Raw genomic sequence first — 144,179 nt, forward strand, 5'->3', positions numbered from 1 at the left:
TAATAAAACAACAAAAAAAACCCCAGCCTCCTTCAGTCTTTGATAGATTATGGATACCTACGAAGGGGTGCCTGTATGTGAAATTTTTTGTGGCAGGAGGTGCCCAATCTCCAACCACACTTCTCCTGAGTTTACATTGTTTTAATACTACTGGCAAGTGAAATGTATGTATAGGAAGACTGGAAACAAATGCCGAGATAAGCGGAGAGCACATACAGCACCTAGAATTCCCAAATGGTCACTGATCTGGTACGAACCAGGCTCAACGTTGCTTTTCTTCGGTTATCTGATGAGAGCCGGTGTGTCAATGCGATTATGCTGTATATAAAGTGGGAGCACTAGGAACAATTCTGAAAAACTTAAAAAAAACAATGGGAGAAATTAGAATCAGAGGAGTGACTGGACGATACAATGAATAACAATAATGAAAACAGCTAAAATATTAAGGAAAACCCTTGAATGTAGGGAGTAATACACCTGAGGCACATGACCAGAACAGCCAATCAACTGCAGAAACAAAACAAACTAGCATTACATGGGACCAAGAACATTGAAGATTCATATCTATAAGTCCTTTATTTCCTCCCTCATCCCCTCCCCCATCCTTTCCCATTACCCAATCACCACCCGAGATAAAGAATGATGCCAAATAGCTGAGAAGGGTCAAGAAGGATGGAAAGACCAAGGAGAGAGCACTGACCAGACCTTCGCTGGGCAAGTGCGAAGAGAACTGGAACTTTGGGGACGCTAATTGCCACTTAAATTCTAATATATTCAATATATCCAGAGTCCCATGCGATCGTGTCTTTTGCGATAATCTCTCTGGGCCAGTCCACTACACCCTGCTGCAAGGTGCGCAATTGACTCTGAGGTCTTACCACAAATCCGGCATTCTGCAGCAATTTCCTCTCCTAGAACCACTTTTTGAACAATCGTGTTCCTGATGCCTGCTCTTGCGCTGCACAAACAAAAGCTTTAGTATTCTTAGCCAGATACCCAGCTCTAAGCCATTGCCATGATCTTTTATCAGCCACTTCTGCTATATCCTGGAAGAAACTTCCATGCATTTTCTTCCTAGCCAGTTCCTCTCCCCTTTCTCTATCCATACGTTTCACATAATCAGCCTTGGTCTCACATACCTCCACTTCATTGGCCACAATCTTAAGCATCCATTCCCCACTTCTAACCACATGCTCCTTCAACGACATCTCCACGGTTCTAACACAATCTTTTACACTTTTCAATTCTCTCCCACATCCTTCCTTTTTGATACAGCCTTGCTACGCTACTTCGAATGTGAAATATACCAAACATTGTTAAAACTTTTCTTGTTTTGATATCCATGGCCTGCAAATCCTTGTAAGACCATTCTAAAATTCCCTCCCTATATCTCAAAACACTGACTGCCCATGCATTCACTGCTTTCATTAGGTTTCCTCCATACAGTTTCGACTTTGCAATTAGTTTCACTCTTCTAAGATACTCCTTCCTGACTTTTTCTTTCATTTCTCTGTTCATGATACCTACACCCTCTAGCACTCCTAAATACTTATATCCTGTATCTTCTATTTCTTTCATGATTTCTCCATTTGGCAGCACTATTCCATTCGAATGAACCTTTACTCCTCTTTTCATCACCAGCACCGCACATTTACTAATCCCAACTCCATCCCAATGTCTTCTGAGTATGTCCCCAAAAGTTCTATCAGTCTCTCCATTTCCTTTTCATTTCTACCGAATATTTTCAAATCATCCATAAACAGTAGATGGTTGAGGCGTCTGTCACCGGATCCAAAGTTATACCCCAGTTTTTCTCTCTTCAAGAGGATGCTCAGTGGCATCATTATCATTACAAGAAGAAGTGGCGAAAACAAATCTCCTTGAAATATCCCACGTTTAATGCCAACCTGCCCCATCTCCTCTCTGTTTGTTGTCAGCACTGTTTTCCATTGAGCCATACTTGTCTCCAAAAGCCCTGCCACATTCTCAGCAACCTTCATCATCAATAGTATTTCATGTATCCATGAATGAGGAACCATGTCATAAGCCTTTCTGTAATCGATCCATGCTACGCTCAGATTTCTCTTCTTCTTCTTCTTCTTCTTCTTCTTCTTCTTCTTCTTCTTCTTCTTCTTCTTCTTCTTCGCATCCTGCATTATTGCTTTATCAATTAGTAGTAGCTCTTTTGTACCTCTCGAGCCTTTCCGGCACCCCTTTTGTTCGTCAGGAAAAACACCATTACTCTCTAGATGTTCATAAATTTTCTCCACAAATATTCCAGTCAACAGTTTCCACATCAATGGCAGACATGTAATTGGTCTATAATTATTGGCATCTGTTCCTTTTGCAGGATCTTTCCTAATCAGTGTTGTTCTTCCCTTCACAAGCCAATCGGGGACATCTCCCAACTCTACAACCCTTTGCAGAGAAGCAGCTATAGGTGGATAAAGGCAGGGGAACTGTTTAAACCAGAAGCCCATCACTCCATCTGGACCAGGTGCCTTCCAGTTTGTCATCCTTCGTATGCCAGCGTCATCGATGGTTATCTCAACGTTCTTCATCTGCTGCATTTCTGACAGCCTTTCTCTGACCTCTCCCAACCAGATAGCCTTCTCATTATATCGCCCTTCGACGGACCAAATCTCACTCCAGAACTTCCTTGCATCTTTTGCATTTGGAGTGTTGTTATTTCCCGCCTGTTTACTACCATTTAATTCTTTATACAGCTGAAACTGATTGTTCCGAAAAAGTTTGTTCTGCTGAAACGCAACACTTTTTCCAACAAAGTTCCGAATTTTCATACCACGAATGTGGATCTTCTCTTTCAACATTGTTAGAACGGTCATCGCTCCCTTTTCCAGCAATCTATACCTCCTTTCAAGCTCGTTCTTGGCTTTCTGTCCTAGTTTAACTCCTTTTTTTATTTCTTAGATTCTACCAATGTCTTTCCGCCACCGTTTAATACTTTCTTCAAGCCGCCTCTGCCAGTATGCCCTTCTATCATTCATTTCTCTCTTTTTCTTTTGTATTAAGCCAAGACGATTCGCAATAACGTATGACGCTGTTAAGTTCCGTAATCGATATGTTCTTTCTTATGATGTTGTGAATTACTCCTTGAACTATTTTTACCTCACTTTTCACCTTCCGCCTATCACTACGCTTCATACTTGGAATCTCTATGATATCATCTCTAAGGAGAACCTCACTTAACTTCTGAAGTACTTCTTTTTCTACAGAAGTAAAAGTTCGAACTTCATCACCACTTCTCCATACATCTGCTCCTTTCACCGGCTCCATTGTCTCAGAGTCAATGATCTCATCTGCCTTAGATCCTTCAAACTCTTTCTCATTACTTCCCCTAACCATAGGATTCCATACCTCCTCAGTTGTCCGCCTCCCATCATCGTTTGCATTTCCCTTCTGCACTTCCACTCTCTCAGTTCTTTCATCAGAGCTAGTTTCATCAATTTTACTTTCGTATTCATTTCATTCCTAACCATCCATTCAGTCTCTTCTCTTGCAATCACTGAAAGTAGGTTGTTATTTTTAATTTGTTTTAACTGGGATACAAAACTCGCGACACTTCTAGGTCCCCCTCCTCTCGATTCTCATTCTTCCTTCATTTTTCGGATAAATCCACCAGATTTGGTATTTCCACTTCTTACAAAGCATTCCCACAGGACTCTTCTTTCCTCATCCGTCCATGTTTTTTTCATTTCCTGTTCCAACTCCCTTCGTGTCTTGGTACCCTCTCTGGCAATTCTCACTCCCCCTATATCCAGCCACATCCTCAGAATTTCGAACAGTTGTATGATAACGACAGGACCCACCCTGTTGACCAGTGGTACACCTATCTGACGTGAGACCATCACAAGATGTTCTAGCCTCATTTACGTCGTTATTTTCAATATTTTGATTTGATATTCTCCTATAAATGGGGTTAGTGAATTTAAGGTTACACCACCACCGATAGTTTTATCGAGACATTATCTCTAGGAGGGTTCCCCACCAAGGTCAAAATCCCCTCCCGACCTTTTTCCTGCATCAACACCACTAGTCCAATTACCAACAACAACAACAATAGAAATAAAATCTACAATGACAATAGTAACACCAATATCGGTAGTAATAATAATAACAGTAACAACAACAATAGCAATGGCAGCAAAAACAACACCAATAACAATAATAGCTACAATAATAATAAAAACATACCCCGACTACTACTACTACTACTACTACTACTACTACTACTACTACTACTAATAATAATAATAATAATAATAATAGCAACAATAGTAATAACCAATAAAGGATTGGAATTTTTTTCCTTCTTTCCCCTTTTTCCCTCGTCTTCTTTTTCCCTTTCTTTTCTTTCACCTTCTTTCCTCTCCGTTTCTTTTTTCTTCCCTTTCCTTCGTATTAATTCAAACAGTGAAATCCTAACAAAAGCCTTAAATAATAATAATAATAATAATAATAATAATAATAATAATAATAATAATAATAATAATAATAATAATAATTGGTCTGTCTTGAGAGGAAGATGAGCGATCACTTGAATTCTTAAATACAAGGCATACTGATGAGATTTTCCTGGGTGTTTTGAACGCGGTTATGTTTATTTTTATCCAATAGAATTTCATTACACAGTGAATCCTAACTGTAAATGTAAAAATGTTGATTAAATGTTTTGCAAGTTCACGACTCTAATAACTGACCGGTTTGCTTAAGGGAATCCAGAAAGATTTTGGTACTTTTTTTTATCTGATCTTCAATTGTCGCCGCTCTTCCACGAACTTTTGCACTAACACATTTCTGCACCAATTAAACCTCATTTTATCATTACTCCCAAGTACACTCTCAAGTTCAGCTTATATATTAATTTGTAAACTTTGCTTAGTTTTGTTTTTAACGTCTACCAAAGCTTAAAAGTTCGTAATTATTAATTATTGGATTGTTATATTTCAAACATGGTTGTTTCTTGGTTACGTTATTTCTTTTTTTATATTTTGTTATTTTTTCTTGTTTTTTCGCTCCTATATTTTTCGCAATTAAAAAATTCAATACCGCATATTTCAATTCTCTTATTGTTCTTTATTTCTTCTGTAGATTTGTCATTATGTTTTAATATTGTTATGGTGTGATAGTGATCTATTTTGTTTTCTTAAAATATGGGCTGTTCTAGTTGTGATAAGTTTTCGACGATGTCTGGGGAGGATTTCTATAACATACTAATGTATACATCTATAAATATACCCCTGGCAACGATAACTTACAGTTATTTTAACTACAGCCCAATATTACAATAGCTAACAATTTTCGATTTCCGAAACATGACAGAGACGGTGTGCTCAGAAAAATTGTTAATTACATTAATGATAAATTAAAAGTCATACTGGATTATGTAACAAATTAGCGAAAGGAGGCCGACAATGTCAATAAGAAAAGTTAAGACAGTGGAAAAAAATAATAAATAAGAAACATACATGAAACTCCTGGTTGTCCAGTTAAGTGACGAAAAATGAAGAAATATAAAAGTGCTATATTGGAAACTATCAAGCACAAACATGGGCAGCAGCTTTAACTAAAAGTAGAAATTCGTTTAAAGTCAACAAACGCAACGAAAAACCTTTATATGAGACATTTCAAGAAAAAATAAATAAATTTCGAAAAGAACAATAAAAAGATTTGGTGAAATATATTTTAATACCTAATCAATAACATACACAAATTATCGTATAAGAATCGAAATGAAAGTGCATTTTCACAAATTAGGATTTAACAAACTATCGATAATTTTAATTAGGACACTGAAAGCCAAATTACATTTGCTTTGTATTGGACTGATTTTTAAAAAAGTTTGTTGGAAAGTTCGGTAAGTTTAAACATGCCAAATTTGTCAATTATATATTGCCACGAAAACCAGCAGCTTTACATGTGTTGGAGAATTACAATTATTGACTTTAGCTGTAAAACGTTTAGCTGTAAAACGTTTCTTAAAAGGTGAAAATGCATGAATCTTAAAAAGAAAGAGACGAAAACCACACTACTGTCAATAAATATATGGGACTCCGACAGAGAGTTAAGTTTATGTGGTTTGAGTTGTCCCCCTTTGCAAATTGGCTGTTTGGAGAAATGGAAAACTAGATGGCTCTGGTTGATAGTCAATTTGTATAAGTGGAGAAATGGGCAGCATATAAACGGTACTTTTTTTAAGCAGGGTGGAGAGCGCAGAGAGTGAAACGACGGTTGGAAGAAGTGACGGTGAATTCAGCTGTTCCTTCCAAAAGGTTGAGCTCTTCTACGTCCAAAAATAATTATTTTTGGACGTTGAAGAGCTCAACCTTTTGGAAGGAACAGCTGTGTCTTAGTTCCCGCCGAAATAGCTTGTAGTGAAGTAGAAAAAAAAAGTAATTAAAAAAAAATATATAAGACACAGCTGTTCCTTCCAAAAGGTTGAGCTCTTCAACGTCCAAAAATAATTATTTTTGGACGTTGAAGAGCTCAACCTTTTGGAAGGAACAGTGTGGTGACATACCCTGAAGCGCCTTCATCGAATAAGTCAGCCACATCAGCAGATTCTGTCCCCAGGGAAACTAACAGGGGGAAGCCACTGTGCTGGTGGCTACCCCACTTATTCGATGAAGGCGCTTCAGGGTATGTCACCACAAGTAGAGGTGACCCTAAATGGACGAAGTGCAAAAGCCCTTGTCGACACGGGCTGTACTTCAACAATTGTCACCAAAGACATGGTTGACACATGCAATGGAACCAGCAGCATTACGGCAGTTGACGGCAGAGAGGTGAAGTGCAATGGCACAAGTATCGTTCGGTTGATGGTACGTGGGATGTTACTAACAATCCAGGCGATTGTTATTAACAAAATTGTCACGGGTGTCGATGTGGTGCTAGAGATGGACGCAATTGCTCGACTAGGGGCGTTACGGTATATAGGAACTCCGTGAGATTTGGAGGACATCAAGGGGCTGCAGGTATGCAATTCGAAAAAGGTGTCACAGGAACGGCCGAGTTAGACAAAAGTTGCACGATAGAGGACCAAGATTTCTCTGCACACTTTGATGGTGAGAAATGGACAGTCAAGTGGGCGTGGAAGGGAGAACCTCTCATACTGAACAACAGAGTGGAATGCTACGAGCATACGTTGCGATGAGGCACAAGAGTTGAATTTGAGAAGGAGGTGGACCGATGGATCTCAGAAGGGATTTTAAGACCATGGACGGAGAAGGTGGAAGGTGTGCTGCCGTTAATGGCGGTTGTTCAGCCCACAAAACAAAAAGTTCGGCCAGTACTGGACTTCAGGGAGCTGAACGTACACATTGCGTGTCACACGGAAGGCGATGTGATGGACGTGTGCGGAGAGACCATGCGAGAGTGGAGGCAGATTCAGAAGGCTGCGACGATTGTGGATTTAAAATCTGCATACCTACAGATCCACATTTCACAGGAATTCTGGAAATACCAGCTGGTCAGATACAAGGACCGAACATATTGCCTGACTAGGTTGGGTTTTGGCCTGAATTCTGCACCAAAAATCATGGCAGCGATCCTCAAAAGGAAGACGCAGTCAGAAGAGCCACCAGTTCCTACATTGATGATATTTTGGTGGATGAGACGGTAACAACTGCGGAGGACATAGTAAAACACCTCAACAGCTTTGGGCTAATTGCAAAACGCCCGGAATCGTTGGAGGGAGGAGCTGTGTTAGGGCTCCAACTAAGAAAGGACCAGATAGGACAGTTAGTGTTCTGGAGGGGAAATGAGATCCCGGAGGTGTCGGAAAAATTGAGCAGGCGATAACTCTTCTCAGTATGCGGAAGACTGGTGGGCCATTACCCTATTGCAGGATGGCTACGGACTGCATGTAGTTATATCAAAAGGCAAGCTAGTGGAGCGAAGTGGGAGGATGGAGTTGATAAAGAGACGGTGGACATTATGAGAGAGATTATTGAAGAGGTGAAGAGGGAGGATCCAGTGAGAGGTGTTTGGCATGTACCCAACAGTGCAGAAGGTGTTGTGTGGTGTGATGCAAGCTGTATAGCAGTGGGGGTCACCTTGGAGATAGGTGGTGTTACTGCAGAAGATGCTGCTTGGTTGCGGAAGAAGGACGACGTGCCTCACATAAATGTGGCGGAACTGGATGCGGTTATGAAGGGCATCAACTTAGCCTTGAAATGGGGGCTACAGAATGTTGAGGTGAGGACGACTCAGCCACTGTGTTCTCTTGGATCCAGTCCGAAGCTACAGGAGAAAGGAGGGTGAAGACGAAAGGCGCTGCTGAGATGCTAGTAAAGCGTCGATTGATGATGTTAAGGGAGATGATTAGGGAATTTGATCTTCAACTTAGGGTCACGATCGTTCCTTCAGCGAAGAACAGAGCAGATGTGATGACGAGGGTGCGGAAGACCTGGCTAAAGGCGCTGAATGAGGCGGCTGTTGCAATATGTTGTTTGAATGAAGACACTCTGAAGGATTTGCATGACATGCACCATTTTCGAGTGGATAGAACCTTGTTCTTGGCCAGGAAGGTGGACCCCAGAATCACAAAGGAGGTCGTTAGGACAGTGGTTGAGAGATGTAGCCGGTGTCAATCAATTGACCCTGCGCCGAGTAGACACGAAGCTGGTGAGGTTCAGGTGGCAGAGAACTGGAGCAGGTTGGCGATAGACGTAACGCACTATCGACAGAGGCTGTATCTGTCAATGGTCGACTGTGGACCAGGAAGAGTAGCCATTTGAAGGGAGATCAAGGCGGAAAATGCAGGTGAAATTGCAAAGGTCTTGGAAGAGGTGTTTTTGGAGAGGGGTCCAGTGACGGAAGTGCTAATGGACAATGGAACTGGAATTGTGGAGCAGCATCACAGGACCATTAAGGCTATAGCTGAAAGGGGCCAGATTTTGCTGCCAGAAGCTATCTTCTGGTATAATATGGCTCCAAAGTCAGGGCAAAAAGTGGAGTCAGTGCCGCAGAGGGCAGTCTTCAAGTACGAGTGGTGGCATCCCCGAACTGTACAGATACCCGCGGAGGAAGGCGAGAAGCGAGCGACTGTGCGAGTGGGAGAGGAAGTGTGGATCAAACCGCCTGATGCTCGCTGTACCACACGCTGGGGGAGGGGCATTGTGACAAGTGTCCAGTTCCCGAACAATGTATCTATCGACGGCATCCCTCGACACATCCTTGATGTGCGGCCGGTAGTGGTGTCATCAGAGGAAGACAGCGACGTCGAGCCAAGTAGCGACGTTCACGAAGAGGCTCCGCGGAGATCGTAGCGAGAGAGACGGCCGCCATGTTGGTCGAGCGACTACGTGATGGGTTGACATGTGATGATCGTGTAGATCAAGGGGGCGTGTGGTTTGAGTTGTCCCCCTTTGCAAATTGGCTGTTTGGAGAAATGGAAAACTAGATGGCTCTGGTTGATAGTCAATTTGCATAAGTGGAGAAATGGGCAGCATATAAACGGTACTTTTTTTTTAAGCAGGGTGGAGAGCGCAGTGAGTGAAACGACGGTTGGAAGAAGTGACGGTGAATTCTTTTTGTGACGGTGAATTATTTTTGGACGTTAAAGAGTGTCTTATATATTTTTTTTAAATTCCTTTTTTTTTCTACTTCACTACAGTTTATATAAAGAAATAAATATAAACTAAAATAATATTCGTATGCATCACCAATAAAAATTGAGCGACGTAAACCCCGTTTTCTGTTTCATCACTTGTGATCAAACCGGCGGAAAAGTACTTCTAAAAATGCTCAGTGAATTCCCTTATCGAATAAAACAAGTGCCGCTTTTCAGTTTTATGTAACTTGACGTTTTAATCGAAGACACAAAATTATATGAAACAACGTCATGCATAATCATATGAGGAACATTATGAACAACTGCGATGAATATTTTAAATCTATACTTAAGGAAAAACTCGTTCATAACGCCATTTTTATACACCCGAGTATACAAGCTGCAGAAGAATTTAAACCTATTTAGTACTTCAGGCGAGCTGACCGGAGATGAACTATTGCAGACACTACCACTTACTAACAACAGTCCGTACTCTAGAAAGTGAACAGCTATATATATATATATATATATATATATATATATATATATATATATATATATATATATGTATATATATATATATATATATATATATATCTGTCGATCCCTAACTGTACTGACGTGCAGAAGTTCAAGTGCAACGTGAACCGACATCTTGCTGCCCAAATCCCTACATAGTACCCCAGTAGTTGTTGCCCCTGATAGTAGCCCCTACACCAAAGTGGCAATGTGCCTTGTTTGGGGTGAAAATGTAATATATATATATATATATATATATATATATATATATATATATATATATATACACGCGTGTGTGTGTGTGTGTGTGTGTGTGTGTGTGTGTGTGTGTGTGTGTGTGTGTGCGTGGTCTTCTATCATTTACGAACACAAACTAAAAATTGCTGGATTGAACCAATATTTCTCGAGGATTGATTACACCCTTAACAGAGAGATGTAATCTCGGCAGTGTTTTGAAAAACTTGACAGAAAAAATAAATGAAACGATTGGTGTAACCAGGTGCACGATATAATGAGGAGTAACAAAATAAAGAAAAAATAAAACACCTAAAAGTGATAGAAAAATAATTTTAAAAAAGCGAGATTAAAGAAAAATGTCAAGGACAAAAAAAAAAAAAAGAATGGAAAATAACACTGAAAAGAGAAAAAGAGGAAGTTAAAAGAAACATTTAGGAAAAAAGATTAGAAGGTAACTGAATTTATTAAGAAAAAAAAAGGAAAGTGTAATGAAAGAAATATAATTTGGCTATAAAGGATTATCTTGATAGAGGTGTGATAATTTGTATTATTTAGATTATTGGGTCTCCTGTTCTCATCTTAAATGTTATTCTCCCAATGTATATATATATATATATATATATATATATATATATATATATATATATATATATATATATATAAGTTCACTTTAATAATATTAGTAGATCGATATATATATATATATATATATATATATATAATTAAATAACTCAAGGGTTATTTATTCTGCACTTCAAATCACCAATTTCTCGGTTAAATTCGACACTTATCAAAACTTTCGACTTCCAACTGCAACGATCTTTCCAGCTGACTTCCACACGTCTACGTAAGTAACACGCCTTCTCTCAACTTACCTCATGCTCGCTTCACATCCGCTTTTATAGACCAGTCTCATTTGCATTATCATTCACAGTCACGTGATTATTCACCATAAAACAACCTGTCTCGCCATGTTAGTTTTTCCTTTCTTTCTCTTTTTGTTCCACAACCGACCCTTTGAATCATGCACACGTGCTAGACATTGTCACACGTTTCCCTATACTTTCCTCGATCTCATAATCACAAACAGTGTAGGGTGGCAGTGGTCTTTGTCGGGTACTTCTTCGAAAATCGAGGACATCACTCCCTCGTTGCCATCTTCCTCATTACTACCGCTATTGCCACCAGTATGTTCCACTATCCCCTTTCATTGCTCTATGGGCGTTGTTTCACAATCAGGGCAGAGAGGCAGTATCCGTCTTTGTTGGGTACTTCTTCCTCATTTCTATCTTCCTCAGTATGTTCCATCATCCTTTCTCGTGGTTCTATAGGCGGTGTTTCACAATCAAGGGGGTTGGACTATATTTGTCTTTCTCGGGTACTTCGACGAGAAATTAAAGCCATCACTCCCTCGTGTCCATCTTTCTCATCACTATTGCCACCAGTAGGTCCTATCATTCCCTCATCTGGTTTTGTAGGTAGTGTTTCTATGCTGACCTGAAGAGGCAGTAGACGATCAGGATCATCCCTGAACTGTATGTGATCCTCCTCATCGTCCTCAGAGGCATGACAGGGGCGGATATCTTTCACGTAACGTGATAACACCATCAATCAACATAGTCTGAGGTCTTATGATTTTATTTATTTGTTCTCTGCAAAATTTTGCAGTGCACCCAGCATTTGGGGGTTTTACCCAAACACGGTCTCCTACTTTATATAGTGTATTGACAACTCTAACCACTGATGGTGTGATATATATTCCTCTTATATGCTGTTTGTAGCAGCAAATCCTATTGGCTGGTGCAATTGCTGATGTTGCATCGTCCTTGGGTGTCACATTATACCAGTACACAGCTTCTGGAATCGGGCACTGTGTACTGGCTGCAATTCTTTTGACAGTACGGTGACACTGTTTCAATATACTGTTACCACATCAGTAACGCATTCTAATCCCCCATTTGTGTGCGAATTTCTGAAATTCTTGACATCGAAATGTAGTCAGGATTTTAAGTGGGGCCCCTCGTTAAAGAAAGACGGCTCTGAACTGTCGTATAATGCTAGATGCATCCTGTCGTGTCAACAGGCGTCATATTGTGAAACGTGTCAGGCCACAATTTGTTAAGGTAAAAAAATGCTTCCCATCATAATGCGTTACATCCATCCCTACCCGACACCAGTTTTCCTCCACCTCAAGCTTCCCTTTTTGCCATTGGAACAGTGCCAAATCAATTCGCTGACACTCTTCACACGAGCTTATGCCTGCCTTAGTTTGATTCCCTTGTAGTTGCAGGACACACTCTTCGGACAAAATATGTGGTTTTCCAAATTCAGAGTCCACTCTGCTGATGTATTATAATGGATCTGATCAGGTGTTAATTGATCTGTTACGGTCGCGTATGTCAGTTGCGGAGAATCAGATCCCTGCCTCATTACATCAATCCACCTCTTTGGTACTCGAGTCAAACTAGCAGCCAAATTCTGCAGTGATGAAACTAAGGTAATGTCCACCTTCCAGCTGTATTCATCAACTAGATGCTCCTTCGTACTAACATCTCACTTGCGGCTTTAGTCTTAACTCGAACCTTTCCAGTCAAGGTGTCGGTCAACCAGTGATAAACACACAATGAGTTGGTGTGGAGATGCACAATGTTGGCCTGCCATTGCAATGCAAAATAAAAGTTATGCCAAATTTACATGCTGGGCATCATATTTCGGATGGAGCCAGCACGCATCTGCAACAATAGCACCCAATTGTTCCAACATGACACCTGTAGTCAGTGAACTTGCGTCAACCCAAGCATTCAGTTCGTTTCCAGATACTTGCCACTCACCCCGGACAGGGTCATTCCCATATACTCTAGTCAACGTTTCGGCCATCATTTGCTGGAGAGAATCCTCATCCACCATGTCGTCCCATCCTTTGGTTACTGCAGTTACTTGTCTTTTTAATACTCCTGTTGCCGATCGGAGCCATCCACAGACAGGTAAATGTCCTACTAATTTACCGCAAATAGAAAACATAATGCGCCTTGTCAATACACTAGGTATTTCTGGAATCGGGCTATCTCACTTCCATCGCAAAGTATTGCCTGCCTCCCAGACCTCAAGGCATAACACGGGCACCCTATCCTTTAAGTCTTTGCTTATTAAACCAAAAGATTCCAGTTTCATTTGAACCGCATCTGCAGACATTATGTCCTCGTTAACGTAGATGTCGTCAATGTAAGCTGAAGCAGTTTTTGCTGTTCTCTCATCCTGCATCAAAACAGTTTTAATAATAATAGCTGTCATTATTAAGGGTGCTACATTTAGGCCAAAACCTAAACATGTAAAACAATATTGTTTCCTTTTGATTATGACTGTCTGAAATGGCCATAATGACTCATGGACACGTACCTGCAAATAGACTCTCTTCAAATCCAGCGGTGCTACATTACTCCCTTTCTGACGCCACTCTCTTAGTTAAACTGTGCACACATCTGCATTTCTAGTGGAAGCATCACCATGTTGATTCAATTCTCAGTAATCCATTACGAGTAGAATTTTATCTTTAGTAGGTTGTTCAACAGTCATGAGCAGAATGAATCCTTTGGGAGGTTTCAGACGTTCCGCTGGGTATGGTAGTAACCAACCATTATCAATCCACGTCTGAAGTTCTTCTTCATATGCGGCCATATTTTTGGTAGAAACTGCATACTCTGGAATGGTGTTGCACAGCCGATTTAGTGTCTGGATCATGGTCCACTTCCACTCTAGAATTCCCGCCCTTTCATTGTCATCAAACATAGCATAGAAGTCCTTTTCTTCAATAGACATAGATGCACCGAATTCTTTCCCTCCACCAAGCGTTATCTCCAGCCACTGTGATTATGACGCCTCCTAGTGCTTGTATTGCGTCAATTCCAATCGTAGCCACATCACGAGAACATCAACTTCGGCTATGTCACCCTTCTCAGTACAAATCGTGACAGTCCCTACACCACAACATGCTTGGGATAAGCCATTGGTGGTCATAGCGCCGACTGGTTGCTTCCACCATGTCTGACAGCGATGTGCACTAACTATAGACGGAGAACACCCCGTGACTATAAGTGCCAAACATTGCACATCGTCAATTTTAATGCCAATGACAGGCAATCCTGTGTTTATTGGTTGGCAGAGGGTAAGGCTGGCGATAGTACTTTGCACCCTACTTTGATTTCTGAACAGTTGCAAGATATATGCCCAAACTTATTGCAGCGATAGCATTGTACTGTTCTCTGCGCCTGTGAATACACACCCCCTCATATCACTCCGTAGCAAAATGATTGGTGTCCCCACATCAGGATCTCGCACTGATTGCTATCTGGGAGAGAATCCATATTGCCTCCATGTGGTTCAAATGCTGCATGTCGAATACTAGCTGCTACAATTGGTTCCTGTTCCTTACAGATGTTTCAAGCTCAAGCCAATAACTCGTCTGTTGTCAATTCATCAATTCGTGACGATGCCGCAACAGTTTACATATAGCTTCCATAAACTGGCTAGGTACATGGTAACGTTTCCTTGGGGTGAAGTCGCTGGCTCGTGAACTGTTGCCATGCAACAAATGGATCAGTACCAAACGCTGTATACAGGCTCTGCTTGATTTCACCCCAGACTGGTTCATCCCCGAGTTGGTGCTAGACTGCATAGGCCCCTCCGGTTAACCTCAATGGAATGACTATGTTGATTCTTTAATTTTGCAAATTTTCTCAGCCTTCTCAACCCATTTGATGACAGACGGTTCAGTGGTAGATCCATCAAACTCGGGTATCAAGCGAAAGTTGAATCTGTCCGTATTTTTCTTTTTCTGTTTTTGTGTCACCGCTTATCAAGGACTAAAATAGGTAATAATTAAATAACTGAAGTGATATTTATTCTGCACTTGAAATCACCAATTTCTCGGTTAAATTCGACACTGTTGTCAAAACTTACGATTTCCAAAAACAACGATCTTTCCAGCTGACTTCCACATGTCTACGTAAGCCACGCCTTCTATCAACTCGCCTCATACTCGCTTTACATCCGCTTTTATAGACCAGTCTCATTTGCATAAACATTCAGTAACGTGATTATTCACCATAAAACAAACTGTCAGTTTTCCTTTCTTTCTCTTTCATTTTGTTCCACGATCGACCCTTTTAATCATGCACACGTGCTTGTCCAGTAAGTCATGCGTTTCCTTACAACACACACACACACACACACACACACACACACACACACACACACACACGCACACACACACACACACACACATATATATAATATATATATATATATATATATATATATATATATAATATTATTAAAGTAAACTTGTGTGGGTGATGCAAACCACTCTGTCAATTTTTGATATACAGACTTGAAACTTGATAGGTATTTCGGACTCGTGGCACAAATTAGATTTTGTTCTTAGCCAGTAAAATAGCTACTAAGGGGTTAAAATTGAAAAACCCGTACTTGCCAGGCGTGTTTACTTAAAATGCTTTTCTACAGATGTGCAAATATACATTTATCCGTTAAAGTTTTCCTATAATAACAAATAATAAAGGTTAACATGAGGATATTAATTTTGATTTTCATAAACGAGCGCTAGGCTGTAAGTGTGTTCAAGATTGACATGTGACCAAAGCAACATACATTCCTTAGAATCCTTAGAAAATGACCTCCAATCTGTAGTAGAATGAGGACATAAATAACATTTATAACAATTATAAAAAAAAACCCTGCTCAGCTCACGGATTACTAGCACACCACCTAAGAATCTATCATTCAAACTATTCAGCCTCGCATCCCCATGTAACATCAATTTGAACAAAAATATAGAAGCAATTGCCAAGGTTTCTTCAACGAAGGTAGACTCTCTCTACCATGCTAGAAAAGGTCTCACACCTATAAGTATCCTATACCTCTAGAAAACCACCATGCGCACACGTGTGGAGTATTGTTGCCACATTTGGGTTGGTGCACCAACTACTAGTCTCTTTCTTTTAGACACGGTTCAAAAATAGTATCAAGTCCAATACCTATAGTCTACACTATCTACCACGTCCTATCCTCTCTCCTATTGCTTTTCTTAGAAAGTAATAGGAGAGAGGATAATGGCTTCTTTCCTCAAACTTCTGACCTTAGGAATTCTCTTTTACCTTTTTTCCCTGACTGTATGAACACGCAGCAATTTAAATTTTATGGGAGCATGCATCTCTCTGCACAACTCCCTACATAGAATGCCTCTGTAAGTATGGCCCTAATTCACAGTAACTCCTTGCATCTAAGTGGCAATGTAACTTTTTATGGAAATTGCTGCAGATAAGGCATGTAGCCACTTGATGCAAGGAGCTAACAAGGACGAAGAATTATCATCGTAAAGACAAGAGATGCCTATCGACACTAGTTTTGACAAAAACAAGGTTATAGGTTGAGGGAACATAGTCAGCAAACAGAGAGTTCTACAAGCCTGCGGTTCTTGGAAATAAGCTACTACTAATGAGGTACCAAAACAGCGAATTAATTGCGATCACTAGATTAACGAGTTAAATGAGCTGAAACAACAGAAGTACGGAATAGATCAAACAATTCTGAAGAACACATATCATAATAATATTTATAGAAAATGCTGAAACTAGCAACATCACGTCTATAACAGAGGGTTGTGTCAATCAAATTACTAATATGTTTTTACATCTTATCAAGCACCCTCAAATAAGACATTCACCAACCCAAATATGAAAACAATATTCCATACATAGCCCGATAGTAAATTTATAGAGATATAGAATACTCTCAGGTGATAAAAGTGTTTAGAGCGATAGAGAGAAGCAGGAAAAGCAATGGATCTAATATATGAACTCAAAAAAGATTGATGAGAAAGAAAGACCAAAGAGTTTGAAAATCGATTTCGCTTCACGAGCAAAGCCATCCATGAGAATCTCAGAAACAAAAGGGGCCCGCCTACGATTGTAGGACACAAGCTGTATTAAGAGTATTAAACGAAGCAAGTCATTTCGTATACCAATCTACAACTGAAACCAAGTCAACTTTTAAATTATTTGCATATTTCAACTGATCTAAGGAAGCTGGACGAGAATCAACACGAAAATAGCGAATGGTATCATCATAATGATGATGTTTTTCTGAATAATATTCTCAAACGTTTTTTTAAGTTTCGGGAGAAGAAAAAAGAAGAAAAAATTAATTTCACCATTTGTAAAAAGAAAATTAGATAAAATTTGCAAGTCAAGGAAGTTTGAGAGAAACATGACACTTAGGTTGAAAAATGTCATTCTAATTACTGATTAAATTTTATTATGCATTCTGATAAAATAGCTTCCGGGTTTTCTTTACGAGAATAAATTTAATAAATTCGAGTTCGGTTTATAATTTACAAATTGAAACATATCATCAGGGTCTAATGTTAATTCAATTATTTATTTGTTCTCTCGGGACTAAAAGTAGTAAACTTTATTTAAATAATAAAGATTTCTGTTCTTTTAGTAAATTATTTTTTTCTTTTTCTTTTATTTTTGTACAAATTTTCTTCTTTCTATTTTTCTATTTTCCTCAATAATGTTCTTACTTTCTTTAATCTTTCTTTTCTGTTTTGTTTTCATTTTACTGTTCGTTTCTGTTCTTGTATTTTCCTTCTGCTTTTGCATTTCCTTATTTCATTCAGATTTTACTTTCTTTTTCTTGTCATTTTTCTTGTTTATTTGTTTCTTTGTTGTTTTCTTTTTTCTTTACTAGCATGGGCGCCCGGCGTTGCCCGGGTGTTTGGAGGTGTGTGTTGAGCAAAAAAAAAAAAAGTGGTAGTAGGAAGGCAGGCTCGAACCCGTACAGTGAAGGAGGAAAAGAACGGGAAAAACCCTGAGGTCTTTGCTGTTACGACCACCGCAAAACCGGAAGTGACGTATGTTTAAATTAAGGCTAGACAATCGAAAAGAGGAGATGACTTGCGAAAATATCGGTGAAAAAGCGACTCCTCCCTGTAGAAGTGAGGGTGAAGAAATTAATGGTTTTAGCCAATTTTTCGCTATTTGTCGTCTGAAGAGTCCAGCTTCAAAACGATACTGATCTTGTGAAAATCCGTCGCCCCTGTCGAAAGTTTTAGGAAGACATGCAAACATACATACGTACATTTATATATTGGTAGCTCAAATTTTCGACCCAAACCGATTAAAAAGCTTGTCTTTTATGTAAAATATACCCTTTATGTAAAATTTCAAATTATATTTGGTAGAGACCGAATCGGTCAATTTTTTTTAAATTTGACCCCTATTATAACCACTTAATATTTGGTATTTTTGGGCTCAAATCAAGTTATTAAGTTAGATCCATGTCCAAGGGACGTATATCTACAATTTTAAGTGTTTAGACCCAAAATTGGCGGAGGAGTTTGGTAGAGTTCTCAAAGGTCAAATTGTTGAACTCTGACCCCTTAAAAGCGAAATTTCTGGCCGAAAACGGATTACAGAGATTTTCCCAAATCTTAATACCCTGTATATCAAATTTCGAGTTTGTAGACTGAAAATTGTCAAAGTTATTGCATAGGGAAATGTACATAGACAGACAACCAGTCACACACACACACACACACACACACACACACACACACACACACACACATACAGACACTTTCACTTTTATAGATATACTAGAATTTCAGCCCGGCCTTGCCCGGGTGTTTGGGGATGTATGTTGAGCAAAAAAAAAAAAAAAGAAGCGGTCAATTTTTTAAACTTTGTACCCCTATTATGACCACTTAACGTTTATTGTTTGGGGCTCAAATCAAGTTATTAATTTTGATCCATATCCAAGGAACCTATATCTAAAATTTCAAGTGTTTAGACCCAAAATTGGCGGAGGAGTTTTGTAGGGTTCTCAAGGCTTAAATCGTTGAACTTTGACCCTTAATAGCTAAATTTCTGACCGAAAACAGATTACAAAGATTTTCCTAAATCTCAGTACTCTGGTATAATAAATTTTGAGTATGTAGACTTAAAAATGACAGAGTCATTGAGTAGGGAAATGTACACAGACACACACACACAGACACGCACACATACACGTTCATTTATATATATATATATATATATATATATATATAGAGAGAGAGAGAGAGAGATAGATAGATAGATAGATCGATAGATTTCCTTTCTTTTTATCTCATCTTTCTACTTTTACGTTTTTTTTATAATTATTATTTTATTTATTTTTTATTTTATTTAATTTTTTTTTGCTATTTCGTCGTCGTTTTTTTTTTCTTTTATCATCAGTCCGGATAATTACTATACTGTCCTTTTGACTACTCTACACTCTTTAACCCTTATCCTTGAGTGGCCTATCGGCCTTGATAAGTGGTGACTCCTATGTAAAAAAAACAAAGCTTTTATAGTTCTTTTTTTTCCAATTTTTTTCCTATTTTTCGTTTTTTTCTTTTTTTTTTGTTCTTATTCGTTCTTTCCCTTCTCCTTTTCTGTTTTTATTTCTTTCTTCTTCTTTTCTTTCATGTTGTTTTCTCACATTTCTCGTACTTTTCCTTTTATTCTTTTCTTTTCTATTTCTATGTTCCATTCATAGTTTTTCTTTGTTTTATTGTTTTTATTCTTCTAATTATTCCTTTTCACCCTTTCCGCTGTCTATCCTTATTTCTTTCGCCCTTGTCTGTTTTTTTTTAAATTTTCTTTATTCTTTCTTTTTCATTGACTTTATCTTTCTAATGTTTCTTACTTTCTTTTCATTTTTCCTTTCCTTCTTTCTTGCCTTTTTTTTTTACATTTATTTATTCTCGTCATCTTTTCTTTTGTTTCCTTTTATTTCATACTGATTTTTCATTTTAGTTTGGTTTACGGCATATCAACCATCTGTTAGTTATTTAATGCCGAATAAAGCTGTCAACTATAATTCTATACATAGGATAATTATTTATATTCACAGAATACGTTGCTCTTGAATGCATTACTATTTGAAAACATTTTTGAAAATACTCAAGTAGGAAAAGTTCTCCGACAATTCCTCAAACCACAGAGGAGTAGCATAGTTTAATTTGTTTTAGTTTTATTTTACTTCAGTCGAAGTTCTCAGAAATCAAGGGGCCCACGACCTGGGGCTAACACTTGAAGTCTATATGAGATTCATAGATATTCGAATGTTCCATTAAAGTTCTTTATCTCTCAAACACGGAGTTAGTAAAGAAATTGAGAACATAATTCTCCTCTCCCCAATTAACCGTTTTTATACGTTGTAGTATATCTTTCACGTTGGTCTCTTACTGGATTCCAGGACAAGAATGTATCTAGTCTGGTGGAGTATCCAGCTTTGTGCTATTACTTGAGGTAATATCACTAGGAGAAGGTGCACCATTCCTCGGAAAAGCTGTGGGGTAGCCGTAGTGAGGAGATCTTATTTGGGCTGCGAATACTATGCGATTTTGAATATTTGGTCAGGGTTTACTTCTATGGAAAAAAAGTATCCTCATGCCAGGTTGTTCTGACAAACCCCTGTACAGAGAAACCTTAGACACTCGAGGATAGTGTCTAGTAGGCATTCAAGTTCTCTCCAGTAGGCATTCAAGTTCTCTCCAGTAGGCATTCAAGTTCTCTCCAGTAGGCATTCAAGTTCTCTCTTGTTTTATAGTATGGGTGATTTTGTGGCGAATATAGTTGCCACTATATACATTTTATGATAGGATAATTATTTATATTCTTACAAACTCTTAGGTAACTAGAATTAATTTCTCTTCAATAACCAGAATACATTACTCTCAGGATATATTTCTCCCAAAATACCTAGCTCTTAGAAGGAAATTTTACGACTAAAGTGGGAAAATTACTCCTAGAAGATAATTCTGAGAAAGAAAACATTCCCTCAGAAAACACACAAAGAAACAAAACAATATTCTTTGTTTTCAACGAGATTGATCCTCAACCATCGTCTACGAGGGTTGTTCCAAAAGTAATGCATCCTATTTTTAATTCAAAAAGTTGAAGAGCTACGAAGACGGACGTGGCACCATTATAATGAGCGTTCTTTTATGTTCCAGAATTTATTTTTCCACATAGTCATCACCATTCTCAATCATCTTTTGCAAGCGATGAACGAGAGCTTTGATGTCTCGGTCGTAAAAATCAGCGCCTGCCGAGGCGATCTATTCATGGCGTTGTTGTCGGGAGCATGCTACTCACGTAATGCGTGTTTGAGAGGTCCGAACAAGTGGAAGTCTGACAGTGCTAGATTAAGACTATACTGTGTGAGAAAGCACCACCCAACCGAACTTTGTAATACATTCCGTGATTTTTAAACGTGTGCATTATCGTGTTGCAAACGGAATGTTTCTCTTTTCTCTGACCTTACTCGGGCAATCCAGAATTTCAGCTTTGTCAAAACGATCAGGATAGATAGTCAATCCCGGTTGCAAGAAATCCAGGAGGACGCCGCCCTTCCTGTCCCAAAAGACAGTGGACAGCACTTTGCCTGCAGATGTCTGCGTCTTGAACTTCTTTGCTGGGAAGCGTGAGTGATACTATTCCATCGACTACCGTTTGGACTCCAACTCTTAGTGGTGACACCACGTCTCGTCACCAGTGATGGTACGGTGCAAGAATTCTGATTCAGCAAGTTATGACAGACATTCCGACGATGGTCCTTTTGGTCCTGTGTGAGCATTCATGGAACCAACCTAGTACATACTTTGCCGTATCCAAGGGATTACAACATCGTCTCCAGTGCACTGACACCCACATTAGACTCTACACGCACTTCATTCACCATTATCTGCCGATCAACGCGGTGAGCTGGTCAAGATGCAAGGTGTTTTCTGGGGCAGTTGCTGTGCAGGAGCGCTCGAAGCGCTTTGTCTCTCACATCTCTGTCACCACTCTGAAATCTACGAACCTATCTCCTGCACTGGCTTCAAAAAAGAGTTAACAGGTTAATCGGTTCATTTTTTTCTGCATTGAGGAATTCAATGACGCATCTCTGTTTCTGGCGCACGTTCATGACAAGGATTACTTTTTTAGAATCACATACCGTCAACAGAGAGATGAAACTTTCAGGTTATAAGAACGTAAGTGCAGTCATCGTAGCAATGCAATTTGCAACCCGCTCCGATCCATTCGGTCGAAATAAAAAATAGTAGGTATTATTTTTGGAAGGACTCTCGTATCCATTTGGAGAGGAGACTAAAAAGAGAGAAATAAAGTTTGCATTTTTTTAAAAATCAGATTGAATAATACGGTTGGAGATGGATTTATATGTACTAAAGACATGGCGTGACGATCCAACTAATCGGATCAACCTTAATCTTGCTCTCCTGTCTAGCCTAATTAAGGGACGAACTGGACAAATGATTAATAACCAGAATACTGTTTACGACACCGATGCTGGCTCTGTTTTCAGGAGAGGTGCAGTACCTCTCCGCATGAGGTGGCAGTCCGATAGGGCGATAAGAATTTTGAGATTTTCATAGTTTTCTAATGAATCGCTTTTTCTTTCGTTCTTTTTTTTATTTAGTCTTTCCACTATTTATTCTTTATTTTCGGCCAACCATTAATTATTTTTTTGTCTTTTCAATTTTCATAAATTTTATTTTATCATCAATCGCTTTCACTTTTATGCATTTCTTTTTCTCATTTTAACACTTATTACTTTGCTTCATTTTTTTTTTTGCTCTTTTTTTTATTCTTATTTCGTTTTTTTAATTTTTTTTTCATTTTCCTTTGCTTTTTAATCATGATTTCGTTTCACAATTCTCCCTTTTATTTTATCCTTTTACCGTCTATCGTTCTTTTCTTTTTTTCGTTGTGTTTGTCTGATGCCACCTCTTTTGAGCTTTGAAACTCTCAGCACATAATTAACTCCATTTTTCCTCTGCACACTCTCTGTTGTTCAGATTTTCAAACAGAGAAACATGGTGGCTGTTTATCATTTATTTTTTAGATGCGCCCTGGCGATGGAAGTATTTATCTGTTGGTCGTAATTGAATGGACGCATCTTATTTGCCATGCTCTAATCATTTGTGTCCGTCGGTCAATTTGTCACGATTAAACTGTAATAGGATTTCTGTGACTGCAAGGTGGCATGTGCGACGCTCAGAGCTCGAAACCCGACCAATAGGACACTAAAAGACGACAAATGGTCAGGTTCGATCGTGTCTTAATTTGCATATCAATGAGGCAAGACACGGTAACGAGGGAATATAAGGTCGGCAGTTGAATTCTGGAGAACCGGACTGAATGGGTCGGAGCTGAGAATGTTCGAAAACTGACAAGAATTCAGTCCATTTTTTTTATTATTATTATTATTAGAAGCTATTTCGGCTTTAAATATAAAGTCGATGCGGCCGAGATGAAAGTGAGAAATTTTAAATGATTCGCGTCGAACCTGGAAAATTAAAAGTCGCGTTGAAAATTGAAAGCGTTGCCACAGGGAGAATTAAGTGTGTCGTGTCAAACTGCGAAAGTTGGAGATATGATGAAGTGAGTCAGACCTTTTTTTGTCTTTTTGTTTGTTATTTCCAGTGGGTTTTCTTTTTTAATTGTCGTCGTGAAATGAACGTGTTGGAATACGATTTGGTTGAACGGTAGGCGCACATTCGAAAGACACCGTGAAAAATTCGTCAGGCTATGGATAATTTTATATACGTATTCAAAATCCGGACTTTGTGATAATTTGTCGGACTGTTGAGAACTTTTGATATGCACATGCAAGTCGTACTTTGAAAATTCGTCATTCTATAGAAATTTGAATGACGATTCAAGTGCTGGTCTCTGAAATTCGGTAGTATTTGAAAACAAAAATAAATTGTTGCTGTTAAACGAAAGTTATTTAATGGAAGTACAATTCGAGTCGGATTTGTTTTTTAAGAAAAAATCGCCGCTGTTAAAAGAACTTAAAATGCGAGTCGTTTTTCAATGCGGAATTTAAACTGTTGAGCTGAAAAGAAAAAAGTTATTTTTAAACGAAAGGGTTATTTCATGAAAGTACAATTCGAGTCGGATTTTATTTTGTTTATGAAAAAGAAAAAAGTCTCTGTTAAAAGAACTTAAAATGCGATTCGGACGACTTTTATGCATTAAAAAGTCGTTTTTCGATGCGTAATTTAAAGTGCTGTTATGACGAAAAGGAAGGGAAAGAAAAAAAAGGGTGTCGTTTTTGAACGAAAGTTTTGGTGTGAATACAATTTGAGTCGGATTTTCTTGTTTTTTGTCGCTTTAAAATTAATTTTTTTATGCAATTCGGTTGTTTTTTGGGGTTTTTAAAAAAGTTCTTCTTGAAAAAGCCCTCGTTTTTTAATGAATTAATGAAAATTTTAATGAAATGCAATTCGGTATAAAGGAGTCCTCACTTTTTAGTGAGGGCTAGCTGTGTCTGGCGGTGGGGCCAGTTGCGTCTGGCGGTGCATTTTGGGACGAGTTGCGTCTGACGGTGCATCTTGGGGCCAGTTGCGTCTGACGGTGCATCTTGGGGGCAGTTGCGTCTGGCGGTGCATCTTTGGAGATACAATGACGATAAGGCAAGTTAGATGAGTTGCACGAGGCAGAAATGGAACCGAATGTTCCGGAAGAAGCCCCACTTTTAAGGAGTACACGACGAAGACAGATGCTACCTCCCGGCCCTGTTTGCGATCATGAGATCAGGGAGGAGTGTGACTGCAGTAACGGAGGCACGCTGCCAAGGGTGGCATGTGCGACGCTCAGAACTCGAAACCCGATCGATAGGACACTGAAAGGCGACAAGTTATCAGGTTCGATCGTGTCTTAATTTGCATATCAATGAGGCTACATACTGGAATGAGGGAATGTAAGGCCGGCAGTCAAGATGGCGGGAGTTGAGTTATGGAGAAGCGGACTGAATGGGTCGAAGCTGAGAATGTTCGAAAACTGACAAGAATCCAGTCCAGTTTTTTTTTTATTAGAGATTTCGTTGCTCTATTATGTTTAATTTTGCAATATTGTTTTCTTTAGTCTGTTAAAAGAAGTCTAAAAATTAAACGCACAGATAGAATGGACGTATATTTTAGGGGGTAAGTCCAAGAATTTTTTAAGAGACTTTGTCGTCAGTAATTATGTCAAGTTTTATTCTGTAATGACAATAGAAAATACATGACTCATTGGGTCACCCATTCAGCCGGAATTGGATTATTTGAATTAGCAAAAAATAAGTTTAAGCCAGTTAAATTAAGAAAGCAAAGAAAAAGTTTTTAAAAATAGTTTTTCTATTCCGTCTCTCTCTCTCTCTCTCTCTCTCTCTCTCTCTCTCTCTCTCTCTCTCTCTCCAGTCATGGGTTAAATATTATTAATATGGACTAGTTTACTCTTGTCATATTTTTTATCAAGATGGAGAGTGGGAGAGAGAAACAATATAAAATAAGAGCGGTAATCAAACTACATAGAGTGAGCAACTATGAAAGCAATAGAAATATTAAAAGATGGATTTAGTAATTATCAAATTATGGCTAATTAGAACAATTAAAATGTTTGTAAACATAATTTGATCCTAATATCAATAAATATTTTACCATTTTGTGCGAATAAATGATATAGTAAAAAGTATCAGGGAAACAAATGTTGAACAAACCAGCTTTAGTATAAAAATAGATTTTAATCAGCTTGGATCAACTGGAATTGTTTATGTTCTCTCACTCTTGTGTTAGATATATCATTTTTACATTTGTCACGTATCACTTTAAGAGATTCTAGCTATTGATCGTCATATTTTTGTTCGAAATGGCGTTATTAATTGATAAACGCACAGATTGATGGTCATGTCTTAAGAATTGATGCGTTCGTGTTGAAATGTATCGTCGCGTTTTTGCGTCATTCTCTATAGTTTCCTCCTTCAGTCATCTTTTCAGCCGTGTCCAGCCGATTATCCATATTTCTAAGACAAATATGGCCGCTATTTGATTCTTCTCACAGTCTCGAGTATAAATGTTGTTAGAAATCCATGTGCTAACGAATCAGCTAAGCAGGAAGATGATTTCTTGTTGTTGGTCGGGATTGAAAAATGCAACTCTCGCCTGATCGACGCATACATGACGAACAGAATATACTTCCTTTTTGTTTTGAATCAGGAAAACATCTGCTCAAAGCATATTATTCAATACCGGACTCTATCGCGTGTCGTGGCCAATGCAGTAAATGCGGCTAATGAATACATGTAGACCGTGTTTTGTAACTATAGTTGCTAGTAAACATGTAGGTATATAAGTGCGTGCAAGTAAACAAATGAAATGTTTATTGTTTTTAGTCCGGAGGTGCAAGATGGTATAAGATTTCGACATTTTTGTTGGAATCTTTATCTGAATATTAAGTAATATCTGTCACTTCCAAATGCCAAAACATACAAACAATTGTTCAAACTTTTACTCTATAAGCAATTATTTGCAAAAGCCAGATACTATGAGATACAGAAAACCTTAATCAAATATCCAAATTTGAGGAAATATTGTGTCAAAATAACCTAATAACTATTTCAACGACAGGATCGGATAAAGAAAAGAAACGTGTAAGTTTGCAGATGGATTCTTTCTATACACGTCCTATCAATTTGCATAGGGAATAACGGCTATATGAAGGACGAATTAGAGGACAGTCAGTGGAGTTTTTTGCAGCCGAGAGAGAGAGAGAGAGAGAGAGAGAGAGAGAGAGAGAGAGAGAGAGAGCATAGATGTTAATAGTTGGTGTTGTGACTTTCAGTTTAAATTAACGTTTGCTACGAATTGCGGTGAAAAAGTTCTGACAGTTTCTTTTTTTCTAATACACGTGTAAGAAAAATTGCAACATGGGCTGCTTGCCCAACGGTTCACTTTAAACTCTACTTTGGACTCCACAGACCAAACCTTCTCTAATTTTTCACTCCGGACAGAAGCTACATTCGATTATCTGATCATTACAGTTTCCAATATCTGAATATCATAAAGACACTTAACACCTATAAAGCATATGAACAAGACTTTATGCTTGCTATAATAAATAGGAAATTTCACGCTGAGTTGGAGTCTGTCTGCTCTAAATTCTATGTTTGTGTTCTCCCTATAGAAATAAAGGTTAAAGAATATATGTCAAATCTAAAAATGTATTTTATATAAAATTTACATGTGAGAATATAGAAATATTCTCAAATCTTTAAGTACGCCCTAAAGAGGGATATGAAGGCATAACCCCATAAAATTGCAAATAGGCGCATATTATTTTGAATGCTTAATGTACATTTTTATTTTGCAATTTTGCTATAAAGATTTTATATGGATCTCGACGTTTGCATCTACTTCTGTTTCTTTTACACTTAAATTAGAACACAGGATATTTTTATGTTAATGAAACATAAGGTTAAACATAAAATGTAAATAAACTGTTTAACGTTATCGGTAATTTATAATCGGACATCGTTAAAGAATTAGATTTCTCGTGTCGTGTCGTCTATTTCAGTCTAGTGTTTAAAGGAAACCACACACACACACACACACACACACACACACACACACACACGCGCACACACGCACGCACACAACACACACACACACACACACACATATATATATATATATATATATATATATATATATATATATATATATATATATATATATATATATACACTAGCCGAATTATGCACGCTTTGCTGCGGATAAACTTTTCGTTTAGGCAATCGTCATCAGCTTTTTTACAAGAATGTATTACACAATACTTTTTTTTTTAAACTAACACAATCTTAAATATAAAATGATAAAACACTATAAAATTATATTTCTAAACATAAATTTTAAAACAATTCTATAACTAAACTCCATTAATTATAATAAATTTTCCTTAATGTAATATGTAAAATGGGTAACTTGGGAAGTTATACTTCCTTTGCATACATAGTATATATATATATAGAGTTTATGAAATGAGGTGCATAATCTACATTAAAGACGCCCGTTTTCTGCATGAAAATTACATTGAGAAAGAGAACACTTTCGTGCATATTAATTATATTGTAAAAAAACGGGCACACATATAGGAATTCGACTTTATTATAATAGATTACAAATTACAGTTAATATTTTATGTTTATTATGAATTTTATGAAAACATAAATGATAAACTTAATCAGCTTTAATTTCCTTCAAAATCTCATTCTCTAAATAGCAATTCCAAGCGTAATCATATGAACTTTAAAATTATAAATTTATGTAATTTGTCCTAAACCAAAACTTCTGAGTATGCATTTCTTGTTTTGCTTTAGTTGGCTAATATGTTGAGGTGTTTTGGAGTTCCTGACAAATAAAACATGGCATGACTGAAACCAATTCCAATAACTTTGAATGTTTGGTCTTGGTGCTCGAGTTAAAGCAACAGCCTCCGAAAAGCAAAAGGTAACTCGCTATCACTTGCATAAGTGGAATTCTGGTAATGAGAACAATTTGATCTTTGTAAGGCCCGACCATAAACATTGCTTCAATCAAAATGTTATGTGCTTTTGTTCCAACACGGCTTGTCCCATTTGTTTTGGGTGGGTTTAATGATCTCAGCATCGTGATGGGACACTCAACTTTTAGTTTTAGAAGACGGAAAGGCATCCCAGAAAGCTCAATTGAATTCAAGAACTAGGTAGTATATTCCATAGCATCATCCTCATCTGTTGTATTGACAATGGATTTGCACACCTTTTTCCTCTTCTGGAAATTCGCCCATTAGCCAATTATTTACCTTGTTGACATTGAAATTGGTGAAACAATTGCTCACTCAACAAGACAATCTGGCTATTTTCCATTCGAGTTTAAGTCAGAGTGCACTCTTTCCTTCAGCTCTTGTAGTTTCTCAATACAATTACCTGGTTCTTCAGGAATTTAAATTGTATCCGGTAATTATACATAAACAGATCTCCATCATCAATTCTAAGCACAAAACGTGAAAAGTTTGCTTATCTTCAATCTCCAGTCAATATAAGCCGTCATCTAACAAATATATTTCTCCAAACATAACATTCCTTTAAGTTTGCCATAACGATGTTTTCTCTTGTTCCATTTTTACAATAGGCAAATTTTGACTGCAGTTCCCTGTTAATGGAATTGGAATATCACCCATTGGCTTTTATGACATTATAAATATCCTGTAATGTTCGATCAATTGGCTCAAAAACTTATGAGCATCAACAATCATTACTTTCGTGACTCGTATTACTTTGTCCATATTAGAGTTTTGAGTAAGGTAGCATGTAGGCTCATCCATTCTATATGTTTTCAATGGCATTTTGAAAGTGCTGTGCAAAGTACGTCTTCCGTCCAACAATGTTGCCGCAATCCGACTTAATGCATTTGCTAGCGCAATGTTTTTCTCTGGCCTAATTTTTGCCAAAATTAAGTTTCCCCTGTACGTCCAGGTGCATCAAGGAACATGCTGTTTGTCATGATCCTTTCTTTTACTATTCACTATTTCAAAAAAGCTGCATAAGTATTCTTTTGATCTACTATTAAGTTTTGATATTGTTCATTAATCCTACATGCCAGCTTCTTATTGTAGTTTATCTCACGTCTGTCATTACGACAAAGCTGGTCATTATCAATATGTTCTAGTGTTGGTAATCCATATGCTGTCAACACATGTCCTTCAATGATGAGGACTTTGTTTTCTAAATAGCACACATTTTGATTGAATATCAAATCACACTGGAGCATCTGAATCATTCATAAACCTGCGATATAGTTTTAAATGATCAACTGACAATAGTTCTTTGAAAGTTTTCTAAAGCTGTGTTGGATTACTTGGTGAACATGCCGTCAAGATTATTGCAAATAGGCATCTTACGTTCGCAGATGAGGGCGGAATCTTTGCTTCCTCTATGTCTAATTGTAAATCTCCATCATTCGCCACAAGCCCTCTGAATGTCGAGCATCAACAACTTTTGGATCTTGAATGAAGTTGGTCCTCTCACTTCGTTCAGAGGTCGCAAAAATAGCACTCTTCACTACTAGGGTCTATCGTGTAAATCCCACAATGATCTTTCTATATATATTTATTGCAATACTTGATTCAGTTAATTGATGAAAAAATTTCAACATTGATATGCCAGTTGAATTGCCACAAAAATATAGATTGTAAGACACTACCCATTGATTGGTAATTTCTTGCTCAACTTGGTGGCCATTTTGCCTCATGCCAATCTGACCTCCATCTTCTGGTTCCCTTCTTCTATATAGAGGATAGGAATCTTTCCTTTAATCAGTAGCTTATAAGAAAGGTTTGGGAAATTTTTTGGAACATTTTTTGTCTATCATAAATAGAGAGACTTAATTTAGTGGGTCATGTTTCATGATCAGATCATGGAATCCTTTTTTTCCTCTCTAGAAGGAATTTCAGCAAAAATTGACAAATCATATTCATCTGCTCTGAGTTTATGCTCCCAGAAAAGAAAGTGTGCATGATGCAACCTGGTACTCAGTGGTATACAACCATGCTTGTTAAATACCAAAAATTCCTTCATATTTTCCATAATTTTTAAACTTTTATCTTTTAACTTTTGCGACTATAATCATGACTGTCGACAAGACAGCAGCAAGATTTTTCGAAATGAAATATTGTATTGAGTAACTGTTGGTCTAGTAATAATTTTGTTAAGTTGTATTTATTACATGTTGGTAAAAGTTAGTGTAAAGTCATGAGTGTTGGGGGTGCTAAAAATAATGAAAATGTGGAAAATAATTTCATCATAAAAAAGAATACGTAATGAAAATATCTGAGAAAATGGTTGTATAATATTAATTTAATTAAAGTTAGTGGAATTGTTGGCTTTTTAATTTAATATTTCTTCCATTTTATAAAACTGCAATAAGATACAGAAAAACTGCATCATTATTAAAACTGCAATAAGATACAGAAAAACAAATGACTAAAAAAAGTCCGATAATTAATTTTGAATTCATTTTAAAAAGATTTAGAACATTGCATTTAATTTAATATACATTATTTTTGTTTCGATGATCGACTTTGGTTTTAAGGAGATCAACACTTTTAATCTTTCTAACTCGACAGGCTTTACACTATTATTATTATTGTTATTATTGTTATTATTATTATTGTTGTTATTATTATTATTGTTGTTTTTGTTATTGTTATTATTGTTGTTATTATTGTTATTGTTATTGTTATTATTATTATTATTGTTATTGTTGTTGTTATTGTTGCTATTATTGTTGTTATTGTTGTTATTGTTATTGTCATTGTTATTATTGTTATTATTCTTATTGCTATTGTTGTTATTGTTATTATTGTTATTGTTATTGTTGTTTTATTGTGGTTATTGTTGCTGTTGTTGTTATTGTTGTTATTGTTGTTGTTGTTGTTGTTATTGTTATTGCTATTATAACAATAATAATATAATAATAATAATAATAATAATAATAATAATAATAATAATAATAATGTTATCGAAAAAGGTAGAGAGTACTGGAAAATCTGAGGAGGCTTGTTGTCACTCAGTTTCCAGGATACACCACAGGCTGTATTCAATGAGACCTTTGACCTGTGTAAAAGCTCCTTGTGAGCCAATAATAAAGCACTTTAAAATAAGTTAATGCACAAAAAATATTTATCCAGATAGGTCGAAGAGTAAATCAGTTTGCCTTTGGAAACATATTTTAAAGTATATTTATTGTCTCACCCTGTTTTGTTTTATTGGCGATTATACTTTCAAATAAGTTATTATACTTTCAAATAAGTTATTATACTTTCAAATAAGTTATTATACTTTCAAATAGGTTTACTTTCAAATAAGTTATTATACTTTCAAATAAGTTATTATACTTTCAAATAAGTTATTATACTTTCAAATAAGTTATTATACTTTCAAATAAGTTTACTTTCAAATAAGTTATTATACTTTCAAATAAGTTATTATACTTTCAAATAAGTTATTATACTTTCAAATAAGTTTACTTTCAAATAAGTTATTATACTTTCAAATAAGTTATTATACTTTCAAATAAGTTATTATACTTTCAAATAAGTTATTATACTTTCAAATAAGTTATTATACTTTCAAATAAGTTATTATACTTTCAAATAAGTTTACTTTCAAATAAGTTATTATACTTTCAAATAAGTTATTATACTTTCAAATAAGTTATTATACTTTCAAATAAATTTACTTTCAAATAAGTTATTATACTTTCAAATAAGTTATTATACTTTCAAATAAGTTATTATACTTTCAAATAAGTTATTATACTTTCAAATAAGTTATTATACTTTCAAATAAGTTATTATACTTTCAAATAAGGTATTATACTTTCAAATAAGTTTACTTTCAAATAAGTTATTATACTTTCAAATAAGTTATTATACTTTCAAATAAGTTTACTTTCAAATAAGTTATTATACTTTCAAATAAGTTATTATACTTTCAAATAAGTTTACTTTCAAATAAGTTATTATACTTTCAAATAAGTTATTATACTTTCAAATAAGTTTACTTTCAAATAAGTTATTATACTTTCAAATAAGTTATTATACTTTCGAATAAGTTATTATACTTTCAAATAAGTTTACTTTCAAATAAGTTATTATACTTTCAAATAAGTTATTATACTTTCAAATAAGTTATTATACTTTCAAATAAGTTTACTTTAAATAAGTTATTATACTTTCAAATAAGTTTACTTTCAAATAAGTTATTATACTTTCAAATAAGTTATTATACTTTCGAATAAGTTATTATACTTTCAAATAAGTTTACTTTAAATAAGTTATTATACTTTCAAATAAGTTAAGACGCAAAAACACTTTTGTTCTTTTGGAGAAAGAGACGAAAAGAAAAAAAGAAAACAGGATACTTTCGCAAAATACAAATGTGGCACTTCTATATAGGAATTTCAAGTTAAATTCAATTTTTATGGTATCCCCTAAAAAGAATTGAAATTATAAACAAATCTCTTGATCATCAATTTTAACTGTAGCACATAACTAAACGTTCACACCTGTTTACTTATAGTTTCATGCTACGTGCAAAATGAATGGCCGATGATCAAAATGGATAAACATTTGGATCCCTCCTTGACTTAAAAATTTGGTAAAAATCAAGAAATAAACGAATTTCAATGAAATTTCAGTATTTATCAAATGAAATATCAGAAAATATGAATTCACTATTTTTATTTGAATCTTAGTGGAAATGTATTATTTCGTTTAAAAAAACTAAATTTATGGTTTTCAGCAGTAAAAAAATAAATGTATTTTCGCTTTTTTTATAAAAATAAAGCACCGTTATTTCAGGAATATTACGAAAAGGACCATAAAGTTAGTAGCGGAGTAAGAGGAGAGTGCGGCACTGCGGCATTAGAAGGTAAAAATAGAAAATATAAAAAATAAATAAAAATGAGTCTTTAAGGTTGTAGAAAAATCGAAACTTTTGGAGGTATCAGAATCGAAAAATTCGTCCCTATTTTTCGATTCCAAAATCGATTCTTTTAAATGTTTAACTGAATTTTTTATTATTAGTACTAATGATAAATATTGTTTTTAAATTATCACTAAAACTGAAATGATAATAACATCAAAATAATTAAGTTATCACTAAAACTGAAATGATAATAACATCAAAATAATTAAGTTATCACTAAAACTGAAATAACATCAAAATAATTAAGTTATCACTAAAACTGAAATGATAATAACATCAAAATACGATGTAAATTTATTTTATTTGTAAACAAAAAAAAACACAACAGTATTTTAAATTGCAGATAACGTTTCAAAGAAAGCAGTTGATTTACATGTTCCGAAAAATGTTGAAAAATTAAACAAAACATTTTTGTAAAAAAAAAATACTTTCAAACATTAATGATAATTAAATAGTTCAACGGAAAATTGTACGCTGGAAAATTCGCAACAGAAAATTACGTAATTTTGGAATTGTAGAAACATTAAGCAACTACAGAATAAAAATCGACTGTAAACAAATTTTATGATCGTCATATCGGACGATACAATTTTAAAAAGGAACTAAGCGCTACACCTCAAATACTATTTAAGTGGCTTTCTATTCGATAGTTTAAATACTACCGAATTCTTTTCAAGTTTCGAACAGTCTCGGAGTAATTGATTTTTTTTTTTAACTATTGACAAAATTTTATAATCGCGGACGTATTTATGAATAAACTCAAATGTATTATTATGAAATCCAGTAATAGCATTTTAATTTATTACTTTTTTATTGATATAATAATTGTAAAAGGTATTATCTTTTGCAATTATTATACTAATAAAAAAGTAATAAATTAAAACACTATCCTTTGAACAAAATCCTGTCCTTTTGAACACGCACCTAATTTGAAAAAAATCGACTTATTTGCTTTCAAACAAGAGTACTATTTATATTTCTGTGAGAGGCACTAGGATCCTATTTAAAATTATCACCTCTTTTTTTTTTTAACTATTGACAAAATTTTATAATCGCGGACGTATTTATGAATAAACTCAAATGTATTATTATGAAATCCAGTAATAGCATTTTAATTTATTACTTTTTTTATTGATATAATAATTGTAAAAGGTATTATCTTTTGCAATTATTATGGCCCTAAAATCTATCTTCAATTGATATTTATTCCATAGATGCTTAATTTTCATACTTTGCCAAAATTAGTTCTCTGGTGTCTAATTTTCCTAAATTCAATTAAATTAAAATAAAAATAAAAAAGTGATTTTTAATGTTTTTGTTTTATTTGGGATTTTATCTTTTTGTTTTTGATTAGATAGTGGGTTTTGTCCGGTGTCCTTTTGTCCGATCCCCTTCCTTAGTTAGCACTGGCAAAGTTTACAAGGGTGTCCGGAAAACTCGTCCCGGGAAAACTCGTCTCCGGAAAACTCGTACCCGGAAAAATCCCCCCCCCTTTTTCTAGCTAGGAAAACTGGTCCCTTATTGAATAAATATCGATTGGAAACACATTTTATTACCGTTCTTGAAGGAGATATTGTTTTCAAAAGAGACTATGCACCCCCATAATATTTTTAAAAATATTTTTAATTCTTGCTTAAAAAAAATAAACTTGATCACGGAGTTAAGATATGAAAAACGAAACCAAATATTTATTAAAAAAATACTCTAGTTTTAACACTTTTTGTGTCATTAGGAAACAAAAATAAATAAAGAAAACACGTATTATCAAAGAAAGTAATTATTTTATTTAGAAGAATTAATTCAGTTTAAATAATTCTTGTGTTATTACAAAACAACAAAAAAGAAAACACGGTCTTATGTAATTTTGGTACCGCGCTGAAATAATAGCCTTATTATTTCGAAAGCCCGGAGGGGGGGGGGGGGTATCGTTTAAAAGTCATTTCGGGGCACTTGTGCAGTACTTAAAAATATACAAATTTATTTTCTTTTGGGGGCTCGTTTTAAAACTGTATCTACCTCAGTATTTTCTTTAATTTTCGGACATTTTTTGTTAAAAATTATTTACTAACTAATGTCGAGTGCGACATTACTTGTTATTTCATTTTAACTAAATAAACTCTTTAAAATAAGTTTAAACACCAAAAACTTACAAAGCTAGGTAGAAAACGAAAACTTAGAAAATCAATTTAAATTTTTAAAACAATAAACATGTAAAAATATTTTTAAAAATATTATGGGATGAGCATTATTACCTAAAAATATACAAATTTATTTTATTTTGGAGGAGGCGGCTCGTTTTAAAACTATATCTACCTTAATATTTTCTTTAATTTTCTATTTTTTAGTAATTATCCTCCTAAGACGTGATCCATAAGTAACACTCGACATTACTTTTTTTTTAACTAAATAAACTTTTTAAAATAAGTTGAAAGACCCAAAACTTTCAAAGCTAGGTAGAAAACGAAATCTTAGAAAAATTAATTTAATTTTTTTAAAACAACAGTAAACAAGTAAAAATATTTTTTTAAATATTATGGGATGTGTATTCTCTTTTAAAGAAAATATCTTCTTCAAGAACGATCATAAAATGTGTTTTCAATCGATATTTGTTCAATAAGGGACCAGTTTTCCTACCTAGTAAAAGGGGACGAGTTTTCCGGAGACGAGTTTTCCGGGGACGAGTTTTCCTAAATTAGCACAAGAGACATTAAAAATATGCCAATATAAAGTGTAAGTGTATTTTTAAAACCTATTTTAAGGACATTCAAACGTGTTTTATGAAGTGAAAATTAATTACTGACACACATTTATGTTGTTGTTTCATGTTTAAACTTTTATTTTAATTAATGCGAAGGTTCGAATTGTTTCCTTTGTAAAAGTTAAATACATTTTTTACTCGGTAGAAGAGTGACTTATCTTGCCTTTGGTCTTGTATTTATTTTTTTCTCTCCTTTTTTTTTGCTTTCTTAGTCTGAAAAATCACCCACAATGCGAGAAGAAATAAACAAAAAAATAAATGGAAGAATTTAGAGCGGGAGTCATTTCTTAGTCTGAAAAATCACCCACAATGCGAGAAGAAATAAACAAAAAAATAAATGGAAGAATTTAGAGCGGGAGTCATTTCTTAGTCTGAAAAATCACCCACAATGCGAGAAGAAATAAACAAAAAAATAAATTGAAGAATTTAGAGCGGGAGTCATTTCTTAGTCTGAAAAATCACCCACAATGCGAGAAGAAATAAACCAAAAATTAAATGGAAGAATTTAGAGCGGGAGTCATTTCTTAGTCTGAAAAATCACCCACAATGCGAGAAGAAATAAACAAAAAAATAAATTGAAGAATTTAGAGCGGGAGTCATTTCTTAGTCTGAAAAATCACCCACAATGCGAGAAGAAATAAACAAAAAAATAAATGGAAGAATTTAGAGCGGGAGTCATTTCTTAGTCTGAAAAATCACCCACAATGCGAGAAGAAATAAACAAAAAAATAAATTGAAGAATTTAGAGCGGGAGTCATTTCTTAGTCTGAAAAATCACCCACAATGCGAGAAGAAATAAACAAAAAAATAAATTGAAGAATTTAGAGCGGGAGTCATTTCTTAGTCTGAAAAATCACCCACAATGCGAGAAAAAATAAACAAAAAAATAAATGGAAGAATTTAGAGCGGGAGTCATTTCTTAGTCTGAAAAATCACCCACAATGCGAGAAGAAATAAACAAAAAAATAAATGGAAGAATTTAGAGCGGGAGTCATTTCTTAGTCTGAAAAATCACCCACAATGCGAGAAGAAATAAACAAAAAAATAAATGGAAGAATTTAGAGCGGGAGTCATTTCTTAGTCTGAAAAATCACCCACAATGCGAGAAGAAATAAACAAAAAAATAAATGGAAGAATTTAGAGCGGGAGTCATTTCTTAGTCTGAAAAATCACCCACAATGCGAGAAGAAATAAACAAAAAAATAAATTGAAGAATTTAGAGCGGGAGTCATTTCTTAGTCTGAAAAATCACCCACAATGCGAGAAAAAATAAACAAAAAAATAAATGGAAGAATTTAGAGCGGGAGTCATTTCTTAGTCTGAAAAATCACCCACAATGCGAGAAGAAATAAACAAAAAAATAAATTGAAGAATTTAGAGCGGGAGTCATTTCTTAGTCTGAAAAATCACCCACAATGCGAGAAGAAATAAACAAAAAAATAAATGGAAGAATTTAGAGCGGGAGTCATTTCTTAGTCTGAAAAATCACCCACAATGCGAGAAGAAATAAACAAAAAAATAAATTGAAGAATTTAGAGCGGGAGTCATTTCTTAGTCTGAAAAATCACCCACAATGCGAGAAGAAATAAACAAAAAAATAAATGGAAGAATTTAGAGCGGGAGTCATTTCTTAGTCTGAAAAATCACCCACAATGCGAGAAGAAATAAACAAAAAAATAAATGGAAGAATTTAGAGCAGGAGTCATTTTCACACATAAATTTAAATGTCAAATCTATTCAGTTAAGCAAAAAGTAATTTTCTTGAAATATTTTTGTTGGTTTTTCTATGAAAAAGTTTTTTTTTCTGGAAGTTAAATTTTTTAACCAACCCCTTCTGTAAATTAAAATTATTTTCAAAATTGAAAACTTCAGTGGCCACAATACAAATTGTACTAGATTTGAACAAAATATGATAAAGTTTTACCATTCGATTTTTAATTCTACATGAACCTCAACTTTTGTGAGAAGTGAGGGAGTTTATCGTTAAAAAAGCATATAATTTTTTCTAAAAATCTTAAGCCATCCATTCCTTGGGCAATCTTGACTAAAGTACCCAAATGTAAAAAATGGAACAGAATACAAACAACTCGACTGCCGATAACAACTAGTAATGAGCATGTTTTAATTTTTAACTACTCTGTACTTGCTATGAATATGTTAATAATGAAATGAAATAACTAAGAATTTTTTTGTTTCAACTAGACTGTAGTTTCACATAATAAACCAAATATACCGTAAAAATTTAATATATCGTCCTTTCTCTGCATAATTAACCCAACAAAACAATGAATGAAAAAACTAAAACGTTTTTCGTTTTTTTTCAATATGGATGAAACAATAAATAAACAAAAAACAAATGTTACCAAAAGCAAGTTAAGTTACGTTTTTACCTAACTAGATAAGTTTTTTGTGTGTTTTAATTTATTCATTTACATTTTTTTACACTACTTTTATTCTTAACTAAAAAAAAAAAAGACATTAAAATTGCTTTGTTTTCTCTTCTGGAAATATAAGATACTACTTGAAAAATGTAATTCAAACCCGATTTTTTTTCAATTAAAGTAGCAAAGACCAAATTTAAAAAAATAACTGGTTTAATAGCAAATTATGCAATATTTTTTTTTTTTTAAATCGGTTTTCTTTAAAAAAGATTTGAAAAAAATCAACGAAATTTTACTTACTTCAATTATAAAAAATCGATACAAATTCCAAAAAATCACTTAGTTATGAAAAATAGTATTGAATGTTTGGTTCCATTCTTCATTGTTCAGAATTTATCCATATTCATATTTTAAATTCCATTTATTTTTTAAATAAAATAACTTTTTAAGCAACTATTTGAAAAACGCGATTACGCAATCATTTTTACGTCTTTAACGAAAAACCAGAAGTGGCTGTTTCTCCTTGTTTAGAACTACGGATGGACAGAAGGCAGTAAAAACCACACGTTCGCGTTAGCCGTCGAGCATTGTGCCTGAAGAAATATGTGTTCCCATAGTTTAAAAATAGTCAAAATATGTGTTCCCATAGTTTAAAAATAGTCAAATTGTCAAGTTTTTCCTTTAAAAAAAATACAGTCGAGGATTTTTTTTTCTTTTCTCAAAGAAATACATAAATTTTTTATTTATTATATATACATTCTTCTTTATCAGGTGAATTTATTTTTTAATATCTAAAAAAGAAAACATTGAATGAAATAGAAAAAAATTGTCATCAGCGTCCATTACCTACTGAACAATATAAGAAGAATATAGGCTTCCAATTAAAAAAAAATTAACGTATTAAAAAAAAAGGTTTTACACTTACAGATAAATTTCCAAAAGACACTTTTTTTGTTTTAATTTACAATATATTATTTATTGATCTTTTATCTTCAATTTGTGATATATAAAACTTTGGTGAGTAAATGAATTATTAAAATTTTAATAGACATTTCAAAATGGGGGTGAATTTTTAAAAAAACGTTTGTCTAAAATATTATATTAAGTTTATTGGAAAGAGCATAAAATTTCACATTCACCCTAGAAATATAGTAAAAATTGAACCAATAGAAAAATGTTGATAGATTTTTAAAGTTCAAAAATTGAAAAGGATTAATTCGTAAAATTCAATTGATTTCATTACGTAAAAAAATGGCTTCATGAAGGCGCTCCGGCACTTTGTAAATACTGTTTTTGTTTTTTTTAATAAAAAATGATATTTCTATTATTCTTTAAACAACTTTAATAGTTTATTTTGGAAGTATATTCCATAAAGAAAATAAACAACCCACTTTTAAAAGAGAAATTACGAGTTTTTTTGTATTTCATTCGCAGTTTTCTGTAAGGGGTGTCAAAAATCCCCCCCCCCCAATTCTGATACACGTACCGCTGCACATCAAGCTCGGCTTAATCAAGCAGTTCACCAAGACTTTGGACAAGGATTATAACTAATTCACTTACTTGTGACAGGTTTTTGAAGGATTAATCACGGAGAAGTTGAAAACTGGCATCTTTGATGGTTCTCAGATCTGGCAGCTCGTCAGAGATCCAAAGTTCGAAAACTCAATAAAGGAAGTGGAATTGGAAGCATGAAAGGTATTTGTTCTGGTAGTGAAGAACTTTCTTGACAACAATAAGGCCAGAAACTACACAAAACTTGTCAATAACATGCTGACTGCCTTCAAAAACCTGAGCTTCAACATAAGCCTCAAGATGCACCACTTATTTTCACATATGGACCTGTTTCCTGAGAACCTAGGTTGAATGAGTGACGAGCATAGAGAGAGATTCCATCAGGACCTGAAAGAGATGGAAACCAGGTAGCAGTCACTGAGATGCAGTCATGTTGGTTGACTACTGTTGGAATCTGAAAAGAAACCTTCCTACCACTGAGCATTCCAGGAGTTCAAAGAAAGGGAAGTTCAAGCTCTGAAGTTTGAACAATGGTAAAGTAACATGCAACTTACGTGCACCTAACTTTATCGATACACACCATTCATTTTACAGTAATCGATATTTATATCAGGTAATCAATATATTTTTTGGCAAAACATTTTTTCTCTTAAAAACATATAGGACGATATGTGTTGACAAAATCTGCTGATAATGCCACAAAAATGTAATCAATTTTATTAGAAAATCTGATTTTTTTTTCAAAACAATTTCGCACAAAAACTTGACCTGATGGAGAGAAACTGGTGCTATTTTCTGATTCAACAACGCAAGAATATTCTAAATCAGTTGTAGAAATCTAAACAACATTCAAAAAGTAAAAGAATTGTTGCCAAGTGTAATTTGAATAATACGTTTTTGTTTTGAAAAATCTTTAATTTTCTTTTGACGACGACTGTATATGTATAGGAGTACTGTAATAAGATGGAAGTCTGGGACTAATAGCAGCTGTCTAAAATTAGACCCTTGATTGTAGTTCCATGAAAATATTTTGATGGCTTTTTGGAATTTTGAGGGTTAACAAGTTATCAAATACCAGCTGGGGCGGGGCAAATCTTACAACCGCCCCGGGCGGCAAAAACAATTGCTACTATATTAACGAATTCGATATAACTCGAAGAAAAATTAATTTCTCAAACCACCGATATTATCATTGAAGTATATATATTGACAAAATTATAATTGCAAAAAATATTTCCTCTTTTTTTTCAGATTACATTCTTAGGGTAATTTTTATATGTAAGATTCTGATATTTTCATTGCCTGAATGAATGTGTAATTTTCAGCGTAAGATAATTTTTATATAATCTTTAAAAAAAATTTTAATTAAAAATTTAAAACCAGGAACACAGAAAAATAATTAAATTTAAAAAATGGTAAAAATTATACAAACGTTCACAATAGAAATGTACGGATACACGGTTGAGGAAAAAAGAAAACCAGCGTTCCCTACCTCCCTCTAAAGGCATGACGTCATTTGCAGACAGCCTTTTGACTTTCTGACATTTTGGTCTTTCGTAGAACCCATGCTTAGTTTGTTTTGCAAAGCCAGAATCTCTCGGTTTTAGGGGTTAATTAAGCTGTTTTTTTATACAAAGTGTTTTGTTTTTTTATTTAATTCAATATCTTACGACTGTACTTTACGTTTTCTTGGAAATAAACCCAGAAAACTCATATTTATCTTTCAAGTGATTTTTACAATGAATTTATTTAACTTCAAAATTTAGCTTAACATGTCAGTTTCCGAATGTTGCCGTAAAAACATTTTTCATCATAACTTTTTTCATGAGTACAAATATTTTTTTTCCTTTTAGAAATTAACTCTAGACTTTAATCTTTCAAATACAATCAAAAAGTAATTGGAAACCTATAAAAAATTATGATAATCCAGCTTTCAAAACTATGTTCCCCTATCAGTTTTCCACCAGTAATGTCCGTACCAAATATTTTCGTATTTAATTTCGATAGTTTTTTTCTGATGTCTAAGAATTAATGTTGCAGGTCATATTTATCCTCTAAAAGTGCAATTAACTATTGAAATTATTTATTAATATTTAAATTGCTAACTCCTATAGCTTAAAGTGGAGATAACTCTGCTTCCGTTTGTAAACGCAATACATGTCGAAGAATAAAAAATCGAAATAAATTAAAATATCAAATAAATAAATAAAATAAATCAGCTTTAAATAATATTCTTAAATAAAACAAATAAAACAGTTTTATTCCTATAAACGATAAATAACATGGAGATAATTATTAAGATAGATTTTCTTTAATGCAAATGAGGTTACTTCTTAAATATGGATTTCTTTTGACTAAATAGTATACATAGAAATCAATCTGGAACGAAAGTGTGTAAACGTCCGTTTTCAGTATGAAAATTAATTTTTGAAACATTGTGCTAGCTGTACATATTAATCAAATTGTGAACAAACAGACTGGAATCCGGATTTTATATATATATATATATATATATATATATATATATATATATATATATATATTAGAGCGAGAGAAAGAGAGAGAGAGAGAGAGAGAGAGAGAGAGAGAGAAAGAAAGAAAGAAATATAGAGAGAGGTGGAAAGGAAGACTCTTTTAAAATTACTTCACAACATTGAATAAAAACAGGAAATTAAATTAAAATATTATTTCAACTGACGAACGTCGTTTTTGTGCAAGGTGTTATTCGGTTCTTTCATTAATCTAGTTTAGTTTATTATTAGAGTAACGGTCCCATTTCTATTTCTGGGAGAAATATAAACCAATTTATCTACAATTCCCCATCGCCTTCACATGCACGCCAATTATATCATGTTATCATAGAGTTGTCTTGCAGTTAGATTAACAAACAATCTGGTCTAATAAGGAACGACTGTACCAAGATGGTGATGGTGAAATGAAAACAAGACCTAGTAACAACACACAATATTGTCTTTAAGCTTCAATATTTTGTAGGCGTCATAATCTGATGCCACTATTTAATCGGGGTATTCAGTGGTGAATATGCTATTTAAAGCTTAAAATTTGGCAAACCAACGAAAATATAATTTCAAGCTTAATCCTGAGAGACCAACGAAAATATAATTTCAAGCTTAACCATGACAAACTAAGGAAAATATAATTTCAAGCTTAAACGTACAGTATAAAAATACTATCTGGAACTTGACTGTCACAGACTTAAGTGACTCATATAATAACTACGTCAATCTTAATTATATTATTCTGAACTTTTCACAGTTGATAGAATACCATTTTAAAAATATTCAAGGATTATTGGAAATTTAATAATTTCTATCGCTACTGATCGCTACTACTATCGTTGGGGTTATTAATTTCCAAATGTTTTGTTTAGTGATTAAACTAACTTTTTCCTATCAGCCCACATCAAAAGCAAGAACGTGATATCTCAATCCTCAACTCCAAAACTCGACGCTCAGCTATTAAATCTCCACACTCTACTGTCAAAACTCAACTCTAGAACACGATGCACTGCTGACAACACTTGCTACTCTGACATCAAAATCCAAAGTCAACCCAGCCTCTGAAACATCAGGCTTTTTATATCCAACCGGAAGTATCTCCTTTGCATGTTAGGTGACAATATCACAAGCATATAAAGATAAAAGGCGGACATTTTTTCTTTATTCTTCTTTTTGTCTACACAGAAAACTACATGGAAAACTACAAACTGCACACAAACAGGTTTGTACTAATTTTTTAAGTGTTTAATTACAGAAGGGCAACTTATTTTGCCTTTGGAAGCATTTTAGACCACACGCCAACCCACCCCTAATAATTGAAGATCATTAAATCTCGTGAATTGAAGATCACATAATCTCGTGCCCAGATTGGCTCAGTATGGCCACTCTGCGGTCTGTGCTTTGCCATTGGTTCACCTCCATTGTCCTCTGGCCTAGTATTTACATCTTCATCGTCTACATGGACTACGCGTATTAAATCTAAAATATGTCATAGCATTCCATCTACATCCAAGTTGTTCGAGGATTTCACCCCCATAATCACTCCTTTTCCTCCATTGCGTTTGGTGGTTTCATCCAAACCTCTTCTTTTATTTAGATTCTGGAGGGTCCTTGCTCCTCGCTTTCTGGTCATGTACCTTTTGGGTGCCTCCATTCATAATTAAAAACTGTTCTATGTAGCACTATATCCTCTCTCTGCCTCACTTGGGAGCCATGTTGTACCAGATTGTGGGCTTTTCAGGTGATATCCTTCCTCTCTCAGCTATCGCTTTGGCTGTCCAATGATGTCGCTCCACTATTCCATTCTCTCTGGGCCCTTTTTTAACATCGTATGGAGAATCAGTGTCATTGTACATTATTACTTCCTTTACTGAATATTGTTCATCACCTTTTCCAATTCCTCTGCAACTGCAAATACTGATTCCCCATGTAACTCCCTCCACATTGTCAGTTTATCAGGTTCACAATCAATCATTATATGCTCTTCCACGATAGTGTGTTATGTCTATAGCTAATCTTGTTCAATTCATCGACGTCCTAATTTCCCCAGGATTATGTATATTTGGGGCAGGATCAATCGATTGATATCGAACACAATTTTTAACCATCTTCTGAACTTCTTCCCGTTTTATATGTGGATCAACTTTCTGCACCAAATATGTTTTTCCACTGCCATGTACTGCATTCCATGCAACTCTTCTAGTTCACCAATTCCTAAGCAGCATACCGGAACCTCTTCTTTCTCAACCAACCACTGTTATTTTGTGTGTGTGTGTGTGTGTGTGTGTGTGTGTGTGTGTGTGTGTGTGTTGACATATCTTCTTTGTTTCTCTCCAAAGACACAAACACTGCCTTTATTTGCTGTTCAAACTCGAGTACTAACTCTCTAAGCATCCCTAATCTCTGTTTTACAATCATTTCTCCAGCGCCCTTTGTTCGTATTCTTCCACTCTCTTCTACTGCAGAGTTCAACCAACTTAGTACCGTGGCTGAATTTGTTCTTACGTCAATTTGTCTCAACCCCCATTTCATAGATAAATTGATGCATTTCAGAACATCGTTTAATTCGGCCATGTTAATATGATTATGGTCATTCTTTTTTTCTCAACTATGCTCCATCTTCCGCCACCAAACCGCCAATTTCCACAACTACACCAGTTACAGTATTGCTTGCATCACACCACACCACTTCCTATATCTTTTTCAAGTATGTGCCAAGTTCCAGTAACAGGATCGTTTTTTCTACATCAGAATTTCCTGCATTACTTTGATAGTTTTCGTACCAACCCTCCCAGTCTACTCTACTTGCTCTTCTTTTCACATAACTATATGCTAATTGCAGCCATCAAACAACTGAATAGTATCTCACCAATTTGCCGCAGATGGAAAATAACTAGTTTACTAATTTCTTCTCCTATTCCTAGAATCTCGTTGTTTCGTCTTATTATTAACCCACCCATCCTTGTTTTTATTAGCTTAAGACCAAGTGCTGCTCCTCCGTTCAGTAATTCTGGCGGTTTTACTATCAGTCCAAATGCTTTAAAATGTTCTACAACTTCTTTTGTTGATATTTTCATTACATCCACCATTATATCATCGATATACGAATCTGCATCTTTAGTTTTGCTTCCTTTCTTCAACACCGTTTTTAAAACAGCTGCCATAATGTTCGGCGCAACATTCAGTCCAAATCCAAGTCGGATTAAGCAATAAGTTTTTCCTTAATAGCTGATACTGCCATAGTTTCTTTGTCACATGCAGCTGTAAGTAAGCAGACTAAAGATCCACAATCACAATTTCTCCCACCAACCGTTTCCACTTCCTCAACTTTTCATCACACACATCTATTACATTGCTCCCTGTATGTCACACCACAAAACGGTTCATGGAAGTCTAACACTGGCCTAACTTTTTCTTTTGTTATCTGGATCACTACCATCAATGGTAGTGCACCTTTTCCTTCTCCCTTCCATTTACATTTTATCTTACATTTCTCTTCATCGAAATTTGCCTCAAAGTCCTTATCCTCAATTTTACAAACATCTGGTTGATGGGCAGCTATGGCACAATGAATATCTCCAAACTTTACCTTAGCTTTCTTTATACTTCCTATCTCATTAATTACACCCATTCCAATTATGATGTCAATCCTGTCAATGATGTGACTCATTAATATTGCCTCCACTTTTACTCACACTCCATGTACTTCAATTTCTACTTCTGGGCCCCCTTACATTTTATTTCCCTTCCATCAACTGCTTTCTTGGTGCCACTCCTACTGCATCCAAAAAAAATAAAACTACTCTCTCCCAATAAATCTCTTATTCAAATTTACAGTGTCTAAAACTACTCTCTTTCAATAAATCTGGTAAATAAGTTTATCCACGTTCCTTAGAAGTCACTTTAGTAGCAGACATAAAGGCTGTCCATAAAGTAACCCATCAACCTAATGTTCTATGAATGTGTAAGGGATGAACGAAAACGCCATGGTTACTTTAATCAAAACCGTCTTTGTCCGAATGTTTTGGTGAAAGTAGCCATTTTGCTAAAAATTTTTTCCAAGAAATATTAAGATGCAAGGGGGAATCATCTCCAACTTACCACTACACACCCTCATTAAATTATACTAAGTACAATAATTAGTTTGCTTTTTATTTTTATCCAGTTTGGAAACAAATCTGATAGAGTATAAAAATCATTGTGGTTTTTCAGCAGTCATGTAACCTTGTTCCTCCTATTTTGTCCTAGAGTCCTCCTCTCTCATGATGTTTCTGGCATAGTTCCCCCGGTTAGCAGTTTTGTGTGAGTAATAACTGGAGGTCTTTTTCTGAGTTATTCTTTCTTTTCTCTTTACACTTGCTCCTCTTGACATGTCACTAATAAAGGTGCTGGAGATAAACATTTTTGATCTGAGCTGGCGTTATCCGCTTTATAGTCAGGGACACGAACCTTGGTGTCACTCCGTAAGTGGCTGTCTGATCAGCATGTCCAAAATACCACAATGTTGCATTGTCATTTGGTGAATGGAGTCTGGACCATGCAATAGTTTTTGGTGTGGCCTCTCGATGCCAAATTGGTGATAACTGTTACAGTTTTTCCGTAGTCATTGGTCAACAATTTTTAAAAAAATCTATATCTCTTCTCTTTCTTTCCCTCCACATCCTTCTCTAATCAACCTCACCATGTTAAAACAATTTTTAAAAGATTAATTCCAGAGCGCCAACCTCTAATGAAGACACCTACTACCAGGTCTCCTTCTCCAACATCAGAAGTTTACATTCTAACTTTCCAACTTTCCAACTTTACACGGTCTGAACTATTGTTCCTTTGTGGAACTGGCATTGGCTCAACTACTTCATTAGTCGATGTCTCGATTAGACCACCACAAACATAGAATATGTGTGTAACGCTATCGCTCGAATGAAACCCCAGTGCCTCATTGGTGTGGCTAGTCTAGAGAGATTAAACCCCTAGGCTAAGTGAGCTAATTGCTAACTCTAATACAAGGGTTACTATAATTCCTAAGGATCAACTTTTTTCTGTGCTCACAGAGATGAAGCAAATCACTTGCGACATGTCAATAGATACCACACAAGTGAGGGCGTTGGTCGACACTGGAATGTCAATTCCCCTGATAGACGCTAAAGTATATCAGGCATTGTAAGAGAAGAGAAAGTTGGAGCCACTAGATATGAATGCCAACCATGCCAATGGTAGCAATGACTGGCTCCAGACAAAGGGAGCCAAGTTGAGCTTTGGCCCAACTAAACTTATAGTAGGGGAGATAGGCACCAGGAGTAATCCTCTGACTGTGACCGTCGAAAAGGATGTAAAGCTTTCTCCAGAAAAGGTTATACCCCTTGAAGGCAAGCTTGATGGTGTGAAATGGCCAGGGGAGTGACTTTTCTGAATAGAACTAATTGAGAAGTATACTGATAATTAGGAGAGAGTGATCCTAAGTGAATCCATGGTTCAAAAGTCTATGATGATAACCAACGCGTTGTGTATAACGGTATGAATAAAGAGAGGGGAAGAACTAGTGTATGCCAAACTGATAAGTCCAGTGGAACAGATTTGAACCAGTGATGACCGAGGTAAGCTGGATTCAAATGCAAACTAAGTGAGAAGGAGAAAGAGATGAAATTCCTCTGAATAGCTCTTGGGGAGAAGAGAATGAAATTCTCTTAGTATGGCTTAGAGAAAGACTAAGCTCCGAGAGAGAAATCTCCACTTGGCGAAACCAATATATATACTAGCCTTAACCTCAAGACAGAAGAAAAGGAGAGCGAAACGCCCTCCACCACCACAAGAGCCAGACAACAAGTCAATGGGAGAGCGACGACCCCAAGGAGAGGTTAATGGAGCTATAGGAAGTTGGAATAAGACAAAATAAGGATTAGCGTTAGTAATATCATTAATATATTTAAACTGTCAAAGGAAGATATTGATTTCTTTTCTGTTGATCAGCAAGCTGTCTGAACAAATTGTTGACTGAGGGTTATGAAAGAGGGACAATATGGAAGAAGAGTACATTTAATTAGTTGAAAAAGAGATGTTTTAAGCCTTCAGATTGCCAAGAGAAAGATTATTTCTCGTGTGCTCTGGTGACCAATGTCAATGGTGAAGCGAAGTTGTAGCCATTAACAATGATGTGCCTGCTCGTCGTTGAGATCTGTAACCGACAGCATAAATCGGAATTTGAATTAGATATGATAACAGATTAGTGGACACCGTGTTAGTAGGAGATGAGAACTACAGTGAGTGGAAAAACAACTGTTTTGACTGTGTAACGTTCATTAGCAATTATTGCAGTCACCAGAATACCACATTTACACCATATCTATCTGTTTGATTTCAGATATCTATATGGCGGATAAGCATTATTGTAATCCGTTATAATGATGCACCAGAGACAATAGGTGAGTCTAAACTCTTCTGTCAACATCCGTAGGAAAGAGAGGTTGGACCACAGACGATGCAATAGTCCATCAGTATGTAAAGGTATAGAGCTTGGTCGGGGGCTGATCAGGGGAAACAAACATGAATGAAGAAACGTCTCTGAGGTAAGAGTCTGACCTTGTCTTATACTGGTTGAGAATGAAACAATTATTAATGACCTAATAACCTAGCAGGTCGTTTTGATGACAGGTATGAGCGGTTGTGATCTTTGTAGTTGATTGGTGGATAAAGGGAGATACTGTCTCCCGACCAGATCACAGCCTTAAATAAAAAAAAGAGCTGCCCACCCGTGTTCTTCAGTTTGAGATTCAGTTGGAGTTAATTTGAGTTGAGTTGCAGAGTAGAGGTCCAGGAGTGGAAGGGCTCTCAGGCATAAAGCAGTTCTTAATTTCTGATATGACATGTAAACGAGTAATGGGGCTGTGCAAAACAAAAGGAAAGTCAATCTTGCGCACTTACAGAAGTGCCTGAGACTCCACGTTGTTAAATTCAGTTGGTCATTATAGGTAACTGGACAACTCTGAGTTGTTCGGCATAACCACTTATCAAGGCCCAGAGACCACTCGAGGATAAGGGTTAAAAGTGTACAGTAGTCAATTGGACAATGTAGTAATCGTTAGTAATGGAAATTCGGTAGATTTGTTAACTTAAGTGGAACTTAATCAAGAACTTGTTTATGTTGGACTTGAAGACAACCATATTGTAGTCAGCTGGAAATCAGGAAAATAGAAGACAATTCCACAGGCGTGCAGTTCTAATAAAGAAGCCTTGTTCATGGAATCTATGTTTAGATTTAGGCACAGATAAAGTGTGGGGGGAATTATTGATAGTGTTTTCAACTAGACGAGTGTTTCTTGTGAAATTTTGGCAAGGGGGGGAACCATAAATTGAAGCTCAGTCGAGCACTTGCCATGAAAATAACGATAAAGCAGAGACAAACTCGCAACATCTCTCCTGTGAAATAGAGGTTGCAGGGAAGAGAAAAGGACATCTCCTACGAGGCTACAAAATCTATTTTAAACTCTATCAAGGCAGGACAAGTCCTTTCTAGCAGCTCCTGCCCAGATGTGGCAAAGTACTCCATCCTTGGACGTACCTGACTCATATAGATAGAGAATTCCATCAGCAGTGAGATACCTACTGGATCGATAGAAGGATCCAACCATTTTTCCAGCGGCCTTGGCAACAGATTTGATGTACGTGTTCCATTTAAAACCAGGAGTAAAGGTCAAGCCCAGAAGCTTATCAAAACATGAGATGAGATCCATTCATTTCAATTGATGCCAGATGGAGATCAGAACGTTGATTATGTGAACGTTATTGATAGCAACTATGCCCCATTCCTTGAGACGAACTGGGAAAAGAAGTCATATGCTCATCCACACCGGGGCTTCACAAATGATGGTATGGAAATACCTGACGTCAACAGACTCACCGCTATCCAAAAAAATAATATTGTGGAGATGATGTTGGGGCAGATGGCAAATTACTGCCTCAGCATATCATAGTGCCATTATTAAGAACTTAACGTGATTAACAAATGTTTGGCAAACAATAAGACAACATTATGGCTTCCAGACTAGTGGCTCTCACTTCCTGGACTTTGATTCTGTTATATTCTATTTATCGTGGGCGGAAAATGCGTATGGTTGTTGTGGTTAGAAGCAAGAAAGAGAAGTCTTACCGTGGTGCTCAGCGAGTGAGTTCAGGTGAAGAAAAGGAAGAACAAACATGGCGGCCAGCATTTTTATTTCGTCCGTTCTCGCATAATCTCGTGTGTGCGTGAAGATGGAACCTATAAAACGATGTTCATTTCTGGGTGCTGGGAGATGATTCCCGATCAGCCGGTAGTGAAGGCAACGAGAGTAGAGACAAGAGACAGAGGACTGTAGCGATAATCTTTCTTGAACATTCCGTTTGTGTATTTGAGGTGAACCCCCCCCCCATTTTACATCAAGCTATTTCGGCGATGGCCAACGCAGGCTTAAGCAACATGATTAAGCCTTTTAATGGCGACGGTGATGTGGTGGCGTGGCTCAAAAAAGTGGACCTTGTAGCAAGGATTCAGAAGCTGGATGATGTGGCCGCAGTAATACCACTGTTTCTAGAAGGGGACGCACTGGCCCTCTATTTGGAGCTCAGCGAGTGGGAACAGGGTGACGCAGACACCATCAAGGGTCGACTGATCGAAGCTTTCGCAGAGGGGCCTTTCGAGGCCTTTAATAAGTTGAAAGAGAAGAGGTGGACTGGTGAATCTGTGGATGTCTACGCGAATGAGATAAGGAGATTGGTTGAGTTGTCGGGCATCAGGGGACATGCCACGAGTCACGTAGTCAAGATGACTTTTGTTACCGGGTTCCCGGAAGAGATATCAAAAAGGTTGCAGCAGGTCCCGGGAGTGGAGACACTGGATGTGAGTGAGCTGCTTAAAACTGCAAAAATCTTGGTGAGCACCCAGCCCACGGAGCCTGGAGGAACGACAGCAATGGTACAGCAGGATGTGGGCAGGAATCTGCCAAACCCGGGGATCGCATGCTTCGAATGCGGGGGACCACACATGAGAAGAGACTGCAGGAAGTTCTTGCAACAGACAGTGTGTTACAAATGCAATCGAAGAGGCCATTTAGCTGTAAAATGCACAAGTTCGGGAAACTGGCGAGGGGAGGCCGACGCGCCAGCGGCCGCCCCGATTCGAGAATAGAGGCGCACCCGCAGCAAATGCCCAAACAGAAGATTGCGGTGGAAGGACGGGAAGTTATGGCCCTGATTGACACTGGCTGCACCACTACCATGGTGCACACTACCCTGGTCGGAAGATGGAAAGGGAAGTGGCATTTGATGGATCGCAAGTGAAGTGTCGAGGGAGGAAGACCGTTACTATTGATATTGCTGAACGTCGGATGAGGGTCCATGCAATTGTCACTGGTGCCTGGCGTCTAAGCCATCATTGGAATGAGTGTTATATGCCGCCTTGGAGGTGTTACCATCACATGTGACAATGTGAGGTTCGGACTAGCTGAGTGCGCGGTGACGGAGAACGCCCCCAGAGGGATCAACAAGGCCGGGGAGGAAAGAAAATTGTCGATCAAAGATCAGGACTTCCGAGCTGAATTCGACGGATAGCGGTGGACGGTGGAGTGGGCATGGAAACATCAAGCGCCATTGCTGACAAACAGGGTGGCATGCTACACAAATTCGCTTAGAGGAGGGGCGAGAAAGGAGTTTGAGCAGGAAGTCGACCGATGGATTGAGGAGGGGATACTGATGCCTTGGACGGATGATGTGGAGTCGGGCATTTTGCCATTGATGGCCGTTCTGCAAACAACTAAAGAGAAAGTAAGACCGGTCCTGGATTTCTGAGAGCTGAACGGCCATGTTAAGTGCCATACGGGAGGCGACAGCGTAGATGTGTTCAGTGAGACCATTAGGGAATGGAGGCAGATGAATGGCGCATCTACGTTGGTAGATCTAAAATCTGCCTATTTGCAACTCCATGTTGCCAAGAAGCTCTGGAAATATCAGTTAGTCAAGTACAAAGGCAAAACCTACTGCCTTACGCGAGTGGGGTTCGGGTTAAATTCGGCACCCAAGATTATGTCAACTATCCTCAGGAAGATTCTGGAGACAATGGGAAAGGGAGATGGGGTAGTGAGCTCATACATAGACGACATTCTGGTGAATGAAACTGTGGTAACTGCCAAGGAGGTGGTGGCTCATTTGAAGAGGTTCAGGTTGGTCGCCAAAGAGCCGGAAAAATTAGACGGAGGGGCTGCTTTGGGCCTAAAACTGAAACGAGGTGCGTCAGGTGGCCTAGAGTTTCGCAGGGGAAACGAGATCCCACAACTGAAGCAGGAGCTCAACAGACGTGAACTTTTTTCCATATGCGGAAAGTTGATCGGACATTACCTCATTGCTAGCTGGCTTAGACCAGCATGCAGCTACATAAAGAGACACGCCGAAGGACGAGGATGGAATGATAAGGTGGGAGAAAGAACGGTCGCTATGATGGAAGAGCTCCTGAAAGAAGCAGAACGGCAAGACCCAGTCCAGGGAACCTGGAACATACCGCGAACATTGGATGGAGTCGTGTGGTGCGATGCGAGCAGCATTGCAACAGGGGTCGTTTTGGAAATTGGAGGAGTAGTTGCAGAAGATGCAGCCTGGTTGAGGAAAAAGAATGACGTCAGCCACATCAATGTGGCGGAATTAGACGCGACAATAAAAGGAGTCAATCTGGCCTTGAAATGGGGACTGCGTGACATCTGCATCAAAACAGACTCTGCCACGGTGTTTGCTTGGCTAAAGTCTCTCATTTCAAGCGAAAAAAGGATAAAAACGAAAGGGGCTGCGGAGATGTTAGTGAAGCGCAGGCTTGGGGTGCTGGCTGAGCTGATGCAAGAGTTTTGTTTGAAGCTTCGCGTAGACATGGTGGCTTCTGAAAAGAACTGAGCAGATGCTCTCACGAGAGTGAAGAAGAGTTGGCTGTTGCCAAAGAAAGATGTTGTTGCTGCATCGGATCTAGATGATGCTGGCGTGCGAGAACTGCACAATTTGCACCATATGGGGGTAGAGAGGACTTGGTACTTAGTGAAAAAAGTCGACCCCAGGATCACCAAGGAGCAAGTGAGGCAAGTGGTCAGGACATGCGACAGATGTCAGTCGATTGATCCTGCTCCAAGCACGCATGAAGCTGGACAATTGGAGGTGAGTGGGACCTGGGAAAGACTGGTATGCGATGTCACCCATTACAGGGGTGGACTTTACCTGACCATGATTGACTGTGGGCCAGGGCGATTTGCCCTGTGGAAGAAGCTACGTGGAGGAACAGGCAATGAAATAGTGGCAATCCTTGATGAGGTGTTTTTGGAGCGAGGCCCCGTGGAAGAGTTGGTAACCGACAACGGGACTGCGTTCAAGTCAGTAGCAGTGACAGAAGTACTGAAGAAATGGAAGATCCAACAATTTTTCAGAGCTGCCTACAGACCTAGTGGCAACGGGATCGTGGAGAGAAACCACCGCACCATAAAAGCAGTTGCGGAAAGAGGAGACACCTCACCTGAGCAAGCCGTCTTCTGGTATAACATGTGGCCTAAACTGGGACAAGTACCAGAGACGGTCCCGCAACTGTCAATGTTTGCATATTCCTGGAGACATCCCAGGGTGGAGCCGGCAAGCCGAGAAGTAGAGGCCACAGGGGCAATTAAACTCGGGGACGAGGTATGGGTGAAGCCACTTGGGGCGCGCTGCACCACACAATGGAGTAGAGGTTGCGTGACTGGGAGGAACACTAGTAACAACATTGTGGTGGGAGGAGTTCTGAGGCACATTCTCGACGTCAGACCAGTTGAGGGCGAAGCAGTGGAGGGGAGTGTGCAGCCACAGGAGGAGGACGAGACACCTCAGAGGCCAAGTAGAGAGAGGCGACCGCCACAGTGGATGAGAGACTATGAAATGTGATCTTGAGATCAGGGAGGCATGTGGTTAGAAGCAAGAAAGAGAAGTCTTACCGTGGTGCTCAGCGAGTGAGTTCAGGCGAAGAAAAGGAAGAACAAACATGGCGGCCAGCATTTTTATTTCGTCTGTTCTCGCATAATCTTGTGTGTGCGTGAAGATGGAACCTATAAAACGATGTTCATTTCTGGGTGCTGGGAGATGATTCCCGATCAGCCAGGAGAGAAGGCAACGAGAGTAGAGACAAGAGACAGAGGACTGTAGCGATAATCTTTCTTGAACATTCCGTTTGTGTATTTGAGGTGACCCCCCCCATTTTACATCAGTTGTAAAACAAGAATACGATAATTGCAAAAACGAGAATATGATAACTGAGTAGATTGATATATATTTATTTACCACAAATCAGATGAGGTATTGTTGAATCCTTCCCGGCATCTATAATAGCCACAGTAAAGTCTTGTTAAGTTGTAAGGGTCGTCTAGAGGCGAGCAGAGGGTTTAGAGACGGCTCGTCTGTTATGACGTGGTTGTTCCGTGACGTGGGGTATAGGCACGGCTTGTCTGATTGTGACGTTGTGTAGATGACGCGTGATACGGCGACTATCAAATAAACACAAAAGCATACAATGAAATACCTTTCACTTGTGAATAGAAGATCCCGCAGCGGCTGTGATATTTTTTCTGTCCGGCCACGTGTTGCTTTTTTTACTAATTCCTCCTTTTTTTCTTTTTTTCCCGGAAGTGCTGCCCAGACTACCCCGCACCTTTTCTCCGCACCTTTTCTCTGCACTCGATATGACAAAAACTTCCGTTTCTCACAGCAGGGCAAGATCTCGTCTTGTAACAATTCCATATGGCTTGAACCAGACGAATGGCCAGAAGGGTTATTTCAGAGACTTGTATGCTTCATTCACGACTCCTTACTAAACACTGACACCAATATGCACCATCATGACAATGTTTCTACAAAAGATCAAGAAGTCACCCCTACATCAGAGAATCTAATAATCCTCACTTGGTTGTGCCTACTTCATCCAGCCCTCCCTAAATTAGTCAAGCAACATTATGGGACGGAGTTGAGATCACACACACTGGCATCAATCAAACCCGAGATCTCCTTGGCATTGGACTCTCTACTTGAAGAGTTGGGAGATTAGATGTCTGTGAATCGGACATCTACTACTCCACTTCGATATACTAGGAAGCCTCAACCAAAGAAGACTTGTCCACTGTGTAGTCAAGCTAAGAGATCCAACACAAACCATTTTTGGAGTGAATGCATCTACCTTCCTGAATCAAATTGTATATATATGACCAAGGCTCACCAGATCCTTCACATCTTTGTCAATAAGGAGCCCACTTGTCCAGAAACCTTAAACAATAGAGAATGAAAATATTACAACCTCATTGCAAGTGAAAACTGAACAATCCCTCTATATCGACATGTTCTCAGATCATCATCCCGTACAGATCATTGTGGACAGTGGTGCCACCAGGAATATCATTCAACACTCAGCAACCAAGCACCTGGGCACTAAAATGACAAAAACTTCCCAGTTTGCCAGACAAGCAGACAGATCGTACCCCCTCAATGTGGTTGAAGAGACCAAGCTTAGTTTGGAGAGAGGGGACACAATGTGCTTCTTTGAAGGCCTGGTTATTAAGGATCTTGATACTGAGATATTAGCGGTGTCCCATTAATGCACAATAATGACCTGTCAGTGAGACCTGCTTGATTTGAGATATGGATTGGCAACACACAATTCAGGTATGGCTCTACTACATCCTCTCCTGACACAAGACTGGTCAGATATGCTTGTTTTACATGCCCTACCCCAACAAACCACAGTGTGGCCAGGTGAGTACTTGGAACTCTCCATGCCCAATGATGAGGATGACGAATTTGCCATTGAGTCTCGTTGAGATTCAAGCAGTGTAGTATCAGTTAAACCTTGGCCACTACCCATAATCACAAGGAGTGTAGGAGGAAAAGTGAGTCTTGTCAACAATACCAGTGAACAACAAATATGTAGATCACGACACATTTGCAAGGCTATATCCACGTTCATTCCAATAAGAATATCTAGCATGGTGAGTACCTACCCAATTTCAAGCAAACACCATGACAACATCACTTCCTGTGTGGTCATCGACCCAGATAACATCCTCTGCAGAGAAGCTGAAATTTCAACAGATTAATTCTGAGTTTTATGAAGTTTTCGGAGAGGATTTACCTGGGTATAGCAACTCATTTAGTCACTTCAAGGCTTCCATTAACATGGGTCCTACTCAGCCGCCCAGACTTCAAGGGCAGTTCTTAATCAGCCCCGGATTAATGTCGTTCCTGTCAACTATCTGCCGTTTCCAGGCATCTGTCCAACATCTTGTGGGCAGAGCGAACTTGACTGCTGATTTTGCGAGTTGTAATGCTCCTGAGTACAGGCATCCAACATGTCACATCTACTCCTTCTTACGGGTTCAGGAGGAGGTCGCTGTGTTTAGGACTTCTTTTGTGGAGATAATTAAGGAATCATTAAACCTCCCATATACCAGTTGTCCCGTATGGAAAGAAATTCAAAATGAGTGCTCAGACATTAGACGAACACAGGAACACCTGTTGCAGGAAACTCGTCCATTAAAGTGACTTGATGGCATTAAGGATGTGAAAAGATATCTTCAGACCACCACATTAGCCCGGGATGGGCTTGAAGTTTGTTGAAAGGATCCTCTTCTCCCAAACAGGATGCAATTATTGTCCCACGACATGCCCTATACACCTTACTGACAGCACTGGGACACCCTACCAAACACCATATGCAACAGATAGTGAACCGGTATTTCTATGCCTTAGACTTGGTTGAAGCTATGAACAAAATTGCATCCTCATGTCACCAGTGCCTTTCATTGAGCAGCTCCCCACGTATAGCTGTTCCTCAATCCTGTGATGACCCCTTTGAATGCTTAGGTTCACTGCTGATATCAAGAAGACAACTGACTTTTGTCTTACGGGAGTATATCAGTTATTTATACTGTTTCACTCCTTATTCTTAATGAGCAAAAGGGCACATTGTGGGAGGTTATTCTAAAGACCTGTTTGATACATATCCTGACATGCCGTCATGCAGTGCCTGGATGCATTCTACAAAGTGGATTAGGCAAGCAAATTGCTTGAGAACTTTCCACATTGCGTCCCTTGGAATGCTATCAAATGCTTTTTGTAGGTCATAACATACAAGAAAGAGGGTTTTCTGTTGTTTCCTGCTTTTCTCCTGCAGCTGTCTAGCACAGAAAACCATATCTATTGTCCTTTGAGAGGCACGGAAGCCACACTGAGATTCTGGTAGGACCGATTCTGGGACTTGCAGCAAGCGATTCAGCAGTATGCGGTCAAAGATTTTTCCCATTATGGACAAAAGGGCAATCCCACAGTAATTACCACATGATTTTTGGTCACCCTTTTTGAAGATGGTTACTATTACTGCGTCTTTCAGGTTCTTTGGTACTTGACGTTCTTCCCACATCTTAAGAATGATAGTGAATAGTCTTCTTTTCAGATGTTGTCCACAATGGTGGATAAGTTCGAAAGGGATATTATCAGGCCCTGTGGCTTTATTTACTTTCATTTGCTCCATCGCAATTAAAAATTCTGTAAATGATGGTGGCGCATAATTGCGCTGGGTACTGTGGGACCATTTTGAAAAAGTCCTTATCTGCAGCAGATTCTTTATTGAGTAGAGTGGCGAAATGCTCCTTCCAACGATCCAGAATTGATTGTGAATCGTTGAAGATGGTGGCATTGTCAGCTGCAAGGAGTGTTCCGGTTAAGGATCTGATACAGCCAAAAATTTGTTTTACACCAGCATGGAAATTTCTAAGGTCGCAGGCTTCTGCAAAACTCTCCAATTCTAATGCTTTCAACTGTCATCATTTGTTTCCTAGTTCTCGTAATCTTGATTGACACTGGTTTTTGTGGTTTCTGTAGATGTTGGTCTTATGCCAGCTTCAAGGGTCTTGTTCATGAGCATGGCAAGCGTTTATCTATTCTTGAATGAGTTTTCATCAAACCAGTCTTGATTTTCTTTTTCTTTAAACGGACTGTGACTTTGGCTGATTCATTAATGATCTTACTGATTGACAACCATTCTTCTTCCAGGTCACAAAAATTGGTTGGGTTTATACAAAGATGTTGTTCGATGGTGTGTTGGTATTTTGTTTTTACCTTTGTTAGGTGAAGTTTGGAGAGGTTATATTTTTTTCCGAGGTTGCTGTTTTAATTCAAATTTGGGCTTCTTTCTGGTGGTATATTTAGCATGTGTGATGACCAGACGGTAGTCAGTCGAACAGTCATCTACACTGAGTGCTAATTTAGTAATATGGATATCCTTTTTATCTTTCTGAGAGACGATGACATAGTCTAGAAGGTGCCAATTCTAAGCTCAAGGATGTTTCCATGTGGTCTTAAATCTATTTGGGAGCTGGAACTGAGTGTTGGTAATGAATAGCTCAAGTTCTGAGCAAAGTCCTAACAACAGACGGCTGTTTGAGTTGCATTTACCAAGTCTATGCTCCACAATGACAGAGTTCCAGAGTCTATGGTCTTTCCCCACTCTCACGTTAAAGTCGCCCAACAGCATTAATTTATTGGATGGTGGAGATCTGGTTATAAGCTTGCCAAGCTGCTGTTAAAATTCTTGTTTCACTTCACTGTCGGTGTCTAGGGTTAGTGTATATGCCAAGATAACAGTAATGAAGTTATCAGAAGCCAGTGGGACTATAAGAGACATAAGTCTCTCATTTACAGCTGTTGGTGTGAGCTGATGATCCTGCATGATATGATATAGCAAAGCCAACTCAAGCAAGTGTATTGTTTTTTCATCTTTATCCCTTCCCTTCCAAAAGAAGGTGTATTTTGAGCCCTTTTATTCCAGCTTACCCTCCTCTGAGACTCGGGTCTCGCTTAGTGCAGCAATATCCATGTTAAGAGCCGTGAGTTCCTTTGAGACCAAGGCAGTTCGTCGTGCTGGTCTGCCCATGTCATTGAGGTCTAGCAGGGTTCTTATGCTCCATACACCAAAGGTTAGATATATGGATCTGTTTTTTTAAATTTTTCTGGTTTTGACCGCAAAATAAGGTGTCCTACTGGATGCAGCTTTCTAGGCAGGAACAGTTGTGACCTCCGATTTTTAGCCCATTTTCTATGGCTATTCAGGGTTGGCAGCGGTTGTCCTCAATAGGCCCACCCAGTCGTAGATGCAGGATCGAACCTATGAATAGTCACAGTTCCAAGAGAGGGCGACCATCACGCGTCTACCGCCAGCGTGGGCATCTACTTGCCAGGAGGAAACCCACTCCTTTGAAGCACTTGTCGGGGTAACGTGCAATATCAGGGAAAGAGGGTTGCAATGGACAGCCGGAAAAGAAAGCAGTTTGTTTGTTTGTTAACCGCCTCATAACCAGTTCGTCTGGCTATCGGGATTTTTTTGATTCAGAGTTTTCCTTCTCCTAGCCTTATCCCAGCCAAGGGACCCGCAAGGCAGTGCAGCAGAGATTAGTGGTGTATCAGGGCGTGTCCACACGATTGGTGGGCCATGTCATAGCACCTCTGGGGCCCTCTGCTGCTTCAAGATCCCCTGACATTTAGCCTGTGTTGCAAGGCACCAGTATCCATGTGTGGCCACAAGGAGGCATGTCAGAGGTCTTAACACTCGAGAGGCTAATTACACTGGCAAAGAAGGCTTACGCATTCTGCTTCTTATTCACTGAAAGGCTAGCCAGTGGCAGGAGCTGGAAGTGAAAAGCATGCAAGAAAGAACTTAGCACTAACGTTGCTGCACTAGATGTATCACAGTGCCTCGTGTTTCTGTACACACACACAGTATATACCCTCTAAAAATTTAATTTGTAGTTTTGGGAGGTTTTTTATATACCCTCTAAAAACTAAAAATTAAACCAAGTAGCCAACCGTGGTACATTCCTGAATGTGCTGCTGTAATTGCATATAGAAATCACAATTGTACTTGCTCTAAACAAAACAGATGTTCAGAAATTAAAGTCGCCCAACAGATCATCAAAAGTGCTAAAGCACCTTTCGCCCAAACTGTAAAGTCTAAAGTAGTGGAGTAGAGACTCAGTTCTAGAGTTTTGGCGCATGACAAGTCGGATTCTGAACAGATACATAACTTCCATCCTAACCATCATCAACGGTCCTAAAGTGATTACTTCAGTATGCAACAAAGCCAAACTCTTCGCAAGAACTTCTTATTAAACATCACCTTTAGTGATAATGGCCGCCTTGACTGACAGTACTCTGAGCAACATCCATACATCTGTCCAGTATGTCAGCAATCTTATCAAGAACCTTGATCCCAGCAAATCAATTGGTCCTGACACCATCTCAATTATCATGCTCAAAAATCTACAACTGGAACTAACTCCAATATTAATAAAGTTGTTCAATTGCTGCCTTAAGGAAATATGCTTCCCAACACCTTGCAAGACATCGACAGTCTGCCTAATATTTAAAAACACAGGAGATCGTTCTTTTGCATTTCAGTATAGACTGTCCATCATGCATAAATTGCTTGAGTCTGTTATAAATAAATCAACCACCTCAACAAAAACAAACTATTCAGTGACATGCAATAGGGTTGCCGTCCTGAGAGATTAATTGCCCATGTGCTGACGGTAATATCATACAGGATTTGTGAATCTTTAAACGGAGGTTTTGTTTTTAGAGCAATAGTTCTTGACATATCTAAGGCATTTGAACAAAATTTTTACTTCATAGAATACTCGGAATTATCCTCTCAACCATCAAATGCTTTTTCTCTGAAAGGTCTACCCAAGTATTCGTTGATGGGCAGAAATCTTAAGTTCACAGTATTAATGCTCACTGGCGTGCTTCAGAGATTCATCCTGCACCCAACTCTCTTCCTGATCTGCAACAACGACTTCCAAATCACATTCTTTGTTCATTCGTCAACATCTATGCAATCGATACCATCTACGGCAGCTGATAAAGATTCGGATCTTGCAGATTCTCTCTCTCCTCCTATGTGGAGTGTGTAGTATATAAGATAAAAAGAAAATGGTTAGTTACCTTCAATACATCCAAAACCAAACCTCTCTCTTTTCATCACCAATGCTTAGATGCCCGCTTTGCTCCTGTAGTACTGAATGTCTCTCACCTTTATGAAGCACCTGGCTTCGACAAACTTCTGGAACTGACTTTTACCCCTGACTCATGACTTGAAATGGAAGACCTACATCAGTTCCGTTGTGAAAATCACTCCCGATGCAATCCTCTATCTGTACAAGAGTCAAATACGACCTAAGATGAAGTACTCTTGCCACATCTGGGGTGGGCCCCTCCAAAGCACTCTTTCCTGTCTTGATATGGTACAAAACCGTTTTCGAAATTAAGTGGGTCATGACCTTTTTGCCTCCTCTTTTTCACAGAAAAGTTGCAAGTCTGCCAAAAGGTTGACAACAAATACTCACCTAGCTAAAACAACCACCAACAACTTTCTTAACTCCCTATCTGTACCCAAAACAAAACGAAAATTCCATGAGCAGAGTTTCTTTCATAGTGCTGTTCGTTTGTGGAATGCAATACTGTTTGCTTCCCACTGACTATAGCATGGTTGTCTTCAAGTTTAATGCAAATAAATTTCTGTTGTCCATTTAGATAATCTAGTCCTACCCAAGCTCCAGTCTGTATGATCTGGTCTCACAATCTACCCAACACTTAACCCTTATTCTTGAACTTCTCATATAGATTCGCATCTAAACCGCTTTATTTTCATTTTTATTATATGTTATTGCTAGTATCAGTTAGGGAGTTACTTTCCTTAAATGATTTTCAAATTATCTTCCTTGAATAAAAACTTCCATTATGAAGAACAAACACATTCGTGGAATTGAAATTGAGGCTTGCATTCCATCCAGCTTTGGTTTGTAACTAGTCGGACATGTTTCAGCTTAGGTACATATTTTGCATAGGCTTTCGGTTGCAGTGTATATGAGACTCTCAAACCACTTTTCTACTTGTAGTAGCATTCTTTATCAAAATAAGTTTCAAGATAATATAAAGTCAATTGTATTTAAAATTTAAACACGTAAACAAGTGAGAATATTCTTAATATGTGGCTTGCTATGCGCCTATTAAATTTGCTCGTTTAACGTTAGCTATATTAAACTGGGTTCTAACAGAACGACCGACCAAGAAACATATAACAGCGGTAAGTCGCATCGAATATTCCTGGCATTAAACCAAGCCCAGATTTAATAAGGCCGTAGGGATGGCAATAAAGCTTATAAGCATAAAAAGGTGTAAGGTATATAGACAAAGACATTTGTGAAATTACATATTTGGTTGATAGGAACTAATATTTTTGTCAGTGAAAACAGAGTTAGTGTGCGACTTGGACGGTGATAAAATAATAAAGTTAAACCGTTCTCAAACATATAACCTCGTATGCAGACTTATCCACTAACGCATATAAATAATTTATATATGATAAATTGATACGTGAAACATAACAAGCCATAAATATGAAACAATTTGCAGATTCGAGTTATCAAAATAGGCCACTTTCTATAGATCTTCTATAAATATAACATTTCTCTGCATTTAAGTAATTATCGAATATATATATATTTCTATATATATTTATATATATTTATATATATATATACATGTTGTGAGTTTAGAGCGCTAGTGCGCATGCGCACCAGATGTTTACAAATAGAACGAAATTGGCGCCTTTTCCCAGCTTAGTCGTTCGTTACCGACCATGTTGTTGTACCTGCTGAATTTTATGTTGAATAAAACCTTTCTAATATCTTAAAAGGTCTTTATTTTCATTACAATTTATTCAACATAAAATTAAAAATTAACAGCAACAATGGATGCTATACTGAGACCTGGTAAATTCGAAGGATCGTCAGATACAACCGCTGACGAATGGAATCATTGGTATCGTACCCTCATCAACTGCATCGACTCTCTCACAATCGCTCATCCTCAAAATCCTCCGAATAAGTTAAGTATTCTGATTAATTTCATCTCACCGAAGATCTATTCTCTTATATCTCACTGTTCAACATTCGAGAGGGCTATTAACATCCTTCAAGCAACCTATGTAAAACCGGTAAATTCTGTGTTTGCTCGTCACCTTCTCGCCACTAGGAAACAAAATCAAGGTGAATCTATTGATCAGTTTCTCCTAAAACTAAAGAATCTTTCTAAGGATTGTAAATTTTAAAGATGTTACTGCCTCTCAACATGCGGAGCTAGCGATACGTGACGCATTTATCACAGGTCTCACTTCCTCAACTATTAGGCAGAGATTACTTCAAAGTTTTGAAATTAACCTAGATCATGCCGTAGCAACTGCACGAAGTCTAGAAATGGCCCAGCATAATGCAGCAGCTTATGACACATCAATTGTAGCAAAGGCATCTATTCATGCAGATGAATCTGAAAATAACTCTAGTCTGGAACTAACTAATGAATGTGCTGCTGTTTCCAGAAATAATCAGGCGACTCACTTCGCCAGATGCCAATTCTGTGGACGAGAAAATCATTCTCGAAATATTTGCCCAGCTCAGAATGCTGACTGCCTTAAATGCGGAAAGAGGGGCCACTTCTCTAAAGTCTGCCGATCTAAAATAAAACAAACAACTTATAATACCAGGACTAGTTCTGCATATATTGCCCTCACTGCGTCATCCAAATGCACTCCATGCACACAATATTCTGTAGTAAATGCAACAATTAATAGTACCTGTTTGAAAGCTATGGTAGACAGTGGAAGCACTCATAACTTTATACGAATGAACATCGTAAGATCACTCGGCCTTAGTATATTACCTTCTAATGATACGGTAAGCATGGCTTCCTCGAATCTCACGAGCAAAACCTTAGGACACTGTGTTGCGTCCATCGCTGTTAATGGACAAATTTACACTAATATGCGTCTATCTATTCTTCCTAACTTGTGTGCTCCAATTATACTAGGACAAGAGTTCATGCAATTGCATAACCGGGTGGAATTCCGTTATAACGGAAAGATACCATCTTTACAGATTTGTAACGTCACTCAGATGAAAATCGAGCCACCGTCTCTTTTTGCTAATTTAGCAAAGAATTGTAAACCCATCGCAACAAAAAGCAGAAACTACTCAGCATCGGACTGCGAATTTATCCGGAATGAGATACAAAAATTATTAAAAGAAGGTATCATAATCAAATCGAATTCCCCATGGAGAGCCCAAGTACTAGTAACTAGAAATGAAAGACATAAGCGTCGCATGGTCGTTGACTATTCTGCAACTATAAATCGGTTTACACTTTTGGATGCTTTTCCGCTTCCCAAAATTTCGGATATCATACGCCAACTATCACAGTACAAAATTTTCAATAAATTGGACCTGAAGTCTGCATATTATCAATGCCCTATACGTAGAGACGAGAGAATTTACACAGCATTTGAAGCAGACGGAGGACTATACGAGTTTTCTAGGTTACCTTTTGGGCTAACGAACTCAGTAGCTGTGTTTCAACGTATTATGCATAATCTGATTCAAGAACATGAACTCCAAGGTACATTTGCCTACATTGATGACATTGTTATCGGAGGAAAAACTAATAAAGAATTAAACGAAAATATGGAAGCTTTTAGAAAGGTTATCAACCGTCTTAACTTGCAACTAAACCCTGTAAAATGTGAATATGGTATAACCAAACTAAAGTTTCTAGGGCACTTATTGGAAAATGGAACAATCAGTCCTGATCCAGACAGACTTACACCACTAAAAGAATTACCGATTCCGAACTGCAGTAAGTCACTCAGGCGGGCTCTAGGTCTCTTCTCATACTATTCACCATGGATAGAGAATTTCTCAGATCGGATTTCACCTTTATTAAACATTACGTCCTTTCCTATCACTGAGAAACTCAAAAATCAATTTCAAGCCATGAAAGATGAAATTTGCAAGGCTTCGGTTGCAGCCATTGAGGATGAAGTTCCTTTTACGATAGAAACTGATGCATCTGCGACAGCATTAGCAGCCTGCCTTTCCCAGAATGGACGTCCAGTAGCATATTTTTCCAGAATCCTAACGCAGTCAGAGCGTCGACATTCAGCAGTGGAACGTGAATCGGCAGCCATGGTAGAATCTGTGCGTAAATGGCGTGACCTCTTACTCGGTCGACACTTTACCATTATTACTGACTAACAGGCTGCATCATTTATGTTCAACACACAGACACCAAATCGTATTAAAAACGATAAGCTGCTTCGGTGGAGACTTGAACTTTCAAACTATTCTTATGAGATAGTATATAGACCAGGTTCTCTTAATAATTCTGCAGATACCCTTTCTCGATCATGCTCTGCTTCGCGCTCATTATCACTAAAGGACCTGCACGCAGCACTTTGTCATCCTGGAGTAGCGAGACTCTATCACTTTGTGAGGCAGAAGAATCTACCATTCTCCATGGAAGATGCTAAGCGCACCTGCGCTGAATGTCAAATATGTGCTGAACTAAAACCAAGGTTCTTCAAACCTCCATCAGGTCGATTAATCCATTCCCGATCCCCCTTTGAACGTCTTTCAATAGATTTCATGGGACCGAAACCATCTACGAATAATCTCAAATACCTACTCGTGATTGTAGATGAATATTCACGCTATCCTTTTGTCTATCCATGTCAGGACATATCAACAAAAACTGTTATAAATTGTCTCCAGAATTTATTTACCTTTTTTGGCTGCCCAGATTCCATCCATAGTGATCGAGGAAGTCAATTTATTTCATGTGAACTAAAAGAGTTTCTCTGGCAACATGGAGTTGTGATTACCCACTCAACTCCATACCATCCAATCGGCAATGGACAATGCGAGAGAGTAAATGGCACAATCTGGAAAACGATCAAATTTGCACTCAAAACCAGGCAATTGGACGAACGTCACTGGCAAGAAGTATTCGACATAGCTTTGCACTCTATTCGATCGCTACTTTGTACAGCAACTAACTCAACCCCACACGAGAGAATGTTTAACTTTTCCAGAAGGTCGGGCACCGGATATACCTTACCCGAGTGGCTGCAAGGAGGACCGGCCCTCCTTAGGAAGTTTGTCCGCCAACACAAGTCAGATCCCCTAGTGGAACCAGTAGATATAATATATTCAACTCCCAACTTTGCCAGAATTCGTTTCCCTGACGACCGTCAGTCAACAGTCTCAACAGAAAACCTAGCCCTCACTCCTGTCACTGACCCCTCCTCTACAAACTTGGAATCTCCTGTCTCCCCTGATCATGGTACATCACCAGATTCTACTACTCCATCAAACATCCGCGAACCAGAGTTGATTGATCAACGGGAGACCCCAAAGAATAATACCTCACCAAATGGAGAGTCTTTCTCTTCAGTCGACAAAACAAAGTGTTTAGAAATAGAAGAGCAGCAGCAACAGTCTGACTCGAAGAAGGGCGTTTTCAAATTTCTTCCAGAAGCTACAAAAAGGGGAAGGAAGATCACCTGCAACCCGAAATATAAATAAAATGTGGTGGAGAGTGTTGTGAGTTTAGTTTAGTGCGCTAGTGCGCATGCGCACCAGATGTTTACAAATAGAACGAAATTGGCGCCTTTTCCCAGCTTAGTCGTTCGCTACCGACCATGTTGTTGTACCTGCTGAATTTTATGTTGAATAAAACCTTTCTAATATCTTAAAAGGTCTTTATTTTTCAATATATATATATATATATATATATATATATATATATATATATATATATATATATATATATATATATATATTTATATATATTTATATATATTCCTGAATTCTTATACTAATTGATGCTGGCCAAAATGGAGGCAAAGATGACTTTGTGACTGGGTTCGAATCCCTCGATCAGCAGTAATTATCATTTCCTGCACTGACGTTTGCGACAGCATGAAACATCATTGTCTGTAGCTATGAAAAATAATTATTGATATCTGTTATTATATATATTTATTTATGGTCTAAAATATCAAAAAGTAAAACTATTGAATTTAACAAGGTTGTTGGTATCGCTCAAATAAAAAGATTCATCGGCCATAAATATTCATTCGATAATTCGAACTATAAAAGAAAATGTCACTGATTAAACAAAATTTAATACCAACTTTGGAGTGGAATTTCCTGAAAAAAGGCAAAACCTGTTCCTCCTTTAACTCATCTTGTTATTTATGCTTTGCTGAGAAATCATATATAACGAGATTTAAAGATAGGGTTAAGTTGCTCAATAAAAAACAAGAAACCTCCTAAAATTGTAGGCATTATTAAAATATTACGTTCTCAGCAGTCTAAATATTATCTTGTAAACTAAAAGTAATTGTGATAAGCTTATAACGCAATCATGGTTTTAGTATTAATGCTTTTACTTTATCAGTTATAAACTTCAATTTATTTCCGCTCTGAATAATACTCTACCATCTTTACCCTTTTCATTTCTTTCCACAAATTTAACTGCTTTATCTTCATGGTATCGATATATATATATATATATATATATATGTATATATATATATATATATATATATATATATATATATATATACACACACACACACACACACACACACACACACGGGTGCATGATTCGAATCTTTGAATTTTCTATTAATAATTTTCCTTCACTTGCATATAATTGTATTTTACAAAATGTAGACGTTGATTAACACTTATAATTTACCAATGCTTTAAAAAGATGTGGATAAACCTACGCAATCGTTCATTAAGAAATTATAGATTTTGCTCTGTATAATATTATTAGAATAATTAACTAATACTTGTATAGTAAAATTATAATAATATCCACCCCTAGCTTTAATGTACATTATCATAATCTAGCAATTTTTATAATCAATCTTATGATTAAACAAACAAACCAGGTAACTTTTAGTTAATTGTTGACATTTTCTCATTGAATACCGTAATATAAATTGTTGACATTCTACTAATTTGGTTATTTCATAACATAATCTACTAATTTATTTATTTCATGATGTTGTAATCTACTAATTTGGCTATTGCCAATAATATAATCTCTTTCTCTCTCTCTCTCTCTCTCTCTCTCTCTCTATATATATATATATATATATATATATATATATATATATATATATATATATATATATATATATGTACCTATTACATGTGAAAGAGTGTAAGACTTCCCTATTCTATCATATATATATATATATATATATATATATATATATATATATAATGAACCTTACGCTAGACGCTGAATCTTCCCCATGCTACCTAGCACCTTCTCTACTCTTCTGATGAGAAGAATTAGGCTTCGAAATGTCCTAGCATAAAGGGTCCCTTCTATCCTCCAAATTTTGCCTGTATTCCATTGTTCAACAAATGATCCATTCTATATCTACCAATATATAGTTTTGTGTCCTCATTTCATACTCTTGTTGTCCTATTATATATATATATATATATATATATATATATATATATATATATATAAATGTAACCCTTGGTTCGTTCGTAATCAATAGTCTAAATAACTAAATAAATGATTGCTTCGACATTTTGGTATAATATGTTTATTGTACTCATGCGTGTTTCTATATATCTCTTTTTAATTATAACATTATACTTAATTTTTCTATAATAAATAGGTGGTTTTCTTTGTACCGATAGGCCATTTTTTTTTTATTTATGGACAATTATTTATCACCGCTTGCCTCACGTGACCAGTGTTTCCAATTTGGCGATTTTACCGCTAGATCTGGAGATTTAGTTTGTTATCTAGTGGGGAATTCTAGAAAATCTGGAGATATTTTGCACCCACACACCCGCAATTTTAGATTAAAAAATAAAGAAAAGCGCTTAAAAATACTTTAAACCATAAAATAAACTCATTCATGTAAGTAAAAAAAGTAGCATTTATTGCCTTTGGTAACAATTATTCATTGATTATTTGTTTTGTTTTTCACCTTTTTTTTTCGGCTAGCCATTCTTAAATCTCGCTATAAAATCGATTTTTCCAAGTACATTTTAGGGGGGCATTCCAACCACCGTAGTTTAGTTTAAAATACGATCTAAGCAGCCCCCCTTAGTCAAAAATTCTAAAAAGCAAGAAACAACAGCAAAAAAAAAACTTATACCAAACACAGTAGAATTTAATTATCTACCAAACTAAATACTTTTAACATGCTAAAACAAAGTTTTTTTTTGTTTTTTTTTATTTTTCTAATTTCCAAATATGTTGTTCAAAGTGGATTTTACACACTGAATAATAATAAAAAAATAATAAACAAATGTCCGCTTATCGCTTAAGGAGTAAGGCTTAAATGACTAGCTGTATCAGAATTTTTGTATGAATTTTTGACACCCCTAACACGAAACTGCGAATAAAATTTAAAAAAACGTAATTTCTCATTTAAAAGTGGGTTGTTTATTTTCTTTATGGATTATACTTCCAAAATAAACTATTAAAGTTGTATAAAAAGTAATAGAAATATTATTTTTTTATTTTTTAAAAAACAGTAATGAAATTAATTGAATTTTACGAGCTCAGTATGTTTAATTTTTAAACTTTAAAAATCTATCAAAATTTTTCTCTTGATTCAATTATTACGATATTTTCAGGGTCAATGTGAAATTTTATGCTCTTTCCAATAAACCAAATATAATATTTTAGACAAACTTTTTTTATTCAGGCCCCCCCCCATTTTCAAATGTCTATTAAAAAGTAAATAATTAATTTACTCACCAAAGTTTTATATATCACAAATTGAAGATAAAAGATCAATAAATAATATATTCAAATTTAAAACAAAAAAAAGTAGTGTTTTTTTTAGAAATTTACCTGTAAAGTCCCAAGTTTAAAACCTTTTTTTTTAAACACGTTATTTTTTATTTATTTTCTTTTGTTTTTAATGAAACCTTGGTCTAGGGCTTGAATTACATTTTTCGAGGAGTTATAAGCTTGGAAAACGGGGTGGAATTATTCAATATTTTTCATGAAATTTCTGACACACCTAACAAATGACTTATCTACCACTAACCCTAAGTTCGAGTTCCACTCCCAAATTTAGAGTTAGTGATAGTCATAGATTTTTTATACAATTTTCCAAGAGTGAAGTCCCCAATGATTAAACGACATGCAACCAGTTAATTGTTGGAAAGACAACTTTTAATAAAAGAAATGAAATAAAAATAACTTAAACACAGTTTCAACACGTATAAAAGATACTTGGATTTTACTGCATTTGGTATCAGGTATTTTTGTTATTGTTTACAATTTCTCGATTATTAATTATTTTACACAAATGATTGTGGTGTTCCTACTTACTTGCCCCCCCCTCCCAAATAAGTACAATCATGAATGACGGCTCTTAGCCCCCCAAGAGCCATAATTCATGATTTTACTTATTTTTACAAATTTTTAGACGTTTATTTTATTTAATTGTCAGCATGAACTAACTTTTTAAGATGCAGCATTGCAGCATATGCTAACACTTCAGCGAAGTTTACTGTATTTATTTTTTAGCAAACATTAATAACAGAAAGTTTTACACTTTATGTATTTTTGCATAAATTACTGATGGAAGCATGTTTTCTGTTTTTCTTACCATCTGTTGAAAAACAATTTGTACATTCTCTTGAAAAAAAACCCTAAACCTTTCTCTATTTTCAACTAACTATTTACAATGTTCATATAAAGCATTCGTCTGTTCTTTTTATAATAAAAATTCCGTTTTCAAAAAGAAACGTTTACTGCCAAATTTCTTTAAAAAGAAAAAAAAGTGCAAGTTTTCCCGAAAAAAAAAAAAAAAAAAAACTTTCACCTAACATTTTATGGTAAAAAATAAATTTTTTTTTTTTTGGGGGGGGGGGGACATTTATTGATAAAAAAAAATTACAAAAAATAATAAAAGTAAATAAACGAACAAAATGCAATTTTTCTTGAGGAATGTGTTCCATTTTAACAAACTGAGCCACAGCAACGCGTGGCCGGGTACGGCTAGTATATATATATATATTATTGTTGAGACGATTAATTGGAATCAGAATCGAGGAATCAGAAAAATCGGAACTTTTAGCAGTATTGAAATCGGTATCAGAATCGGAAAAACTTGTGTCTATTTTCCGATGCCAAAAACGATTCCTTAATTATCTTCTTTATTTGATTTTTTAAAATATTCTGCTGCTGCTAATAATGATGATAATAATAATAATAATAATAATAATAATAATAATAATAATAATAATAATAACAATAATAATAATAATAATTATAATTATAATAATAATAATAAATAGTTATTGATTTATATATATATATATACATATATATATATACCATTTAAGATATGTGCTCATTCGTTTTATATATATATATATATATATATATATATATATATATATATATATATATATATATATATATAAAACGAATGAGCATATATATACTAGCTGTACCCGGCCACGCGTTGCTTAAATGGTAGAAACACTCGAGGAAGACCAGTCTGTAATGGAATAAGGACAAAAATCGATGGTCAAATTCCATGCTGGCAAGACTGAGCTTATTTTCTTTTAATGACTACAAGAAAGCTTCCATGGCTAATGATATACAACCTGAAAGTACTTCTTTCAAACTAATAGTTTCTTCCCCATAACTGCTAGACTCTGGAATTCTCTTCTGGGATTTTGATTCCCTGACTCTACTGACATGCAGACGTTCAAGTGTAATCTTGCTGCTCAACTCCTTGCATAGAATCTCTACAAATTATTTCCCTGATAGTAGCCCCCTGATATCAAAGCGGCACTGTGGCTTGTGTGGGGTGAAAATGCAATAACACCTCCCCCCCCCATATATATATATATATATATATATACACATACATACAGGGTGACCCATAAAAAACGGGCCCCAGCTCTAATTAGGCCTCGTTTCTTACTGTTTTGTCCAAATGAAATGAAACTTTGGTCATAACTAGTTTATTATATTCAAAACATCACACCAAAACACTAGGGTCTTTGGCCTTTTTTTCTCCCTTCTACAGCATATGTTCTAGATGGCCTCTTTTGTTTGTTTTTCGGGTAACCCTATATAGGGGCAACAACTACTGGTGTACTATGTAGGGATCTGGGCAGCAAGATGTCGGTTCACGTTACACTTGAAATTCTGTACGTCAGTACTGTTGGGGAAGCAGGGACCTGGAATGGAATTCCAAAATCTAGCGGTTCTGGGGAAAAAACTATTGGAGTAGAAAGATCTTTTACATCTAGGGATCTCTACAGTGTGGGGGTGGGATTTAGCAGCCTGTCGGGTTTGTCGAGGGTGCTTACGTCGGAGGGGCACAAGTGATTGCAGTTCGTCAGAGCATTCACCACTAAAATACTTGTAGAACAGGCAGGAGGATGCAACATTTCGTCGATGGGACAGAGGCTGAAGCTTAGATGCAAGTTCAGGGCCTATCAGGTTTGTGACTCTCTTTTGAACCTTGTCAAGGAGCGAGAGACTAGTAGCAGATGCACCAGCCCAAATGTGACAGCAATACTCCATACATGGGCGAATGGTGGCCTTATAGAGGTACAGGATACTTTTGGGTGTTAGTAGTTGTCTAGCACGGTAGAGAGAGCCCACCTTTCTTGCAGCGGCCCTGGCAATGCCTTCAATGTAATTGTTCCAACTCATGTTTCCTGTGAACGTTAGGCTAAGGAGTTTGAAAGATGTACTCCTAGATAAAGAGTCGTTGGCCATTGCTATAGGTGGTAGAGAGGGTTTCTTGTAATTATTGAATGAAACTAGTTTAGTCTTGGCGGCATTGAACGTGACCAACCATTTTTGTCCCCATTCCACTACATATTGGAGGTTTTCCTCTAGTGTTTCTCCCATTTTTTTAGAAATGTGTTCATTCGTCTTCCTGTCATGCCTGCCATAGAGTGTAGTGTCATCAGTATATATACCCATCTCAGAGGCAATTTTGTCGAGGAGGTCATTTATGAATATCAGGAACAATAGAGGTCCAAGGATAGACCCCTGGGGCACTCCCGCATTTATATCATATTGTTTAGATGTATGACCGTCGAGGACAACCTGGATTTTTCTCTTATCTAAGAAGGATTTAATTATGTCAAGTATTCTACCAGTGATACCGCATGATGTAATTTTCCTGAGGAGACCCTCATGCCATACCCTGTCAAGAGCCTTAGATATATCTAGAGCTACCGCTCTTGAATACTGGTACAACAGAAGCAGTTTTCCAACAGCTCGGAAAGCAAGCTTCATTAAGGCATTTGTTGTAGAGTTTGGAGAGAACTGGAGCTACTTCGGTTGAGCATTTTTTTAATAGCACAGCTGGGATGAGATCGGATCCACATGCTTTTGAAGTGTGAAGATTTTTTATGATGGCATGCACCTGAGCAGGGGTGATTTTCAGATCGTCTAGTGTGGCATCTGTCTGCATAGGAAAGTCAGGTAGGGGGTGGTTGGAAGGGTCCAGTGTGGAGTTTGAGGCAAACCGACTGGCAAGCATGTTAGCCTTCTCGGTTGCTGAGGAGACAACCTTGTGATTATTGGTTAGTGGAGAAATTGTTGATTGCTCATTATTTACTACACTGTTGTAGATATTCCAGAAGTCTCGGGTTCCTAGTTTTTGTGCTTCGATGCGTTTTTTAGTGGTTTCCCTAAATTCTCTCTTAGCTGTCGCTATTTATTTCTTAATGTTATTTCTAGCTTCTATATACTTCAGTCTGTTTGAACTGGACTTATGTCGGTTAAATCTGCGGTATGCATGCTGCTTTTGAGCAATGGCAGTTGCGCAAGTCGAAGTAAACCATTGGGGAGAGTGGGGCTTACTATAAAATTTCCGCATGGGAACATGCGCTTCGATTGCAGTTTTGAACCAGTCAGTGGTCTCGTCTGCACACTGTTCAGCAGGGAGAGAAAAAATATTTCCCCATGGGGCATCTCTGATTAGTTCCCTGATGGCTTTCCAGTCAGCCTTTTTATAATATCTTGTTGTTTTGAGCACTGGCTCTTCAGTTTTGGCTCTGGAGTTTAGGGCGATTTCAATCATTATCACTGCATGATCAGCGTTCCCGAGTGGGCTGTGGGCCTTCGTTATGCAATCATTGGGAACTGTGGTCAAAAACAGATCTAGAAGTGATGCGTGTTGTTCTTCCTGGTCAGGGAAACGGGTTGGAAACGTAACAATTTGTGATAGGGAGTGAGATATAGTTTCACAAGATGAGGATAATAGTCCGCAATAAATAAAAATTAATAAGTAATACTCATCTCAATAATTAATTCCAATTAAAATAATATATATATATATTTGCATAGGCATCACCACTTATCAAGGCCCAGAGACCACTCGAGGATAAGGATTAAGAGTGTACAGTAGTCAATTGAACAATATAGTAATTGTTAGTAATAGAAATTAGGTAAATTTATAAACTAAGTGGAACAGCTCATCAAGAACTTGTTTACGTTAGACTTGAAGACAACCATATTGTAGTCAGCTGGAAAGCAGGAAAACGGAAGACAGTTCCACAGGCGTACAGTTCTAAGAAAGAAGCCTTTTTCATGGAATCTACGTTTGGGTTTAGGCACAGATAAAGTGTGGGGGGAATTATTGATAGTGTTTTCAACTAGAAGAGTGTTTCTTGTGAAATTTTGGCATAGATTGAAGCTCAGTCGAACACTTTCCATGAAAATAACGATAAAGCAGAGACAAACTCGCAACATCTCTTCTGTGAGATAGAGGTTGCAGAGAAGAGAAAAGGACATCTCCTACAAGGCTACGAAATCTATTTTGAACTCTATCAAGGCAGGGCAAGTCCTTTCTAGCTGCTCCTGCCCAAATGTGGCAACAGTACTCCATCCTTGGACTACCTGGCTCTTATATAGATAGAGAATTGCGTCAGCAGTAAGATATCTACTGGATCGATTGAAGGATCTTACAATTTTTCCAGCGGCCTTGGCAACAGATTTAATGTACGTGTTCCATTTCCGATCAGGAATAAAGGTCGTCCAGAAGCTTATCAAAACATGAGGCCTCCCCAAGACGAGAGTCATTCATTTCAATTGATGCCAGATGGGAATCAGAACGTTGATGATGTAAAGATAGAAGTTTGGTTTTAGATGCATTAAAAGTAACCAGCCACTCCTTTCCCCATTGTACCACTTGCTCAAGGTCAGAGGAGAGAGAATCGGAGAGAACTTGGTCGTTTACGATCTTAGATGTGCTACGATATATAGTAGTGTCATCAGCATAAATGTCTACAAATGATATAAGGATGTGATTTGGAAGATCATTAATGTAAATCAGGAAGAGAGTTGGGCCCAGGATGGAATATATATATATATATATATATATATATATATATATATATATATATATATACAGTATAACTCCTATAATTTGAACATCCGCTTCGTTCAAATTCGAGAATGCTGGTGATAAAAAAATGTGCTGCAGTTAACTTTAATTTTCTAAGAATTAAGAAATAGTAAATGACATTCATTGCTATATGATACTTCAAGTATATATTAAATTGAGCTTATGATATATTGCAAGTAAGAATTGTTAAATATTATTACCAGCAACAAAAACATTGAAAATAAATTAAATCTACTCTTACTTGTTAGGTATTTATTACCTAAGTTATCATCTACTGAAACCATACATTTATGTAAAATATAGTTTTTTTTATTTATTCATTGAATGAATCTCATTGCAGTTTCTATTTTCATCGATTGAGCTCTCGGGCGCTGCCATTGTATTCCGTAAGCGATCACGGAAATTTAAAATTTCTTGGTTCTGTAGCTTCTTTATGATTATATCTCTTCGGAGTGACATTGCTTGCAAAACATAGTTGTCACTAATAGTCAGGTTCCTAATGGCACAATTTTAACGTTTGTGGGAACTTTTTGGAGATTTGCAAATCTATACATTTTTGGAAAGGTTATTGTCTAAGGAATCAGAAAACCAATGTTTGCATTTGCCCAGATGCCTATATGGCGGCCATATTGGATTTACAAAATGGCCGCCGTAAAATGTACGTTTTGTAATATCTTGGCTTCTAAATACGCTGGAACACTGATTTTAACTGCTAAACCTACATTTTCATGGTCCAGGAAGCCACTGGTGGTAGTTATAAAATTTTCCCATATGTATATATGGCAGCCATATTCGAATTTTACAAAATGGCTGCCGTCAAATATATGTTTTGTAATACCGCGGCCTCTAAATAAGTTGGAACAATGATTTTAACTGCTAAACCTACATTTTCAGTGTCAAGGAAGTCAATGGTCCATGTTATCATTTTATCTTTTGTACCCCACCTCCCTTTTGAAATACATGATCCAACATATGAGTAAAAAACTTAACACCCTGGCAGTTAGTCAGAAAATTATTTTTATTGAAATGCCTTTTAACTGTAAACTTTGAATGTTTGTGCAACCATCTTAAACATAATTAGATGTTTGATCATAGTCTATGTATAATAATCATCATCAACATCATCATCAACATCACTTTCATACATCACAGCTTGGGAATCTTCATCGTTTTCGCACTGGCTGCTGCACCGACACATATCAGTACAAGCTAAGTCTTTAGACCTGCAGGAGCATCTGCCAGAAGAACAGTCAAATATACATTTGCATGTGATCATCTCAAGAATGGCCTTGGGGGCTGGGAGGACCTCTGTGGTCGTTGGTTTTAGGGTGCCATCCAAATCTTTGAAGTACCCATTTTCCAGGGGATCCTGTTGTGAAATCTGCAGAGCAATGGTTGCTTGTGCCCATACCCTTGCTTGGACATGGACTCTTAAAATATGCTGCTTTAGAGCTCCAGGTGTTGGAGGGAGCCTGTCACTTTCTGCCCTATGCTTGCAGAACAGATGCCATCGCAGTTCAGGGATTGTTTTTATGTTGATCCCTTTTGGCGAGTAAGCTGCACATACAAAGGATTCCAGTTTTGACAGCATTCCATCTGTCACTTCTGCTTCATCCATAAGCATTTGCAGAGCATTGACAACATCTGAGTCTGCTTTGAGGTAGATCTGTAGCCAGAACGAGAGAACCTCTCTGTGTTGTCGGTCCCAGTGAACGCATGGAAGGCTGGCAAAGCCTTTGCTGTTTCTTTACCTAGAGCTCGCCACAGTGGTTCAATTTGTATAACACAAGAGGACATAGAAATGGGCGTGTTTTTCAGCAATAGGTCATAGTTTGCTGTGACTAGCACTAAAACGTCCGTATCTGGAGAGAAAAATACTAACTGTGCATCAGGTGGGTTTCGCTGTGAAGCCAGCACAACCTGGTGGATAAGCAGCGTGTCTGCTTCCTCATGGTTATTTACTTCAAAGACCAGGTCTCTGTTGCTCTTAGTGTATCCAAAAGCAGATATGATGATCAGCTTGGATGATCCCTTGTTATACTCTAGAGTTTGGGCAGCAAGATAGTCAGTCAGATCAGCCTTCGTCTTGTCATGGGAGAGGAACCTCCTCATTGGGATGTGTTTGATGTTAGTGTCATCTCTGACTTGATACTGAACAGAAGCTTTTCCTTGTCTTCGTTTTTCTCTGGTTGCACTTTTCAGAGAATCTGCTCGGTATGTGTCAAAAACGAGGATGATTTCATCATAATCTCGTGTTAGTTGCATCAGTCTGTCATTGAAGCAGCTACTCAGATCCTTGAGTGTCACTAGAGTCGCTGGTTTCTTGCTCAACTTCTGCACAAGCACCATGCCATCCACCAGTGCTATCTTCCGACTTAGCTGATCAGTAGATGTGGGCTCTGTAAATCCTGTATACGTTGCATTTTGGTGGGTAGAATTTCCAGCTTGAGGTGACTGGTCTTCATGGGGCATGTCTTCTCTTGTCAGCTTCTCAAGTAGATGGATTAACTTGGACTTGTTGTAGCATGGCAGCATTGTTCCATCAGGGGCAAACAGTGCTCTTGGTGTCAGAGTGAATTCATGGTTTCCTATGGCCTCTTTCTGGTTGATGTCTCGGCTTGACCTGGCAAGTACCATCAGCTTTGCAAACAGGTCCTTGGTCTCCTTCAGATCCACAGTATTGTCTCTGAGTTTCACTGTAATCTTCTTGTTCCCAGAAAGGAACATCTTGTTGTTCTCTTTCTTCACAGGGGCCCAGAGGCTGACATCTCCATTGATCCGTTCTGACACGTAATCCTTATACAAGTTCTGTCCAGTGACATCAATATTCAAGATATGTGGTACATACTCATCTGGGATGTAGGCATTAGTGATCACATTGTACAGCTTTTCCACTTTAGTGGTAAAGGGGTTTCCATGGCTGAGCAAGGCTTCCTTGATCTTGTCGACTGTACCATGTGCCCTCTTGACTGCACTTGGTCCAAGCTCATGATGCTCTGTGATTCTGTCAGCTTCCATGCCAAACTGACTCTTGAACTCTTTTGACAGACGTGAAAGTTCTGGTGTGGCCAGAAAAAATCTCTTTCTGGCATTGGCATTGTTGGAGATGCCTATTATGCCAGAGCTAGTCTTCATCAGTTTGTTCAGGTGTTCACATGCATGGTCTGCCCCAATAAACACGAAGGGAATGACACTTTCCGTGACTGATATATTGCCTGCTCGTAATTCCTCCCATGTATGAGGGTGATTGCTTCTCAAGTCATGCATATCTGCAATGTATCTTGGCCAGAGTCGCTTATACTTGATGCGGTCCATGGCAAAGGACAGTTTGCTAAGTGCTTCTCCAGCTTGCAGATGGAGTTCCAGATCAGCATTTCGAGTTGCTGCTACAAAGAACAGAATTGCTTCCACCCAATCTAGGTACCTCATCATGGCCTTGAACATTGCATTCTGGGATTTCTGTTCCTTCCATTTTTTAAATGCTGTGATGACCTCAGCAGTGGTCAAGGCTTCCTGAAGGGTGCTGTTTGCTTGCTTCACGGATTCAGCCTTCGTGTCTTTATCCTCAGAGCAGGCAGCTTCTACTCCTTCTGCTGCCGTCAGGCACACATCTTTCAATTGTGGGTTGTCCTTGAAGAACACCTCCAGAGCCATTTCATAGAGTGCTATGTATGAGTAGATATGGGCATGGAGAGCTCGCTTGCAGTGTGTGCATTTCAGGATTTGCCTTGTCGTGGCAGGACCATGCACACCTGCTTCCACCCAGGCATCATCTATGCCTGAGTTCTCAATGGAGGCACCAAGCGCTCTGAGGGCAGCCATTATGACATGCAGTTCACCCAGTCTGGGAACAACCATTTGTTTCAAGTCAGGTCTGGCATCTAGGAGCTGCACCACCTTCTCATAAAGAGCCATGTCAAAGGTAATGACTGTGGGGTGATCTTCCCCAACTGCCAACTTTCTCAGCTTATTTGCTTGTACGATCACAGTTAGTAGAGTTGACCACTCGTGTGCCACCTCAGGGAGTAGTGGCAAGGCTCCAACCTGTGTCAAGGGAAGGCTTTCAGACAGCAGTGAGTTGTATCCTGCCCAGCCTGGAATCTTGCTGGAGGTTTCTCGAGGTTTCATTCTGGATAAAGCAGATGCAACAACCCATCCAAGCTGTATCAGCTGATAGGATTCTGAGATCCCCTGGCCAATGGCAAACTGTTCTGACCTCTTGGTAGCCTGTGATTTGGGCTTATTACAGTGAAGCATGTCTACATGATAGGGTGTGACTGATATACTCTTTGCATCACCTATGATCAAAGGTTCTGCAACAGGTTCTTTAGAAGGGTCAACTTTCTGGTACACTGCTGTGATGGTTCCGTGGGTGGTTCCCTTCCCATCAGGAGTATCCTCTGCAAAATCTGTGTTATCTACAGCGAAAAACACAAAGGTCCCCTTCTTCAGGAATGGTGGTACATAGAGGCCTTGGTATGCTCTGGTGTTTTCTACAACAGCATTTGCCAGAGCAGTTTCCATGAGAAGGACACGGCGATGTGAAATAGCGTAGCCATGAGCATTGAGAAGATTCAACAGCTTCTTGTTGCGTGTGTCATGGTGGACAGTCAGTGCCAGTCCCAGAACCTGAGAATTCCCTCGTGAACGAGGTGACTTAAATGCTGATTCATTGCTTGGCTTGTACCTTACCTGTTTACTGGATTTGAACCCATACATGATATTCTGGCTCACCGTCAGTGTTGCTCGGTCAACATCTTTAGTTCTCTTTACAGTTTCCAGCTTTTCAGCAGGCCCAACCATTATCCAATGGATTAAGGTGTATAATTCAGCTGGAACATCATTATTGTCACTAGATACCTGCATGACATTTCTTTCCTTGGGCTCTTTGAAGGTTACAATGCTTTTCCTTATCACCTGTGCTGCTTTGTAGATTGTCTTCATGCTGTTCTCCTCCTTACCAGTTGTCATTGAGGTATTAACCATGTCCTCTTCACATGCATCTGGGGAGTAGAGGACAGTTGGCTTCCTTATGTTTGGTCGAACAGACTTCAGGTGTGGCAAATAAGTAAGGATCCTTTCTTTCAGCCATTTTCTACTGAATACAGGTACATGACCTTCAAAAACTTCCGAACCAAGCATATTAACATAAGTCGTTTCAATATCATCCATCCCAAGGTATGCTTTGTTTTTTGTTTCTACATCAATAAGATTTATCAGCTCAAGCAGACTCGCCTTTTGTAGAAAGGGTTCTTCAGCAGTTTTTCTAGTGTTAGTATCTCGAAGAGCATGAAACACATTTTGTGTCCAGCAAGCTTTGTGGTATAGGGCATCAATTGCATGTGCATCACCTGGTGATATGCAGGTGTTCAGCCTAGTTTTCAGTGCAGGATTATGGGACCTTTCCACAGCATCTTTGAGAGTTTTACCTGCATTCTCAGTCCTGATCTGGTACAGTTGTTGGCCATTGTCCTGTTGGCAGAAGAAGCACTCTTTCTTATCCAGTGGACTTGTATGTGATCGTGTGAATGGCAATGCAGAACCAGATGTTGAGGTGTCTGGAACAGCCTCTTCTGTAATTCCTCTTTTCTGCCCAGGCTTTTTGGCAGTGTAGTGTCCTGTAGCTAAAGCGTGTGCGATGCGATCTCTTGCACATTGTATTTCAACTTTGTTAGTTGCACTCGAATGACATGAGCGATGCCAGACCGCCCTCTCTTCACACAATGTTTCTGGTGTGCAGTTCTGCAATCGCCTTTGGATTTGGATATAGTCCCCATCATGCAAACTAGCCCTCTCTAGAATTACTTGCAGTACGAGCCCATAGGACTCTAATCGAGGATGTTGCACCAAGACTTTCTTTTTATCATCAGACTGGCAGAGAATGCACTGCTTCCAGTTAATGGACTCCTTGGTTTAACATGCTTCCTCTCTACTTTGCGACTCATCACTCATGCCTCACCCACAAACAAAGAGAGAATTACAGTAATGTTAAAATAGCAATACAAAAACTACAAGTTCTCAAAGTATCAGAGGTAAATTAACAATTTGAATTAGTGATATAAAAGCAAGATTTTTTAGGAACAGCTGAAATATGAATTTATAAATGATACATATTTTTTATTACAAAGATATTGCAATAAAACAACACCACATCAGTTTGAACACAGTTATGCATCTAAAGGTTAATGTTAAAGATGTTGTTGCTTTATAACTACCACCATTGGATTCTATGACCCTGAAAATGTAGGTTTAGCAGTTAAAATCAGTGTGCCGACTTATTTAGAGGCGAAGATATTAAAAAAACGTATATTTTACAGCGGCCATTTTGTAAATTCCAATATGGCTGCCATATACACATCTGGGAAAATTTTATAACCACCGCCATTGGTTTCCCTGGCCCTGAAAATGTAGGTTTAGCAGTTAAAATCAGTTTTTCAGCTTATTTAGAAACCGCGATATTCAAAAACGTACATCTTATGGCGGCCATTTTGTAAATCCAATATGGCCGCCATATACGCATCTGGGCAAATGCAAACATTGGTTTTCTGATTCCTGAGACCAAAACCTTTCCAAAAATGTATAGATTTGCAAATCTCCAAAAAGTTCCCACAAAATTACATTATGAACCTGACTATACAGTAAGAACTTTTTTCTATAAATATTATAACCGTCTCCATAGACTTTTCTGCATCATCCCATAATATTGCTTGATCAGAGTGTTCTTGGTTATTTACATTAGGGTCAATCGAATGGGAGCTGTCGCTATTTTCATCACCATTACTGCATTCAGGATATTGATCAGTAGTTTCCTCATCTTGTTGCACCCACATTTCAACATCATTTGCATTAAATGATTTAAGAACAGCGTGGTTGGTCGGTAACCATTTGGTTTCAAGAATTTTTTCTAGACCAGATGTATTCTCTGATTCTTTCAGTTCAGAAGTCTTTGGCACTAGGCATAATTTACCCCATGCTTTTGTTAATGTGCTTGCTCAAACTTGATTCCATGCACTTGCGAGAGAAAATATGGCATCTTTAATAGTAAAATAGCGCTGAAAATCGCTTATAATCACGGTACTATTTATCATATTCATCATGAAATCATTTCTGTAGAAACATTTTAAGTTCCAAATAATCTTTTGATCCATAAGTTGGATGAGAGAAGTCACATTAGGTGGTAAGTAGCACACAAAAACATTCCCGCAAGATGACACTAGTTCTGACTCAGGATGATGTGCTCTACAATTGTCCAACAGAAGCAAGCACTTTGAATCAGGTTTACCTAATTCAAGAAAAAGCCTCTGGACAACTGGCACAAATTCTTGCAAAAACATTTTTTAAACAACTGTTGATTCATCCATCCATTTCGTGAAGAATAATAGGATACTGGTAAAGGCGAAATTCCTTTCAATGCTCGGGGACACTTTGATTTGCCGATGACAAGAAGCTTAAGTTTATGAGTTTCAGAAGCATTAGCGCATACCATCACTGTTAGTCTTTCTTTATTTTATTTGAATCCTTTTATTTTCTGCTCCTCGGATCCGGCTAATGTTTTTGTAAGTAAGCACTTTCAATTTACGCCACTTTCATCAGCCTTGTAAACATCCTCTGGTGTTAAACCATAATCGGCAATTATCGTCTTGAATTTGTCACAATAATTTGATGCTGCGTGTGTATCAGCAGACCGTTGTTCGCCTGACATTGTTAATTGTCTTATACCATGTCTATTCTCAAAGCTCCTAAGCCAGCCTTCACTGAATTTCATATCTTCTGCGATATTCAACTCTTCCTTAAGAGATTTTGCTTTAGCAATTAACATGGGTCCAGATATTGCTACACCTTCATTCCGTTTGGCTACAAACTAATCATGCAATATTCGATTGAATCCAACTTGCTTTGGTCTGCGAAGAGTCCTTCTTTTGACATGTCTTTTATTTGGAGGAAAGGAGCAGCCTTCAATATTTCCTCCTTTTTCTTTTTGATGTAAAACAGTGTACTTCATCCAATCTTATAATCTTTCAATATAACGCTATTTTCAACTCCAGCATCTAATTTTTCTATACTTTGACGTTTTTCGAGTAAAGTCAGTGTCACTTGTTTTCTTTTAGAGTTGCAAGCCATTGTGATGGGTTGTTTTACACTATTTTAAATATAGCAATCTGAAAAAAAATTACAGTTAGTGTAAATTATCAATAGCTAATCTACATTAATTACATAGTACCAATATCAACATTTCTACGCAAATATCTGACTAAACCATGTAAACAGTTTTACTGCAACTCCGCATCAAATATGCTAATACAATTTCAATGACGAGACAGTTCAAGTTTAGAGAAAGTCCAGGTTTAGAAGAAGTCCAAATGAGAGTAAGTCCAACTTTAGAGAAAGTTCAAATTAAAGGAGTTTTACTGTATATACATATTTTTGATAGTTGAGTCCCCCTAGTAGTAGTAGTAGTAGTAGTAGTAGTAGTAGTAAGAAAGATTTAACTTCATGTCATCTTTTTACGCAACAGAATAAAAAGGCATTTATTTCTGCAGACTTTGCTTGCGATTTACCGGAATCAACCTTTATTTCTTTTTTGTGCTATGCTTTATTTATTTAATTTTTTCTGTGATCCTTTTAACAGTTCTTGCAGATGTCAAAAATAGGGCATTTGTCTGCAAGGAACGAGGGTAGAGGAACAGGAACTAACTTTGAGAAATGCATTAACGCCGAGTGTTATCAGAGCTGGCCGTCCTTAAACGGATTATATAGTTCAAGGCTGAATGTTCCCCATCACTCTCTCTCTCTTTTATACGCACACACACATAAATAACACACACACACACACACACACACGCACACGCACACACACACACACACACACACACACACACATATATATATATATATATATATATATATATATATATATATATATATATATATATATATATATATATAAGAAACCTCTTTCAGTTTTCATTCATGGGTGCCTGCACCGGGGGAGGGTCTATTTAATTCCTAGGTGAAGGAAAAGTAGATAGATTCATACAATCCTCAATAAATATTAATGAAATGGATTCAGCTTGAACTCGAAGCCAGCACACTGAGCATACAGTTTATAACAACTAAACCATGCCACTTCCTTCTTTGTTGTATGAAAAACTAGCAAAATATGTAATAAAGGCAATTAATTAAGCTGTAGCTTTTATTCTTTAGTCATTACGTTTTGTACAGATTTGTGATTTTAATGAATTATTTGAAAGTAATCTTTTTGCTGTAAACAAATATACTTTTGCGAAGCTTAACTGGGGAGTGTCATTTAAATTTCAAAATATTCAAACAGAACCATCATTTGGACATTTGAAACATTATTTTAATCGATATCGTCAATTACTTTAATATTAATACAACAGCTACTAGATTATTATTATTATTATTATTATTATTATTATTATTATTATTATTATTAATAATAATAATAATAATAATAATAATAATAATAATAATAATCGTATAATTTGATTGCAGAAATCCGCCTCTGGACCAAAGTACACTAGGTTTGCTCCAACAGAGGCCATATACAAAGTTATTATGTCTAGACTATTAACCAGTATATTATGTAACTTTCGAACGCCATTTTACACACATTTATCCGCTATATTAAAATCTTACATTCCATCATTGGGGAAACATCATCACGATTGCAAAAATATACAATGGAAGTAGCTGTTATTTTTCCTTCTAAATAAAAAGTACTACTCCCGCTCAAAGTCACCACTCGGAGGTATTCTGCATTAAGGTCATATATGGGGTTTCATCCTAATTTTCTGGCTCATATACTTATACACATACCATAATATTTCCTTTCCCGATCCCCCAAAATAATGATTTCTCCCTCCTCACATTTCACAAAATCTCATTGATTTACAACTAAGTATTCGTTCATTCTGGAATGAACAACCTCTCATTCAAAAAAGAACGCTCCATAGATTAAAACAAGCATGGCTTCCCTGATTAGATTAGGTAATCATTTCAGATAAATTACCCCGATTACAAACATGTTAAGACATCGAAATATGTTCATAAGCCACGAATGCTTTCACTTACACATTAAATACACCGTACATGTAAGCTTTCATACAAATCTACGATAGCGTGATACATATTTTGTTTAACTACAGCGTACATAATGTCTTCCGACATAGGCTGATAGCCATTTTTTCTTCTTTTTTTTCCTAAAACCTAGATTAAACCTTATTATACACTTATTAAAAAATATTGCTACAGTCAAGATACGAATTCTGTGTGCTTTTGAAGACTTTAAACTGTGCTTTAGTTGATATTTTAAAATTAAACACATTCATTATTAAGCTTCACTTTTTGCGTAGACATTGTCTCGAAAACTAATATTCCAGAATGACGTTTTACAATGATTACATGTGCATTGTTTTATAATTACATTTCATAATCATTGACAAATCGTTGCTTTAGTTTTACAGTTGATATATTTCTGTTTACATTACGCGATTTAGCGGCGCCCACCGACCGAGTCTCTTTCAGTTACTAAATGATTCCAGTTTGTTTAAACCAGTCATTGCGAGAATTGTAAAGTCGTAAGTCCGTCGTAAAACAGTCACTTAAAAGGTTTCTTTTTTTTTTTTTGCACCTACTTTTACAATTAGCGTTGAACGTTCCGTCCTGACCTCTGCGGCTATTTTCTCTTATAACGGGTTACTGCTGCTAATTATATTGTTTTTAGAGCGCGGACTATTTTTTCTATATTTTTGTGACACGCAAATAGGTAAAAAAACAAAAATAAATTGTTTTTTTTATAGTTCACCATAATTTTAATTACACAAAAATAACTCACTAAACATAACAAATTGCTTGGGCCGATTTCCCCCCAAATTTATTTGCTTCCATGTATATAATCAATATTTATTTCATAAATTATATAATAATTCTGTTTCTGTTGTTTAACGCTTAACATTTAAAAAAGTTTACATTGTTTCAATCTCTAAATTGTTTTAGTTATATTGTTTATAATAAAATAAAAAATAATTATTTATTACAAGAAACCGTTCTGTTTATACGGTTTATTTTTCTGCTTACTTAAAACTGTCAATTTCTGAAAAACCGTGTACATTTTTACGTGTGACTACAGGAATTTAGTTCCCTTTAAGTGATAGAGGGTTCGAGAGTTTTTGCCACTTTAACTCCAGTCTTACCAACAAAAATGCCATGCCCTGAACAATACCCTGAACCATATCCTGAAAAATACTTTGAACCATACCCTGTCCGCCAGCTTAGTCCGCACGAGCAAACGACACTGCAACCACCAATTTTTGTTTTTCGTTCATAGTATTTGTGCATGGGATTCTTGACAGCGATTAGCAATGTTACATTTACATAAAATTTTGTGACAACCTCACCCCTACTCACAAAATGGCGGTCAATTCTGAAAGTCGTTCTTGTCTATTTCAAAAGCCGTTATTAACATGAGGTTGGAGGTTGGCCAACAACAAAAGCAGCAACAGCGGTACTTTATATTTTTACGCTACCACCGGGCAACGCCGGTTAACGGGCTCTACTAGTAATAATAATAATAATAATAATAATAATAATAATAATAATAATAATAATAATTTTGATGTAAAATAATCACTAGGCCGGAAAGCCAGACGACTTCCTCCTTCCCTTTTTAATCATTAGATAAGCAGCCAGCACTATCTTCTTCGGAACTCCCAAGGTTTAAAACCCTGAATGAAATTATCCAGGTAAATAACTCATATCTCTGTCAAAGTTTCTTTCTATCTCTCTTTTTTTTTTGAGTAAAAAATGTCAAAATAAAAATAAAGAATGCAGTTTACATTCTCGAAAAAAGATTTAATTAAATTTAACCTATCACAGACTTAGCACCTACACAATCCGACTTTTAAAAAGTTTATAATTACAAAAGATAATTCAACTATATAAGGATGGAAAAAAAGAAAAGAAAACCTTAACTAAAATTGTTAAATAGAAATAGATTAGCACTTGCATAAGCCGACTTCTCAAAAGTTTTCAATTATAAAAGAGACTTCAACAATATAAGGATAAAAAAAGAAAACCTTTGCTAAAAATAATTTTAAATAGAAAACGGGGATCCTCAGCTACCTACCATGTAGCTGTTTCAGGAATTTTATATATAGTATGTGTATCTAAAAAAACTTTTTGACTACCTATGTGCATACATGTTTTTGTAGTGCTAGTTTTCAGAGATACTACGTCGTCAGGCCGTAAATGTCCTTCTTAAGATCGATGGACAAAAATCAGAGGCCTGCAGTATTAATGCTGCAGTCCCTCAAGGGTCAATCCTGGGCCCAACTCTCTTCCTGATCTACATCAATGACCTCCCTAAACACATACTTAAATCATTCGTTGACATCTATGCTGATGACACGACCATCTACGGCAACACATCAAAGGTTGTAAATGACAAAGTTCTCTCTGATTCTCTCTCCTCTGATCTCGAGCCCGTGGTTCAATGGGGGAAGACGTGGCTGGTTACCTTTAATGCAGCTAAAACCAAACTCCTATCCTTACATCATCAACTCTCTGATCCCCTGGCATCAATTGGGATGGATGGCTCTCGTCTGGGAGAGGTCCCGTGTTTTGACAAGCTTCTGGGTTTGACCTTTACTCCTTATCTGAAATGGAACACGTACATCAAGTCTGTTGCCAAGGTCGCTGGAAAGATGGTGGGAATCTTCTACCGCTCCAGAAGATATCTCACTACTGATGCAATTCTCTATCTATATAAAAGCCAAGTACGTCCAAGGATGGAATACTGCTGCCATATCTGGGCAGGAGCTGCTAAAAACAGCCTATCCTGCCTTGACAGAGTACAAAATAGACTTCGTGGCTTAGTGGGGGATGCCCTTTTCTCTACCCTGCAACCTCTCTCCCACAGAAGAGACGTTGCGAGCCTATCCTTGTTTTATCGTTATTTCCATGGCAGGTGGTCGTCTGAACTCCAATCTCTGGTCCCCCCCTCGTCAATCTTTCATGAAAAACACCCGTCTAGCAGAATCCACTGTGAAAAATTTCCGCCACTCTTTATCTGTGCCTAAATCAAAATGTGGATTCCATGAACAAATCTTCTTTCTTAGAACTGCACGCCTGTGGAACTCTGTTCCGTCTGCCTGCTTCCCACCTGACTACAACTTGGATGTCTTCAAGTCCAACGTTAACAAATTCCTAAGGAACCGCTCCCTTAAGTAAACACTTCATCAAATCTCCACACTAACGTAATGTACTTGCAATAACCCTTATTCCTGAGTTGCTTCCGGGCCTTAATAAGTGGTGACCAGCGTGTAAAAAAAAAAAAAAGTTTTCCAGGTTTGTTCCTTTTATATGAGCACGTTTTTATCTAATTTTATTAAAGAAAAAAAGGATCCTCAATGAAATTAATGTAGATGAAGATGGTTAAAGCAAGAGAAGGATTATTTGCAGGTCGTTTTGTTCAAGATAATAAAAGTCTTATGCATTTCTATATCTTTTTATCTATTATGGTTTGGCACTTTTGATATTCATCCGTTAATGTCAGACACATTCTATCAACAGCAAAGATATTTAAAATAGTTATTTTATTCCGCATCGGTTAGCTTAGTATTTATCTATGATCTATATCAATGGTCAAGATCACGGTACGCACGCACGCACACACACACGCACACACACATATCTATATATAAATATATATAACGCACACACTAATACACGACAAACATTCAAATGAATAATTACACATATACATACATATACTCACAGCTGAAATCGGTTAGTTGGTTGGTTGTTTTGTTTTACAGCGTATCAATCCATTCACTGACTCGAATTTTATAAAAGTTGAACAAAAAATAAAGAACAAGTTTATATATTTAACAAATACATTAAGCAGATTTATATATCTAAGAAATTAATATACTTTATAAAATTTAATATATTTACCAAATTATACATTTTCAAGAGATTTTGTAAAGAATTTTAATTTGGCTGTTTAGGTTCTATAGCGTGGGTCACTAACAATCAAATTTAGCCTACACGCCCTGTGCATATATATATACACCCCGTGCCAGAATTATATGCAAATCGATATTTTTGTCCTAACTCTGATAGTTTTCAATGAAAATTTGTGAAACTTCGCACGTTATACAGCAACACTAACGCCCGCACAGATATAAAATTTAAAGCTGATCTGCGCAATAGCGAGCAAACGGCAGCCATTTTGGTGACTTGCAGTTTTTTCAGCATGCCAACTTAATATGCAAAATAATGCTAAAATATGGTGAAGTGATAAAAGATCATTGAAACATTGATAATTCTAGGAATTTTTAAATTGAGAACAATTACTGTGCAGATTAGCTTAAAATTTTAGATCTGCGCTTGTGTTAGTGTTGCCATATAACGTCCTAAATTGCACAAATTTTCATTGAAAACTATCGATTTGCATATAATTCTGCTTTTTTGTGGGGAGTGGGGGGTACTTATCTAGCCTAATGGACTTTCTTAGTATATTAACCTCAATACTACTGTATTTTTCCCATAGTTTTAAAATTGAAATAGATATATATGCCCCTTCTATATATATATATATATATATATATATATATATATATATATATATATATATATATATATATATATATATTATAAGGTAAAATTAAAAGCCAAGAACAATGCGAGATTTTTTTTTTATATAGAGTAAAATTAAATGCAAACAAAAGAAATAAAGTTCTTTTTTTTGTTGTTTGTTTTTTCTTTTTCACACAAATTTTAACTCTAAACAACAGTAATTTTTTTTTCTGTTGTATTCAATGGTGATATAAATCTCAATATATTTCAGACTTATTAGTCCATTTTCAAGAGAAGACAGCGGAAGAGTGTTCAAAATTGGAAAAGTAGCCGCCGAGTTTGCCACATTATAGTAGACAACACTTACTTTACTTTCCTACAAAACACGTTCAAACAAGTATCTGGACTACCCATGGGCTCCAGTCTATCCGGTATTCTTGCCATTGCTTATATGGACAAACTCGAAAGACACACCCTTAGTACCTGCTATTCTTATCTCCTTTTTACTAGATATATCGATGACATTTTAATTATCACATACTCCCGCGAAGAAGCTATTAACATTTTCCACAAATTCAATAACGCCGACCCAAACTTAAAATTTACTATAGAACACCCAGACTCTTCGGAATCCCTTTCTCTACTTGATTTTAAAATACAAATAAAAAAAAATGGTGCCATATGCACTGAATTCTACAGAAAACCCGCCAGCAAACGCCTCTTCGTACATTTCAAATCTGCGCTACCTCTCAAGGACAAACTAAACTACGCACATGCCGAAATCTCACGCATACAAGACAAATGCACTAACATCTCCGACAAACATACACACACTAACAATTTCCTACAGACCCTCTCACTAAACGGCTACCCTAATACGATCCTATCCTCACTTAAAAAGAAAAAACGCAACACCCGACCCTTCTCTAACAATTGTTTTCTAAAACTACCCTTCCTCAGTGACAAAATCTCATCTTCAATCCGAAAAGCCATCCGCAGCGAGGGGCTCAACATTCAACTCATCCACACTGGATCTACTTTAAGACAACAGCTCAACCGAAAACATCCATCGCATACACCTTCCCCTTGTTCACTCTCTAATTGCCCAATATCACACACAGGTTTATGCTTTAAGAACCACGTTGTTTACGACCTACAATGCGCTAAATGCAGTGCATCTTACATCGGAAGCACTACCAGATTGCTTCATCACCGCATTAAAGAGCACTTAAACACTACTGCTTCGTCGTTCTATAAACATATTCGCACTTGCATTAATTCAGAACCAGATTTTCACATCAACATTCTTGCTTCTTCAAGAAACGTAGGTCAACTTCGTATCCTCGAATCTTTAATTATTTCAAAAAATACTCCCACACTAAACAATAGACTGGAATTGAGCTCCGCTTTTATAATAAGTTTAAAACATAAGTAAAACAATAATTTAAAAAAAAACAAAAAAAAACCTTGCTTGAATAGTCATCTCCCTTGATTCACAAACGCAACAAGTATTTCAAACATCAACTGATTTATTTTAACGTTCTCCTAACGTCATTTTTTGTTCTATATTTCGCGGTATCACGTGGCAAACTCGGCGGCTACTTTTCCAATTTTGAACACTCTTCCGCTGTCTTCTCTTGAAAATGGACTAATAAGTCTGAAATATATTGAGATTTATATCACCATTGAATACAACAGAAAAAAAAATTACTGTTGTTTAGAGTTAAAATTTGTGTGAAAAAGAAAAAACAAACAACAAAAAAAAGAACTTTATTTCTTTTGTTTGCATTTAATTTTACTCTATATAAAAAAAAAAATCTCGCATTGTTCTTGGCTTTTAATTTTACCTTATAATTTTCTTCAACAATGCTTCAAGCAAACTACAACCTACTTATATATATATATATATATATATATATATGTATATATATATATATATATATATATATATATATATATATATATATATATGCCCCTTCTACGGTATAGCCAGTCCAGATATCTTCTGACATTAATGGTATATTAAATGTAAGTATATACGTGTGTGTCTGTATTATCCCGTTGTCTGGTGGTAATTTTCTTATATTTCTTTACACTCTATTTTCAATGTTGTTTTCAATGTATCAATTTCTTCTTGTGTTGCTAATAAAGTCTCTCTGCTTCTTATAACGCATTCTTCTTAATCTAACATGTGGATACGTTTTGCGTCTGATGCTGTGGAATTATTCAATTTGAACAGATTTTCTGCGTTTCCCATTTGAACTTCCACTAGCAGATTACCATGTTGAAGTTTTTTTTTTTTTTAACATTTTTTTGGATTTGGCCTAATTGATATAAACTTTTTCAATCAAAAAGGGAGATAATTTATCCAAAATAATTTTATCTGGTTATTCAATAATAATATTAAGGTTTAGGAACTCTAAGTCGGTTTCAGAATCTGAATCGGATTTTTTCAAAAAAGGAAGCCATGATTGATTTTCATTGGCCCTTTGCTCCACCACCCACACAGAGGTCAACTATGGTTGGGAATGAACCAAGAGTTTGACCCATTCGCCTTGGCTGAAATGGGGATACAATGCTAATATACTTGTGTCCATAAAAATCCGATCCTCTGCCAAATTCTAGGTTTTGTTTTGCTCAATAATCTAACAGGAGTCATCAGTTATTTCTCTTAACTCCAATGACCTTCAGTTCATATAATATAAAAGGTTAGAGAGTGTCCCATTAGAGCGGATAATACAGTTGGGAGAAAAATAACTATACATGAGCTAGGGCATATCGGGACCAGCCGATTGATCAGATCAGACCCCATCCGACCGCTCATCGGACAAAGTAAGAGCCAAAGTAGTGTGCTACAGGCCATTGACGACGCTGTTGCCAGATCAATGACTACTCAACCAGGATTCGGTCCTGACGGCTTTCGGGTTGCCACCCATGGCCAACAGGTTGCCTCATTGCAGAGGTGCAGTCGACGTATTCTACAGCCCAAGCCAACAGGGCGGACTGAAATCGGATGTACATATATATGTATATATACATTATATTTATATGAATTTATAAATGTACATAAATATGCATACATGTACACGCACACACACACACACGCATACACATAAACACATGTATATATATATATATATATATATATATATATATATATATATATATATATATATATATAAACATACACATATACTAGTGTTGAGACTATTAATTTGAACAGAATCGTAAATCGGAAAAATCGGAACTTGTGAGGGTATCAGTATCGGAAAAATTTGTTCCCACTTTTAGATGACAAAACCAATTCCTTTAATTATTTTTTTTATTTGATTTTGTTTAAAAACACATTTTCCACTGCTGGTTGTAATGATAAAATAATAAATATTTATGGATTTTAAATTACCACTAAAACTAACATTTATAGATCACCCCCACAAGTGTGTTTTCATGTTTGAGAAAATATCTGCACATTTAACATGTTTTTATAGTAATCGGAAAAAAATAACAACTTTATAGTTAATAATTTAGAGATTTATAAAGAATCAGAATCGGAATTAGTAATTCTATTGGAATCTAGAATTTAGTATTAAATTGGGAAAAATATTGGGATCTTCCCATCACTAATACATACACATACAGATACAGACATCCCCATATATATATATATATATATATATATATATGTATATATATATATATGGGGATATATATACGTTTAAAATGCGTTTAAAAATTTCAACTCTTTCAAGGTTTTTTTTGGGGGGGGTACTTATCTAGCCTAATGGACTTTCTTAGTATATTAACCTCAATACTACTGTATTTTTCCCATAGTTTTAACATTGAAATAGATTGTAAATAAAAGTATGATTTTTAAAAATTTGTATAATACAATAATTTAAAATCTATAATAAAATAATTAAAAAATACAGTTAAAATCCAATTTTACAAACTAAAATCAATTTTAGAATTTAATACATAAAGATTTAGCTTTTGTTTCTTTTCACTGACCCAGTTTGTAAGGAGTGCTTTTCTTCTATGTATAGAATTTATCAAAGATTCACTCCTCACATGTAAACATCTTATTTCTGGGTCATGAACTGCCCGTAGGATGTGGTACTTTTCCGCATTACAGAGTGAACATTGACTTAATTCCGGGGTGTATGCTGGTTTATGCTCGGAGCTCATAGGCGCATAGTATCTTCGTTTAAATGGGCCTTGTGTCATACGTATATATATTTTTTCCGGTATGCTTTTCGATTGGTCCGTTATTGTAGCCTCGTAAACAAGGGATTCAGCTTTATAGTTGCCCTCCAATGGGCACTTATTTTTGGTCCTGCAAGAGCAGCCTGCGTTTACTATCTTTCCTGGTTCCTTAGATATTACAGACTTGATCGGTGGTGCTGTTGAGTAACTTACTTTCACAGTATTCCTATTAAAGAGTTTGTGCAGTTTGTACTTTTCTGGGAAATGCGTATGTAGAAGTCTAAGAAAAAATGTCCTACTCTAATTTTTGTATTAAGTGAGAACGGAGGAAAGGACCAAATTATATTCCGTCTCCTTTTCTTTTTTTCTTTTCTTTTTGATCCTGATCCTGTTGGAATTTTAATATTTTCACTGAATTCACTTTTATGTAGTGCCTCATTATAATATGGCGCTGCTTGTTTGAACACTTCGGCGTTCGAAGAAATCTTGATATTCTTTTACTAATATTAGCTACCATATTTTTAAACACTGTGGGTGGTGGCATGAACCCTTATAAGTTTTTCATTTAGTTTATGAAAGGGTTTATGCATTTTTTTCTCGAGATCTAGAGTTGCATCTAAAAAATCCACTTTATTTAAATTTGTCTTTATAGCTATTTTAAAACCTAGTTCCTAAAAAAAATCAGCTAAATCTTTCCTAAGCCTGTCTGGTGTACATCCATTGTACGATAAGCAAAGTCCATTATTCCTATATAACCCTAAAAGGTGGCCTGGGAATTTGTTTTTTATGATGTCTAGTAGGAAAAGTTCAATTAGATCCCAGACAGACGCAGTCACACGTCCCATCGCGACATCAAATATATATATATATATATATATATATATATATATATATATATATATATACATAACTACATGCGCATTAACACTTACGTACATATACATCTTACCACCTTTCAACATATATAAACAATTTTTGTTCAAGGAATAAATTTGAGTATTTATTGTGTTATTCATAACAAGACTGTTCAATATTAATAATCTATGTGAAATAACCAGTGTTTGCATGTATCTACATACACAATTACTTGTGTAGACACATACTTATATGCGTATATACATATCCACATCTGCACACGTTCGAATTGCGATGGATAAATTGCATTCTGTTTCTTAATTTTTCTTCTTATTATTATTATTATTATATATAACGTATCTATATACAAATGCATTCTTAATCATACACAACTACATGTATATATATATATATATATATATATATATATATATATATATATACGCGCACACACACACGCATGCGCAAATGTACAGGCACATGCTATATATATTGTTTATATCTTTTATAACTATTAAATCTATTTTTCATTTTTTCGTATTTATTCGGTAAAACATAAATATTTTATTGTACACATCGACTCTTCTATTTATGTATTGCATATGTATAAATATAAAGCTACATATGTCAATAATCGTGTTACGTAATTCAATTAAATTCTTTATGTAGGTATATTTATTACAATCCTAATAGCTATATTATCTCACTTCATGAACAAGAATATTTACTGCATGAACACATTTACATCATGTAGCCTGCTGATCATCAATTCATTCATGCGTCCCAACCAGTATAGAAAGAAAAGCAATATAATGCAGAGATCCAGGCAGTAGAGATTACAATAGTAAATTGAGGCAGATTGTAATGTGATCGCCCATTAATCTTATAGTATCATCTTCTCTAACACCGTTGTGAAATGTTTGATTCTGCCTCTGTTGCTTCGAAGAATAGTGATGTAGACTAAACCCTAATAGTGATGTAGATTAAATAAACGACCTCCCTGAAAAAATTGTCTGTGAGAGCGGTATATATGCTGATGACACCACTCTCTATAACCGACACGACAGGAAAACAAATGAACACATATCTGGAGAAATGGCAAAAACACTAGAGAATTATCTCCGATCTGTAGTGGAATGGGGACAAAAATGGATGGTCACATTCAATGCTGCTAAGACTAAACTTGTTTCATTCAATAACTACAAGAAACCTTCTCTATTACCAATAGCAATGACCAAAGACTCTTTATCTGAAAGTACATCTTTTAAACTCCTCGGCCTAACGTTCACAGGAAACATGAGTTGGGAAAATTACATTGAAAGCATTGCCAGAAACGCTGCGAAAAAGGTAGGTTCTCTCTACTGTGCTAGAAAGCTACTAATGCCTGAAAGTATCCTGTGCCTCTATAAGGCCACCATTCGCCCATGTATGGGGTATTGTTGCCATATTTGGGCTGGTGCATTTGCTACCAGCCTCTCACTCCTAGACAGGGTTAAAAAGAGAGTCGCCAACCTGATATGTCCTGAACTGTCATCTAAGCTTCAGTCTCTATCCCATCGACTTAATGTAGCATCTCTTTGTCTGTTCTACAAGTATTTCAATGGTGAATGCTCTGATGAACTGCAAGCACTTGTGCCCTCTCGACGTAAGTACCCCCGACAAACCTGACAAGTAGAAAAATCCCACCCCTTCACAGTTGAGATCCCTAAATGTAAGAGAGCCTTCTACTCCAGTAGTTTCTTCCCTAGAACCACTGGACTTTGGAATTCCCTTCCGAGTTCCTGCTTCCCCAACTGTACTGACATGCAGAAGTTCAAGTGTAACGTGAACCGACATCTTGCTGCCCAACTCTCCACACAGTACCCCTGTAGCTCTACAATAAAGTGGCAATGTGCCTTGTTTGGGGTGAAATTGCAATAAAAAAAACAACAAAACACCCCTAATACCTTGATAGCGTAACTATTCTAGAAGAAAGAAAATCTACTAAAGACACCAGCAATTAAGTCAAATGAGTATCGATGGTTCGATGGAGAGGTATATCTAAGGATGTATTACATTTTGTTTTTATCTTAACTGAGATAACTGAGTGATCGGAAGATCCGAATGAAGACAGAGCAGAAGGTGAACACAGTTCTGGGGAAGTTGTAAGAAAAATGGTTTAAAAGGCTTGCATAGTGTCTGTCAGTGCTTGGCATATGGGTGGGTTTGTCTTAGTTTAAAGCAAGCGAGAAATCATGGTTGCACCTCCCATCATCATCTGTCATGTTTGAGCAGGCCAACCATTCAAGATTGTGAATATTGAAGTCTACATAGATGTGAATGTTAGTCGAGGGATGAGCAGGCAGAACGTGATAAATTTTCTGAGAGATACTCTCAATAACTCCGTTGTTATGGGGAGTTTGTTCGTTGTTATTGTCGATATAAACCGCTTAATACTTTATGAGAAATTCCCGTAAAAGGCTTATTATCAACTGTGGTTCACTCCAGAATGTGCTGCTGCCATTGCGCACAAAAGTCACTATTTCTATTGCTTTTAAAGAAATAAGCGTAATAAAACTAAAGCCACCTTTAGCACTGTTAGTAATCATTATAAAAGAGTAATCAAAAACGGGAGAGGTATGTATGCTCAGTACGTTTAGTTTAATGTAGCTGAGCAGTGGTTTGGTTATCACCAGTTTTGACGAATAATAAACAGGGTTCTGAACAAAGATCCCAACCATCATCAATGGATCTGAAGTAAGCTCGTCAACATCTGACAAAGAAAAACTCTTTGCCAAGAACTTTGCAGATAAGTCTACCCTTTTCGACAATGGCCGCCTCCGTATTTCCTCCTGTGACTTAAAACACGTTATGCAAGATACAAATATCTGTCTATGATGTTGCCAAGCTTATCAAAGACCTTGATTCTAGTAAAACAACTGGCCTCGGCGGCATTTCAATCATAATGCTAAAAAATCTTCAACCAGAACTAGCTCCCAGACTTACAAAGATGTTTAATTATTACTTTAAGGAGAAATGCTTTCCAACACCATGGAAAACTTTATCTGTCTACCTCGTATTTAAAATTCCGGTGATCGGTTATCTGCCTCTTAGTACAGACCAATCAGCTTCCTATGTGGCATTGAACTGCTGAAATCTAGAGAAGTGGTCAACCAGCTCAGTAGAAATACCCTACTCAGTGACATCCAATATGGTTTACATTTTGCTAAATCTACAGCTGATGTGCTAACTATAATATCACATCGGATCTCTTGACAGGAGCTTCGTTTCTAGAGCAATAGCTCTTGATATATCAAAGGCTTTTGATAGAGAATGAGGTAAAGACTTCACACAATATTCCATAGCTGGAAATGTCTTCTCAGTTATTAAATCATTTCTCTCTAGCCTTAGGATACAAGCTACGAGCTTCTGATTTCTGCACAGAAATCAGAAGCTCGTAGCTTGTATCCTTGTCCCAACTCTCTTCTTGATCATCATCAATGATCTCCCAAATCACATTCTTAGATCATTCGTAGATATTTATGAAGACGACACCACAATTTATAGCACACTTCAAAAGTCGACAATGACCAAAATCTTTCTGATTCTCTCTCTCTTACGATCTTGAGCATGTGGTGCAATAAAGAAAAAGGTGGCTGATTAACTTTAATGCATCTAAAACTAAGCTTCTCTCTTTTCATCATAATGGCTTTTCATCCTATCTGGCCTCAATTAAAATGAATGGCTCCTGTCTTGGGAAGCACCATGTTTTAACAAACTTCTAACACTGACCTGATATGAAATGGAACACATACATCAAATCTGTTGCCAAGATTGCTGGAAAAATGGTTGGATCCAGTAGGTATCTCATTGCCGATACAATTCGCTATCTGTATAAGAGCCAAGCACATCCAAAAAATGGAGTACTGCTGCTACATCTGGGCAGGAGCTACTTAGCATATCCTATCCTGCTTAACAGCGTTCAAACCCGGCTTTGAAACCTAGTAAGTGACCCCTTTTTTTTCTTCCCTGCAACCTCTTTCCTACATAAGTGACATTGTGAGCCTGTCTCTGCTCTATCGTTATTTTTATGGCAAATGCTCGTCTGAGCTTCAATCTATGGTTCCCTTTTGCTTAATTATCGCAAAAAATACACTTGACTAGCTACAGCCACTATAAACAATTTCATCCACTCTCTATATGTGCCTAAATCTAAATGCAGATTCCATGCATAAAGCAGCTTTTCTAGAACTGCTCGCCTGTAAAACACTGTTCCGCTGGCCTACTTACCAGCCAATTACAATATGGTAGCCTTCAAGTGCAATGTAGACAAGTTCTTGTTGTACCATCCCTTTAAATAATTCAAATTCTACCCAATCTACCATTAACATTAGATCAATTTACCCTTATCCTCGAGTGGCATTCGGGCCTTGATAAGTGGTGACTCCCTTGTAAAAAAAAATATCGACATTCAGTGTTTTTTCTATATAACGACAACTAAACAGTGTTGGGTTATTTAATGCCGAAGCAGAGTATAGTCAGTTTCCTTATGTCTCGGTTTTAACTTTTGTGGGAAGTTTTTGAAAATTTGCAAAACTATACATTTTTGGAAAGGAATCAGAAAATCAATGTTTGCATTTGCCCAGATGTGTATATGGCGGTCATATTGGAATTTACAAAATGGCGTCCGTAAAATGTATGTTTTGCAATATCTCAGCCTCTAAATAAGCTGGAACACTGATTTTAATTATTAAGCCTACATTTTCAGTGTCAAGGACGCCAATGGTGGTAGTTATAAAGCAAATATATTTTTAACATTAACCCTTAGATGCATAACTGGGTCCAAATTGCCCTGGTGTGGTTGTTTATTGCAATATCTTTGTAATAAAAAAAAATATATATCATTTATAAATTCATATTCCAGCCGTTCCTTAAAAAATATTGCTTTTATAAAATTGTTAATGATGCTTAATTGTCTGATACTTGAAGAAATTATAATTTTTGTATTGCTACAAACCTCCATACATGGATCCAAAATAACCAAACTGTAGCTGATATTTATTGCAGAAATTATTACAAAGATACACACATCCCATGTATGTACCACCATTCCTGAAGAAGAGGATCTTTGTGTTTTTCGCAGTAGATAACACAGATTTTGTAGAGAATAGTCCTGATGGGAAAGGAACCACCCACAGAACCATCACGGGAGTGTAACAGAAAGTTGATCCTTCTAAAGAACCTGTTGCAGAACCTCTGATCATAGATGATGCAAAGAGTCTATCAGTCACACCTTACCATGTAGATATGCTTCACTGTGACAAACCAAACCTACAGCCTACTAAGAGGTCAGAACAGTTTGCCATCAACCAAGGGATTTCAGGATCTGACACAGCTTGGATGGGTTGTTGCTTTATCCAGAATGAAACCCAGAGAAACTTCCAGCAAGATTCTAGGTTGGGCTGGACACAACTCACTGCTGTCTGAAAGTCTTCCCTTGACACAGGATGGAGTCTTGCCACTACTCCCAGAGGTGGCATACGAGTGGTCAACTCTGCTGGCTGTGATCATACAAGCAAATCAGCTGAGGAAGTTGACAGTTTGGGAAGATCACCCCATGGTCATTACCTTTGACAGGGCTCTATATGAGAAGGTGATGCAGCTCTTAGATGCCAGACCTAATTTGAAACAAATGGTTGTTCCCAGACTGGGTGAGCTGCATGTCATCATGGTTGCTCTCAGAGCGCTTGGTGCCTCCATGGAGAACTCATGCATAGATGATGCCTGGGTGGAAGAAGGTGTGTATGGTCCTGTCACGACAAGGCAAATCCTGAAATGCACACACTACAAGCGAGCTCTCCATGCTCATATCTACTCATACATAGCACTCTATGAAATGGCCCTGGAGGAGTTCTTCAAGGACAACCCACAACTGAAAGATGTGTGCCTGATGGAAACAGAAGGAAAAGAAGGTGCTCTGAGGGTAAAGACATGAAGATTGAAGCAAGCAAACAGCACCTTCCTGGAAGCCTTGACCACTGCTGAGGTCATCACAGCATTCCAAAAATGGAAGGAACAGAAATCCCAGAATGCGATGTTCAATGCCATGATGAGGTATCTAGATTGGGTTGAAAAAATTCTGTTCTTTGTAGCAAGAACTTGAAATACTGACCTGGAACTCCATCTGCAAGCTGGAGAAGCAGTGAGCAAGCTGTTCTTTGCCATGGACCACATCAAGTATAAGCGACTCTTGTCAAGATACATCATAGATATGCATGACTTGAGTACCAATCACCCTCAAACATGGGAGGAACTACGAGTAGGCAATATATCAGTCACGAAAAGTGTGATTCCCTTTGTGTCTGTTGGGGCAGACCATGCATGTGAACAGCTGAACAAGCTGATGAAGACCCTGGCATCATAAGCATCTCCAACAATGCCAATGCCAGAAAGAGATTTTTCCTGGTCACACCAGAACTTTCACATTGCATAACTTCGGTGATCTAATAGAACCTAGTTCAATGTGCTTATGCTCTATTTCTAACATTAGTAATAGATAAATGGGTAGAACAGAACCGATTGAACATAGTCAATTCCACATGCGGCCACCCTATCGAGCTAATCATGAAGATCCAGTACCATCATGGCATACCTGATAGAGAGAGTACATGTTTCACGTTATATATATATTTTTTTTACACAGGAATCACCACATTATCAAGGCCAAGAGGCCACTCAAGGATAAGGGTTAAAGAGTGTACAGTAGAAATTGGACAATATAGTAATCATTAGTAATGAAAATTCGGTAAATTTGATAACTTATATGGAACGGCTCATCAAGAACTTATTTATGTTAGACTTGAACACAACCATATTGTAGTCAGCCGGAAAGCAGGAAAACGGAAGACAATTCCACAGGCGTGCAGTTCTAAGAAAGAAGCTTTGTTCATGGAATCTACATTTAGGTTTAGGCACAGATAAAGAGTGGGGCGAATTATTGATAGTGTTTTCAGCTAGACGAGTGTTTCTTGTGAAAGTTTGGCGAGGGGGGACCATAGACTTAAGCTCAGTCGAACATTTTCCATGAAAATAACGATACATCAGATACAAACTCGCAACATTTCTTCTGTGAGAAAGAGGTTGCAGGGAAGAGAAAAGGACATCTCCTACGAGGCTACGAAGTCTATTTTGAACTCTATCAAGGCAGGAAAAGTCCTTTCTAGCAGATCCTGTCCAGATGTGGCAACAATATTCCATCCTTGCACGTACCTGGCTCTTATATAGATAGAGAATTGCATCAGTAGTGAGATATCTACTGGATCGATAGAAGGATCCCACCATTTTTCCAGCGGCCTTTGCAACAGATTTGATGTACGTGTTCCATTTAAGATCAGGAGTAAAGGTCAAGCCCAGAAGCTTGTCAAAACTTGAGGCCTCCTGAAGACGAGAGCCATTTATTTCAGTTGATGCCAGATGTGGATCAGAATGTTGATGATGTAAAGATAAAAGCTTGATTTTAGATGCATTAAAAGTAACCAGCCACTTCTTTCCCCATTGTACTACGTGCTCAAGATCAGAGGAGAGAGAATGGGAGAAAACTTGGTCGTTTACTGTCTTAGATGGTCTACCATAAATGTTAGTGTCGTCAGCAGAAATGTCTACAAATGATGTAAGGATGTGATTTGGAAAATCATTAATGTAGATCAGGGAAAGAGTTGGGCCCAGGATGGACCACTGAGGGATACCAGCATTAATACTGTGAGCTTCTGATTTTTGCCCCTCAACTACTACTCTTATGAACCTATCAGAAAGAAATGATTTAATAATTGAGAAGACATTTCCAGATATACCATAGCTAGAGATCTTATGAAGTAAACCTTTATGCCATACCCTATCAAAGGCCTCAGATATGTCAAGAGCAATTGCCCTAGAAAGGTAGCCTCCATCGAGAGATTTGCTAATCCTATGAGATATAACTGTAAGCACATCTGCTGTAGATCTAGCAGAACGGAAACCATATTGAGTGTCACTAAGAAGGTTATTTTTGTTGAGATGGTTGATTACTTCTGTATTTAACACAGATTCCAGCAACTTACTCATGACGCACAGAAGACTTATTGGCCTGTACTGAGAGGGGGATGAGCGATCACCTGAATTCTTAAATACAGGGCATACTGATGAGATTTTCTAGAGTGATGGGAAACTATTCTCCTTAAGACAATGTTTAAACAGTTTTGTAAGTATGGGCGCTAGTTCAGGTTGAAGTTTTTTGAGTACTATAATTGGAATACCGTCAGGGCCAGTTGCTTTACTGGAATCAAGGTTTTTGATTAGCTTGGCAACATCACGTACAGATATACGTATATCACATAGCGTGTTTTCTGATACAGGAGGAAATATTGGAGGTTGGCGGCCTTGGTCACAAAGGGTAGAATTAGCTGCAAAGTTCTTGGCAAAGAGTTTGGCTCTGTCTGATGCTGACGAAAGTACCTCAGGTCCATTGATGATAGTTGGGATAGAGCACACGCTTCTGTTCAGGATTCTGTTTGCTATTTGCCAAAACTGGTGGGAACCAAGCCGCTGCTCAGCTTTGGACTTAACGGATTGAACATACAACTCTCTTGCGTTCTTTATTACTTTCTTACAATAGTTGCTGGCAGTCCTGAAAGCGGCTTTAGTTTCCATACACCTATTACGTTGGAAGCAGTGGAAAAAGTGATTTCTGTGCGCATGACAGCAGCACATTCTGGAGAGAACCATGGTTGGCTGTTAGGTTTTTGCTGGAACTTTTTCGAGGGTATGAAACGGTCTATACCTACAATTAACCATTCGGTCAGGTCTGATACTATAGAGGACACATCCTATTTAAACATGGAACGCAGAAGTAGATCCGATATAAATGTACGGAAGCTATCCCAGTGTATCGATATACTGTACGATGGAGAGGTACGTCTGGGGACTTATAACATTTCATTTTTATCTTAATTGATACAACAGAGTGGTCGGAAGATCCAAGAGGAGACAGAAGAGAAACTGAACATAGTTCAGGGCAAGTTGTGAGAAAAAGGTCTAGTAGGCTCGCATACTGGCCGTCATTGTCGGGCACACGGGTGGGTTCATGAACAATCTGAGTGAGGTCATAGGCAATGGAGAAATCATGACAGAACCTACCCTCATCATCGGTCTTGTTTGAGTGGGTCAACCATTCGACGTTGTGAACATTGAAGTCTCCACATACGTGAATATATGTGAAGATTTTATATTTGGAGATAATTCGATAGTTCTATTCAGATCATCATCCTCACAATCCAGAGACTATTGTACATTAGTGTGTGCATGCGCGTGTGTGTGTGACTTTTGTTGTTGTTCCTCTATGATCGTTTATCATTTGCCTCTCGGTTTCTTTGCATCGTCGTTCTGGCTGTGTTTTCTCGGTGCCATTGTACACTCGTGATACGCAACTTCATTGTTTGCTGTAGCAAAATTTCTTCCAAAACCTCGAGGAACGATATAGAATCCTATTAAAAGACCGAGCAAATTTTGTTTTTTCTTTGTGCATCGGTTATTTATAGCCTTCGCCCTCGCCACCAATTCTACTCATTTTATCTCAAATTTGTTGATTTGGCTCTGTGTTCTTTTTTGCCGTTTTATCAATTGTTCTTTCTTGACAATTTCCTTATCATTTTCTAATCTCTCTATCTCTGTTTCCCTCTCTCCCTCATTCGCTCGCTTTTTTCTTATGATTTACTTTTTCCTTATGTATTTGCAATTTCTTTTTTACTTTATAGCTTCCTTTTCTCCTTTTCTTTTTATGTTCATCCTTAGATTTTTTCTTTCTTTTCTTAATTACGTTTACTTTTTCTCATATTATAGTTTCTGATGTATATCAACATCAACAATGCATAATGAATAAAAATGGACAAGACAAAATAACATTATAGATAGAGCGGCAGACGGTACGTCTCGTAGGGAAAGATCGTCTCCCGGTCTTTTTATTTACAAAAAGAACAGATTTTAAGACTGTCGCGCCCTCTAGCGGTAGTTCACTGAAGTGCAAGGGAGATAATCCGTAGTTCATTGAAGTGCAAGGGAGATAATCCTGTCCAATATATTACATCCCTTCAATCTTACTCTGGATCACGAACAGTCTTCAAATTTTTTTGGTGGTCTCCGAATACGCCCTGACTTGCGAGAGGGTGGTGATGCCGATTTTTCTACCACTGCTGGAGTCTCTGCAACCTCTTCCATATGCCTGCTCCCAGGTATTAAACTTTCCTCAGGACTGTCGGGTGTGCTGGAAACTTCAGGTGTGCCGAAACTCTCAAGATTCTTTGCAGCATTATCTGCTTGTATCTCAGGCGTAAGTTCCACTGCTACTGGTGATGAGAGTTTCACAAGCTGGTCCACATGCCTCCTTACTAGCCCTCTACCGGTTTCCACTTCAAAATTCACTGCTCCCAACTGTCTGGTAATGGTACCTTCAATCCATCGCTGAGTAGATCCATAGTTACGCACAAGCACAGGATCGGCTACTTTAAATTCACGGAGCGGCACCATTACCTTGCTCCCCCTTTCCATTTTATTTTTTACATCCATAGCCTTGTATGTGTCTGGCTTTGCCAAATGAAACGCTGTTCGTAACTGCTGTTTGAACATCAGCTCGGCAGGAGAAACCCCAGTTGATGAGTTTGGAGTTATCCTATAAGTGAATAAAAATCGGTTCACCTTGGTTTCAAGTGTTGCCTTGCCGTCTGTATTCATCCTTTTAAGCGCTTCCTTGAAGGTGCATACACTGCGTTCTGCTAGTCCATTCGAGGAAGGATGGTAAGGAGCTGTGAAAATGTGCCGAATTCCATTAGCATTCATGAATGCTTTGAATTCTTCACTTGTAAAACAGGGACCGTTGTCACTCACAATTAATACCGGTAGTCCATGAGTTGCGAAGATCCCTCTCAATTTTTCAATTGTGGTCATAGCAGAAGATGATTTTGTAATGCAAACTTCAGTCCACTTTGAATGAGCATCCACTACTATCAAAAACATGTGCCCCAAAAATGGACCCGCATAATCTAAGTGGAATCTCTCCCATGGTGAACTTGGATATTCCCAGCAATGAATGGGAGCCTTGCCGGGGTTGCTTTGATAATGTATGCAGGTTCCACAAGCTTTACCGGCTCTCTCAATATCTGCATCAAGATTTGGCCACCACACATAGCTGTGAGCAAGGGCCTTCATTCGCACGATCCCTATGTGTGTCTGATGTAATTGCTGCAACAGTTTTGTTCTGAGTATAGCCGGAATTACTACTCTACTCCCCCATAAAACGGTACCATCTTCACATGTCAACTCTGTCCGTTTGTTGAAGTAGGGCTTCATTGCCGTGTCTGGAATACACCTACTCCAGCCATTCAGGATGTATTCGTACACCCGACTCAAAGTAGGGTCTCTTCTTGTCTCCAATCTTACTGCCGCCACAGTCACTGGAGCATCAACCAAGTTCATCATGTGTATCCTGTTAGAATTAGGTGTGACATCTTGCTCCTGCACACTGATTGGAAGACGACTGAGGCAATCTGCATTTCCATTAAGGGACTCGGCACGATACTCCAACCTGTAATTATAGGCAGCCAGAAATATGGCCCAGCGTTGAACTCTGGCAGCAGCAAGAGAAGGGATCGGCTTGTTTTCAGCAAACAACCCCAATAACGGTTTGTGGTCTGTGAACAACGTAAAATTATTCCCATACAGATATTGGTGCAACTTTTTCACCGCAAAGACTAGGGCCAGCCCCTCCTTCTCAATGTGCGCATAATTCCGTTCTGCCTCAGACAGCGTTCGTGATACGTAGCATACTGGTTTCTCCCTTCCATCTTCCATTTTGTGAGCCATTACAGCTCCCAGTCCATAGGGAGAAGCATCTACTTGCACCAGAATCGGTCTAGATGGATCAAAATGAGTTAAAAGAGGTGCAGAACACAGCATTTTCTTTGTTTCTTCAAAAGCCCTGGTTTGTCCAGCACCCCATATCCAGGGAGCACCCTTCCTCATTAAGTTGTGAAGCGGTTCAAGTATAGTTGATAAGTTTGGCAAATGACTATGATAATAGTTAAGTGCCCCTAGGTAGGCTCTTAATTCTGTGATGTTTTGCGGTCGAGGTGCCTCTGTCATGGCGGCTACTTTGTCTGGAAGAGGCGCTATGCCTTCCTTACTAATTTTGAAACTCAGATATGTCACTTCAGGAAGGAGAAACTTGCACTTACTTCTCTTTAATTTTAATCCGGCCTTATCTAGAGCAGCAAATACACTGTATAAATTCTTCAGATGACTACTGTCATCACTACCTGAAACCAGGATGTCATCCACACGCACCTTGCAAAAAGGAATGTTCTTCAATCTTTTGTCCATCTCCCTTTGAAAAATCCCTGTAGCACTGTGTAACCCAAATTGTAGTCTGGTGGGCTGGTATAATCCTTGGTGAGTGTTTACTGTTAGCAGTTCCTGGGTTTCTGCATCCAATTCCAGCTGCTGATAGGCATGGCTCAAGTCGAGCTTGCTTAATTTTTGACCCCCTTTCAAAGTAGCAAATATATCTTCTGTCCGAGGAAGAGGGTAATAGTCACATGGTGATGCCCGGTTTACTGTTTGTTTGTAATCTCCACAGATCCGGATGCCTTCATTATTGTTTTTGGCAACCGGTACAATGGGGGCAGCCCACCTAGAGTATTCCACTCTTTTGTAAATTCCCTGGTTTTCCAGGCGATCTAGCTCCTTTTCCACATCCGCTTTTATGGCATAAGGTACTGGTCTTGCCCGACAAAATTTGGGACTCACCGTTTTATCAATGGGTATTTTGACCTTAAAATCCTTTAAACACCCCATTTCTTCACTGAACAGCGAATCAAATTCTTTTAAAAGCCTTTCCAACCTCGAAGGGGAATCTTCCTGGTATAAAGGAAACATGCTTCTCCAATCCAGCTTTACCTTATTCAACTAGTTGCGGCCAAGAAGTGTCGGTACATTACCTTTCACCACCAGCAAAGGTAGTCGATGCTTTAACCCTTCCTGGATTACTTCCACGTCTGTGGTCCCATGTGGTTTCACTAATTCACCAGTGTACGTTCTCAACTTGACATGGCTTTCCTTTAGATCACGAACTTGGCCAATTTTATTGAATTTTTCTAGGCTCATTACTGTGCATGCAGCTCCAGTGTCCACTTCCATGACCACTTTCTCTTGATTAATTAGCAGTTCCACTAATACTGGTGGTGTCCGAAGGTTAGCAACTGTGTGCAAGTCTAGCCTTTCCATATTTATTTCCATTTCTTCACAACAATTTTCCTCCACATTGTTCACCATCCTGCTTTCCTTACCTCGTTTTGCGAAGTTAGGAGGCCTGCTCTCTTCTTGCCTACACTTCCGACGAGTATGCCCTATTCGCCTGCATTTAAAACATTCCTTGTTTTTAAACTGGCACTTGTCCGCTTGGTGGCCAGTGCTTCCACAACGATAACACTCTCGTTTTAATGGTAACCTGTGTACGGACGTTTCACTTCCACTCGTCTGTGCTCCCAACATCAACTTGGAATATTTCCTTGCCGATTCCATAGACACTGCTATTTCAATGGCCTTGTGCAAAGTTAGCATTCTTTCGCCCAGCAAGCGCTCCTGTATCTTCTCATCTTTCACTCCCACAACCAAACGATCACGTATGTGTTCATTTACTTTTTCTTCAAAGTTGCAATGTTCCGACATTTTTCTCAGTGTGGCCACATATTCACTAATGGACTCACCTTCTTGTTTGTCTCTCGTGTTGAATAAGAAACGTTCATGTATCTCGTTGGGGGCCGGCCTGATGTGCCTCTCCATCAGAGAATACATAGTTCTTCAAATGTTTTCTGCTCTGGCCTGTTTTCGGCTAAACCCCTGAGAATAGCATAATTTTTTGCCCCAATAACCGACAAAAATATAGCACGTTTCTTACCTTCATTCAACACATCATTGGCAGTAAAAAAAACTTTACTCTCTCAATATAGTGCGACCATTCTTCTTCCGCACTATTCCATTCTCCAATGGTGCCTAATAAAGCCATTTTTATCCGCTACTCGGCAACTTTTCCTCGTTCGATTTGTTGTGGGTGTTCGCTTTTAATTTTAAATTGTCTTGTTACTCCTCCGCATTATTCGTTCTTCGTCGCCAATTGATGTATATCAACATCAACAATGCATAATGAATAAAAATGCACAAGACAAACTAACATTATAGATAGATCGGCAGACGGTACGTCTCGTAGGGAAAGATCGTTTCCCGGTCCTTTTATTTGCAAAAAGAACAGATTTTAAGACTGTCGCGCTCTCTAGCGGTAGTTCACTGAAGTGCAAGGGAGATAATCCGTAGTTCATTGAAGTGCAAGGGAGATAATCCTGTCCAATATATTACAGTTTCCATTCTTTAATTTTTTTTCTTTCGATTAAAAAAAACTTTATTATTGTTTGTTCTCTTTCTTTTTAGACTCTTAATCGATTTCTATTACTTTCTTTTAATTAAATTTTTCTTTTTATAAAAGTAGGAATAAAAGAAAAGTAGGAAAATAATTCCTTTTTTTAATTCCCATCTCATTTTTTTTCTTGTCTCTTTTATCTTCAAGTTTTTCTTTTACATTTTTGTCTTTCCTTGAATTTTACTTATTGTACTTGTGGTTGGTTGGAAAATAGAACAAAAATATGATTTTCACGTCATAATCGAACCAGATCTGTTCTGTTCTCAGGGCGTTTTCGTTACAAACGAAAGAGTTTCAGGTATTATACTTGTAAGCTATTCCTTCAACTAAAAACGAAACGTTGGTGAATATTTAAATAATTCTGGTTTTCCCTTCGTCATTATCCATCACGTTGGAATATGTTCCATAAATTATATATATATATATATATATATATATATATATATATATATATATATATATATATATATGTCAGCAGGGCGAGTGATGCCTTTGGAAAGTTAGACAAGTGTTTGTGGAGCTGTCATGGAATCTCGCTGCCAACAAAGATCAAGGTTTATGCCGCATGCGTTCTCTCTGCTCTTCTCTATGCCTGTGAGACATGGACAACATACAGGCAGCATTTGAGATGTCTCGAGCTGTTTCACCAGATGTGCCTGCAGCGAATCTTAGGTGTGGGCTGGCAAATGTATGTCAGTGATGGTCAGTGATGTTGAGGTTCTTGAACAGACCCAATGTCTAAGCATTGAGGCATTGAGGGAAAGTGCAAGAAGCAGTGGATGGGCACCAAATTGGTCTGGAGTTAGAGGTGTGCAGGAGATTATATCTGAGCAGAGCTGGGCTGACAAGACACCAGACTACTCATCAGCACAGTGGGCCACAAATCTTGTGTTGCCAGATCTAACCTGTGTCAACTGTGGTCGGATGTGCATATTTTTAACACGCTGGACATCATTTCTGGGTAGGAAGCATGGCTGTGGAAATCTTTTTACCCGAATACGATGTCCAGCATGTTAAAAATATACCATTTGTTGCAAAAATCTAATGGATAAACATCTGAAGAAGTTGGTGAGGACAGGTTATTTTTACGGAAACATAAATCGTAAAATTGCCAACTTATTAATGAAACGGTTGTAATGTAATCCAGGAAATAAACGAAGGTTATGAAAAAGACTCACGTGAGTCTTTGAATTTTCAACAAAATTTTGCACTATATATGCTCTGTCCCTATTAATTAGACACATTGAGCTTAACTCAAAATTAACGGTGAATGTTTTTAAAATAACAATCTAGACCCGTTAAACGAAAACGGTATACATTGAAAGTAATGACATTCAAAAACAAACTTAAAAAAATTATATATATATATATATATATATATATATATATATATATATATATATATATATATATGTATGTGTGTGTGTGTGTGTGTATATATATATGTGTGTATATATATATTTATATGTATATATATTTATATATATATATATATATATATATATATATATATATATATATATATATTGGCAGTTCTTCTGAGTTCTTTTTTTTTCCGATTTTGTTGGATAACTTTTCAATTCGCCGAGCGGTCTTTTTTATTTCGGCTGGCATGTTGTATATAATGGCGCTCAGTACTTGTTGTTCGGCCATATTCTTCTCAATCGCTTTCAATCGGTGTACCCAATTATCGTCAGGAACGATTGTTGTTGTCATTTTTCTTTATTGAGGGTTGGTGTATCTTTAGTTCCACATTTTTTATTGATTATAAAGGTGGGTGCGGGATGGGTAGTGGCGAATTATTTTTATTTTACATTTGGATTTTATTATTTTATATTTTATTTATGATTATATATGGTTAAGTGCCAGATTTAGTCATTCAGAACGGCTTTAAAGCTCCACCGCTCACTCATTTTTTGACCGAATTCCAAACAATTATATACAGTTATATCACCTTCTCAGCTATATTATGAATTTTATTTTCAATTTTCGTTCAGTAAAACAGAAGTTATGATGAATTTTCTGGTGTTCAAAATCGTAAAAATATGTAGGTGAGCGACGTTTTTTATAACTGGTTTCAAAATCAACCACGTCGCTTCAGCGACTACTCCTGGCGCGAAAATAGAAGTAACAAGTGAAACAGAGAATGCAAGCATAAAAGGGAAATAATTGGGGGATTTTATTGAAAGCAGACGAGTGCCGTACATTGTTATTACATATGTGTTTATGGAGGAAAAAAACTGAAATTCAACAAAGAACAGGTGAATTTATTGGAAGCCTGGAAAAATCATGGATTCCAATAGAAAAATGCGAGCGTGAAAAGTAATATGGTTAAGCTTAAACATGGAAAAGTAAAGGACTAGTTGTTAAAACTGGAAAAGAAAAAGACAAGGTATTCTAGTAAAAAATATAATAAATTTCTAACTTAAAATATTGCAGCATTAAGAATTTTTTTAAATTCAATTTATAACATTATATAATCAATTCTTGATGCTACAATATTTTATCGGAAAGTGAGCCCCCATCTTAAAATGTAAAATATTTATTTATTATTTTCATTTTCATTTTCAGATTATGTGCATATAATTGCTACAAACGCCTCAAAAAATAAGAAAAAACCTTACCGAAAAGGCGTTTCTCGAAGGTCTGCATAAATAAAACGTATTATGCTAAGCGTTAGAAAAATAGAAAGCTAAATAATCCATTAAATTATTTTATATTAGTTTGCATAAGAAATACGTTTAGACTGAAGCAATTTTAATTTTGTTTCAATCGAATGACCTTGTTCAAGGGAAAGGGAATTCCGTCGTAGTAAAGAAAAATGAGAATCAAAATCAACAGTAAGAAAATTAGAAAGATAACTCATCCCACCTGGCAAGAAATGCAAAACCCTTACAAATAAGCTTCCCAAAAGCCCCAGATCTCTTTGTTTTCAGCCAATGGAGGTCTGGTTAGTGTTTTCTCTCCTCTTTTTACCCTTATCGACTGTTTGGTAGGGTGTTAATTGATACTGACATAATTTAATTATGTATTTTTTTAATGAGAAAGGTAACTTACAACTTGTGGTCTCAGTTTTCTTGGATTAATGTGGCTTTCGTCTATTCTCATGTCCCACTTTTGTTGAGGTTTCTATATGGTCGGTTTATCTTTCTAACTCCTGTGGATTCGTCTCCTCATTCAAGGGTTTCCCTAAGATTTCAACCGTTTTCATTATTGCTATCCGTTGTATATCCTAAGCCTTCTGTTACATGATAAGAGCTGTCCCCTTTTAATGTAAGTATAAAAAAAGAGAGATTTAGTTAAAATGAAAATGAAATAGAATAGACGAAATTCAAACCTCGTAATTTAGGTTTAGAAATAGATTACGATAGAGAATTAGCAAATGGAATGTAAAACAAACCATTGTTAAGCTTAGAGATGAAATAGTTTTAAGAAAAGAATGTGCATTGTCAATTCTGTTATGAAAATTCAATTGAAAGAATGCAACTACAAGATAATTTAATAAACATGTTTTTAGCATATTGGAAATTTAGGTTACTGGGAATATAGGTTAAAATTCCTTTCGTAAACAAAGGAAAAAGTTTTGGACATGCATTTCCAGAACACGTGAAAGAAGACACATGTTTTAACATGTGTATGACGTCATGGAAAATGGGAAGTTCTCGATATAGTTAGAAAGTTTAGACTTAAGCGAGGAGAAAGTGAGGGACAGTCAGAGGGAGTTTGAGGACGACAGACGATAGTCTGCAGTTGGGATTCGAACGTTTAGAAGCGAGATGGTCACTTTTGAAACTTAGAATGTGAAGCTTTGAATTCTTGACTCAGAAAACCACGACCGGTCGGGAGAAGAAATAAACCCATCATGTGTTTTTTATTAAACGTCGTCTTTGTGTTGTAATTCTACCAAAAGGTAAAGCGAAAATTGTTATATATGTTTTATATATATCATGTGTCTTTACATACACGTCTCGACATCTCATATCTACAATGTGAACACTAAGACTGTCTGAACACTGTTTCCTCACTCTAAGAGCTTCTTTTACACTATGAACTTTTTATATATAACAATCTCTTACAACATCTCTCTCTATAAGACACAACAACAAACTCTTAATAAGACTCTCTAAGCATCACTTTTAATAAGACTTAACAACGAACAATAACGATATAACAACAAAAAGAATAATCATAATAATAACAACGAATAATATATATATAACACTTCCACCTCATTCCAATTTCACCCATTATTTTTTTTCGAAATTTATCGAGATTGTTCCTAGTGCTTTCTACGATTTTTGGTGTTATTTTGACTTTCTTTCTCCTCCATATAACTTCAAGCTGTCTTGCAAATTCCGTGTATTGGTTGCGGTTCTCCGACTCTTTGATATTCACCCTGTCTGGACGGCAGGATATAAATATTATTTTTGATATTCACCCTGTCCTGGACGGCAGGATATAAATATTATTATATAGAAAACTTATTATCTTCTTATCTAATTTTCATGCGTGTTTGTGATGTGTACAGAGAGGTACACAAATTATAGTGCCATGTTAAAAATTTCTCTAAATGCTCATGTTAACGAGCATCTCCCCCCTCTCTGGCTTTCTTACTCTTTCTATTTTCTCTCTGTGTGTCTCTATAAGAGAATAGAGAGGGAGAGAGAGAGAGAGAGAGGTGAGTAAACGTGGAGGTAGACACGTTTACCAGAACCAAAGGTCAGCTGACCAAATTACGTATGTGTGACGTGGTTGGCTAGATCTGGAGATTTGATTTGAACTTTGAAGAAGACGGACGTTTTCCGTGGTCTCCCCCCTCTTAACTTAAGAGGGGGGAGACGAACGCCGACGTGTGTGAAGAAGAACCACACAAGCAGATTTCACTTTACACCTGCTGCAGGACCTCTGGGGAAAGTGAAATAAAAACTATAAAATCATTTCATCGTCTTGGAGTGATAAATCTTCGTCAAACAGGTATCAAGTCTCCCTCCAGGATGAGAAATTGCCAGATGGTTCAACAGCGAGAAACAGAGGTAGGTTCAGAAATTACATGTCACACACACGATTCCCTTTATGATAATCAAACACACAACCATTTATATTAGAGACAATCACACGGAAAAACACTAGGCGAATTAGAAAAATAATTAAGAAAAAAAAAAGAAAGTTTTTTCTGACATAGCAGTAAACGGAAGGTATTCTGTCCAGCGTGAGCGGATCTAGTTGTAATCAACTTCAGAGAGCAAATGAAATGCCCTCTGACATGGCGTAAGGGGCAGAGGGGGTGCAATGGCTGACGTGGCCATTATGTTACGAATCGCTCAAGAGAAGATGAATGAAATATGTATGCAAGTACTTAGGAAAATAAAATGTTACCCTATTGTGAATTAAAGGTACCAAAAGTGTAAAAAAAACAAAAAAAAAACATGTTGGGTGAATTTAATTGGTATTATTAAATTAAATTATTTTGGAATAGATTTGGTTGGTTTAGTTATATTTTAGGGACGTTTAGCGCGTAGTTGCATTTTTTTCATGAGAATTACAAGGCGATTAGGCTGTAGAAAGCAGTTTTTTCTGTTGTTTTATTTTTTTTTATAAGCCACGGTATTGTCACAAATTAGAAAATTTGGCAGGGGAAATACTATTTTAGAGTAATGAGTACCCTGTTAAAACAATACTAGTGGTTCCAGTGAGTTGAAAGATGCCACGTAGGCCCAAGCAACGGCAATAAGTCTTGTCCAACAAAAGTCTGGCGTGCGAGGTCGCGATAATTCCTCAGGGTACGGAGCGACTGGACAGTCGGTACCAAGCCTAATCACGGGGAGATAGAAGAAAGGGAAAGATGCAGATTACGTAAGGGACAAGATAGAGCCTTATTATTTTTTTTATTTTTTTTAGAGGAATGTGTGAGGGATATCTGGGTTGGAATCTTGGGACTTGCTGGGAATGCGGAAAAATCACAAAGGGAAAGCTACTTAGTTAGAAATAGATGCGCAAGTAAGCTTTGGCGCATTAGTTAGGGAGTGATGATTCCGTATCTTGTCGGGTTCCAGGAATTCAAACAGGCTCCGAGTGAATCAGTGTGAAGGCGTATCTTGGCTTAGACCAACCAAGGGAGTTAGTAGAAGAGCTTTGTGAAGTCCCGAAGTAATAGATAGAATAGAAAAAAGCTCCAGTAATAGGACCACTCAGAGAAAGACGTCAGGGCATTACAGTAAAAAAAAAAAAAACTGGGACTTAGGCCTATGCTGAAAGTCGAGAACGCGAGTGGGATGGTTGGGTCGGTAGAGCATCAGACTTTTAATCTGAGGGTCTGGGGTTCGAGTCCCCATGCGATAAAGCTACCACCAACATGGAGCATCCGACGTTCTGGTCGTAATTGCGATATGCTGGCCCCATTTCGAAAAAGTGATCGAAAATGGAGTCTCCATTTGTTTGGCCAAGTGGTCCAAATAAAGAGCAGAGTCAGTGGAAAATATCCAACAATGCGACCGCCTAGACAAGATGTATATCTGCAAAGCTGTATTTTTGTCTAACTTGGAAGCAAGTTAATGTCGAGGAGGGACTTTCAAGAAGCAGCAGAAGGGTTGATAGTGTTGTAGAAGAGTACTGGTGCCTGATCTTTCTTGGAAAAGGGGTGAGTCCGGAAAGTGAAAGAATAAAGATGTACTTCGGACATAATTATTTTTTTTAGTTAGTTAGTTATCAAAATGTATGGCTTGCCATACATTTTGATAAAAAAAGGGGTGGAGGAATGTTAACGAGCATCTCCCCCCCCTCTCTGGCTTTCTTACTCTTTCTATTTTCTCTCTGTGTGTCTCTATAAGAGAATAGAGAGGGAGAGAGAGAGAGAGAGAGAGAGAGAGAGAGAGAGGTGAGTAAACGTGGAGGTAGACACGTTTACCAGAACCAAAGGTCAGCTGACCAAATTACGTATGTGTGACGTGGTTGGCTAGATCTGGAGATTTGATTTGAGCTTTGAAGAAGATGGACGTTTTCCGTGGTCTCCCCCCTCTTAACTGGGGAGGGGGGAGACGAACGCCGACGTGTGTGAAGAAGAACCACACAAGCAGATTTCACTTTACACCTGCTGCAGGACCTCTGGGGAAAGTGAAATAAAAACTATAAAACCATTTCATCGTCTTGGAGTGATAAATCTTCGTCAAACAGGTATCAAGTCTCCCTCCAGGATGAGAAATTGCCAGATGGTTCAACAGCGAGAAACAGAGGTAGGTTCAGAAATTACATGTCACACACACGATTCCCTTTATGATAATCAAACACACAACCATTTATATTAGAGACAATCACACGGAATCTTTCTTATGTTATATAGAAAACGTAAAATGTGCCCCTAAATGAAGAACTCTATATAACATATTCAAATGTAACGAAAGCTCAATTTGGTACCCCTCAAGGATAACCTCAATGACGAACGAATATATAACACTCACAGGAATGCTGAGGAATATTAAAGTGAGATAGAATGATATAACCCATATCTTATTGTAAAAAGAGAAGTATCACACTTTGCAGTAACATTTCTGATGTTTGGTAGACGTGGAAAGTTCTTTAATAAATCCGAGCAGAATAAGCTTCTTAATCTAAAATATCCTAGGGAATTCATCACGGTTTATGTTATAGTTTCGTAAATAATGATTTTTATTTTTTTTATTTTTTGCTAACTTTCGGCTCTTTGCGATTGCGCAAACCACTATTAAATATACGAACGGGAATGGTTGTATTAAGCATGCACTATCTCATCTTATCGGTTTTTCGCAAATTACTAAGTTCAATACAATATGTTTTTAATTGAATCTGCGATGTTCTTGCCATTGCTGGTGTCTGCTGACCCGCGTCACCAGATATGATCGTGCTATACCAATAGTCATGAAAAGACCAATAAATTTCGCTTTTGTGTTCAGTTTTGTTTGAAATATTAAACGTTTTATAATTAGGTTTATAAACATTTTTCATACTACGCTTTATAGTCATGATCTATCAGCTGACTTTGATTTGGGTCTGCCATCTTGTTTATATCTGGTTGGTGTTAAATGGCAAATGTTTATAAAAAAAGAATTTTGTCACTGCACCGAAAGACATAGTGAAACCAGCTTAAATACTTGTATACATTTCTACGTGTATATATATATATATATATATATATATATATATATATATATATATATATATATATATATATATATACGTGGATTTATTTTACAAACAAATGGCTACACATAGGCATACATGTTTCAGCGAAAACCCAGTACGGGAATCGCTTCGTCAGGCCAAGGACATCTCACTGAAAAATGTATGCCTATGTGTAGCCATTTGTTTGTAAAATAAATCCACGTATTTTGGCTCTGTTTAAACATTGAGCACTCTTTTGGTGGACACACTTAACAAACAAATAATTACTACCAATACAATATATATATATATATATATATATATATATATATATATATATATATATATATATATATATATATATATACAGTTAAATAGTGGCTTCGCCTCGAAGCTCATTTTTATTTACTTAGTGTTGTGGTTGCAAGGTTGAACAATAATTAGCAAGGAAATACAATGAAGACGCAAACAACAAAATAACGCAATAATAAGTGTATTAAAGAAAAGGTATATTTACAATATGTACAAATGACGGTGTCGAGTCAGAGAGTCTTGGTGGGAGGACATGTACGCTCTTCGGCGTCACTTCTGGTGGCATTTGAGTAAGACACACCAAGGCCAACCTAGGCTTGCCATTTATAGTGTTATGTTATTCGCATATGCAAATAAGTGGTTGCCACCACAACACCCCCCTCCCAAGATTTGAAGCCACACAGATTTCAATATCTTTTTCTTTTTGGGTTTACCATTAATGGTTCATTCACTTTTCTTTTCCTACCTGATCTTCGGGGTTCAGGTGCATTTTGAGGCGGTTCCAAATTAAAAGATTCGTATATGATATCTATGGTGTCCTCCTCTTCGACTGTTGTCGTATCATCATCATCTTGGATATGACGTTTTTTTATCTGATTTAGGTGCCTTTTATGTATATTCTGTGGACCTTTAATCATGTATGTACAATCACCAATGCGTTTATCCACTACTCCACATTCCCAGTAAGATGTGTTATTTCTGTAGCACTTAAAATATACTCGATCTCCCGAGTTATATTTCTTTCTTCTCGTGTGTGTAGTGTTTCGGATAATTGCCTGCCTTGGCAATAGTTTGTCAAACGCTGATTTTACCTTTCTGGCAAACATTAGATCAGCTGGTGATATGTTTGATGGTGTACTAGGATGTGGTGTAATCCTATATACTTGCAAGAATTGTTGCAAAGCTTTTTCTGTTGGTGTTCCAATGGAATTCTTTAACGCTCGTTTTACCGTGTCCACGAACCTTTCCGCGAGGCCGTTCGATGATACGGCGGAGTCGTGATGTGCTTCACTCGGAACGTGTCGCAAAATTCCTTAAACTCTGCGGATGTGAACTGCGTTCCGTTGTCAGTGACCAGTGTGTCTGGTACACCGAATCTTGCAAACAACTCGTGTAGGAACCCTATTGAGTTGTTCGTTGTTGGATTCCTGCAACGCATTACCTCCGGCCATTTTGTGAAACTATCCACTACAATTAAATAATAGTTTTCACCTACTGGACCAGCGAAGTCCATGTGGATTTTCGACCATGGTTGGTCGGTTTTCGGCCAAGGTTTGTGTACTATAGGTGGAGATTTTGCCGCTAACTGGCATCCTTTACAATGCCACCAGAAGTGTCGCTATGTCAGTGTCCATGTTACGCCAGTACACGTAGCTTCTCATTAACGACTTCATTCGATTTATCCCCGGATGTCCTGTGTGGAAATCTCTTAAGATCCTACTCTGCAATGTTTTGGGTATTACCACTCCCTCGCTGTACAGTAACACATCGTCACATATGGAGAAAACTTCCTGCACCTTTGTGTCCGTTATAATTTTCTCTTTTGTGTCCTTTATATATTCGTCTTTCTCGGCTTCCCTTTTAATGTCCGACAAAGTTACGGGTAGTTCCTTAATGATGTTTGCTACCATATTTTTTTACTTCAACATTTGTCCGAATTGCTGCAATGACTGATTCTTCCAGATTGTGTTTCTGTGGTATCAGTCTTGACAGTCCATCCGCATGGCAAATCTTTTTTGATGCTAGATGTTGTAGCTGGAAATCGTAATTAAGTAGTATTGTACCCCAGCGCAGCAATCTATTTGCGGTGTATACCGGCAATCCTTTTTTTGATCCATAGATCGTGACTAACGGTTTATGGTCGGTTTCAAGTATGAATTGTCTACCATATAAATATCGGTGAAATTTAGTCACGGCAAAGATTATGCTCAACGCTTCTTTTTCGATTTGTGAATATGCCCTTTCGGCTGGTATCAGCGTTCTCGAAGCGTGCGCTATTGGTTTTCTAGACCCATCCGGCATAATATGTTGAATGCATGCTCCGTAGGAGCTAGCGTCACTAGCGACGACTATTTTTAAGTTTGTGTCAAAATGCGTTAAGAATAATTCGGATGTTAGTGCGCTCTTTATTTTGTCAAAAGCGGTTTGATATTCTTGCGTCCAGTTCCACGGTGTATCCTTTTTAAGCAGATTATTTAAGGGGGCTCGCAAGTTATGCATTCCTTCAATACAAGATTGGTAATAATTTGCGAGTCCTAAGAAACTCTGCAAGGTTGTTACATTATCGGGTGCTGGCATATTTTTTATTGCCGCAGATCTGTCCGGGTCTGGACGTCGTCCATGTTTGTTTATTATGTGTCCAAGATACTTAATCTCGCTCATACAAAAGTCACATTTACTTTCTTTTACTTTAAAGCCGAATTCTTGTATTCGAGTAAATACTTGTTTCAAATGTTCCTTATGTTCTTCTAGGGATTTGCTCCTGACAACAATGTCGTCCAGGTATGCACATGCGCACTCAATACCACTTAGCATGGTGTCCATCGCTTGCTGAAAGATGGCAGGCGCTACTTTGATGCCAAAAGGCAATCGGTTGTATTTGTATAATCCCTTATGCGTATTGATGCATAGTATTTTTGAGCAATTTTCCTCGACCGGTATTTGCAAATACGCGTCGCTGAAGTCTATCTTGGAGAAGATATTACCCCCATTCAACTTCGTGAATATTTCCTCTGGGCTTGGTAGGGGGTAATGGTGATCTTTTAATAGGGAGTTGACCCCGGTCGAAAAGTCTGCGCACACTCTAACTTCGTTATTCTTTTTCTTTACGTATACGGTGGGGGCTGCCCACTCGCTGTGTTCTATTTTTGATAGAATTCCCGTCTGTTCCAATCTATTTAATTCTTTATCAATCTTTTCCAACCCAGCGAACGGAACATTTCGCTTTTTTCTAAAAATTGGGCTGGCGTTTTCTTTAAGTTCAAACGAGGCCTTGAATTTATTGCAGCGACCTAAGTTAGTCGTGAATGCCTCAGGAAATAATTCTTTTAAATCGTCTTTTATATTTACTGTTGTTGGAGAAGAACATTCTAATTTTTTACGGAATGTATTGATTGGCTTATCCCATAGTCCGAATTTCTCAATTAAATCTATTCCAAACAGATTTTCACTATTTTTTAGTACGAATATTTTTAATTTCTTCGAAATCCCTTTCAATTTTATCGGGAGGACAACTTCTCCTTCAAATTTTATACACCCACCAGTTACCGTCCGGACTGCTTTACTAGTTTTCATCATGGCCGGTTTTCCCAACTTTTTCCACGTATTCAGGTTTATTATAGAAACATCGGAGCCGGAGTCGAGTTGTAACTTTATTGATGTTTTAAATATTTCCACTTTTACGTATTTTCGCCGATCTTTGTCTAATTTTGTATTTGATTTTGTTTGCTGTACTCTCTTTCTGGTGTAATCTTTATATCTGCAGCAATCGATTTTGTGTCCCACCTTCTTACAAATGTAGCATTTTTTCTTCTTATAAGGACAATCTGATTCCCAATGCTTTTCTGCACATCTCTTACAGTTATATCTAGGAAGAGGCTTGTTATATTGTGTACTATATTTATGGTTATTATCTTTGGAATATCCCGTTCCATTGCTTTTCTTTGTAAAGTTCTTGGTTGGTGCGTATGGTTTTCTAACTTTTCTTACATATGCCAGTCCGGATTCTTCTATATTTTTTTAATCCTTTTTTTAGTGTAATGGCCCTTTCACAGTCCTCTGCTAGTTTCTGGAGGGTTAAATCTTGCTCAGATTCCAGCTTAGACAACACTCGTCTGCGTATTTCTGCATTTTTCGTGGAAACTAACCCTTGAGCGAAGATTATACATTTAAAATCTTCTACCGTTAGTTCTGCAAGCTTAAAATTATCGCAGTTTTTATTGACAACTGATGCGTATGTCAAATAATCTTGGTTGTCCATCTTTCTTAGATTCATGCACAGCCATCTTTTATGAAAAAAAGATATATTTGGATTAAATAATTCTTTTAGTAATTTTACAGCTTCCATGAACTCTAATTCCGCAGTTTTTTTTAGGTAATATGTAATCTACGAATTTGCTGTGTTCTGATGTACCCAATTTTCTGAGTAAGAGGCTCACTTTCTGACTATTTGGCCAATTTTTACAGTCCAGTTGAAAAACATCCTCGTATCTTGTGTAGTATGCTTCAAAATTCTTCTCTTCCTCAGGCACATAATGAAATGTGTCCATGCTATTAAAAATAGTTGTATGGGAGAAATTAACCCTATCGACATTTTCTCGATTACTCTTTAGTAGTTCCAGTGTTTTAGCAAAACGTTCCTCTTGTCTTTCTTCATATTCCAATTGTAGTTTCTTATGCCTTTCTTCCTGTTCCAATTGCAGTTTTTTCTGCTTTAATTGTGCCATTTTCTGCTTTTCTTCTTGTTCCTGCTGCCATTTCAATAATCTGTCCTCTCTCTTTTCCTCGCGGTCAGCCTGTGCCTGTATTTGTGTTTGCAAAAACTCGTTTTGTGTAGCTTGTCTGCGTTCATCCCGCTCAGCCTGTGCTTGTAAAAATTGCATGAACATTTTTGATAAGTCTTCCATGTTTTTTTGTTTTTTTTAGTGTGTAGTTAAAAAAAATTTTGTACCATGTACCATATACACCGGTTTGGGTTACAACAAAAAAGCAAATTGCTGTAAGCTCCTGTTTTCAATAATAATATCGCTGCTTGCAATAATATATTCTTTTTGCGAGTCACGCTGCAAAAAAAAAAAATAAAACAGGTTTATCTGGAATCACGAAATGGAATTGACTTTCCGTTTTTAGGCACTTACTAATAAGTAACTCTTTCCACAAAATAAAAGTTTGGGTTTTTTTTTTCGAGTCACAATTGAATAAATGTATGCAGTACATTTAGTTCTTTGAGTTTTTTTTTCTCTAGTATTTTAGTAATTAAAATAATTCTTAAATTGAGATTACCTTTTTTTTCGTGACGTTTTACTGTATTATCCGTTATTCAGTGACAACTTCAAGAAAAAAAAATCCTTTCCTTGAATTTTAGTTTTAGCTGTGGTATTTCCTTTTAGTACCGACGTCAACCAAAATATTAATTGAAAAGTCCTTTAGTTGTTGTTTTGTTTACGGAGAACAGTAATTAGAATCCACTGGTGAACTTTTTTCGTAGGTTACTTCCTTGCTTTTCGTAATACGGGTCTGACCTGTCGTTTTTGCGAGAGAACAAAGTTCGCTTTTCGTTTGCAAGTTGGTCCTTTAGTAAGATTTGTCGTGTAGCGACAAACAAAAATTCACTTTACATTCGTTTGCAAGTCGGATTCCCAGAAAACGGCGTAAATTGTCACTTTTGCCACGTTAGAGTTTTTTTTTTTCACTTGAGTTGAAACTTCTCTTTAGCGTAAAATTCGTTTGCTCGTCAACACTTTGCATTCCTTAAAAAAAATGGTCAACCTTTGCGTTGTACTTTTTTTTTTTTTAAATAGTTCTTCGTCAAACTGTTATTTTTGACGCTTCATATCTCGTCGCCAACTGTTGTGGTTGCAAGGTTGAACAATAATTAGCAAGGAAATACAATGAAGACGCAAACAACAAGATAACGCAATAATAAGTGTATTAAAGAAAAGGTATATTTACAATATGTACAAATGACGGTGTCGTTTCAGAGAGTCTTGGTGGGAGGACATGTACGCTCTTCGGCGTCACTTCTGGTGGCATTTGAGTAAGACACACCAAGGCCAACCTAGGCTTGCCATTTATAGTGTTATGTTATTCGCATATGCAAATAAGTGGTTGCCACCACAACACTTAGAAAGTTACTCCTAATTTATTTGGACGTATATAACATTTTATTTTTATTATTTTTAAAACAGTATTTTACATACGCGTGTTTCAAGGTAACTAGCTAATATCAACGTAGCTTGACTGTTTCTAAGAATCGAACTCCAGACCATGTTTACCACAGTCGGCGGATTAACCGTTCTGCCACGAACTCCTAGATGACTTTACTGCTTATTTTTATCGCTTATAAATTTAGAAAATAAAAATAGAATATAAAAATAAAACAAAAACAACAAATAATCTAAATTGATTAATTAATAAGCGAAAAAGATAACCAGTAAAGTAATCCAGGAGTTCTTGGCGGAACGGTTAACGCGCCGGACTGTGGTAAACATGGTCTGGAGTTCGATTCCTAGAAACAGTCAAGCTACGCTGATGAGAGGTAGTTACCTTGAAACACGTGTGTACATAGATTACTGTTTTAAAAATAATATATATATATATATATATATTTATATTTATATAGTGAATGTGTCTGTCTGTGTAAATTTCCCTACGCAATAACTCTGTCAATTTTTAGTCTACAGACTCGAAAAGGGAAAATATGTGTGATTGGTTTTCGGCTAGAAATTTGGCTGTTAAGGCGTCAAAGCTCAACGATTTGACCTTTAAGAACTCTACCACACTCCTCCGAGAATTTTGGGTCTAAACACTTGAAATTTTAGATATAGGTTTCTTGGACATGGATCTAAATTAATAACTTGATTAGAGCTCAAAACAATAAATGTTAAGGGGTCATAATAGGAGTCAAAGTTTAAAAAATTGACCTTTTTTTTTTTGGTTGTTTTGTTTTTTTTTTTTGCTCAGCATACACCGCCAAACACCCGGGCAACGCCGGGCAACGCCGAACACCCATGCTAGTACATATATATATATATATATATATATATATATATATATATATATATATATATATACGATGAGCGTGCAATAAGTAATGCCCCTGACCCACTTCTCATAGTAGTAGAGCAACGAAACCTGGCACAGTTATTAGTCTTTCTCTACATAGGAACCATCCAACTTTATGGCTGGGAAGAGGTGAAAGTCAGAGGATGCAAGGTCAGGAGAGTAGGGAGGATGGGGGAGGATTTCATAACAACACGCCCGTGCTTCTGATCTGACGACATGCAAGTTGTGGACCAGAGCGTTGTCTTGCCCCGCCTCTTGATTTTGATAGCTTCCCTTTATTTCCTCAAAAGTGAAGCATAATAGGCTTCTGTAATTGTGGTACCCTCTGCCAGGAAATTTGTCATCACTACTCCGTCCCAGAAGACTGTGAGCATGACCTTGCCAGCGGAGGGCTGCGCCCTTGCCTTCTTTGGAGGTGGTGAGTCCAAGTGCTTCCACTGCATTGACTGGGCTTTGGTCTCTGGATCATACTGATGGACTTAGGTTTCATCCTGTGTAATCAGTCTTTTGAAAAACTTTGACTCATCTTCTTGGCACATCTCCAAATTCATCCTCGAGCACTCGACGCGTTCTCGCTTCTGGAATGGTGTGAGCAACCTGGGAATCCATCTGGTAGACACCTTATGCATATGCAAATGGTCATGAATAATAGTTTCCACAGACCCTGTACTAATCTTGACATTTTTGGGCTATTTGGCAAATAGTAATGCGCCGATCTTCCAAAATGGCAGCCTCAACTTGACGGACAGATGCCTCATCAATGGCAGAAGGGGGGCGACCAGGTTTGGGAGCTGTTTCCACAGACTTCCGGCCATGTTTGAATTCACGATGCCAGCATTTTACAAGGTCATATGATGGGGCATTATCACCATAAGTTTCTTTCATTTCATCAAAAGTCTCCTGTGGTGTGCGTCCTTTCAAATACAGAAACCGGATCACTGCTCGACATTCAACAGGCTCCATTTCACACTTGGCTCAGTTCAAACACCTGTAAAACAGAAACCACAATTAGTTCAGGGCTGTAATTTGCCACATAACCTGTAGAGATATAAATCATTGCACATGCAAAATTTCAACTAGATCAGACAACTAGAAGTGGGTCAGGGGCATTACTTATTGCACGCTCCTCGTATATATAAAGAAAGAAAATTAAAACTGTAAGGTTAACTTTACAATCCAAATTTATTGTTCGACTGAATACTCCAAAAAACAATTTACAAAGTCCTTATTCCGCGGAGTTTCAAAGAATACTATTCTTATTATTCTTCTCATCAGAGGGCACAAAGAAATCAGCAAATTGTATTTATAACAATGCTAGAATTTGCTAGTAAAGATATTAAGTGAAACCGCAATTTATTGTAGTTATAAATTGCCAAATAAAAAATGAAAAAATATTGGACATGTAAAAAAACTAATATAAAAACAGACCACGCATAATATTTGAGCTTGAATGAAACTCTTCTAGAGTTTATGCAAAATGTAAAATAGTTCTTTAGATAGAATTTATTCCAAAATAAGTCCAGCGTGACGATGCATATAATCCGATTGGAAACTTTTAAAAAATCAGATTAGAAAGTTTACAAAACAGCTGAAGTAATGAAAATTGTTTTTTTTTTTTTGGGGGGGGGGGGTAGTGCAGTAGTTCAAAGAGAAGTCTGTCCCCAGTAAAATGAAAAAGAGAGAAATCCAAAATGAGATCATCGACTTAAAAAGAAAAATCTGAATGTGTGTGTGTGTGCTCACGAATAGGCTCCTATATGGTTGACTATTTTAAAAAACTGATTACATATAATAATAGAAGATGTATCGAGACACAGGAATGGGTATGTTTGATCTGGAAGAACGGTGGTTCATTAAAATTGTGGGGTCCCCATTCGCGGCTGGTCAACAAAGTATGGAAATAAAAAATTAAAAAATTAACAAAAAAACGTTTCCAAGTGTTTTTGATATAGATGTACATAAGAATACTTTGATAAGTATGTTTTAGCTTAAATAGGGATGATATAATAAAATTGTGGGGTCTGCATTCGCGACTAGCCTCCATAGAATGGAAATATGTCACAAAGTTTAACAAGGTTTTTTTAATATAGATCCACAGAATATTGTGATAAGTTTTTCAGTATGAATAGGTATGGTATAATAAATTATGGGGGGTAACTATTTTATTTTTACTTTCATCATATTTTGCTTTGGTTTTGATAACCCCAAATTCGAAACTATCTCTTTACAACCTATCATACTTTAATAAATCAGAGTCCATTTTCTGTAGGCTCTTTTTGAACCCAGTCAACGACGGGTACTTTTGCTAGTATACACACACACACACACATATATATATATATATATAATGTGTGTATGTCTAAAGAAGCTTTAAGTATTTTACAAAAAGATACTAAGATAAAATAATTTTTTTTAATTTTAAACGCAATTTTAATTGACGGAGAAACCAACTAAATTAAACATATCGTAGACTTGGTACTTACATAAGGCGACTTTCTGCTAGGAACTCCACAATTATACAAAAGAATTCAACTATACAGCTGTGAAAAAACTTAACTAAACTTAAATTGTGAAATAGAAACGGAGATCATCAGCTTCTTATCATGTAGCTGTTTCAGAGATTAAAAAAGACAGCTGTTAAATATATGACTCTTCAGTGAAAAGTACAACTTTCCCAACAACAAAATGTAGACACAATACACTTACTACTCATACTAATATGTGAATAAAATATACAATGATTTACGCTGATTCGCTTCGACCGTTATCATCCTAACTCTAATAAAAAAATTTGGTGTCGCTGTTAGGAAAACTCTAGCCACATTTTGATTATAAATTAACACGTCGAAATAAGTAAAATTATGTAGTGCTTTTGTTGTTTATGGATCTTTTAAATCTCCGCATTTCAGGTGAAAATATTGTTACTTATATATATATATATATATATATATATATATATATATATATATATATATATGAATTAGTACAAATTCCAGCGCATTCCATTATTACCTACTCAATGCTTTTCATTATTACCTACTCAAATGTCACTTCGACCGTTATCATCCTAACATCTCTTAAAAGGAAAGTCGAAATGGAAATGAAAAAAAATGGTGTCGCTGGTTATGAAAACTCTTTTTCAACTATTTATTTAATACTCGAAAAAAGTCACTTCTCATTAATTATAAAAATGCCCTGGTAAAGTAACGTTTGATTAACTGCAAGAAAAAACTTTTTTTTTTCAACTACTATATTTAATGTTATTAAATTTTAACATTATAAAATGTTCTGGAAAAGTCACTTTTGATTAATAGTAAGGAAAATGTTTCGTTTTTTCAATACTATATTTAATGTTACAAAGTTTTAACATGAAAAGAATTAATCTTCATCTCCCACCACCATCACTGCTACCACGCCACTATTACCACTGCCAATACCACCACCACTACCTCCACTGCCACCATCACCACATCAATTAGTTGTTGGTGTTCTCTGAGGATCAATTAAGTCAATTTCTGTTGGGCAGTGTCCGTGTTTTTCTGGATTTTCGATGTCATGTAATTAATTTATAATAAAAGAGTGTATTTCTGTCTACATTTGAAAAAACTGCAGAAATGACGTCACGATATTGAGGTGGGGAGAACGAACCACGACTATTTTGCTTTTAAACGTATTCTGGAGGCTTCAATGGACTATCAAACCTTCCTTTTCGGTAGGGGTAGGGGGAGTATCTGTGTTGTGGTCACAAGGTAATCTCTCAGACATTATCTTCTCTGTTTTTGTTTAGGTGGGGGTGGGGGGGAATAATGTTCATTTTGTTCTCACAATGCAAGTCTCCCAAGCATTATTTACTATTTCTTTGTTAACATGTGATATCCGTATCTATATGAAAAAAAAAAATTCTTAGCTGTAACGAAAAGAAAGTCTTACCTTTAACGTACATAAAAGTTATTAAAACCGGAGCTCTCATAAAATCATCGAGTAGTATAACTTTTAAATATTAATAAGCACCCATATGAAAAAATAAACAAACTGTTAGGTATAACGTACGGAAAAGTTAACACAATAGAATAGAGCACATAAAATAATCGAGGAGTTCCATTTTTAAATAAGAAATTCGGCACTTGTACAGTAATCGACTCAAGAAATAAGGTACTTGTACAGTATAGTACCCATATGAAAATCAAAGAAAAATTTTACCTGTGATGTATATAAAAGTGATTAAAACTTAAAATCACGCAAAATCATCGAGTAGTATGAATTTAAATAATAAATAAGGTGGTTCTAAGGTGCCAATATGAAAAATAAACTCTTAGTCGGAAAAATTAGCACAATCAAAAATTACATAAAATAATCGAGTAGTTTCATTTTTAAATAAGGATAAAGTACTTGTACAGTAATTGACTCAAGAAATAACGTACTTGTACAATATAAAACCCATATGAAAAAACTCAGAAAATCTTATCTGTGACGCCCATAAAAGTTTTTAAAACCGAAAATCATATCAAATCATATCAAATCATATCAAATTATCGAGTAGTGATTTTCATTTTTTTTTTATCTACGTAGAACACTGAAAAAGTATCCTATTTTTTTTCTCATATTATTGTGGAAGCGGATAGAGGGAACGGAATGGGTATAAGGAGTCAGTCGCAGAAATGGCTGAAGCAGTTTATGATCTGAAAATCACTTTATTTTACATATATTTTTAAGAGTGAAGTGTATAGTATAACTTCCGGTAATTGCTAGACCAGTTTACGATGTAAACATCACTTTATTGCGTATATATTTTTAAGGATGACCAATTATAGGAGCTATAATACATACGGAAATGGCTGAAACAATTTATGACCGAAATATCTGCCAACATCCTACACTTTTATTTTTTTCTTTAACAATCTCCTACCAATCACACTCCTTACTGATTCATTCCATTTTTTTTACCACAATAAAAAAAATGCAAAAGTTGACATGTAACATGTTTCTATCAAATGTTTCTTACATGCCAAATAAATAGATTATAAAGAAAAGATTGTGACATAGTTATAACTAACTGCTTCACAAGTCACTTTGATTAAATTATAATCTCTTGAAAACATTGATGCATTACTATAGTTCTATTTCTTGTAATAATATATCTGAAGCAGTTCTCCCTATTTGGCTGGAAAAGTATTTATTTTTTTAATTTACGGTCTGATTGGAACTTACACTGATTATTCTATTGAAGAACATTCTTTTGTTTGCTTATGTGATAATGTTTTTAACTACTGTGAGATATCCACGGGTTGTTGTTGTTGTGGTTGTTGTTGTTTAGGATTTGTTTATTTTATTTAGTCGTAAAAAATGTGTAAATTTGTGCCTTGTCATCGTCGTCATCGCCGTGGAAAATGCATGACATTTGTTGGGACTGTTTAGGTTGATACGAAAGACAAGATAAGAGTTTTTCCAGAGAGGTTTTTTTTCATATGTAAAGGGTTCGTTTATTTTATTTACTCGTAGAGGTGTGTAAATTCGTGCCTTATTACAGTCGGTACCGCCGTCGAAAAATGCATGGCTTTTGTTGGGATTTCACTGTTTGAATTAATACGAATGAAAAGGAAGAAAAAAGAAAAGAAGGGGAAAGAAGGGAAAAAGGAAAAGAAATAGGAAAAGAGGAAGAGGAAAAAAATTCCAATCCTTTGCTGATTATTACTATTCTTGTTATTATTAGTAGTAGTATAGTGGTAGTGGTGGTATGTTTTTATTATTATTGTAGCTGTAATTGTAAATGTTGTTTTTGCTGTCATTACTATTGTTGTTGTTACTGTTATTATTATTACTACCGATATTAGTGTTACTATAATCATTGTAGATTTTATTTCTATTGTTGTTGGTGGTTGTAATGGTAATAGTGGTGGTGGTGGTGGAGGAGAAAGGTCGGAAGGGGATCTTTAACCTTAGTGGAGAAACCTCATAGAGATGATGTCTCGATAAAACTATCGGTGGTGCTGTAGGTGTGTCAAAAACTTTGTGAAAAATATTGAATAATTCGACCCCCTGTCTTTCCAAGCTTATAACTACTCGATAAATGTAATTCAAACCCTATTTTTTTTCAATTAAAGGGGCCAGGACCAAGGTTTCATTAAAACAAAACAACGTGGTTAAAAAAACAAAAGGTTTTAAACTTCAGACTTTACAGGTAAATTTCTAAAAAACACTACTTTTTTGTTTTAAATTTGAATATATTATTTATTGATTTTTTATCTTCAATTTGTGATATATAAAACTTTGGTGAGTAAATTAATTATTTACTTTTTAATAGACATTTGAAAATGGGAGGGGGGACGTGAATTAAAAAAAACGTTTGTCTAAAATATTATACTCGGTTTATTGCATAAAATTTCACATTGATCCTGAAAATATCATAAAAATAGAATACATAGAAAAATTTGGATAGATTTTTAAAGTTTAAAAATTGAAAAATACTGAACTCAAGTCTGTTGCCAAGGTCGCTGGAAAGATGGTGGTATCCTTCTACCGCCCCAGAAGATATCTCACTACTGATGCACTTCTCTATCTATATAAAAGCCAAGTACGTCCAAGGATGGAATACTGTTGCCATATCTGGGCAGGAGCTGCTAAAAACAGCCTATCCTGCCTTGACAGAGTACAAAATAGACTTCGTGGCTTAGTGGGGGATGTCCTTTTCTCTACCCTGCAACCTCTCTCCCACAGAAGAGACGTTGCGAGCCTATCCTTGTTTTATCGTTATTTCCATGGCAGGTGCTCGTCTGAACTCCAATCTCTGGTCCCCTCTCGCCAATCTTTCACGAAAAACACCCGTCTAGCTGAATCCACTGTGAAAAATTTCCCCCAATCTATATCTGTGCCTAAATCAAAACGTGGATTCCATGAACAAAGCTTCTTTCTTAGAACTGCACGCCTGTGGAACTCTGTTCCGTCTGCCTGCTTCCCACCGGACTACAACTTGGATGTCTTCAAGTCCAACGTTAACAAATTCCTAATGAACCGCCCCTTAAGTAAACACTTCATCAAATCTCCACACTAATGTAATGTAGTTGCAATAACCCTTATCCCTGAGTTGCTTCCGGGTCTTGATAAGTGGTGATCACTGTGTAAAAAAAAGAAAAAAAAAAACTCGTAAAATCCAAATAATTTCATTACTGTTTTTAAAAAATAAAAAAAAATATTTCTATTACTTTTTATACAACTTTAATAGTTTATTTTGGAAGAAAACAAATAAACAAACCACTTTTAAAAGAGAAATTACGAGTTTTTTATATTTTATTCGCAGTTTCGTGTTAGGGGTGTCAAAAATTCCTACAAAAATTCTGATACACCTAGTAGTGATGTAATCTAAAATTCACTAACCCCATTTATGGGAGAATGTCAAATCAAAATATTGAAAATAACGACGTGAATGAGGCTGGAACATCTTGCGATAGTCTCACATCTGGTAGGTGTTCCACTGGTCAACAGGGTGGGTCCTGTCGTCATCATACAACTGTTCGAAATTCTGAGGATGTGGCTGGATATTGGGGGAGTGAAAATTGCTAGAGAAGGTCCCAAGACACGAAGGGAGTTGGAACAGGAAATATAAAAAACCATGGACGGATGAGAAAAGAAGAGTACTTTGAGAATGCTTTGTAAGAAGTGGAAGTTCCAAATCTGGTGGATATATCTGAAAAGTGAAGGTTGAATGAGAATCGAGAGGAGGATGAGCTAGAGGTGTCGCGAGTTTGGTATTCCAGTTAAAACAAATTAAAAATAACGACCTACTTTCAGTGATGGCTTGCTGTGACTAACTCCTCATATCCATTCCGTTCCCTCTATCTGCTTCCACAATAATATGAGAAAAAATAAGGTACTTTTTTAGTGTTCTACGTAGATAAAAAAATAATGAAAATCACTACTCGATAAGAAGAGACTGAACGGATGGTAAGGAATGGGATGAATAACGAAAATAAAATTGATGAAACTAGCTCTGATGAAAGCACTGAGAGAGTGGAAGTGCAGAAGAGAAATGTAAGTGATGATGGGAGGCGGGCAACTGAGGAGGAATAGAATCTTATTGTTAGGGGAAATGATGAGAAGTTTGGAGGATCTAAGGCAGATCATTGATTCTGAAACAATGGAACCAGTGAAAAGAGCAGATGTATAGAGAAGTGGTGATGAAGTTCGAACTGACTTCTGTAGAAAAAGAAGTACTTCAGAAGTTAAGAGAGGTTCTTCTTAGGGATGAGATCATAGATATTCCAAGCATGAAAAGTAGTTGCTCCTTGGTACCTCTCGAGCCTTGTGGAAGGTGAAAAACGAGGTAAAAATAGTTCAAGGAGTAATTCACAACATCATAAGAAAAAACATATCGATTACGGAACTTAACAGGCTTCTGGATGCAGCGTCATACGTTATTGCGAATCGTCTTGGCTTATTACAGAAGAAAAAGAGAGAAACGAAGGATAGAAAGCCATACTGGCAGAGGCGGCTTGAAGAAAGTATTAAACGGTGGCCGAAAGACATTGGTAGAATTGAAGAAATAAGAAAAGGAGTTAAACTAGGACAGAAAGCCAAGGATGAGCTTGAAAGGAGGTATAGATTGCTGGAAAAGGGAACGACGAGCGTTCTAACAATGTTGAAAGCGAAGATTCACACTGGTGGTATGAAAATTAGGAACTTTGTTGGAAAAAGTGTTGCGCTTCGGCAGAACAACCTTTTCCAGAACAATCAGTCTCAGCTGTATAAATAATTAAATGGTAGTAAACAGGCGGGAAATAACAACACTCCAAATGCAAAAGATGCAAGGAAGTTCTGGAGTGGGATTTGGTCCGTCGATGGGCGATATAATAAGAAGGCTAGCTGGTTGGGAGAGGTCAGAGAAAGGCTATCAGAAATGCAGCAGATGAAGAACGTTGAAATAACCATTGATGACGTGAAGGCTAGCATACAAACGATGACAAACTGAAAGGCACCGGGTCCAGATGGAGTTTAAACAGTTCCCCTGCCTTTATCCACCTATAGCTGCTGCCCTTCAAAGGGTCGTAGATTCAGGAGATGTTCCTGATTGACTTGCTAAGGGAAGAAAAACACTGATTAGGAAAGATCCTGCAAATGGAGCAGATGCTAATAATTATAGACCAATTACATGTCTACCACAATGTAGAAACTGTTAACTGGAATCTTTGCAGAAAAAAATTATGAGCATCTTGAGAGTAATGGTATTTTCCCTGATGAACAGAAAGGGTGGCGGAAAGACTCGAGAGGTACCAAGGAGCAACTACTGATTGATAAAGCATTAATACAGGATGCAAAGAAGAAGAAAAATCTGAGTGTAGCATGGATCGATTACAAAAAGGCTTATGATACGATTCCTCATTCATGGATACGTGAAACACTATTGATGATGAAGGTTGCTGAGAATGTGGTAGGGCTTTTGGAGACAAGTATGGCTCAATGGAAAACCGTGCTGACAGTAAACAGAGAGGTGCTGGGGCAGGTTGGCATTAAATGTGGAATATTCCAAGGAGATTCGTTATCGCCACTTCTTTTTGTAATGATAATGATGCCCCTGAGCATCCTCTTGAAGAGAAAAAAACTGAGGTATAACTTTGGATCTGGTAGCAGACACCTCAACCATCTACTGCTTATGGATGATTTGAAAATATTCGGTAAAAATGAGAAGGAAATGGAGAGACTGGTAGAGCTCGTAGGGACATACTCGGAAGATATTGGGATGGAGTTTGGGAGTAGTAAATGTGCGGTGCTAGTGATGAAAATGGGGGGTAATGGTTCATTCGAATGGAATAGTGCTGCCAAATGGAGAAATCATGAAAGAAATAGAAGATACAGGTGTTACATTTTTAGTAAAAAAAATGTAATTAATTATTTTTTTATATGTTGTTCGAAATCGAGAGAGAATAGGAGTTTGTTTGTTTTTTTTATTTTCATTAATTTTGTTGTCGTCTGTGCTCAGTCCAAAATAATCACAACGAGAGAGGATGTGAAGAGATACAGAGAGTGGACAAAAGAAGAAAAGAAAGAGAATAGCTAACGAGCGCTGACAGTAGAGGAGAAAGAAAGAAAAAAAGAAAGAAACCAGCTAGCGAACGCTGGCAGGCTGTATAGAGAGGGGGAGGTGAAAATATATATATGGAGAGAGGGGGCGTTTTAACCTGCGCACTTACGAAAGACAAAAAAAGAGAGTCTGCCCCTCGCTACAGAGCAAAGCAGTCGTCAATGGCGACACTGCGAACAGGTGTAATATTAGCAGTAATATAGTACTGCAGTTTATAAAGCCGAGGACAGCGCGCTTAATAAACATTGGAAAGGAGTCCACCTGATGTATTTGGAATAAGTTTTTGCAAAAGGAAGCCAGATGAGGCGAAAAAGAATTCGATGAAAATTGAAAAAGCGTCTACTTAAGATATTTTGGGAGCCAGTTTTTCGGAAGGAAATCGGATAAGAAGAAGAAAGAAATAAAGATGCTAAGACAGTGAGTGAAACAAAATCTCTCTCTCTCTCTCTCTCTCTCTCTCTCTCTCTCTCTCTCTTACTCTCTTTTTGTTTTGAACTGAGCAGACGACAATGACCAGTACAAAAATGTCATATTTGGGTCTCTCATATATTTAAGACAATTTATTATCTTTCACGCATTACATTTTAAACTATCAAAACAATCGCATTTTTTTTTTTACATATATTTTTTTTTAATGTTGTTATAAATAAACTTTCATTCATAATTCCCATCAGCCTTTTGTTTGTTATTTCGGTTGTGTTTTTCTGTCTTGTGTTTTACCGTTGTCTCTGAAGAATTTGGATAATCCCTTCCCGTATTTATTTTTTTTCAATCCCGGGAGAAATTTTTTTGTTTTTTTTATTATTGTTGCGATCCTATCTCTACAGTTCCCAGTGGAGATAGCCAAGTGGTAACACAGGGTACAATTATTCGGGAGTGTTGGAGGGTGAATGAACAAAGAAATGAAGGAGAAAGTCAGGAAGGAGTATCTTAGAAGAGTGAAAATAATTGCAAAGTCGAAACTGTATGGAGGAAACCTAATGAAAGCAGTAAATACATAGGCAATCAGTGTTTTGAGATGCGGGGATTTTAGAATGGTCTGACAAGGAGTTGCATGCCATGGATATCAAAACAAGAAAAGTTTTAGCAATGTTTGGTATATTTCACATTCGAAGTAGCTAAGCGAGGCTGTATCAAAAGAGGAAAGAGGGGGGGAGAGGATTGAAAAGTGTAAAAGATTGTGTTAGAATCGAGATGTCGTTAAAGGTGCATGTGGTTAGAAGTGAAGAGTGGATGCTTAAGGTTGTGGCCAATGAAGTGGAGGCATGTGAGATCAAGGTTGATTATGTGAAACGTATGGATAGGGAAAGAGCAGTGGAACTGGCTAGGAAGAAAATGTATGGAAGGTTCTTCCAGGGTATAGCAGAAGTGGCTGATGAAAGATCATGGCAATGGCTTAGAGCTGGATATCTGGCTAAGAGTACTGAAGCTTTTGTTTGTGCAGCACAAGAGCAGGCATTATAAACACGATTGTTCAAAAAAGTGGTTCTACGAGAGGAAGTTGCTGCAGAATACTAGATTTGTGTTAATACCTCAGAGTCAATTGCACACCTTGCAGCAGGGTGTAGTGGACTGGCCCAGAGAGATTGCTGCAAAAGACACGATCGCATGGGACTATTGGGAGGTGTGTAAGAAGGTTGGGGTGAAGTGTGCTGGAAAAGTGTTTGAGGAGGTGCCTGATGAAGTGAGAACAAGTGAGGATGGCAAGGTAGAGGTATGGTGGGACAAAAGTGTCATAACGACCAAGCAATTGGAACATAATCATCCGGATTTGGTCGTCATTGACAAGGTCTCAAAAAACTGGCAGATTGTAGACTTCTAAATACCCTGGGACAGGAATGTGAGAGAGAATGAGAATGAGAAGTGGAGCAATTATACTCCATTGGCCTTGGAGATAAGGTGTATACACGGGGTTAAAACACATATAATCCCGGTCGTAGTTGGTACACGAGAAGTAGTATCAAGTCCTCTGAAAGGGCAATTGAAAAAACTACAAATCCTCGATGTTTTAGGTGGCCTTCAGACCTCTGCTATTGTAGCTACCACCAACATTCTTAGGACTACCCTTAATCTTTGAATCTCCTGTTTTGGAGCCGGGATTGAGGGAAATCCTCTGGAAATGAATCCCATCCCTTTCCAGGGAGACATTGATAAACGAAATCAGAATTATTATTATTATTATTATTATTATTATTATTATTATTATTATTATTATTGTTGTTGTTGTTGTTGTTGTTGTTGTTGTTGTTGTTGTTGTTAACAGCAACAAAAATAATAAAGTAAAATATTATTTTAAGATTGATCCTGTGATATGTGAATTAGCATATAAATTATATGGGAATAAAAATGCATAAAAAGCTTAAGTACCTATATCTATATATTTGTGTGGGTTTGGAATATACCTGTATATGTATGCATATGCGTTATGTGTTTACATGTGATTGTATAGGCGTGCGTGATTCATTTCTATTTTTATGTCGGCGAGAGTGTGGTCTTAAACAGTTAAACTGTCTGAAAATCTATCTTGATAAAATGGCACTAAGTGGATTAAAGATGTAATGAAACGTCCAAATTCTTTGACAAGAATATTTGTGTGTTTGTCTCTGTGAGTGCGTGTGTATGTTAGTATAAGTGCAAGAATATATATATATATATATATATATATATATATATGTATGTATATGCGTATACGTGTAAATGTGTAAAAGATTGTAGATATACATGCGTGTTAGTATACATATACATGCGTGAATATATATGTGCATATGCAAACCTGTTTAATCCATCCATCTTTCTCGGTATCTCTAACCCAACTCAACACTATGATTGTGCAAGCCAGAACATGTGACAATTGACACGTCACGTCTGTTCCCATTCGGACACTTGGTAAGAGAGAAGCTAAGCCAAGAATATTTACGCCGGGTAAGGAAAATTTGTAAAACTCAAATCACTAAGAAGAATAAAGTTACTGCAATTAATCAACTTGCTATGCCAGTGCTAACATATAGCTTTGGCATTATTGACTGGCCTCAGAAAGATATAAATTGGCTTGACGCAAAGACAAGGAAATGTTAACCTTGTACCAAGTTATTTATCGAAACCAGTGCATGCCTCGGTTGTATCTACCCAGGCGAGAAGGAGGTATGGGACGCTCGGAAGTCAACGATCAGTATAGAGCCACAATTGTCACCATAGGCCAGTACATAACAGGTTCCTGTAACCCGAAGCTGATGAAAATTAAAGCTCATCATGAGAACAGAGCAAGTAGCACAACATCCATAACACAACTTGCCACTCATTTTGGAAAGGACTGCCTCATAAATGACGTAGAGGACCCAGATAAGCCTGCCACTGACATCGCCCACAAAAGTCGGAAAAATACACTAGCCATAGTGTTAAAACAGAAAAATGGGCCAACCATAAACGGGCAAAATACCTACCGACTGAACTTTCCTAAGAATATATCGATAGGGATGGTTCCCTGGACTGGTTCAAAAGAGGATCCCTTCATTACGACCAAAAGAGATTGATATTGGCTGCACAAGACCAGGGCCTCATGACGAATGCCTTCAAAAAGATAAGTGGTCTAAGCAATAATAATAAATGTAAGTTCTGCAACACTGAGGTTGAGAGTGTGGGCCACCTGATCTCTAGTTGCAAAATTTTCCTTGGAGATGATTATTATACAGATCGCAATATTGGAGTTTACAAATACCTTCATTGGAAGATATGTAAGAAACTAAACATTCAGTGTAGTAAAAAATCCTGGGAACGAACAGTTGGGAATGACAAATATACCATTCACTATGACTGTATAATTCCTACTGGTACATATGTAGAAAACGCAGCTGCTAAACCAGATATAGTGATTTGGGACAGAGTAAATAATAGAGGTCAGTGTATCCAATGATACCGGGCTTAACAGAGCTGAGAGGAGAATGATAACAAAGTAACAAGAACTAACAAGTATGATATGAAACAAAATTGGAAATTAAAAGACGTTTCAATTATACCAATCATCATAAGAGCAACTGGGCTTATAAAAAAGAACTTTAAAAAGTACTTAGCAAGCATACCCGGTGAACCAAGTGAAGTGAAATACAAACGATTGCACTGAAAGGAACGACTAGAATCCTAAAAAGATCTCTTGGTTTGACTCACTAAAATAGGGGTAAATGTTAGACATCTGGTTGCATGTCCCACCCCCTAGAAAAAAAAGATGAGACACTTTACAGTGCAAGCTGACCCAGTCACACAGTTTGACACATGTCAAAACATGTCACCATTCCAATATCTGTTGTCCACTCATCGCTAGACAGATAGATAATTAGACAGATAGATAATTAGTTAGATAGATAGATAAACAGATAACAGACAATGCTTTCTACATAAACATTATCTAACACACACACACACACACACACACACACACACACATATATATATATATATATATATATATATATATATATATATATATATATATATATATCAGGGGCGGAGATGGGACTAGTGCCACTCGTGCCCGGCACGACCAATAATTCGGTTAATGTTATTCAAAATGGATTAAAAAATCATCCATTAATTTCAAGCAAACATACTTAGTCTGATCTCAATTAAATTACATACCTATTCAAGTTTCGATAACTAAGTAGCAAAAAATTCATAAATATATCTGGGAATAATACAAGGATGCTGTTTTGAACGGGTTGTCTTTGTCCGGCCACCGCCAGATTCATTGAAAACTCCATAACAGCGGCTATGACGTTGAACGTCCGTAATTCGTGCCAAGCCAAACCTTTACTCGTAATAATCATAATGTTAGAGAAATCCAGATTTTTCTGTAATCACCCGCAAAGTGAAGCCCACTTATAGTGCCTAAAATATTTAGCACGATCGAGCCTGCTGATGTCTGTTTTAGGAAGAGGATGAGGGACCGAGAGAGAGAGGGGGGAGAGAGAGATCTCTAGACACATACATACGCATAAACACATGAAGAATGATTACTACTACTGTTGCAATATGTAGTAGCACGAATAGTTCTGTGTAAACATAACCACGCGTGTAAGTTATTGTTTCATTAATTAATAAAGAACAGGTTTTGAATAAGAGTGAATTTGTTTTTTTGAGGAATTTTTTTTTCGTGAATTTTGAATCATAGAAATCTACGAAAAATACGGGTTTTAAGTCATTTTATATTAATACTAAGAAACCCGTCAATCCAATAAACCTTCGTAGAATTCCGTAGTGATACGTAAATACTTTGTAATTTTTTTCATAAAAACCCTGTATGTAACTTTTCTTGCTGCATCCATCATTTCACAGCTATTTAAACCCAACTTTATTCATCAATATTACCTTTTATTCTATGGGAAAATTTAATCGCCGTTTTTGGAGAACATTACTTCAGTTGCCGAAATATTTCAGTCGTTTCACTACATTCAATTTTACCACGGACTTTATTTACAAATTCTTTGTATCTATTGCTAACCTGGTTAGTTGTCATTGTCATCAATTTCTTTATTCTAATAAACACATTTTTCTACTCATAGTAATGAATATCTCTTTTCTTCTATACTTTTGAAAGGGAAAAAATATCTTATCTACTGTATCAACAAGACCACAAATTATATAGTATCTTGATTGTTCACAAAAAAACAAAAACAAACACCATGCAAGGTACGTTAGTCAATCTGTGCTATGCAATGGAGAATCACGCAATAGCAACTATGATTACTTATTTGGGTCCACGGACCACGGATTGGGAACTAAAGTTGACAAAGGGCAGGGGGGGCGGCACGACAAGCAATAATAGGCTAGAGTCGCCACTGATATATATATATATATGACTTGGATGCCATCAGCTAGAATCAAAACTATCACATACAACTCTCCACCGTTATTCCTTAGCCTCTGAGCCTGAGAAAAATATATTTCAAATTAATTAACTGCATGCATAGTGAGAAAAATATATATTTAAAATTAATTAACTATATGCATAATGAGAAAAATATATCCATTGAAAATTTTGAAATCAAGGAAAAAGTTTCTTAATCTTAAATATATTGCAATAAACAAGTCAGGTTACTTTTCTCTGAATTAGAATAAAAATAAAAAGGAAAAAAACACAATTGCATCAATTGAACAAGAAATTTATTTTAAAAAGAGACAATACATACAGGCCCGAATGCGATTGATAAAAAGGAATATTTAACACAAAAAAGTACTCACAGTTTTTAGTTTTTGCAGAAACAACAATTAAGGATCAATGCTTTGGATGTTTTGTGTATTTTCTTTGCTTCGTTCTATTTTTTTAAGCAGACAACATTTTGTTTTAGCATAAAGATCTCTTTTTATGACTTTGAGAAAACTCTACAAGGAAAGATGCAAACAATTTTTTTATAAAAGAGTTCTTATTTTCTTTTCTTCTTATAATTTGTCGGAAAATCTATTAAAAATAGTTCCTTTGGTTTTTTTTCTTTTTATGAAATCTTGCCAGACTGAGAAAATTTAAAGAAAAAACAGTTCAGTGGCGATTTTTTAATAATCTGAAAAGGAAAAATACTGAAAAACCTAGCTTAAAATAGCTAAATATAGCTTTTTTTCTTTTTTTTTTTACATAGGTATCACCACTTATCAAGGCCAAGAGGCCACTCAAGGATAAGGGTTAAAGAGTGTACAGTAGACATTGGACAATATAGTAATCATTAGTAATGAAAATTTGGTAAATTTGATAACTTATATAGAACGGCTCATCAAGAACTTATTTACGTTAGACTTGAACACAACCATATTGTAGTCAGCCGGAAAGCAGGAAAACGGAATTCCACAGGCGTGCAGTTCTAAGAAAGTACTTTTGTTCATGGAATCTACGTTTAGGTTTAGGCACAGATAAAGAGTGGGGGGAATTATTGATAGTGTGTACAGCTAGACGAGTGTTTCTTGTGAAAGTTTGGCGAGGGGGGACCATAGATTGAAGCTCAGTTGAACACCTTCCATGAAAATAACGATACATCAGATACAAACTCGCAACATTTCTTCTGTGAGATAGAGGTTGCAAGGAAGAGAAAAGGACATCTCCTACGAGGCTACGAAGTTTATTTTGAACTCTATCAAGGCAGGACAAGTCCTTTCTAGCAGCTCCTGCCCAGATGTGGCAACAATATTCCATCCTTGGACGTACCTGGCTCTTATATAGATAGAGAATATCATCAGCAGTGAGATATTTACTGGATCGCTAGAAAGATTCCACCATTTTTCCAGCGGCCTTGGCAACAGATTTGATGTCCGTGTTCCATTTAAGATCAGGAGTAAAGGTCAAGCCCAGAAGCTTGTCAAAACTTGAGGCCTCCTGAAGACGAGAGCCATTCATTTCAATTGATGCCAGATGTGGATCAGAATGTTGATGATGTAAATATTCTTATTTTTTTCTTTGAATTTATATAACGAATTAAAAATTATTTGAGCTCAAGAAACCTTTCATTAACTTTCTTTTTAGAAAATACTCTGAAACAATCTTTTCGCTTCATACTCTTATGTATATTTTTTGTTATTATTTATCTTTACGATAAATAATTGATACTCTTTTAATAATTTAGTCACACAGACTGTTGAATTGTTATATGCGTGTGGGTGTGTTGATGCTTGAATTATTAGCAAAGACGGTTAGATGAACAAATGATTTATTAATATATATATATACATAAGGAAAAGATATACACATGTTAACTAGTCCATGTCCGAGCGGGAAGTGAGGTCATTGTATATATTCATACGCCAAGGGGCCACAGCTGTTGTGCGTACTTAAAACGTTTACGTAAAACTGTTGCTGGTTTCCATTTCTCTGATTATCTAGCATTCGAACATTTTGTCCAGGGACAAGTGCTGGTAAATCATGAGCTGTTCTGTCATGATACATTTTCTGCATATCTTGTCTATGTTCTAGTTGTTCATGTATATGTTCTAGTTGTTCATGTCTATGTTCTAGTTGTTCATGTATATGTTCTAGTTGTTCATGTCTATGTTCTAGTTGTTCATGTATATGTTCTAGTTGTTCATGTATATGTTCTAGTTGTTCATGTATATGTTCTAGTTGTTCATGTATATGTTCTAGTTGTTCATGTATATGGTCAGGGTTGAGAAATCTGGGATTTGGAATTTTCGCAATCATATTTGATCCCATAATGCGGTTGTTTAAAAGTTCACCAGGGCTTAGTAACTTGTGACTGATTGGTGTTGTTCGTAGGCATAGCATTGCTAAATTAGGGGCTCTGCCTGTTTGCTTTGTCTTGATTAGTGTTATTTTAACTGTTTGGATTTGACGTTCAACAAAGCCATTAGATCTTGGGAAATTTGGGGATAACGTTATGTGGTCAAACTGCCATTGTTGGGCAAATTCTCCGAATGCTTCACTGGAATATTGTGGTCCGTTGTCACTAATGACTCTGGTGGGAATACCATGCTCAGAGAAAATCTGTTTAATTGCTGAGATG

This window comes from Euprymna scolopes, chromosome 7 (genome assembly GCF_053919585.1).
Source record: "Euprymna scolopes isolate OS-2025 chromosome 7, ASM5391958v1, whole genome shotgun sequence".
In the NCBI taxonomy this organism is placed as follows: Eukaryota; Metazoa; Mollusca; class Cephalopoda; order Sepiida; family Sepiolidae; genus Euprymna; species Euprymna scolopes.